Below are 144179 nucleotides of genomic sequence, written 5' to 3' on the forward strand. Positions count from 1 at the left end.
TTTTAGTTTATACTGCTTTTGTACTAATACTAGCTATTTTTCATAGCAAATATGTTTTAACCAATTTCTAATATTTTTGCTGCGTTATGACAGCAAAAGCAATCACATGTTGTTGTGTTTTTTTTTCTTTTTAAATCCATTTAATTAGTTGTCTCAAGCCCTTGTCAATTGTTTTTTGGTTTTGTATAAGACGCCCTAAAAGGTTTTAAACAATACGCCATAAAATTCAAATAAAATGAAACGTCATGTTGTCATCAACCAAATGCGACAATGAAATGTATGAGCAAAGTGGAAAATGGTTTTACGGGACTGCTTTGTCTTGCGTCTTAAGGGGGATTATTGGTTTAATAAACAATAATGATGTGCAAATGGATTCAGCGACTAAGGCGCTCTAATAAAACTTGTACCAGCTTCGTAAATCGAGTTTCCGATTGCATCTTTCGAGGCTAAAACACCGTCTGTTTTAGGATCGAGCTTTCTTTTTTGGAGGATTCAAGCTCAAGTGTACTTTCAGTACAGGTTTTCTTGAGAGAAAGCAAATAACATGTAGGCTTCTTTAATTTCATTTGACACTGTATATAATACATCCAAGTAACCATAGATGATTTACAGCAAAAAACTGTAATTTGTTTTAAGCCTCGAGTTTTAACTTTATGAGTACAGTAGTATAGTTAAAGGGCTTACAACACATAAAAGAAACAGTCATCTAATTGAATCAAATTGAGTAGTCCTTTAAAACTTGAAAGCAGCCACACAGTTTAATTTCCGCACGGGCACGTTTAATGACATAAAATAGTACACCAATAGTGATAAATAGGCATGGATCCTCCGTTGGATATCACCCTGCATTCCCCTGATGCTGCTTACTAATCGTAACGCGCATATATTCCGTATACACTGACTTGCATGCAATAGGTTTGAAATCACAAGCCACAAAATAAGAAAGTTAATGAGACAGGCAGATGGCATAAGCCAGCAGCTTTTCCTTTTATAATAAAAATGTCATTTATGCAATGTGCAACAAAGACGAGAATCATTATTTTAATTCAAATATGCATAAGGTAAGTTTATATATGACACATCGAATATGATCAAATTTGAGGAATTATAAGTTTAAACAGAAACTACGATTTAATATTTGAACTCTCTTCACGAATATATGGTTCTTAGAAAACAAAAAGTATTCGAATAACTTGATCTTTGGCTGAAAATTGACTAAGTAATATTACATATATATTTTATTGTATGTGAAGGCATGGGCATAGTGATTTCTGTTTTCAATATAAACTCTTAGTTTTACGAAGCAAATTTATAAGTCAAGCTCTCATAAATACGTTCGCATTTGCACGACAACGTTTCCATTTCTGTATAGCAAACATTATTTCCCTACATCGGAGCTTGGCATGTGAAGATAACGCTTTTACAGCTTCAACAATGTAGTAGAGACACGAATGGCAATAACAAATATATTCAACCGTTAAGAAAATGAACAAACAATGCTTTTTTGCGGAGATTTAATGCGATTCCTGATGAAAACCAATTCTCATAGGGCAATTATTTAGGACATAATGACAATATTGTGACACTAACAATTTTCTAGATAATAACAGATCATATCCAGAAACCATTTCCTGGTTAATAAATGTGTCTGCTGTTTCTAAGACCTATTTTATGCATGCTATGGAATAATAGCCTTCGAACAGTTGTTGTAATATTTACCATTTTTTCAGATATGTTTTCAGTATGTATGAACAACGTGTTAATAGAAATGGCAACAATGCTGTAAAATCACGACTCCCTCAAGCACATACTTGTTTAGCATACCACTTGAAAGGAAAATGCCTTATCAAACTACCTATCCAAAATACACATATTTTGACAAGTACACAAGAAGTTTAGAGGCAACATTGCATTTCACCATTGCTGGTGATGCCTTTTCTTGCTTACGTCGATATAAAGGCCGTTCGAACACAAAACACGGCCAAAATGCCTATCTAAAACGAATAGACATTTAACGCAATTATGTTTACACGATTCCTTAACAAAAAGGGAAACGTTATCTAGATTGTGAGCTTGCCCTGTCCGGTGAGCTGGTCAAATTAGACGAAATAGGCTTCAACAATTTCATGTATGACTAACTTACAGATAATAGGTATACGAGAAGTCCACAAACAGAAAGCAATTATCGTACTTAAGACTTTTGTTAGCCGTCGACCAACTCATCAATCCTTATCTTATATAATGTAATACATATTGTTTGAACAAAAACAAACAAAACAAGCGAGTGGATATATCAACACTGATAAAGAAAAAGTAATTAGCAACTTGAGTGCATATGTTCGCTGACTGGTTAACGCACTAGTTTTTGTCAAAGGCGACCTGAGTGTTTGGTTGTTAGTCTCCAAGCCGAACAAGTGGACTTCCTCCGAGTTTTCCGGTTTTCCGACACCATTCTCTTGTGCAAAATCGTGCAAAAAGGGGATTAGAAGTAGTCAATATAACAGTTTTTGCAATAAAGTGTAAAATGAACAAAGTTCGTCTCTGTTGTTAGCCTTATTATGGCTGTGTTTGTCATTTTCAATGTTTCGTGATCATATCGTTTATGTCTTATCTATAGGCAAGCGATGGTCAAATTTTATCTCTTGTCAAATCATGTTATAGCATGGTCTTTAAATAAACCAAACTTTTGGAAACATTTCATACCTTTAATACGCAAATGACGAGTATTTATTTAATTTGCTTCCTATTTTAGATAAAATCATATATCATTTAAAGGTAAAGCATTTTGCAAACGTTATCCAAAGCCATCGAATAATAGAATTGTACAATTAAAAGATGAAAAACTGAAATATTCAGCAACAGTTTTCCAACTATAATAAATTGGGGATTTTGCAAAGTTGATTATGTCTTGGATGTTAAGACATAACTTTGTATATTTGTTACAAGCAAGAAAATTGGACTCATTATTTCGCATGAGATGTTTTCTACGGTCTGTAGCAAGTTTGTTTAACGAAAAGTCTCGCACATGTAGCACAAATAAAATTAAATTGTCGAATGGGTTTTGTGTTTGGTTTTCAACAGATTTACCACTATTACAAAGAAAACTACAAGAAACTCAGTCGTCGAACATTAAGATATCAACTCAACCTGGCAAAGGTCAAAACGACCATGACATTATAGACACAAGCGTATAAACCATATACTTACTACTGAAGGCAAGAAGATAAATGTTTTATGCATTTATTATATCCACTTTCTTGCCAACACTTGAACAGTGGAATACTCTTTATATTTGTTAACAGAAACCCCCAAAAAGTTCATTATGGGCCGATTGTTCAGAACTTTGTTAAAGTAAACAACGTCGTTAACGTACTCATTGTTAACTTTTAATCCTTAATTGCTCTGAAAATTTCAAGAGTACACTTACGACCTGCTGTTACGATATGAGACAAATGCTTTAAATATCCTTTAATAATGTAAACATGGGAGAATATCATAAAACAGTTCACCTTTAACAGTTAACAACGATGGCGTTAATCACGTTGTTTACGCTTACAACGATCTGAACAAGTTGTAACGACTTTCAATTATATTGTACTATATACGTATAATGCAAAAATGTTTGACTTTGTATAGTGATTATTATATGATAGTCTGTTATAACAATTTCTATGCCATGATGTTTTTTATCATAAGAATACAGCTATTCGAGTTAATGTACTGTTGTCATGTTAGTATTCGGATTTTCCGGAGCTTTTAGGCAGGTTCTTTTCGCTTTGAGACGAAAGCAAGTCAAACAGTATGAACAGTTAAATGTAATGTCGTTATGAAAAAGCACCCGTTAAATAAATATATAGTCGTAAAACAGACGATAACATTCAAATATAAGCAAATGTATTACGTGGATTGACAGTCTCAAAAAAATTGTGTAAAAGTGATCATGAAATCTACGAAAAGATATTTTAAAGTAAATAAACTGGAAGACAGATCAATGACATGGTCTAATAATATGCCATTTCCTATTTGTAAAAAAGGGTTGTTAAGGTAATTGATAATTTCGTTAAAAAGGATCATTTTACACTAACACCGGACACGACAAGTTTGCAATTTTGTTGACGCAGTTATCGTGATTTTTGTTTACTTCATTAGTTTGAATGTTATTTTTTTTTATTTCTCTATTCTAGCAAATGTTTTATATTTGTAAATATTAAAACATGTTTGGACAAGTGTAAGGTTATGGCCCTACACACTAGTTTAAGCCCGATGTAGATTCGCGCTTCAGTGAACTCGTGAACACTGTATTTGATTAAAGTTAGAACAAATTCTAAATCTGTACTTGTGATATCTCAAATCCGGTGTGGAAAGTTCGGGGCATAATTAAGTGAAACTTCGCCACATTGATTGGTGCCGGAACCCGGGACTTAAAAAAAATACCTTTTTATATGCGAGCTATTCTACAAATTGAACACTGAAATAACATATGTTTAAAAAGTACAAGCACAGCGTTTTTCTATACGTGCATAGTAAAGGGTGCAATGCAGGCTAAAGGGTTCATGGATTTACATCACACTGTTAGTACCGTTCGTGTATGTTTTGTGCGCAACAAATAAAAAGACGAAACGGTGAGTGTGTGATTTAAACGGAGCTTTATTAATTTACTTTAAACAACAAAAACAAACATGGAGAAATTATATAGTTTAAAAGCAGTGCGCACAGGGTATCGTAATACCATTGATGTTAAAATAAAAAAGTGCTTTAGAATTATTAAAAGATGATTTACAAGAATAAAGTGTTTATGAAAGTGTTGCAAGTGTTGCAAAAGTGTACAAATGTTTTGAATCATTGAAACTCTACATCGAAAAGGTAGAAAATCATAGAGAAAAAATGTGTGCGCATATCGGTGACAGTGACTTTGAATATTGTGAACAAATTGTTGATGAGGATTTTGCTTTAATTTGTGAAACAAATATTCATAGATAAATTAGAAAAATGTTAAGCAACATATATTAAGTGTCACTGTAAGAAGACTTCAAAGTCTTGCTTTGTTTTTTAAATACTTTATTGATCTCAGTCAATGACAAATACAGTTGAAATGTACCTTATTTCTATGACATACACAACTAATAATGTAAAATTGTTTAAAGTATGCATGGTTATTTATCATTGAAATATGTGCGATCAATTTTTTTGTATTACTTAAGCTGTTAAAAGTGATTGTGCATGACAAAAACTGTGTCTCAATTACACTTTTAAGGAATCCTAAAATGTTTAACTAACGCAGGTATATAACGATGAACTGCATGCTTAATAAAGGTCGAATTACGGCTGGCCCCCTAAAGGATAGAAATAATGCGTCCTTTCACAGGCTATAATTTCGCACCAATTCAATTCTGTTGAAACAAATTGGAATCCCTCACATATATAACTGGCGTTATGAGTTCATGGTTAATTAACCACAACTCTACGCCGGAATAAGAAATAGTGTGCTGTCATTGCCATATAAGATGACGATTAGGGAATATTAGGAAACTTTACGAAACGTGCCGACGCCTTTGGGAGATGTAATTGGCGTCGCATTCCAGGCTTCGTCAGTGCTTATATGCTGTTAAATAACACATGGTTTGTGTTAAGTAATGAATATGCACGAGGTATTATAATTCTGCAGTGTTATGTTATGTTTTGATTTTTGCACCAATTTCTAGGGATATGTATCAATTTTAGAGAGTCATATTTATTATAATATGGAAATCTATGATTTATTGACAAATTCATTTGATTGTGCATTTATTCAAATTTCAAAACAAATTCTATGAACATGTTTACTTTCCTTACTTTGTTGAATAGTGTTTTATTTTAATATTGCTCCTCGCCACGAAATGAAAACAAAATTGACAGATAAAACCGTCCTTGACCGTCGTAAATGCAAAGTTAAGAACACAAAACAGCCGGTAAATAGAGGCTATTATAAACGTCCTGATATACACATGTATCCGTCTCGACGTCTGCGCGGTATTATAAATACATATGTACATCAACCTAATTTGACGTGGTCTATAATATTATTTTTTATAAACATAATCTATGATTATTTCCATAATTTAATGTTACTTAAAATGCAATTCGTATCGTTCTCCAAGGAAACTGCACTTTATTGATTCTCCCGTACATTTCGCAAATACTTGTATAAACTGCAGACTTAAGACTTTAAACAATAAGTTTTATTCACATTTCGCAACATGTTCTTTTTGTGATAATGATAAAATATAATAAGGTTAAAATTGTCGCGAATTTTAGCTCTAGTTAGTATTTATGTTTTTTATCTTCTGGTTTTGGACTTTATATTCAGCACATTTCAAACTGACTTGTTAAATAAAAGGTGAAGGATTTTTTCTCGGATATAAAACCCTCTTATACTCATGGAAAGACATATAAGTGAATGAAGAAAAGCGAATGACGATATCATAAAACATGAACCTGAAGAAAAGCGAGGAAACAATCACAGGCAGAACTTACAACAATAATGCCCATAATACGGCGCTCTGAAACATCGAATGGATAAAGCATTGACTTTTGAAACGTCAGATCTGGAGACTTGTGATTTTTGACCGTTACGTTAAAATAATATGGTGTAGCTGTCTTCACAATCCATGACAAAGTAAACATCTAAACTAACTTTAAACAGATAAACTTTAACCATTCACTCAAATGTCTGCAAAAAAAGCTTGCCTTGCATTTTAGATAAACCAGCAATTCGACTGAACTCAAGTTTTCAATGCAAATCTCTGCTACAAACGAACAGCAAAATCATTATTCGTTGCTATCAATGAGTCTAAAATTATTTCGGGAAAGCGCGGAGAAAGCCTGTGATTATTTCTTATTATTCTAACGAAAGCTGACATTTTCGCTTGTTACGAATGATTCAAGCTTATTATCCTTCTTGCCACGAACATTGAAATTTCAGATCACGTCGTTAGTAAACATCGAAATGCGAAGAAACGACTTATTTATTCAATCTGTAAAAAGCAGAAACATTCTTTGTATTCGATCTTTAGAAGGACAACGTATAAACGAAAATTCAAATGAAGAAAATGTAAGAAAGAAACCATAACATACTTTAAATGTATAGTTTGTCTTGTGATTGACTGTTCAATGGTTTTATTAAGTGTAGTAAAATAAATGTTAACCGTCTTGCAACGTCATTACACATCTTGATGGTTGAATGGCGTCATTATATTATATACTGGTTTCATTGAGGAATGCGTTTTATGAAATACTTCGGTGATGTATATATTATACTTCTGCTTTGATTACAGGTTGTGTGGGAAATACAGTTTGACTGTCTTAACATGTAAACAAAAACACATGTTATCGTCTCGATCAGTTTTGTGTCACAACTAATCATTATTCACATATTGGAAATGATCGCACTAGTCATGTTTGCTGGAATGTTTGGAAACAAACAGTAAATAGAAAAGACAATGAAGATACACGAAACATGACGATGTCCTTCTCTTTGTTGCGGACTGAAATTGAAGACGTAAAAAGGGAACGTGTCAGAAAAAATATGTTACGTTTTGGTACGATATGTTTCATTTAAATGTAAAGTGAATTTGTGATGATGTGATGTAGGTAAACTTACTTCCCTACATAAATAATATTAAGAAGATAAGCCGGATTAAGTATAACTATATTCTCCATACTACTAAAAGATAATGTGCGGTCTATCCAACAGACAATATATCAATTCAAAATGGCCGAAATTACGAAACTTACGTTAACTTACAAATTGCATGCCGACCTCAATATGGCAAGGACATTGGCACCTCAGCGTGAGTACCGAACATTCCCAATGGATTCCTTCAAATAACGGAAGAATTTACTTAAGAAGAAAGAAAGATAGGACGCGGACTCTTTTCATCTTCTAAACCTCTTAAATTGCGTTCATTTACGCAGCAAAATATTAAATCGGAAGATTTCACGACTCTACCCTTGATTTATTTCCATGTTTCAGTGTATATATTGTTTCTGGTAAGCTATTCTCCAACAAAATAGGTATCAACCAATATCTTATGATTTTGTTGCGAAATGACATCAAACCAATCACATGTTGTTTTTTTATATCCATTGAATTTATTGTTACTCGGTTTTGTATAAGACGCCCTAAAAGGTTTTGTACAAAATGCCCTAAAATTCCAATAAAACGAAAAGTCCTGTAGTCATCAGCCTAATTCGACAATAAAATGTATGAGCAAAGTGGAAAATGGAATATGGGACTACTTTGTATTGTGTCTTAAGGAGGATTATTGGGGGCCCTTTGATAAGTAAATGGACTTTAATGATTTGCAAATGGATTCTCTAATGAAAGTTGTACCAGCTTTGTAAGTAGAATTTTTCGATTGCTTCTTTCTTTACTAAAATAATATTAGATGTTTAAATGGAAAATGCAATACATTTGCCTGATTTGAAAGACATTTGATAAAAATGAAATGCGGACATTTTACCCTAAAATATAACAATGGTCACTATGCAGACAAGCAAAATGGTTTAATATGTACCTAAGATCATATGCTTTTAAAAGCCAAACAAACACTTTAGGAGGGACACAACTTAAGACAATAACTACATTACACAAATATCTACACATCGTTTTAAGTAAATGTTGTGGTAACCATAACAATGATGCGTCCCAGCCTTCCCATGTGTGATTTTGTGACATTTCTATTATGTTAACATCGGTTGTGATGTTTTGTACACTTGGACATTCCGGTATTTATTTAATCGTTCCATTAAATGGGTATGCTTAAACTCTTTGAAGAAGCATATCAGTTGTCAGTTTACCTTAGCTCATAATGTTCAGTCATACTCTATCCAATAATTATTGATTTTGTCAGATGATCACCACTTCTTTAATATCTTGACTAACATCTATTTTCAATGACAGTACATTTAATTGTTTTTATACTAGTTAACCATTTGGTTAAATTCTAATTGTTAACATTCACAAGAGCCACCGTATTGGTCTTCTTAGAACGTTCATTTGGGTCGACCGAGATGACATATTTCTAAGATCATTCGACCAGAAATATTTGTCGACATTTGACAGATCGAACTTGTTGAGGTCGAGTTTATTGTCTGTTTAAAATTCGAACTTTATTCTTAGTCGATTCAACCCAAGTGTTCTAACAGTACAGGTTTTCCTGAGAGAGAGAGAGAGAGAGAGAGAGAGAGAGAGAGAGAAGGAGAGAGAGAGAGAGGCTTCTTGGACTAGATTTGACATTGATGTTATATAACACAATTAAGTAACAATATATTTGCACTAATAAATTGTATTCTGCTTTTATCCTCGAGTTTAAATTTCATGAATACAGTGATATAGTTTAAGAGCATATAACAAAAAAATGAAACAGTCATTCAACATAATAAAGTTGGGTGATCCTTTAAAACATGACATCAGCCACCAAGTTCAATTGCCGCAAGGGCACGCAATAATATAAGATAATAATGTGATACTAATAGTATATTGTGTGTTTAATGATATAAAAAAAGTACAAAAATAGTGATAAATAGGCATGGATCCTCCGTTTGAAATCCCATACATTCCCCGATGCTGCTCACTAATGGAAACGCGCAAATATACCGTACACAAGGACTTGAATGCAATAGGTTTGAAATCATATGCCACCAAATATGAGATTAAATGAGACAGGCAGATGGCATAAGTCAGCATCTATTCGTTATACAGTGAAAACTGCCCTTATATGCAACGTACCATAAAGATGATTATCATTTTCTTCGTGAATGCAAACTATATACTGATGTTAATTCAAATATACATAAGGTGAGTTTAATTATGTCACATCGGATATGATCAAATTTGTGGAATTATTAGTTGAAACATAAACCACGAGTTAACATTTGAACTGTCTTCACAAATCTATGATTGTTAAAAAAGAAAATAAATTTGTATAACTTGATCTTTGACTGACAATTTACTATGTTATAACACGTCTATGTTTTATTGTATGTGCAGACATGGACATATTGTTGTCTGTATTAAACATTTACATTATGAGTCAAACTCTTTGAAATACGTTCGCATTTGCACAACATCTTTTCCGTTTATTTTTAGCAATCATTATTTACCCTACATCGGAGCTTAGCATGCGAAGGTAAAGGCATAGCTTCAACAATGTAGAATAGACACGAATGGCAATAACAAATGTATTTCACCGTTACGAAAAAGTAAAAACTGCCTTTTTCGCAGAGATGCAATTTTTTCCGTGATGAAAACCAATTCTCACAGGGCAATTGTTTAGGACATAATGACAATATTGTGACACTTGCAATTTTCTAGATAATAACAGATCATATCCAGAACCCATCTCCTGGTTAATAAATGTGTCTAAAGTCTCTAAGACCTATCTTATGCAGATTGTGGCATAAAAGCCTGTGAACAGTTGTTGTAATATTTACGTCTTTGTCAGATATGTCTTAAATATGTACGAGGAGCGTGTAATTAGAAGTGGCAACATAGCTGTAAAATCACGGTTTCCTCGTGCACATTCATATTAAGCATACAACTTGAAAGGGTAATGTTTCTAAAAGCATATCCAAATAGCACATTTTTTCAATGAGCACATGTAGTTAAAAAGTCAACATGATATTTCATACTTGCTGAATTTCACGGCTCATAAAGTTGGCGGATGTCAAGATGGAAATTTTTAAGGGCCAAAGATATGCATTCCTGACAATTCACAAGCTTGAATGGTAACGCGCCTAAATTGTCGAATAGGTTTTTGATTGGTTTTGCAACAGATTTACCAATATTACAAAGAAAACTACTGAAAACTCAGAAGTAGAACATAAAATTATCAGCTCTGTTTAAGAGACACTAAGCAAATGTCAAAACGGTAATGACATAAAGACACAAACGTATCGACCACATACGCAATACTTAAGGAGAGTAATTGATCTCGCCAACATTTGTACAGTGAAAATCTCTTAATCTGCATATTAAAATCCCAAAAAGCTTATTATTGGGCTGATTTAAAGTTAACAACGTTATTTACGTCCGCATTGTTCAATTTTAATTCAGGATTGCTCTGAAAGTTTCAAGGGTACACTTATGACCTACAGTATACTTAACAAGATTTGAGATAACTGTTTTAGATATACTATAATCATTTAGACATAAGACAATATCATAAAACAGTTAATCTTTAACAGTTAGCCACGATGCCGTTTATCACGTTGTTTACGTAAACGCAATTCTGAACACGTTTTACCGACTTAAATTTATTGATATTGTCCTTTATAAACAAGTACGTATCATGCAAAATGTTTGAATTTGTGTAATGTTAAAATAAAAGTATCGATTAATATCACATCAAATTTATGTTATTGTAATTCATATGCCATGATGTTGTTTTTAAAAATAAGCATACAGCTATTAGAGTTAATGTACTGTTGCCATGTTAGAATTCGGAGTTCCCTGTGGCTTTTCAGAAGTTTTTATTTCGCTTTGAGCCGTACTTAAGCAACGGTATGACCAGTTTATATAATGTCATTATAAATTAGCACCCGTATACTAATTAAAGGTACGGTCAACATCCATTAACAGTCACATATTAACAAATGTACGTTAAATGCCATGTTCACAAAGAATTGTATAAAAGTGTTAACAAAATATACGAAAATGTGCTTTAAAGAAAATAAACCGGTAGACAGATCAATGACATGGTCTAATAATATGCTATTTCCTATTTATATACAAAAGGGTTGTTAAGTCAATTGATTATTTCGTTAAAAATATATCATTTTACACTAACAGTGTAAACACTAACACTTACACGGCACGATCGCGATCGTGTTGAAGCAGATTTCGTGATTTCTGTTTACTTTATTGTTTAAATATTTTTTTTTAATTCTTCATTGTTTATGCTGGCTACGACCAGGCCTGTATTTTATATTTTGTAAATATACTTCAACAAGTGTGAGGTTTTGGCCAGACACACTAGTTGAATCCCCAAGAAGACTGGTGTTCCATTGAACTCCTGTTTCACTGACCATTACACGATTTGCTATGTTGATGAAAATGTGGTCTGTTAGTGAAGTTTGTATTTGGATAAGCGGTGTCTTTACGTTTATGTCTGTTATGCCTGCCGTTTGAACTTTTGTCTTGTACGTTGTGTTGTATTTTACTGGGCTTGTTTCTGAAGTTTTCACTGTATTATTCACATGTTTATTGACGCTGTGTCTCACGTTGTTTACGTTTACAAAGTTCTGAACAAACTTTGACGACTTCTTTTATTAATGTTATACCATATATAAAAGTATAATGCAAAATGTTTGATTTTGTGAAGTCTTAAATTATAAGCTAGTCTCAATTAAGATGACATCACTTTTCTGTTATTATAACTTTATATGCCATGATTTGATTTTATAATGAGCATACGGCTGTACGTGTTAGTGGACTCTTGCCATGTTAGAATTTTGGATTTGGAGTGCGCTGTGGCTTTTCAGCAGTTTAGTTTTGCTTTGAGACGTACTAAAGCATTTCAAACGGTACACACATGTTATACGATTCCAATTTGATTTCCAATTTTATATAAAATGTGTTAATATTATGTCGTATGTGATGTCATTGTGAAAAAGCACCCGTAAACTAATTATATGATCGTTAAACAGACAATAACAGTCACATATTATCAAATGTACAAACACTGGCACCGTCACAAATAATTAAGCTTGTGCCTTAACAGGGTCTTCGTTATTCCATTGACTACTGGATTTATCTATGTAGTGGTTCAGTATTGTAAACCAATTATGGTAATGTCCCCATACGCATGATGAGTTATCAAAACGATGTTTCATTGAACATGTTCCTTGGATTTACCATTTTGTCATCTCTAATCCTAAAAGGAAAACACTCTCTTTTCGACAGAAAATATTATGCTAGCCACAAAAGACTGCTACGAAACTGAAATTGCGATTGGTACAAAACGTGCACATGTCGTTCGAATAACAGAGCAAATACATTATGCAATCAATTGCTACAGCAATAATCGATCAATTATATAAAATATGTCTACGCTGTCTTGTCAGTCATAAAGTGATTTGAAACATTAGGCTGATAAGCATCACGCACTTTCATAGAAATAGTCATATCTGCAAGCGGATAGCCGATTATCTACTAGTTACTAAACTCCGAGTAGAAATTATAAATAGTATGCTTATTGTTTATCAAGGATTGTTTAAACCAGTTTGTGTGCACAACCTCACTCTTATCACAACAATTTCGAATGAAGTAAAAACATAAATGGTAATTAATATGAAAGTATGCTAGTTCAGGAAATTTAATAATTAACAACTAAACAAATTATTAGGTGAACCCTAAGTACTTCTATGATTAGGGATCCCCACTTTATCTGCAGACGAAGGGATACAATTTAGTGTACAATGCAAACACTTTTTAAAGATACGATGCAGTTATTGTCTGAAACTATATACATCATGACGGTATTTTATGACTCCTTGATATTGATATTAATGATTTTGTGCAATTCTTTGAAGCATAAATAAGGAATGTCTTGTAAGTCGGTTGATCTGTGGAGTGTATCAATTCGAATTGTTTGAGTAAAACCCATATTGCGCGAGACCGACGGAGGCAACGAAAAGTGATACACTACCAGCAGAATAGGTGGAATATCCTTTTTAGTTTCGCTTAGTATGCGGAAGTAGATTTGCTCATAGGCATTAGGCTATTCTGGAATACGGAATATGGCAAAAAACAAGTTCCATGAATTTCTTCAGACTTGAAAGACAAACTGCACATTTGATATAATATTTAATTTGACAAATCTCCGCAATTAGAGCAGATTTTTAATAAAGAAACTCAGTGTGTAATGCGGATATCATGCAATATCTTAGTCAGATGTTTGATATAAACCTATTTAGTCCACAATGACCAAGTTCCATAAGCATCCCCAGACTTTGAAGACAATTTTCACATTAATATTTAGTTTGATAAATGCTCACATTTCTAGCTTCCTTTTAATAAACCGACGTCACATAATCTGCTTGTGTTTGTAAAGCTAGTATATCACTAAAGAATTTAGTTTGCATTAATTTCGTTGGGAACAGCTAAACAAATTATATTAAATACAAGTGTTCGTCTTTCAGGTACATACTCAACCATTGTAGTAGGCTCCATTGTTATATAATAGGGAAATACGTCTTTATATCATTGTTTTAGATTAGTAAACCATACTACAATTGACTTTCAAATCATTCTAATGCAATGCATTTTCTATTTGAAAGTTTTCACATCATTCTTGTTAAGAAAGAAGCAATCGGAATTTTGACTTACAAAGCCGGTACAAGTTTTATTAGAGCTGAAACCATTTGCTCATCATTAAAGTCCATTAACTTATCAGAGTGCTCCCAATAATCCCCCTTAAGACGCAAGACAAAGTAGTCCTGTAAAATCATTGTCCACTTTGCTTATACATTTCATTGTCGAATTAGGCTGATGACTACAGTACTTTTCGTTTTATTGGAATTTTAGGGCGTGTTGTACAAAAGCTTTTAAGACGTCTTATACAAAACCGAGAAAGAATTGACAAGCACACGAGACAATAAATTTAATATATTTAAAAACATCAACATGTGATTGCTTTTGTTGTCATTCCGCAACAAAATCATAAGATATTGGTTGATACCTACTTTCTATAATAATAGTTGACCGGGGGCAAAAACAGAATATATATACTAAAACATGGAAATAAATCGCGGGTAAAGCCGTGAAATCTTCCTTTTTAATATTTTGCTGCGTAAATGAACGCAATTTAAGAGTTTCAGAAGATGAAAATAGTCCGCGCCTTACCTTTCTTAAGTAACGTCTTCTTTTATTTGAAGGAATCCAATGGGAATGTATAATTATAATACTTATTTTAACTTTAAGTTACTTTTATAAGTTAACGTAAGTTTCATAATTTCGGCCACATTAAATTTATATATTGTCTGTCGGATTGACCGCACATATTTTTTTGAGAAAATGCTAAAAAATACCTTGTTATATTTCCAAGATAAAGGCAGTCAAACTGTATTGCTCAAAAAACCAGTAATCAAGCAGAAGTATTACAGATACATTAACGAAGCTTAACTATTTCATATACCAAGAATAATATATAATGACGTCACTCAACCATTCACTTGTGTAATGCCGTTGCATATTATTTTTAAGACAATTAAACATTTATTTTTACTACACTTCTCTAGAGAATAATGAAAACCTGAGTTGTTTAAGTAGAAATGGTTTAGGCATTTTGCTTAACCAATGAACAGTCAACGTATACATTGAAAGTATGTTATGCTTTCTTTTTTATTTTATTCTTTTGAATTTTTTGTTCATACGTTCGCCTTTATAGGATTGAATACAAAAAATGATTCTGCCTTTTACAGATTGAATACATAATTCGTTTCTTCGCTTTTCCATGTTTACTAACGACTTTATCTGAAATTTCAATTTTCGTGGCAAGAAGGATAAAAAGCTTGAAACATTCGTAACAAGCAAACATGTCAGCTTGCGTTAGAGTAATGAGAAATAATCACAGGCTTTCTCCGTGCCTTCTCGAAAGAATAATAGACTCATTGATAGCACCGAATGATACTGATGCTTTTCGTTTGTAACAGAGATTTGCTGATATTTAGAAGGCAGAGCAAGCTTTTATTTGAAAACATTCGATTGAAAAGTGAAAGTTAATCTCTCTCTCTATATATATATATATTGTATGTATGCACTGTGCTGTTTGTGGATTTTTATGTTGTTCTTCCATGTTTCTTGTTTGTGATTTTTTGTTTTTGAGTCCTTTGTCTTTGGCGTTTACCCAGTGCCATTAAACCCTGTTTATGTTTGAACTTTTTGCTACTTAGCTTGTTTCTGTAGTTTTTTTACATAAGTATTTATTTAGTCCTCGATTGTGACAGCTACACTATATTCTTTTTATATCCCGGCCACAAATTACAATTAGACTTTGTTAACCATGTAGTTTATTGTAATACATCTGCGTATTTTTTATCTATTTTATATTTCAAGATTTCGTAAAGGAAGGATTGAGTTCTTGTCATGTACTAATACTACTTTCAGTAAAAATCATATTGGACAGACCGCTAAGAAACTACGACAAACGGTTTTTGAATTGCACATTATTAAAAACTGTATCTTACTGTAAGTACAGGTATTTATTACTTACTTATCAATTATTTTGGAGTTTAGCACATGATATATTAACTGCTCAAGCACAAATGCATTTGTTTCGATATGTATCTATACGAAAAAATTAAGCTTTCCCAACAAAATAACTATTATTACTTTTTGATAGCCAATTTTGTGTTATGGTTCGCAGATTTGGGGTCGTAAATATATCGATACCATAGAGACAGTTTAAACCATTTTTTGAAAGAGACGTTTGTATGTTGAAACAACTACGCATTTATGACTATTTTGTATAACTCTGGGCGAATGCGGACGCCTTCCTCTTTGTGTTTCGTACTTTGTTAATTGCATTAAATAAGTGTGTTAGCAATTAACTACGTGTTATCATATATACCCTAATCCCTGCTACAAAGTGTCAAATCACTTGATGACGTCGGACAAAACTTGTTTTAGATTTAAATATACTTTGACAGAACGAGTAATTGATTGTTTCGTTCGAATCTGGCATAGCGATGTTGGTAAATCTTCAATGTGTCACAATTATAAACATTACAAACAATTATTAAATACAAAAGTAGTTACATCTGGAAATCCCATTAAAATATTCGATTGATTTTGCAAAATTTCGTTGTTCAAACTTTTAACTTATCATACAACTTATATGTCGTACACATAAGATAAAAGACTTTGTATAACTTGTCTGAATCTGAATTTGACCGTTATTGACTGTAAATAATATGCATATTTTCAATGTCCTATATTCGATTTTATTTGTCGACAATATATGTTAAATGGTATTCATCTAGTAAGTATTTAAATGATTTCTACTCTTTAATTTTACCAAAAATAATTGCACAATATTTATGTTAACAATATATGTATGTTCTCTGTTAAACATGATTAATATGTTAATCTTATAATGCAACTACAATTCTATGTTATTAAATAACTATTGATTTACAACATGTGAGTCAAGGGATATCACTGCGTAGAAGCTTGAATCCATGGAAACAATTATGCGGGTCGCCGAGACTCAGTATCTTAATTACTGAGTTCGTACCCTTGTCGCCATGTCTTACTTTGATGATAAGCAATTATCAATTTATTTTTGTTAGGCGATTGTCGGTTTTTCTCAAACAGAAACGCACTTTGATTTTTTTCATTTCAGACAATAAGGTTTATTTTTTTTCATATGAAGCTATTCAAAATTGTTTTGTGCAAAGTATTTGCCCTTTCATAACAGACAAATGTACCATCACTTGTCAGTTCTACACTTGAGATGTTGTAAATACATTTGAGAGAGCGAACATTTGAATAAATATTCAAAGTGACCCAACATTTGTATTTCTGTACGGGTGGTATTCAATATGTAACTTAAGTCAATCTTATGGTCATACATGATTGACTTCATTCACTCTATTGGTCAGTTATAAATAACAAGCAATCTGATTAGCTACATCGTTCTTAGATCCAGTTAAGACCAGTATAGAATACCATCCCTGACGATATTAGATAAATTAGGCTATTTATATACGCCTTCACCATTAACGTTACGCAGATACGAACTCAGAACTTGAACTTGGCGAGTCATATACACATACAACTGCAATAGCGAAAGACAATGCTTTCCAGGGAAAAAGACAGATAGATATCGGCATATTGTTTTGATCAGAGACTTTATGTTTATGGTGACACATAAAAGATTCCAGCTTGTTTTCTATCGTTGTGTTTAAAGTGAAAGTAAAAAGCAAAACGATATCGTTTAATGCCATACCGTTGCATGTATGTGAATGCCTTTCTGTAAAGGCTTCTTCTACTTGTCGTTTTCGTTTATAAATTGGAAAAATCATTTAAACATTTGAACAAAAGAAGCAATGTATTGAATTAAAATACATTTACCAGCTTCTTGCTATAAAGTCAAAAAGTGTCAATAACATGAATAAAGTTTATCAATTTAAGTGATGATATTTTAATATCTAAACTAAAAGAAAGGCAATTTAACACTCTATCAAGGAGTTTCTATTATTTTCAACTTTGCGAGATCGAATATTTAATGTCTTTTTTTTTCCTGGCGCCGCCAGAGTTGATATCGGTTAGGGTGATAAAATATATTGTACGACAAGTCCCGTGGGTCCATCATATTGATGAACGTTCTCATTCAATTAACACACAAAGATTCATTTGCAAGCCTCCTGTCAATATAACCCGCCAAAAAGTGACAGAAAATTCCCTGAGTTTAGAAAATAAATTACACCCAAAAGAGCTCTGAGATGTATCATGGCAGTTAGGGTTGTCAGCTTGTTGCTTTCTTTTTTTTTCAACCGTAACTGTAGCAGACCTTGTTCAAATCTCCTTGACTTGGCACTCAATAATCCCTTCACATTTATGTTTGGGCAGAAGGGCCTTTCGGCATATTTTGGACTGTTACTAGTTTTAGTTACTGAAACTAGTTTTAGTTACAAATTCATGATTCCATATTAGGTAGTGTTAAAAAGTTTTATTCAGGCTTTGCAAAGAATCATCTGTTGAAATTTTGGAAACACGGTTCATGTTCTGCCAAAAATATGTTTTTGATAAACGAATGGCAATCCATGAGCTTTTTTTTTCAAAACAATTACAGAGCTAAACATCGTTTCAGAGTATATTACAATGCGAAGTACATGCGTTGCGTTTGTAAAGTTTATCAGAATCCATGTCCGGATAATGAACGGTAAAAGAGATGTCTTTAAATGCACAGTTTTAGTATTGTTTAATTATTACCGAGGCCATTTTTAGAAAACACAGAAGGACCCCTGATGGGAAGTCATAATCTTAGAATGACATTTAAGAGGCCGCAGTTGAGAAAGTCGAGTTGAATGATCTATTCCACTTAGCCATAGTTTCATACTAGATATTTTGATTAATGAAACGAGATGCTATATATTTAAGATTAAAAGTATAATAATTTTTGTTTACTGTGTTTCTATTCCATTATTGATGCAGCACATTCATCAATTTAATACATTCAAAACATACATCTCAAAGAATTAATTTATACATCTGCTTCTACTGTTCAATCTATAGTATACAAATGCATTCCAGGAAAAATACAATTTAAATCAGTCCTCTAATTTCTAGTTTTGAATGCGTTAATATTAAATTCCTTACAACGACCGGAAATAATAAACGCATTGGCATACAATTGAACGGAATTGGTTCTAAAAAGTTATTCATACTAAATAATAGAAAGTCTTTTATGTTGAGTATAATACTATGAATGCACCTGAACACTGCTAAATACCCGCGTGTGATGCATTCTACACTCCATTCAGCATTCATTGATAAGAGGTATCGGAATAAAGGCTGTGGATTACCGGCGATGGATAGGTCGTGTTAAAACCTTAATTAATTACCCATTTTTTAAAATATGCACAGGTTTTTGCGCATAGCTTACAGTCATTTTTTGTTTTACGCAGATGCGCGATCTCCAGATCAACAATGTTTTGTTCAAATTGTACATTAATTGTTATCAGATATGATATGCTACCAGTATTTATAACTATTAACGAGTATGGTTTAAAATCAACAGTTTTGTCAAGGGTCAATAACTTAAATAGTCTAAATCGAGGGCAAAAGACCAGTGGTATACCTGAAGCTTCTTATGTGTAAAAGTAGTTACTTCCACAGGCCATATAATAAAGGCCAGTGTATTTACCGGTGACATATTTTAATCCGTTTGCAAGACAGTAAGACAGTTACCAAGACAGTTTGTCATCAAACCAGGTTCCAAGACAATGTTTGGCCATTGTATTTATAAAAAATGATTGAGGTACAAGCTAAGTATCGAATCTGTTAGACATGCAGTTAAAATATGTTCTGTATAACAAAACCACCAAGCATAACTCGTATATTCTGCTTGGTATTATGCTGATAATGTCCAAAACATGATACAAACAACGAACTAGATAACCTAAACTTGTCTATCATTTTGACATGCAAGACAATAATATTCAGATATTCAGCTCCAGCGGCGAAGGCATACTTCCTGACAAACCGATTTCACATTCAGTAAGGTCTATGAATTGATTGGAAAAGCTTGTTACATTTCTGACATTATGGACAGACAAATGAGATGAACAATTTTAAGATACAATCTTATTCCGAATTAAAAAATACAACAAATACATTCCAACAACAGAATTGTATTAAACATGTTTATCCAAGTATGTAATGTTATGTACACGACCCAGTATTGTATAGTGATTAAATAATTACTCAAAATACAACGCAGTCATTTCAAAACATTGTTCTGCTGTGAACAACTGGCTGTTTATTAATTACAATCGTTATCATTATAAAAATCCTCGTACATAATTTTAACCTTTTCTTACTGGCCGTAATACATGTAAATTTAAATACTACATATTTCGTGCAGAACGACTTCTATTTTATAAGCCAATTTTGATTGTGTTAATATCAAACACATACTAAATAAATATTAAACGTAGTTCCGAATCAAAGTATAGCCACGATTTCTCACAATATACATAAATGAAACAGTTTACATGTACATGTACTCGTACACAAACTGATTTAATCCAACCTTCAATATAGGTAAGCGGTTCAATTTAATGCTATATATATCAGTTTGAAAGATTGTACAATGCTATGAAACACTATTACATGATTAATAAGATTGTTTTTAAAATAAAATATCGTTTTGTACAGATAATACATTTATCGAATGAAGAGGGTTTGATGATATAACCACGAACATTGTTGTTTTTCAGTAAGGGGAAGATTTTGTACTGAGATCTGAAGTCAATGCCCTTCAGAAATTGAGTTGGTTGAGTCAGCAGCCGTGATTTATATAATTGCTTAAGTTATGATCAGTGGTACACGTAGTCAAATCCAGCGCCGAAGATATATTTCACAAGTTTAACCGTTAAATCTTGTATCTGGTTGTTGCAAGCTGGCATGCCATCCATGTGATCATTCTATGTATACGTTTACCTTTCATTACAAATACCTTTATTACTATTCTCAACACAACTCTTCATTTTGTAAATGATACAATTTATTTATCAGAAGTGTTGATAGATATCAGCAATCGAAACATCTCAACCATAGCCCTCATATCTCTATCGAACATATTTGACCTCGGAAATAATAAGAGTTTATAAAAAAGTATATCATGGCGACAACCGTATTAAAAAGGTGTTTTCAACCATCAAGGGACATATTAAATGTTTAAAGAAGGAGATATCTCAACCTGTGTTTCTTTTTGTTTGAATCAAAATAATTCATTTCAGTACATTGTAAACGTTATTGAACGTGTCTACTTAGCGTCATAATTATTATGTTCATCGCCGGCGGCCTCATCACTCGTTCGTATATCTTGAAGCCACTTTACAAGGTCTATCCCGAGGCTCGTCGGAAATTGCCGAGTTGTTACTATTGTAAGTACATATCAAAGGTCATTGGTATAATCTCTTCTAGTATATCAAAACACGCATGCCTATCTATCAGGTAGTTATTCAAGGAATTAATTTTGTGATTGATGTAATTATCGGGGTATACTTCTACTTGTATTTTAACCAGGCCAACTGCGTTATATCTCCATAATGACATCAATCACGCAATACATTACTAACATTCAAGCCATTTTTTTATTATCGCTTTCCATATTTTGTTAAAAAAATATTCAGTTGATAGAAAGACACGACCGCAACCGGACAAAGTTGATTATATTACGTCATAATAACGCGGGGAAAATACTCACCTCGTAGTTGACCAGTTCAATGACCTTTGAATGTAAAATCGAAACGCTAATGCTTACATTCCATTTAAAAACTAATAAATTTACAGTTTTAAAATTATCAATAAAAGATTTTCGTGGTTTGCTGACATAATGTCACCAATAACAAGCAAGATAAACACTTTTGCATTTATTCCAAGGTGCAATTATTTGAGATCCAAACTTATGCAAAGATGTTGCGTTCATCGGAATATATTCGCAATTGCCGAAAGGCCGTTGAGGAAGTTAAGATGTAAATATCTGCGTGTTATATTCTTGGATAGTCACATCGCAACTAGGTTCATTTCTTTCGTTATATCTAAGGTTGAATCATTATGATCGTACTTTCAACGTATTGTCCAGACTGCATTGATTGTCGCAAACGCCACTTACATGTCGTTACTTCATTTAAACGAGGGGGCGGGGATAGTAGTGGATATTTGATTACTACTGGGTATATCTATGGTCTGGTTTGCTGGATGTTTTTAAGCAAAAAATATTTACTTGATAGGACTAAGAACCAACTTGTATTGAAGGCGAAAGTAGTCATGCCCATAAGAATAACTTGTCGTGTTGCATAACGGACAAATAGGGATAATTATTTCAAACAAATATATTTTACAACGATTGTGAAATGAGTTATTACAACATTATACCAATCACCCTTGTCACACGATGTTACGCGAGAGTCTATTGTTGTATTGTGGGGAATACCGTAGTGCCCAGAGGAATCTCCACTTGTCCGGGGTTTATGTTTCAACTTTTGTCTACTGAGCTTGTTTCTGTAGTTGTTCATATAAATATTGCTTACCACAAACCAAACTCACATCTAACCCGGGTCGCATAGGTGAGAACCGGGTGTGCCAACAACTGCAAATAACCGGACAGTGTTGTCAGGCGGAATCGTCTGCTTAAACCTGAGGTTAATTGTCCCTTGAAAATCATAAATTTCAACCAATCACTCATAATCTGCAAATTGTAATAATATAACATACAATATATAGTATAACAGAGGAAATAGAGGTAACGTTCACGTGTATGCGACAAACCGACCAAAGGGTACGTGAGGAAGGCGGTAACTTGCACCAGAATACAATTAATGATTTTCTCGTTTTAACTAAAGCTTTTTGTTTCAGTGCAATATGACGTTGTAAATACTGTTTTGTACATTCTATAAAAGAACGCATGCGTTGTTGTTTAATGACGTAAAAGTAATTCCAACCGTCATTAGACGTCAAGGTCAAGTAGATTTACAGTATCGTCGACATTTTAAAACATTTTTAACCGTGCCTTTTTAACTCTGCTTTTTAATACATTTGTATTTTCTGGAATAGCCCGTTGTTGCACATCTATCGTCTTACCACGAGTTTGGAGGACATATATTCCTAGTCCCAGTAAAATCGCGGATACGCATGTCTATTGTGCAAGAATAATGATTTCTTGAATATAGTATAGTTGTATTCCATGCCTGCGATCTACCAGTGTCTTTTATACGTGTTCTGCACTACATAAAAGGAAATTTAATTGGAAAAGAATATAATTTGCAAGTGGATGGAGGTGATTTATTGAAGATATGTGTGATATTTATCTTTGGTTTTGTCGGCATGTTGGCATGTGCTCAGTCAGGCTTGCCAATGTCTGCTTTTTGCGCCCAGTGCCATTTTCTACCACTAAATCATTTTTGAATATATATCAAGCATCTGAGAAAGTTTCATTTAATATTATCGAAAAAGTAACATAAATAGCTAATACCTTTTAAGAGGCGTGTAAATGAAATAAATCAACAATATGTCTAATACATATACATGTATTTTTGAGGTCAATGTTGCACACTATTGATATACTATCAATTCATATATTTAAGATATTTAAGACTTTGTGAAAGCAAGGAAGATCAAATACTTTAATCATATTGACTTTTTAATGTTGTTACTTTACCGTTGCTAATACATGTATTGGGACGGTGTGTAAATGGCCCAGAAGCTCAGGCGGTAGGGCAATCACCCTGTTTTCAAGAGGTCTTCGGTTGGAGCCCCTGTCTGTCTGCACATTTTTCTTACCCTGTAACATTCTAAGGCACCAAAGGACGGTGGGCTGCGTATAACATATTTGCTCAAATCCCAGGGGTCGATGTCATTCTTGGAAGTTATTTTTGTTGTTTTTGCCCAATATTGATAAACAAATGCACGCCACTGTAGAGTATTGACACATTCAATTCATGCTCACACACATTGAAGTCAATGTAACTAATTTAGGAATTCATAGCTATATGTCATGTTTCCGTAACTGACGTAAATTGATTATTGTATAACACGTACTTGAATTTCAATTGTTTTTTCAGGTCAAAGGTCGAAGTCATCTTTAGACATCAATGAAGACCAAGATGATGCATATGAGTTCTCTATTGAACTATCCATGTGATTTCAATTGATATTTATGCAAAAAGCTACAGAAACAAGCTCAGTAGCAAACAGTTTAAACATAAACCCGGTTTAATGGCACTGGGTAAACGCCAAAGACATAGAACATAAAATCACAAACAAGAAACAGGGAAGAACAGCACAAAACTCCACAAGCAGCACAGTGCATGCATACTATATATAAAAAACTGGGTATGTTTATCAAGGATTGTTAGGTTCCGCCTTGAAACAGTCAGTAAAATGTAAGCCTTACTTACTTGTACCATGCTACAGTATGTAACACATCTAGTTTGTTATATAGTTTATATGTACTGTGTTGTTTGTGGTGTTATGTGCCGTTGTTCCATGTTTCTGGTTTGTGACTGTTTGTTTCAGAGTTTTATGTCTTTGGCGTTTACCCTGTGTCATTAAGCGGGGTTTATGTTTAAACTTTCGGCTACTCAGCTTGTTTCTGTAGTTTTTCTTATGAATTTTATTGCAAAGGAAGTTATATAATTTTATTAGAATTGTACCGGTGAGACGGATATTTTCCAAAATGGTAAAAAAACCCAGACAAATTAAGTTTATCAAAAAACAAAGTCGTGAACGTCAGTCAAAGTTAGTTTTCATTGTTTTATGAAAAATATAACTACTTTGAGAACTATATTTAGTTTGGCGGATGCAGTAAATATGAAAGCTAAAAATAAGATGCATCATTTTATGAGTGAACCATTTTTAAATATTTACGGTATATGATTAGAACAGCAAATACAAAATGGCTTTTTAAGACACACACAATATCCATGACAATGTTTAAAGAAGGAAAGAAAAAAGAAAAGTCTCAAGAAACTGTTTCGCAAACAATATGATCAAACATGTAGGATCGTAAAGTATACTGCTTATTTTGAATGGCTTAAATATTAAACTTTTAATTCAGGTCATTACCGGTCTATCTATTAAGTATCGTTAGACATTATATGGTTGATGTTTTAAATGCTGTAGAAATCTTAGTGTCAATTACAGTTATTCACTTATTAGGTATTTTGTGAACTTTTTTTTGGAGTAGGGCACGTATCGTGTTTTAGCTGACCGTACCACACCGCTGTTATATGTAGCATTTTCTAGTGTATTGTTCGTCAATTACTCAAGAAGCGCTCGTTAAATACGTGAATATTACCAAGTTCCATCGCGATTCTAAGATGTGTGAAAGATCGTTAGTTACCGATAACAGCTTGTAAGGTTACCTTTGCACGTCATTCGGTCTTTAACCTCGCTCCAAAAGATATCTTTCATCTTAAACCAAATAGTGGTGTTCGACCCGAAACTCCTATTGTACTATCAACTGTATGTGTCTTATGAATAATGAATTCACTTTACCGGGAATAATACAACCATATTGATTGACCATTTGTTGTAATGCAAACTATACTGAGGACATTGTACGAACCACAAACTTCTTTGTATTTACCTGATAGGAAGACTATTTGACTCCTATAAAGGGCAGGGCGAGGACCAAACCGTTGTATAAAACAATAAGCTAAAACAACAAGGTATGGACTCTGTAAACGTATTAAAGACTTTAGTTTGTATAGGATTCATGATAATTGGTGATCTCATACCTGGCTTATAATTGACAAATGAACTGGATTAAGGATGCAAGGTAATTTGATAGTGGCAATGACATATATTATTATGAAAGTTTTGGTCCAATAGTCTATTTTTACATTTATTCTATCTTGACCGACATTTTTGACAAAATATACGTCTCCGTAGTTCATTCTTAGAGAAACTCTTTTGTTGGTTGACATTTAGGTAATGCAAATGACATTTGTTCTGAAATTCAAGTTTTTGCCATAACATGTTGTATATATTAGGGTATTGATGTCTCACGATATCTATGAATACGGAATCTTGTTTGGGGTTTGGTTGTAAATATTGCGTTAGCATAATCATAGTCTGACACGGCTCATATCCACTAATATATTGAGTGTAAGTTCAACAATCACGGTTGACAAGTAAAACTCTTATTGTATGTACAAACACTTCTTCAGTACCATTTTTGGTATAATTTACTATTTATGTGGCAAATAACAGTTTAGATAATTCTTTTCTCATCTCAAGTCGGACTCTCAAAATCACTCTCAAAACGTTATTGCACTGTAATGAGTACAGGTTTATTTTTATTTATCCGAATTCACATGGAAAGAAAACGCATTTTTGGTCTGACTTATTTAAAAAAAAATCCAGAGATACTTTCTCTACAGAATCGTTTATTTAAGTAAACATGACAGACACTTATAATACTGAAACAACAATGTGTTCAATGTCTGTTTAATGTATATTGAACATTGAAATAGATTATTGTAATTTCTGAAACCATTCATGGATTTTGACGAAAACATTGCACTGAAATAGCTCTTTCACTTTAACAGAGAGAAGAAAATAGCAATACGTTGAAAGTCGTATCATCTCTACGCTGATAAATAAGAAAATTTAATAAAAGCATTACCAATAAACAAACGCCATCTGGAAACTCTAAACCAAGCTGGTAAATATTGTCAACTAGATCTCATGCCATATGGACTTGTAATATACGGTAAATGCGTGTTGCTCTTTATTTTAGTGTAGAAAATAAAAGTTTAGTTATATATAGGCAAACGCATATGGCTTCTGTGGTGGTACATGCAGCTTTCATTATTATTTTTTGTATTACACTCGGGTTAAGTATCATCGCTCAATTTCTGTTTCAAAACTATATCCAATTAGCATGGTTCACTGGTAATATATACACTTCTTTGTCGATGTAATTAATGATAAGGTTCTATTGGATCAAATGAGTTAAAATTCTATCGAGGACGACTTTATAACTCTTCATGATGTTCATTCAGCATCTAGTTTGGTATATAACATCATCGAAACAATGATAGGACGCTTAATATAAAAGCACATTTTAAAAAATTGTGTTAAAGTGGTTTTGTTATGATTCATACTAGGTTTTGTTTCAAGCATGACTATTTGATTATCAAAGGGAAATTGAATATCGGATATAGAAATTCTTTATAAGTCTTCCAGGTACTACATTTTTGTAGAAAACGTTATTTCCGTGAGGTGTCCTGTTCGGGCGTGAGGTAGAAGAATTATCGTTATTTTGGACCGGAAACACTACACAAACCTACACTCGTCATATTAATATCATTTAAATGAAGATTGTATTTAATGCTCTCATAAAGCACCTCAATCATGCATAAGCATAGATATTTTCTGAAAACGAGAATTCAAAATGTGCATTAACGTTAACTCATGACAGACCCTATGTATAAATCATAGGCCCGATCGATGTATTACCAGTTTTAATGCTAAGACACAAATAGCGTTTTAAGTTGTCAACGGCCAACTAATACATTTATAATGAGGTTTACCAACGCGTCGACAAATATCCGCGTAATGCGTGCAATGTATTGTAACAAACACTCCTTTATCAAACCACTAATTTCTCTGGCGGCTCTTATATCCGATTGCTTGAAGAACAACCTTGTAAGAACAAAAACAATGATATATGAGGAGAGAATCATAGTTTAATGGCATATCGATATTATATGTTTTAATGTTCGATATCATCCGTTCGGAAGCGCTCGGCAAATTGTTGAAAACAAGCATCGAACATTACGGAATGTAAGATGTAATCGTTTTAGAATAAGGCCTAAAAAAATACATTTGGTTCGGGTTACCCGACCCTACCTACGGAATAGGCGCCAACCCCACCGTTTTTATTGTCGGTTTGAAAAAAAAAATGAAAAACTAAAAAAACAAAATATATATTTTTTTTTCATTTTTTTTAAATTGCTTTTCAATATTTAGTTTAAAACTTTAAATGCTTATACAGAAGATAACTTTAACACCATTCTCCAATGATGAAAATAGCATTCTTATATAAAGCCTAATAAAAAAATAAAATTAATAGAAATAAAAAGCCTACCTACCCTACCTATTTTTGAAAAGGATGTAACCCTAACCAAACAATTTTTTTAGGCCTAAGCAAAGCATAGACATATTTTTTTAAAACAAAATCGCTTCAAATGGCAATTAAAATGTTTGTGTGAATAGTCAAAGCAATACAGCCCGATTGTTTGAAAAAAAAGCGTGCTTAAGCCTTGGAAGGGGAATGCATCGATTCATGATTTAAACTGTAATGTAATCGTAGTTGCAAAGAGAAAAAACATAGCTAGATTATTAGCACCAAGTTATTTTCATTTACAAGGATTTCAGATAAATATCTGAATATTATCAACAGCAGGGGTGTATGCATGATCCAAATCTGCAATGGTTTAAATGAGGACTTGAGGAATCTGAGCTGCAGGATGGCGGCGAAACGTAAATTATTTATTTTCCTGTCGCTGTTGTGTACCCCCCTGCACTAGGCCCAATATATACCCATTGACTATCCAACTGCACTTTTAATGGCAAAATGGTAGAAGTAAACAAGCATTAAACACAAAATATGTTTTTTACTATAAAATAACCAATCTATTGTAGGAGCTAAAATAACGTATTTACGTTACGTCTTTTTGCAGTTCCGGGTGCAGAATGTCATGGAAACGGCACATCGTACGTTTCATTATTAATTCGGTTCGATATAGCTACCAAATTCCGCATGATTGGTAAACATCATTATATTTGTGTTATTTCATTTTTGTCACCTTCAGGGACCAATTTCTCTACAGCCTAATAAGATTAAGTGTTTTATTTAAGGAAGCCAAATTTCTAAATTAATCATGATTTTGCTTTATAAAAATTAGTTTATCCTCATTATCATAACAGTAATTTCCTTTTAAAGTCGAACGCTCTTAAAAATGTACATATTACACAAATACCCAAACACAAATTCGAGCATTCCTGTGATAAGGGATTGAATATGTTCCGTGAAATTGCCTTGACACTCACATTTTTATCATTTGTAGTTTAAAACTTGGGTCAATCCCGATCGTTATGTAAACCACGTTTTATTCAATTAATTAACTACCGAAATACATTTTTGCACATTAAATTTATGACACCGAGGTTCATGTAAAAAAGCCTTGCCATTAGTTTTGCAAAACATCCGTTAAATGATGTATTTACGTGCAGATTATTTGAAAAGAAGCCCATAAAGGGCGCATTTGTGGAATTAAATATTTATGTGCAGATTGTCTGAAAAGAGAAATAAATGAATCTGAACCTATTCATCAAACTGGTTTGTTTTGGAACTGCGTGAATGAAATGCATTTATTCCCTGAACAATTGCACGTAATCATTAGCAAAGTCATTAATAGCATTTTAATGTACGCACTTATATTGTGGTTTCCACTGATTTGTTCAAATACATTTGAAAACAGGGTGAAATACGATGCCATTAATAAGTTTTAGTTATTCATTTCATCAAAGCCACTTCAAGCTTGAAGTAGAAATGAAACAAATAACTTTGACAAAGAAATTCATTCCATGCTTGTCACGAACAATATGTGAATAGTCCTATAACCTAGAAAATTTCAGGTAAAGTGAATAAAAATATATACGAAAATATTGCAAGGCACCAAAATAAAAAATAAAAAATAAACAAATCAGTATCACTCAGCAGTATCAACCTACAAGTATCAACCAAACAGTTATGATCTTACTGAACTGTTGTTTGCAACAATTTGGTTTTATGTAAACGCGTTGTCGGCAAATGATTCATCTCAGTGGTTTACCATTTGTACGGTGCTTTTGCAGATGGCATTTTTATTCTCTCATCAAACCTTTCCCCACACAAAGCGCGCTATATTGGATCCTATCACGTTCTGTTTAAGTTGTTAATGTCGATGTATATCATGTCTTCGCTAATATTGTCACGCATATTCTCTTAAGGTTAATCATAACTTGAAGTGTTGATGTACAGTGAGGTGGATTGAGTTTTTTGTCGTTTATGCTGTATGAACGCAGTAAGACAAGCGAACAACTTAGCGCGCTTCGTGGAATTTGGTTGTGTGACCTACTGCGTTCATACAGCATTCACGCGAGGAAAAAAGTGATCAATATTTAAAAAAAGAATTTCCACGTTAGTTGTTTGTCTGTGGAAATGTATGCTTTCTCGATGCTTGCGAAAATGCGAAAAAGATACATGTACCTGACTTTCGGTCTCGTGCGATATGAACTTAACGCAAGCTACAACCCAAGATATCAACCGACTAACATAAAATTCCCTATTTATTCCTCAAGCAAGTCTAGGCAGCCAATGATATCAATATCAAGAACTTATTTCCATAACATATAATAACCATTGCTCAAGACGTACTTTAACATAATTTATTGGAATGGTACAGGAAAGGCGAAACACTGATGATCGTTTTCGCCTCATTAACCCTCTTTTATTTCTCTCAGTGTTTGTATACATAACATGATTTAATGAAGTAAATCAAATTCACTACCATGTAGTGTCAAGAATGAAGGTCCAAATGACTCCAAAGTTATGGAGTCATTTGGACCTTCATTCTTGACGTGAAATAGAGTTTCTATTGCACTTTTAAGATCATCAGTATTTGCAGGGGTTGGGTTTTACACCCTATCTTTCAACTAACCCTACAAGAAAAAGCCTAAAGGATTCAAATCAGGCGAGTGTAGTGGCCATTCATGGCAGACTGGAATGAAATAAAATCGTCCAAATGTGTTGATAGCCAATCAATTACTGCACCTGCTGTGTGTGGATTCGCCCCATTTTGCTGAAATCATGTATCGTCTATGTTAATGCTGGAATGAATTTCGTTTCCAGAACATTCAGAGACCTTATTTATAGTCTCAGCATTACTCCCATCACCTTCGAAAAACAAGGGCCGACAATACCGTCTTTACTTAAGGCGGCCCAAGCGGTAACCTTTTCCGCATGCAATGGTTTCTCAATGTAAAAGTCAGGTTTCTCAGTACTCCAATTTCTACAATTCATTGTTTTGACCTGGGCATTTAGATAGAAATGTGTTTCATCGGAAAACCACAGTTTATCAACGATATCACAACGAGAATTCATCCATCTAGCAAATGACAGCCGACTTGCGATATCAATTGGTTTCAAATGCTGCATTATGGAAATCTTATAAGGCAAAAGTTTCAAATCGTATTTCAACATTCTGAAGACACCTGTAGCACTAGTAGAGTTAGAAATATATCCATATATGCCTCGTACTGATCTATGTGGTGTTTCACGTTTAGCAGTTTTCACGTGTTTAATATTTTCTTCATTCCTCGCTGATCGCGGGCGTCCAGGATTTGCATGTCGCAAATCTTCTTCTGATCCGGATTCTTCAAATCGCTTTACAATTATCTCTATCTGTTTAGTATTTAACTGTCCGAGGTCGGAATGGTTTTTTTATCGTATTCACAACAGTTTTAAGTGATCTTCTTTCGTAGTATAGTTTTACAACTTCACAACACTGATCTTTGGTCGGTGCCATTATGCTAATAAGGAAATGACGTCATTGATGACGTCATGGCGTTGCCATTTTCCCGTATTGTTACATTGATGAAAAATATCACTATCATTTTAATTGCTTTAATATGATGCTTATATAGTTTGATTATCATATAAATTGGCAATACTATAACAATTTCTGATAAAGACAGATATTATGAAACACCCTGTATATCTCGATGTATTCAGGTTTTTATTTGCGCTACAAGGCAATGAACAAACAAACTAAATAAATTCTATTGGTTTCAAAATTGTGCAAAACTATGGTAACCTAAACATTTTATACATATCAACATTTGCATAGAAATGTTAAAAAGCCCAGACAACTTTTCAAAGCAATTAAGATTATCAAAGCACAATTCATGAAAGTAAGTTAAAGTCACTTTCCTATATTTTACGAAAATGATTGTTACCTTGGGAGTAATTTTAAGTTGGATATTTTCAATAATGGAGAATGCATTTCATATAAAATACTAAAAACCAAAAAAAGCTTGGAATGGTCGAATGCTTTTGAATAATTTAGGGTACTAAAGAGAGTGTGAATTAAAAATTGCTTCCCAAATTATATGAGTTACAAAGGTGAAGTATTAAGCATAGTTTGAATGGCTTTCTTTGTGTATTATATCAATTGCATTACCGGCCTTTATGCTTAGAATTGTTTTGCATAATATTGCAAATACTTTGTGATAAACTTAATGTCAACCACATTTCAACACATAACGCCATTTTACATTTTTTAAAGGCCAATATCATTTTCTAAACTCACAATACAACAGCATTTATTTAATAATCCATAAGTTGTGAATTGTCCGTCATTTGCTTTAGTACTGCTTTTTTCTCACGTAAATTTTAATAACCTTCACAAGTGATGTTCCATTGTAGTTGTATTTGATATTCTAAAACAGGTTGTGTAAACGATCTTTACGTCAGTTTTGCATGTCATTCGGTCATTAACTTCGCTACAAATGTATAACTTCATCTTTGATCTAATACCAAAAAGAAATATTAAACCTGAGACACTGATTGTACTAACAATTGTCTGTTTCGTATAAATAATGAATAATGAACTGACATTTTCGGGAATAAAACCACAATAAATGTGTAATTGTATAAATGCGCACATTAGGGCATAGTACGATCCAAGAATGGCTGGTTTTTACCTCATAGGAATGTAATGTAATTGAACTCTTATAAAGGTCGTTGAGTGGGGCAGAACCAAACCATTGTATAAAGAATAAGTTTAAACAATAAGATATCGTATTTGTTGATGTCAAAAAGACTATGTGTGTGAGTCATGGCCATTAGTAGCTTTATACCCGGGTTTTGACAAATAGTTGACATGCAGAAGAAATTTAGCGAAGTTGTTACAGACAAACAACGTGTCCTATGATCGGATATCATCTGTGCACAACCATAGATATATATTAGAGACGAAATTCTGCTCAATTGGGCAAACGGTTTATGCATTTAAATAACTTAACAAATACAGCGTTAAATTATCATAGAATTGAGGATTCAGACTGGGGACATTTGATGTCAATATGGTAGGGAAAACATGCATACATAACATCAGAATGATTGACCCATTTTATACTTAAATTAGCCAAAATGCTCCCAGATACCAACATTCCGAAAATATATTTCGGCTCTTGTGCGATGGGAATCGCGTCCCAAGTAACACATCCTCTAACGTAAACGAATCATTAATTACGACCCCATTACGGAAAAATACCATGATCCGCCACAGACATGTAACAAGGTATGAAAGTTGAAATTGAGAAACTTTATTGAACTGAACAATAATTCTACTTTACCAAGTTCTGTGATATTTGCTACAAATGTGAAAAACAACAGGTTTTATAATTATGTACACATCTTTTCCAAAACAAATTGTTCATTTTTAAACATTTAGATTTAAGAACATTTATGAGTCTGGGTTTCAAAATTAGTCTGCTGATGCCATGTAATTAATACAAGGCTGTTTTTATTTATTACTTATTCACATGTGTATAGAACGAATAAACTTTGATCTCGTGAATAAGTAATGTTTTCCTGAAGCTGTATATTCCTGAAAAAATACTTTGACATCACTGTTTATTTTTACGAAGAAAAGCATTGTCCTGTAAAAAAAAACAAATGTCATTTGGAAAACTTAAACAAAGAAAGTGTAAAACAAAAACTGAACACCTTGCCATATTTGTTTGCTATGTACGGCTTCCTAGCAATTGAAGAGATATGGCGTTCTTAAAGAAGCATTATAAAAAGTTAATTATCAATTCATTAATATCCACAGGGACGTATTATTGTATAAAACAAACAATAATCAATGAGTTTAAAGACAAACTTGAACACATATTCATTACTATGGTAAGCCAATATATATATAATATATTAGGTAACACTATTACTGTCTGTTAGAAGTTTCGAGGTTTGGACTTCGTTTTGAATACGGCATTTGTCAAACATAAATTGTAAATGGTTAATAAATTTAATTTATGTAATGTTGTAATGATCTTTATTTCCTTACTTGTATTTGATTTTGCATACATGACTTAATTATAATTGAAATGTGTTCTGTTAACTCGTTTTTCTGGAGAAAGAAAAGCAAATCGAAAATTACTATCACAAGATATAATATCGTGCTTCAAATTTTCAACATTGATTGTCGAACGTTGTTTTCCTATGCTTCATCCTGTTTTTGGTTCAAATCATCAGCGATGAATCTGACCAATTCCAAGCGGTAGCCCATACATCTGCTTTAAATATATATTTTGATGCAAATGTAGTATGTCTGCTCAGGTGTATGCCTGTGTAATTTTGTACGTTCTCTGTCTTGTATTTGGTGACTGTTGAGACATGATATTTTGCAGTTTAACAGGGTCATCGTCCGAAGTCTTACCTTATGTATTTAAACACGATAAATAGTTTTTAAGTTAGGAAGTATCTTGAGCGAAGGGGTATAAATATTGTTTCCTATTAACATTGGCACACTTCCCATGCAGTGTTGAAATGTCCAAAACAATAGTTCTCAAAAAATTTCAAATTTATTCAATACGTTAACAGTCAAAGTAAGAGTGCGTTGAAACTACATTGTTGCACTTCACAGGTTATTCATTATTCAACTTCAAGATCACGAGTGTGTTTATAAACATATGTTCAAAGGAATTAATTTATGTTAATATTAAAGAGTAAAGTGTTGGATGTTCAGAACTGCACCGGCTTTCTTTTGTCAGTGAGATGTTGTCATTCACTACAGAAATGGAAACGAACTGTCGTTGAAAACTGCACAGTATCCAGTATTTGTGGCTAGGGTAAGTGAACACGTATATGTTCTGGCCTTTTTTCTTTGCCAGTGTCATTATCATGAAGAGTGGCGAAAGTTTCTGGGCAGTCATTGTTGAGGTCAGTTAAGGTCAGTTAATGGCGGACTTTTGGAAAGATTTTGCACCACTGTTTGTGCTTTTCTTCTGACATCTGAGAAAAGTGGTTTATAATTCTTCCAAATACTTGAATTCTTTAATGTGTTAAGCGGATAATGTTATTCCCTTGTTGTATTTTGCTACTCCGCATTGAGGTTGACGGTTTTCAGTTATATTTTGACCAGAAAACAAAACAGTATTCTAAACTCATCAGAGAATAACTATTATAAAAATTTTGTTTAATACTTCCCGGAAATATATTAATTATAAATAAGCTAAGATACTTCCATATCACAATAATTTAAAATGGGTATTTTTGTTGACTCATGATATATCCTATGTATAAATCATAGGCCCAATCGATGTTTAACAATATTGAAAGCTTAGACATCAAGAGCGTTTCAAATTGTCAATGGCCTGCTAATACATTTATAATGAGGTTTACCAACGCGTCGACAAATAGCTGAGAAATACGTGCACTATATTGTAAAACACTCCTTAATCAAACCAACCAATATCTCTGGCGCCTCTAACATATAGCTGATTGTTTTCAGAACAATTTGTAGCAACAAAAAAGCAATGATATATCAGGCGAGAATCATAGTACAATAGCATATCGGTATTATATGACAAAATGTTCGATATTTTCCGTTCGGAAGCGTTTAACAAACTGTCGAAACACTCTTAAACTTACTGGTCAAGATGGTAATTAATATGCACCTTAGGTTAATCTAACGGTCATACATCATTGACTGCATTCACTCCATTGTTCATTTATTAATAACAAGTAATCCGATTAGCTACATCGTTCTTAGACCCAATTAAGACCAATATTGAAAAACAGCCCTAGTACCATATTTTGTCAAATGAGAAGGCAGTATTTCCAATACATCCATTTCAAACACAAATCAGCCGTTTCATATTTAAATCAAGTGAAGACGTTTTCTTTTTCATTTTATTATGCCGAGCATTAAATATTTATTTACTTACCCTTAAGTTAAATAAACAATGGAACACAGTGTAGTTGTGCCTATAAGCTGTTTTATTATATTTTACATGGGGGTCGAAATCCTTGCTGTCTATTCATTCCATTGACCATGTAACTGTACATGTAAAATTTATGTAACCGTATCGAATATAAACACACTACCATATTTTACTTGATAAATTTCGATAATAAATACATTTAATCATTACGTGATGTAAGCTGCAATCGTGTTTGAAGAAACAAAATATAGGCACGATTTGAAAAAAAAAAAATGTAATAGGCAGCAATATTACGTCAAACGGTAATTAAAATGCTTAGCACAAAATAAACTCGTGATATATATTCACACTCATGCCATATCGTTGAGGCATGCTTAAGCCTTAATGTGACACTCGTTTTCAAAATGAATACATTCACATGTATAACAAACATAAATATTAAGTGATAAACCTTCGACCATTTACTGAATAATGCATTTATGGAAAATATTAATTACTGATAACAATTGTATAACCATGTATTTAATAGTTAAAAAGGCAAAGATTTATTGCGATCTACTATCTTCTCATAAGGTAGCAATACCGTGTTTTCTGCGCATTCCCTTCAAATTAAATTCGGTATCCTCCATAGGCACCATTGTTTTCGACGTTTGCGTATCCTTTTTGGTATGTTAAAACAATTGTATTAAATGTGTTAAATCTTATATGGGAATAATAGTGCATCTTAAACAAGGTGAGGCAGTCATACATCTCTTGAAATCTAATAAAGTCGTAAGAACCAAATTGGAATAATTTAAATTCCTATTGGGATGCATAACTGCCGCTCTTCAATGGCGGATCCAAGTCTCAACTCGCTCAATAAAAATGTCCAAATGCATTTAAAATGGCAATATTGGAGAAAATAAAACAAGCATATAACACAAACTAATGCAAGTTTAAGATTCAGTTTAGCCATGATTTCAGGAGCTTCAATACTACATGTTTCATAACATCTTGTTTCTGTTCCAGTTGCAGAAAGTCAAATCATGGGTACATACATCTTATATTTCTGCGAATGGTATTATTCCGATAGATCTTACGATCACAGAGTTGTTTTTTCACTTTCAAGGGAATGGTAACGGGCCCTTTTAATTGTAGGGGAAAATAGCGTTGTTTTGGCAAAATGAAGAAAATACTTACATGGTTCATATAATGCTCAACTTGTATTTCAAACTTTTATTAAACTATCGACAAAAAGGCGTAAAAACTTACATGATTCATATAATGCTCAACTTGTATTTAAACATTTTATTAAACTATCGACAAAAAGGGGAAAAACTTACATGATTCATATAATAACAGTGAATTATTTGAATCTAGAAAAAAATATTAAATCTAGAATGCTTAGACCAAGTTGAGATTGATATCTTATATCAACACAGTGCATAGACTCTATACACTATATGGAGTTGCACGATACACCGTGACAGTACATACACTGGTGTTATATTCTATACCAGTATATACTGTGCACGGTATATATTCTATTCATTCTCAGAGGTGTTGAAGCAGTGCTTCAACACCCCTGTTCTCTATGCAATGTATACAGCCAGAGATTTTGAAGATTTACTTCAACTCCTCTGTTATAGTCTATATACATTGTGGAAGCGTGCACCATATTCATTGTCAAGAGGTGTTGAAGCAGTGCTTCAACACCCCTATTCTCTATACAATGTATACAGCCAGAGATTTTGAAGATTTACTTCAACTCCTCTGTTATAGTCTATATACATTGTGGAAGCGTGCACTATACTCTATCCATTCTCAGAGGTGTTGAAGCAGTGCTTCAACACCCCTGTTCTCTATGCAATGTATACAGCCAGAGATTTTGAAGATTTACTTCAACTCCTCTGTTATAGTCTATATACATTGTGGAAGCGTGCACTATACTCTATTCATTTTCAAAGGTGTTGAAGCAGTGCTCTATGCAATGTATACAGCCAGAGATTTTGAAGATTTACTTCAACTTCTCTGTTATAGTCTATATACATTGTGGTAGCGTGCGCTATACTCTATTCATTTTCAGAGGTGTTGAAGCAGTGCTTCAACACCCCTGTTCTCTATGCAATGTATCAACCAGAGATTTTGAAACTTTACATCAATTCCTCTGTTATAATCTATATACATTGTGGTGGCGTGCACTATTCTCTATCTGTAAATTTGAACCTCTGTTATAGTCTATATACATTGTGGTAGCGTGCACTATACTATACTCATTCTCAGAGGTGTTGAAGCACACCTCTGTTCTCTATTCAATGTATACAAACGGAGATTTTTGAACAAAAAATGGAGAAAACTGCACAAAAATAATTTTTATGAATTTATGTCATATCAGGCAACATATTTAATATACTTAAATCATAAAACAATTACATGGCGGAAAAAATGATTTTGGGGGTAAAATATTGGAAAAAAAATAAAATGAAAATGACAATTTATGAATTTTGCCAATAACTCTGCCTTATTTTGCAATAAAAACACCAGAACTACTGCAGCTAATATATATCATTTAACATTATTATATATAAAAAATATAGAAACACAGTTTTTTTAAAATATGATTTTCGGGGTAAAATGTATGAAAAATTAAATGGAAATGAGAATTTCTGGAATTTGCCAATAACTTTTTCAAATATTGCAATAGAATGACCAGAATCACTGTATTTCATAAATATTACAGTTTAATATATCAAAAGTAAAGAAACTCTGTAATTTTGTGAAATGTGAATTTTGGGGAAAATGTTTGAAAAATTAAATAAAAATGAGAATTTCTGAAATTGCAAATAATTAGCACATGTATTGTGTGAAGTGTGATTTGGGGGGTAAAATGAAATTAAATAAAAATCGACACACAGCAGTTATCAAACAACACAAATAAACAAAAATCATTTATGTGCATTTTTCTGAAATTGTCTCCTTAATTTTTGAAGCTATGCATCAATCCTCTGTCAAATCAATTAACCTTGTTCTCTGTATTCATTTATGATGATCACCTTTTAGTTAATCAATCTTTTGAAATCATTGAAAATTGACCTTTTTCTCTGTCACCTGTATGTCGATGAATTTTATAATGCAGATATTTGCCAGACTGCAAAATTCATAACAAACCAAAAGCCCAAGGCACTTTTTCAACAATATAATGCGACAGTCACTTGGGTGTGGAGCCTTGCCCAGCAACGTCTACATTTTTAAATTGTCATAGCCTAAAATTGTCATTTCCCGACATGCCAACATTTAGACATATCCAACATGATAACCCAAACTAAGGTCTCCCAAGGCTAAATACTTTTCCAGTTAGACATTAGAATTGGACCTACAATATTGAAGATGTCCATAAAACCCAATTCACATAACAGGACAGGAGACCAGGACAACCAAAAGACATGGTTGTCTATGTTATAAACAAACAAGACTATGCATTTACCATAACTGTATCTATTTTGAACATGAACAGAACATTAGTAAATTTAATCCTAAGAATCTGATGTCAATAATCCCGTACATGTATGTATGTATATCTATGTCCATCAATATGATAAGAAATGGAAGTTTCTTCTAAAACATACACAGAAACAGCTATTGTTCATATAAACCATAACATAAGGTGTCTTATAATTATGTCAACAAGAGCTGTCTTTGGACAGCACGCTCAATTAAATGAGGCTTTGTCTTAAAAATGAATACAATAATGATGTTAGATGTGCCTGTCGAAAGCAATAAAAAGAGTCAAATTAAAAAGTTAACTAGAAATGCTGCAATAAAACAAGAACTTCAGCCTTTATTGTGAGATTCAGTTTTAAATGTAAACTGAAGTTATTCAGTACTAAGCATTTTTCTATTTTTAGTTACAGTGACCATGACCCTAGGGGCCCAAATCAAATATAACTAGAACTCCGCGAGTCGGATGTGTCGCCTGATGAATTATTTACTGTCAACATTATAGCTGTTAGATTGGCATTTTATTCATTTATAGACAATGATGTTGCCATTTAACTTTCAAATGTAGGTGGCATTTGAACCCTCAATCAGATATACCTACGGAATAAGTTTCAGGTTGAAACCTCCTATAGTTTATGAGATATGCCACGGACAAAACCTAAGCAAGAAAATTAACAAAGGGCAATAACTCTAAAAATATGGCAGCAAGAGTAACGGTTCTTGTGCACTGCACTTGCCCTCAATGAGTTCTATCTAGCTATGAAGTTTCAAGTTGATACCTCTTAAATTCTTCAAGATATGCCCCGGACAAAACTTTAAGCATGAAAATTAACAAAGGCCAATAACTTTAAAACTAAGAAAGCAAGAGTTACTGTTATTGTGCACTGCACTTGCCCTCCATGAGATCTATCTACATATGAAGTTTCAAGTTGATAACTCTTATATTCTACAAGATATGCCCGTACAAAACTTTAAGCATGAAAAATAACGAAGGGCAATAATTTTAAAACTAAGAAAGCAAGAGTTACTGTTATTGTGCACTGCACTTGCCCTCCATGAGATCTATCTACATATGAAGTTTCAAGTTGATAACTCTTATATTCTACAAGATATGCCCCGGACAAAACTTTAAGCATGAAAAATAACAAAGGGCAATAACTCTAAAAATATGGAAGCAAGAGTAACAGTTCTTATGCACTGCACTTGCCCTCAATTAGATCTATCTACATATGAAGTTTCAAGTTCATACCACTAATAGTTTAGGAGTTATACCCCGGACAAGCGAAAATGGGACGCGGACGCCGCCGCCGCCGACAAAAGTAACCCCTATATGTCGTCTTTTCAGGCGACACAAAAATGAATGGAAATTTTGCCTTTAGACAGTTACTAAATGGTAAATAATATTTGACAGTTATCTATGTACATCTACATTTTAACTTTAAAAAGGTTTCCTTGACATTAAACAATCATTTGTTTTTATAAACAATAATTTAACAAAACAATGTGGTGAACAGATCAAGAATCTAGGTTTAAGAAGTGACATTTCTAGAGGCTTACCATGTGCTCCAATATGTATGGAACTTAATGACCATGGTTTTATTTAATTTATACTGTCATATAGGGTAATGTGCAATATAGTTAACCGAACACTTAAAAGTACAATGAAACATTTAGGTTAGAAGTCAAAATATAATTAGACAAAGTAGCCATAATTGACCAAGTCAGTATGGAAATTAACAACAGAACAAGGTAACTAAAAAAAAATATAGATTAAAAATAATAATATATGATTTGCATTCATTTCATTCAAGTTTAAAACAAACTTTTAATAATGAGCTAGCTCCATTGTTACTAAGCAATGTGCTTTATTGCTCACCTCAGAACCAGACACATTACTTGTTTCAATAATATGTTCACAAGATTTTATTCACTAAAATATGTGCCTATAATTATTAACTTTTTACATGTTATGACTTATTTGTTGAAAAGTCTTGCTGGCTAAGTTGTGATTTATGATGAGGAAACGATACCTCTATGAATAGCAATTTTTAAGGTTTTTAATACTTGACTTAGTGACTCCTGTTTCATATTACCTACATTCTTTCTTTAAGGAAAGCTTGGGAAACTAGAACATAGTTTTTTTCTAAAACTTGACCAAATTTCATTCATATAGTAGAACTTGAGGCCACTCTAATCAACCACATTTTGACCAATAAACAAGTTTCACCTAATATTATTTAAATGTTGACGAGAATAAATACTGACAAATATCATAAAATTATATATATAGTTTCTGAAGCATTTACAGTTTATATTATTAGAACAAACAACCTACATGCTTTTTGTCCAACCTGAACAGTTATCAATCTCTACTAAGATTTTTTTGGTAAACATATTCTGGCCAGTATGAATAAAGACCAAAGAGACAAGAGCTGTCACAGACACAGCGCTCTCGACTATTCCGCTGCTTTTCAGTGTAAGGATTGAAAAGTTTTGGCGAAACATGCATGGATCACTGTTAGATTAGATTTCAATGCAATACATGATGTGCAGAGATATTAACATAAATGTGGTTACATGCAAAATTTTAACCAGAATTTTTATCTAACTTGATTATTCAATTAAGTTGGGTGGTTGTATAAAGTCTCAATGCAATTCATCCAGTAGTTGCTGAGATATTAACCTATGTGTGCTTACATGCAAAACCTTAACCAGAATTTCTGAGTGAAATAATAAAGGCAAGTATTTGCATTAAATGCAAACTATAGTTATATAACTTGGAAAATTAAGTAGGTTGGATGGTTGAGTACCATTGTATCAAGTCTCAATGCAATACCTCAAGCAGTTGCTGAGATATTAACCTATGTGTGCTTGCATGCAAAACCTTAACCAGAATTTCTAAGTCAAATAATAAAGGCCTATTATTTGCATTAAATGCAAACTAGAGTTATCTTACTTGTTTAAATAAGTAGGTTGGATGGTTGAGTACCATTGTATCAAGTCTCAATGCAATACCTCAAGTAGTTGCTGAGATATTAACCTATGTGTGCTTGCATGCAAAACCTTAACCAGAATTTCTAAGTCAAATATTAAAGGCCTATTATTGGCATTAAATGCAAAGTAGAGTTATCAAACTTGGTTAATTAAGTAGGTTGGATGGTTGAGTACCATTGTATAAAGTTTCAATGCAATACCTCAAGTAGTTGCTGAGATATTAACCTAAGTATAGCTCTCCATATTCTTTGAATAGTCGAGCTAAAAATGAGTCCCCATACTAAAGTGTTAACGCTGTATGAAACTGTTAATAAAAATGAAGGACAGACTATGATCAATCACAATAGTTCAACATGAGCACTTTGTACTGTGTTGAGGTAAATGTTGATCATCCAACTTATTTAAGGGTAATCTTTTTTCAAATCTATAATGTATTTGGCTGTTAAAAGTTAAAATTGGTATATCATTCCATTTTTTGTGAATCTTTATGTGACGGATGTCTTGTCCATTAAGTTGCCTTCAATGAAGATTTTGAAGTCAGACTGTCTCTTGTTGGATGTGGGGAGTTTTCTGAAAGAAAAAAGAACATTAAGCAATACATAAACACAGTTCCATTGTTGGCTTCAAATATTGAACTATTAAGGAGCTTTTCATTCATTTGTGCCATTGGCTTCAATGTTAAAATTTGATAGTTACCCCATATAATATAAGTATCATTTGAAAGGGCTTTGCGTACTGATTACTTATATGTAAAATCAATGACAAGAACATATTTTCACCTTGAAAAGTTATTGCTGGCATCCCAAAATCACATTATTGTTCATCAGATACATTAAGTTATTATCTATCTTGCAAAAGCTCTATGGTTGATTTTGAAATATGATAATTCTTATACATATTATATCTTAATATTAAAAATTAGCCACACTTTTTGTGATATAGATTTTATATATATGCACATAAAAATTTGTAACAAAAAATAAACAAATAAATAAGAAATGATAAAAACACACAAATCTTAGTTTATTTTACATTGATTGATAGTTCATATAAACTTTGCTAAACACAGAAAGAAAATAATTGTTTCTATTACAGGATTTGAACCTGGACAATTACTTTTAATGTGAATGAGCATACTTGAGCATGATCACAACTGTGCATTACAACAAAGGATAACATTGAAAACTAACAAAGGGCAACTACTACAAGTAAATCTTGAGTTATGGTTTCTGTGCACTGCACTTCTGCTAAATGAGATCTGTCTGTACATATTTGAAGTTTGAAATCAACACCTCAAAGACTTTTCAAGTTCTGCTGCAGACAAAAACTCAGTATGAAATATAACAAAGGGTTATTACAAAAAGAACTGTAAACAGAGTTATGGTCCCTTAACACTGCACTTCTTCTCAATAGGGATCTATCTGTATATGAAGTTTGAAGTTAATACCTGGGGGATTTATGCTCAAGATTACATTCCGTGCACACGCACACACACGTGCACAATTACACAATTACTGTATCCACTTTGCCTTTTGGCAAGGGATAATCAATAGATTAGTCCTCATCATCACGGTCTTAAACAAACATGATGAACATAATCATAGCATGCATAAAACACTTTACAGTTGTATCAAATCTGGAATAAAAACTGTACCTAGATGAATTTGTAACAGGTGGCGATCAGTCATCACTTTCCTGTTTCCTGTTTCTCATTGTGTCATTCCTGTATCTCATTGTGTCTTAGTTGGTTTAGTACAACTCTGGCCTGGTCCACAATTGCAACAACTGAAAAACAACTGAACAATTAGCAAAAGAGAACTTATACCTTAAATGTACATAATATACTGCTACTAAAAAATGACTCATACTGTCAAACACTTGTTTCCATGAAAAACTACAGCTATCACCTATTGTAATAAGAGGTTTCACTGAGAGTGATGTTTGCTTTTAAGCATACAGTAACCAATTAGGCAATAATTTTAAAACTGCCAAGCACAAAATAAACATAAGAAAATAATCCTTAATATACCAAAAACAGAATAGTGATTTGTTAAATTAAAGTAAAAAATGAAAAAAAGTTATGAAGAGAAGAAAAAAATAAAACAAATATAAAGATTATAATCAAAGGTTTACAATTCTTTGACTACCATACACAATTTAATGATTCATATGCACAGCTATTTTTCTTATCACGTCCAATATGTGCATGAAGTTTGAAGTTAATACCTCAAAAACATAGAAAAGTGAAAGAAAAATAATCAAAGACCAATAACTCTAAAATACCACAAACAAAAATGTTTTTTGCACAGCACTTCTCCTCAACATATTTAATATGTGTTAGAAATCTCAGAAGCATTTGGAATTATGGATAAAAGAAGACTTGTCCAAATGAACCCTAACCATCAAGTGGTAGGAGTATAATAGCAGAGACAAATCATATGTCTTTATATTTAATATGTCAATGTATGTTTGAACAGAATAATTATGTTAATTCTCATTTCTTGACTTACCTCATATTTATATTGTTATACATAGAATTAATCCAAAGAGAACTTACCATTCACTGACAAGATTTCCTCATTATACACAGGAGTATCTTCATACTATTAGAGTCTCTCCATTTTTCTTCTCCATGGGAACTGCAATGCATAACACATAAGAAAGGAAGTCAAACAATTGCATTTTTCAAAACAATTTGTAGAGAAAAATAAAACATGACTTCAGACACATGCAGAATTATTTGCATTTATTTTAAGCAAGTTACAAGAGTAACTGTACCCTATGCCATCTGAGTAAAATCTGCATGCAACAAACATGTGCATGCAAAATTGCACGGACTTTCATTTATTTGCTTAACAGTTTCAATTAAACTTAACAACCTGACCAAATACTTGAAATATCTTATACTTGAATACATTATGTTATACTAGTAAATGACATTGAGTACATGTAAATATGTGTTAAAAATCTACCTTTCAAATCCAATGCTTTCTTTGCATCAAAACGTTTGTCTGTTTGCCCTTAAATTGGTCCCTCAAGAGTATCTGGTCTGAAATAAATATAAAATTCACCTACTTTTATGCTAAAATTAGCTATAATACTAACTTAATTGACAGTTTACGAGTATATTTTATTGATATAACGAAGTACTCCTTAAAGCTGCACTCTCACATTACATGTATTTTGACAGCTTTGTTATTTTTTATTTTTGTCTTGGAGTTTGAATGAGCCAGTTTCTGTGTAAATATATGCAAATAAGTGATATAAGCCTGCTGACAAAAGATCAGATCGCAGATTTACATATTCCGTAAAAAAATTGTTTTATGGCTAAAAGTGCTACTAACAATTGGAAGAAAAATGCATAAAACATCATTTTCTTAAAGCTGCATTCTCACAGATTGAACATTTTGGCAACCTTTTTTATGATTTGTCTTGGAATGTACTAATTTTGGCGAAAATCCATGGAAACCAGTTATATAAGACTGCTGACAAATATAGATCGCAGATTTTTATATATACAAGACAGTTCAAATATTGATGTTTTGTTCATTTTTCTATAACGTTTATTAACGGTTTTAGCCATAAAACATTAATTTTCAAACGGAAATATGAAAATCTATGATCTGAGTTTTTGTAAGCAATCCTTTATCATTGGTTTGCAGATATTTATATAAAAATTGGCTCTTTCCAAGACAAAAATAAAAAAGTTGTAAAAATGGTATATCTCTGAGAGTGAAGCTTTAACTTAAATATATCGTCCTAGTCCCTAAAATCGCGACCAACCTTGATTCGCGGCCATCTTTGTTTTTACCTGGTTATCACGTGAAATGCACGTATCTGCAAAGCTATGACGTCATTTTTACTACAAACTATTTACAAGAGTAGATGCTTTCAAACTCGCGAAAAAATGTCTTTAAAACATATTAATTCACTTAAAACAATGGTTAACACTGTAAACAACGTAGTTTTACTAATCCCAAATTAATTGCCATAGAAACCAACCATATTTGCCACATAACATCCATAAAAATTTGCTGGTTATTTCGTCTGCTTTGTATACTTTTTATCAATGACGGTCACGTGACCTAAATTATTGTAGGAAGGCAAAACAAAATTATATTTTGTGTTTTCATGACCCATAGGCTTAGTGTCAAAATAAAGAAATTAGTGAGTGTTAATTTCTGTCTGATATATGCAATCCGATGTTTTTTTAAGCAGTCTTGTGTCACTGTTTTTCTTGCACTTATGCATTTATTGGCTTGTATAAAGACAAAAAATAAAACAGTTGTCAAAACATTAAATCTGTTAAAGTGCAATGTTTATTTAAATATACTTGATGCTTGCCTCAATCATTGCCGCTGACAGATCATCAGATGACAGCACCAACATCCAACATTATGCAGCGATATTTTTAAAGTCTCTTTCACATCATTCTGTATCCTAATATTTTAATTTATTTAAGATAGTTGCTTATCAAGATGTTGAATGCATATTTTACAGCCTTTTAGGCTTTAGAGTGTATTCAATGTCATTTTCAGACAGAAGCTAGGAACAAGCTCACAACTGGCATTAGTGAGTCATGCCTGTCAAAACTAATTTTGGGGTACATGCATGTGTCTTAGTAGAACAGTAGACATCAACTTTACAATGTACATGAATACATTGCATTCATACTTAAGTTATTTATGTATTCATGTACATTGTAAAGTTATTGTAGATGTAGATCGTGTCGATGAGAACCAGCCGTTCAGTTAGCTCAGTTGGTTACAGCGCCATGATAGTGTTCCAGCAGTGATTGTTGGTTCAAGCTCCACACTGGGGCACTTCTCCTCCCAGGTTTACTTAAATGGTGGCAGCGGTACATGGCAGGAGTGCCTCCGTCAGCTTTAAACTACAGTCGAAACTCAATGGCTCGATATTCTAGGGACCAGCCAAAATACTTCGAGCCTCGAGAATATAGAGCCAAGCGGGATTGCTTACAGAATGTTATTTTTTTATTATTCGTTACAAAAAGTCTTGTTTACCTCGTTTGTTATTGGCTATGCTATCTCCGCAAGAGAAGAGTATTAATTGGACGTAGTTACACGTCGTAATGTTCGTAACATCACTTATTCGATACTTAGAAAATATTATTTGATTGTTTTTATTAATTATAAAAATTATGCGAAAACAACAAACAAGTAATTTTAAACAGTGGGTAACACAAACATAGCTTATTAGTTATATCAGGATGCATTGAAATTTATACATATATAACAATTAGAGAAAGAACTTAGATAAAGTGATGGCATGTTTATTCAAACTGTTAAGTCATTCAAATTTGATAATAATTATAATAAATTCAAGTAATTTTTATCGAGTAGCGCCGTGTGCTAAATGAAGCCAACAAAACAAATCAAGGTGTGAGGTTCTTACCTGAACCCGCGAAAATGACATCAACCCAAGCAAACAAAATTGTGAAATTCTTACTTGGAACCGCGAAAATGACTTCGAGCGTGGAGAAATATCGACCCTCAAGATATCGAGCCATCCGATCAAATTTTATATGAACAAAGAGTTAAACAAAATCGGTTCTTTTAATCTGGTTCAAGCCAACGAGGATATCCAGCCATGAGATATCGAGCCAACGAGTTGCGACTGTAATATATATATAAAGGGTTAATGGAGAGGAGTGGAGTGTATTGTGTGTCACTGTCAGTGTGTAAGAACCAGCCGCTCGGTTACAGTCACTCTGATCATCAAGTTAATGGTTATTGAGATTGTGGAAATACCTGTACCATAAGTCATGGTTTTTAAGTTTATTGTTTAAAGTTCCATTTTCTAGTTGTTTTGACCTTAAAGGTGCACTCTCACAGATTGAACGTTTTGACAATTTTTTTGTCTTGGAATGAGGCAATTTTTGCGAAAATCCATGGAAACCAGTTATTTAAGACAGCTGACAAAAAAAAGCAGATTTTTATATTTAAGTTTAAAAAGTAATGTTTTATACATTTTTCTTAAACCATTAGTAACGGTTGAAGCCATAAAACATTAATTTTCGAACGGAAATATGGAAATCTACGATCTGATTTTTTGGCAGCAATCATATATCATTGGTTTGCAGATATTTATGCAAAAATTTGCTCTTTCCAAGACAAAAAATAAAAAAAGTTGTAAAAATATTATATCTGTGAGAGTGCAGCTTTAAATTTTATGATTTAATGACAACTGCCTTGAAATAGATACCTGATTTAAGCATAATGCCAATGTTTATAAATTTCTTTTATATTTTACTGTGAAATAATGTAAATATATACATATAATTGTTTGTGTTAGTTTAAATTTGCTTGATTTATCATTAACCTAATTATATATTATTTCATTTTTTTTGTATTAACCCAATATTATATCATATAATATATCTATGAGTATATAATACCAAGGTAAACACATGTACACAAATCACTTATTATTATGTATAGATAGTTTTTATTTCCATGTAACTCATTTGCCTACATACATTTTGGAAAATGTGGTCCATTACAGATGAAACCCAGATGTATACATGGCCTGGATTTCCATATTATGCTGCCCAGAATAAAAGACGATGCAGTCAAGATAAAAGCATTGTATGGCTCAATAATCTTTACCAAACTTGGTAAAAAATACTTTGTCATATTATGAGAAATCCCTGTTTTTTTTTTTGTTAATTATGTTCATTCACAGTATATGCAGTTCACCAAGCAACACAAGACTTAATGTCCACTTGACACATTTCTAGTATATTTGGCTTGTACATAAACATCACTTTTTCATAAGAGAATAAATCTCATGTAGGACATTTAGATTGCTCTAGAAATAATTGCCAAGATTTTTTGCATTTGAATCATGTTTAAAGCATACCCAACATTATTTGCATTTATTGTGTTCATGATTGTGTTGTATTCTTCCTTTTTAAGATGCATCAGATGAAGTCTTTGACTATCTAGAAAGGGATTTTGTAAGCTAGTACTGGACATGAAGATAGTCACTTGGAAATGATGATTGTGCAACAGCGGTTAAACATATGCAATACATCATATGGTAATTTCTTTTCACCTCAATGAATATTTAAGTGACCTACCCACAAATAAAGTGATTCTCTAATAGTTCCAATTTCCACTTTGATTTTGTAGTCTGGTATTCTTCATTACTACTACCCGTAACTGGTATCTAAAAATAATATTATAATATTCATCAATAATATCATAAGGCCATGTGAATATTCAGTAATTTATATATGTAATCAATTTGTTTTTGTGTATGTGGTGTTTATATGTTGGAGTTTGTAGTTCATTGTCAGTGATTTTTTTATTGTGAAAAACTCCATTTTCCCCAAAATTAAAAAAAAAACAACACACATTACATTCCGGATTAAAATAGCAATGAATTTCTTGAAATATAAACAAAATCTTGACAAGTCTTACTCTTTCACAGCATAAGGTATGCATAAAAAAGTTAAAAAATGTATATTTGCCATTATATAAGCTATTTTGGCCTGATTTTGTATTTTTCCCAAAGTTGACTTTTTACCGAATTTGCAAGGTACATTGTACAGGCAGTAAAAAGAATTCATAAAAAAATCACTGATTGTTGTTAAGTGTTTTTTTATGAATGTTGTTCAAGTTTCGTCCTTGGGGTCAAAGTTGTCCCAACCAGAGTTTCCCTGTTACTTCTTGAACAAAAATTGATACACATTCAAATCAGGCAATGACTTCTGCAGTAATGTATGAATTCCTTAGAAACTGATGTCTAAACTAAAAGGTATTTAGTTTCAAAGATTATGAAACAAGTTGTTACAACAATATAATAATCACCTTTTGGCACGATGTTAAGCAAGGTTTTGCCTTGTTGAGGAAATCGTAGACCTCGTAGTACCCTTAAGGAACCCACTTGTCTGACTTAGTGACTACAATCCAAACTCACAATGTCTTCCTTAACAACCACTTTATAAGCAACCAAGGACATCCTTATCAAATACTTTATTTACAGCAGCCAATGACTTCCATAAAAAATGATGACTTCCTAAACAATCCTTGGCTTCTTTATCAACCAATGATTGCCTTAGCAACTACCTTCATCCATAGCAACACATGAATTCCCATTCAACCAATGACTTTCTTAGCATCCAATTCCTTCCAATGCATCCATTAACTACCTTTATAGGCACCAATGCCTTATTTAGCAACCACTTTTTTTCCTGAGCAACAGCCAACATCCATAGCAACCAATTACTTCCTTAGTAATCATTGACTTCCATAGCAACATTCAGGTTCATTGCGATAACATCCATTGACCATGGGAACAACCAGCTTACCATACTTCTCATTTCTGTTAACAAAGAGCAGCCTTCTTTGAGGAGTCCTTATCAACCATCAAATAACACAGCAACCACTAACCTGCTAAGCAAATAGCAACACCTTTCATAACCAGTTGTTACCTGACTGACTTGTTCATGGTCATTTTAATCATGTGATCAATTAAGGGCCATGCTGGCCCTTTTGTTTTGAATGTACATTTCCTTAGCTTATTCATTTAATTCAGCAAATGTATAAACATAGTGTATAATTCTGGATACTTTCAAGTTTTGTCAATATTATATATTATCAATGTTTTAATTTTCAAACAGGTGACCAGACAGGGAGGAAACTAGGGAAATGGTTATCCACCAACAGCCCAAGTGCTTGGTTGATAAGAGGAGCCACATCATTAAACATTCCTGCCCAAAGTGGTGTGCTTTGCTAACACTTATGATTGTGATTTGATAAAAAAGCAATGAATGAACGCTCATTATTCATAACTATAACTAAAACATTGATGTCAAAAGTTGTCAATTTTCAAAATATATAGTATTTGAGATCCTGATCTATAGTTGTGTGCAATGGATTATCAAAGAAAAACAAAAGAGTGGGCAACAAAATGAATTGCATAATGTACCAGTCAATTGTAACCACACCCCGCCCCCAGGTCCGGGGACTTTTGACTTTCGGTCCAGCCTACCCCAGGTTAAATTCCCTGAACTGATGGTAAAATCCCTGCCAAATTCCCCTGCATCCAACATACCATAGGTAAGACAAAACCACTGCATTCACACCCAGTATACCCCCGGACGGGGGTGGTGGTGGTTACAATTGACATGTGCATTACCCACTACCCATTTACACCAGTAATTCATAATTATATTTGATAGATATGCCTCTTGTCAAAGGTTTTGAAGGGTATGAACGTCGGAACTAGCTGCCTATGGCCTTTCAAGATTATATAACATTGTTAAACTAAAGAAATTATTATTAAGTTTATACTAGATCTTTGTTAAGAGTGACCCCTTTGATAATTCTGGAGAAAAACTATTAGGATAAGGTTCTGTATTTGTCCATAATTTGTCATATGACATGTAAGCAGGAGTTCATTCCTTCAAAGAATTGTGAATCTTATATAATTATGTATTTGACATCTTATCAATTTTATCACACTTTAACCTAGAGGCAGTTCAAATAAATACTGCTATGATTGAACCAATACCGAATAAGGGCAAGACTTCCAAACAAGACAGTATACATCTAGTATCATGTTTGTCTGATAGTTTTGAAATCATAGTGATTAAATCTTAAAGGATGTTAAAGCTGCACTGTCACTGATTAAGAGTTTTCGCATTTGCTTTGAAAAAAATTAATTAAAATAATTAATAATTAATTTTGTTTTATAAGAGACATTGGCAAAAACTGTTCATAGATTGTGTTTTAAGGTGTATGTTTTATAGACAGTTCTCCAATTCTCTTTAATATATAATATGTTTGTTTCATTTAAGGCTTTTGTGTGTTTTAGGGCTGTTTCAGACCATTCCTGATATCGTATTTTTATATAAACCCGGCAATCATAATTGCATACCTCTTTGCAAAAGAATAATAAACATTCACAGAAATTTAACAATAACGGAATTTTTCGAATTTTTACTCAACAATAGAAGAGACTTTTGTATTTTGGCCCAGCAAATGTTATTATATTGTTGACTAACATAAGCTTACAAGCAAATTAACAGGCAGAATAGATAAAGAAAAGATGAGCATGTAGTCTTGTTTTGCATACAGAAGTAAGGAGCTAGCCCTTTATATGTGGATTCATAATTGCTAGGTGGGTCTCGGGGCATGCCCCCTCAGAATATTTTGAAAAACATGGTGCATTCTGGGCGTTCTGAGGTGCTTTATTTTGTACTGGAAAATAAAAATGACATTTAAAGGATCATGTAGTCAAGTATGCATACTGCAACTTTGGCTGATTTTTTTTATGTTTTTATCAGAATCATGTGGATTCATCCGCGTACTAGTGTTATATGCAGCTTCACGCCTGGTATCTCAGACAGACATTTTTAGGCTTATGTAGACGTTTGCAAGGCAAGGCTTGGCAAACCAAAGTGCCTGTCTCATTATATTGGTTACAAAGTGCTTTTGCATGTTGTTTGCAATTGTGCATTTTGCTCGACTGGTAAATATCTGCAATATAAAAACTTAAAATTCATTGACACCTAGGTGACCAAATTTCAAAAAAATTCATTTCATTTGTCAAACATTGTGCCCCAAAAGCACATTTCACATAAGTATGTAGTTTCTTTACTTAAGGTCTATTATACTGTAATATAAAATATATTTAAAAACAGTAATTCTGGTAATTTTATTGCGAAATTTGACAAAGTAATTGGCAAAATGCAGAAATATTCATTTTTTTTCTAACAAATTTACCTAAAAATTATATTTTACAAAACACATAGTTTGTATATTTCAAGTATCTTATAATGTTATATAATATCTGTTTTAAAAAGTTATTTTGGTAATTTTATTGCAAAATTTGGCAGAGTTGATGCTAAGTCCAGAAATTCTCATTTTCATTTAACTTTTAAAACATTTTGCACAAAAATTATATTTTGTACAATGTGATTGTATTATACTTATAGTATATTAAATGTGGTGTCTGATATAACACAAAACCAACAAAAAAATCAAAGCATTTTTCTCCCATTTTTCATTTTCACTGGACAAAGAATAAATAGAGGTGATGAGGTGTTGAAACTCTGCTTAAACACCTCTCTATTCAAATAGAGAATAGTGCACGTCACCACCATGTGTATAGACTATAACAGGGGTTCAAATCTACATATAGAGAATAGTCCACGCTACCACAATGTATATAGACTATAACAGAGGAGTTGAAGTAAAGTTTCAAAATCTACATTGCATAGAGAACAGAGGTGTTGAAGCACTGCTTATATAGACTATAACAGAGGAATTGGTGTAAAGTTTCAAAATCTCTGGTTGATACATTGCTTAGAGAACAGAATGAATAGAGTATAGTGCACGCTTCCACAATGTATATAGACTATAACAGAGGAGTTGAAGTAAATCTTCAAAATCTCTGGCTGTATACATTGCATAGAGAACAGGGGTGTTGAAGCACTGCTTCAACACCTCTGAGAATGGATAGAGTATAGTGCATGCTTCCACAATGTATATAGACTATAACAGAGGAGTTGAAGTAAATCTTCAAAATCTCTGGCTGTATACATTGCATAGAGAACAGGGGTGTTGAAGCACTGCTTCAACACCTCTGAGAATGGATAGAGTATAGTGCACGCTTCCACAATGTATATAGACTATAACAGAGGAGTTGAAGTAAATCTTCAAAATCTCTGGCTGTATACATTGTATAGAGAATAGGGGTGTTGAAGCACTGCTTCAACACCTCTTGACAATGAATATGGTGCACGCTTCCACAATGTATATAGACTATAACAGAGGAGTTGAAGTAAATCTTCAAAATCTCTGGCTGTATACATTGTATAGAGAACAGGGGTGAGTATGAATAGAATATATACCGTGCACAGTATATACTGGTATAGAATATAACACCAGTGTATGTACTGTCACGGTGTATCGTGCATATCCATATAGTGTATAGAGTCTATGCACTGTGTTGATATAAGATATCAATCTCAACTTGGTCTAAGCATTCTAGATTTAATATTTTTTTTCTAGATTCAAATAATTCACTGTTTAATGCTCAACTTGTAATTTAACCTTTTATTAAACTATCGACAAAAAGGGGAAAATACATTTTATTCAACGCTCTTATTCAAATATAGACATTGTTATGCATGGCGCTTTATTGATACACTTGACAACTGTTTTGAGCTCAATGCTCCTCAAAAAAAGTAATCCTTTTTAAAAGTGGATTTTTGGGGGGAAGGGGGAGGGGGAATATATGTTGTTTGTTTTATCAGTAGGCGAATTGAGCCGAATTTCGGCACCAAAATGGGCCGAAAACACTGGATGACCACTAGATTGAGTGAACGTCATTGTCACTTTGTTCCTTCTCTGTTAATCAAATTTTGGCCCCATAACAATCGGTTTGCATTTAGCCGAAATTCTAATTTAACTTGATTTTACTAAAGAATAGTTCATCTTGTTTACGTTAATATAATTATTTTTATTTTCAAGTCAAAACTTATGTAAAAACTACAGAAACAAGCTCAGTAGCAAAATGTCTAAACATAAACCTGATTTAATTGCACTGGGTAAACGCCAAAGACAAAGAACACAAAAACAAAGAATCACAACAAAGAAACATGGAAGAACAGCACAAAACTCCACAAACAGCACAGTGCATACATGCTATATATAAAGAGACAACGTATGTTTATCAAGGATTGTTCAGTAAAATGTAAATTTACTGGGGGTTTAAACCAGTTTATGTGCACAAACCTCAAAAACTTCTTACGAATGTAAATATTACACAAAATATACCAAAATGAGAACAATGAACTAAGCAAAATTATGTTATAAGGGACTCATGACTTTTCATAAAATCAGAGAACTTACCTATTTTCTCTGGCTTAAATAAAGATTAATCTAAATATATGTTGTCATTCATTTAAGAGACAGCTACACTATAATTGTGTTCAGGCTTCCACATTTATTATTCGAAACGATGAACATATTGTTCTTGAGTACGCCTAGGACGTCGAATATTTAAAAATAAACGGAAAGTTTTGTAGCTCTAAGCTCAGTTCGACAATGATAGACAATGAAATCTATTTTGCCGTATTTTTTGTTTCTCGTTTTAAGACATTTTTACATATCTAGCAAAACATATTAAAGCAACATTTTTTTTATTCAAACCTGTCCTGAAGTTCACTTAGAACTTAAGTAAATGTCAATGTTTTTCCATGTTTCATTTAATTTATGCAATCAGAGTGAGTACAGCCACATATCTCTATACATTGAATCTATGTCACTGGAACTCAAAAATGGCTTGCCATTAGTTTTTTGCAAAACATCCGTTGAACGACGAATATATTTACGCGAGGATTATTTGCCGTCGTTAATTAAAAAGAAGCCCATAAAAGGGCTCATTTGTCAAGTGAAATATTTATGTGCAGATTGTGATCTTCAAAGAGCAAAGAACGGAGCTGAACACATTCATCAAACTGGATTACTTGGAAATGCATGATGTAAATGTATTTATTCTCGAACGATTGCACAAAAACAATAGTACAATTTAGCAAGAAGTCATTACTATCCCGACAACATGCGCTCTGATTTCGTTATTTCTCACTATTTTTTTATTATATATGTAAAAAAAGAGTAATGTTAGCATATCACAATTATGAAAGCCATTAAAACTTAAAGCTGAAATCAAACAAAAAACTTCGTACATTCGATGCGCATCAAAGAATAACAACAAGTAAATAAAAATGTATGAAAAATTGACATGTTAAAAGGTACAGAATAAAATCCATGTTGTATGTCTGTCTTCCTGGCATATTGTCTTTCAACCATTTGGTTTAATGTAAAACTGTTTTGGGCAGATAATGCATCTCAGTCCAGGTTTACCATATATACGGCGCGTTTTCCGATGCCATTGAGGAAATGTGAAAATCATTCGCTCTCTAGACCTTTCCCCAATGTAAAGCGCGCGATATTGGATCTTACCATGTCCTGTTTCGCTTCTTAATGTCACTGTATATCATGCCTCCACATGTGTTGTCTCGCATAATTTCTTATGGTCAATAATTACTTCTTATAAGAAATTGATTTTACTTGTCCATACATGTTTCGTAAGTAAGAGATTTATGAAGCGCAGTGTGTTCCTTACTAGATACGATTAACGATCATGAGTATTTTTTTAATATAATAAGGTTATTTGTACTGCGTTTTGACCCAGGAAGTTATATTCGACACGAGTGCATCTTTTTAGATTCGGATTTTACGAGGTGCAAGCCGCTACTCGACAGCGCCACCACTAGGGCAACAGCGCCACCACTTTTATAAATATGTGCATTTTTCCTTTTTAAGAAGTGCTTATTAGTTTTGTTGTGTTCCGGCTTAGGTACAATACATAACAGTTATGTTTGCATGCGTGAGAATGTTCTTACGGGGTGTGTAAGCACCGAAATATACTTACTATGCAATCATATCTCAATACGAACTACCGTTTTTTTTGCGAAATGTATTTCGTTTGGATTTATGATGGGCATATAATAAATAAAACAGTGTAACTTGAATAGCTTTTCAATATACATGTAGCTTATTGTTCTTAGTTGACTTTAGAGACGCTAGACTAATTATTGGCAACACGCATTCCATATTAGGTAACGCATGTTGTATCCGTTAAGTTGCTGGTTGAAATTATTCGAAGATGGAAATTTTCAGCATTAAAAGTAATATTTTTTTAAACTTGCACGTAAACTTTGTATACGACTTGACACCAAATGCTTTCGGTGACAATTCTCAATACTCTTATTAGCCGTTTTGGCTATAAAGCATGCCTTGTCCCTAAAAAGGTACAGCTGAGATGGGATTATTATAAACTTAAGTACTGTGACAAGAATAGACGAAAAGACATAATTAGATAGCAAGCCTCCTAAAGAGAATCATTAAGCTCCAAGAAGCGGCTAAACGGAGGAAGCAAGGACAAGATGCTTGATCCACTCATCCGATTTTTCGTTAAATATTTCGGTCTGAAAGATAAACCGCTAATGACTCGATGCGTTAACGGTCCCGCCTTTTTAACAGCTTTCCTTCGGACTCCACACACTTTGACCAGCCCATCTGCGTTCATACCCCGATAGTGAAATCAATCCCGCAATGTATTCCTTAAATAATTCCAGTTTCTGTGAAGAATGTTATTCTGTTTTCGCCAGTTGCAGACCACAACCGTGTTGCGTCTGTTGCGATAATTGTTTGGAACGATTAACAAATGCTTCTCGGATCCGCCAGACACCAGAAAAATTGTCTTTTGAAATTCCAATAAAGAAGAACGTCTTATATAGCTCTCGGCCAAATTCGGCAATGATAGGGCATACATTCATTGGAGAAAGATCGTTGACGTATATGGTATCACGCCTTAAGAAGGATTATTGGAAACACTTTCATTAGTGAATGGACTTTACTGATGTGTAAATGGATTCAGCGATTTCCGGATATAGACAAATACAAGATTTGAAAAGACTTATTCTGAGATTGATCCGGGCCGTACTGGAAAAAATCTCAGAAAACTTAAAGTTTAACTTGGTAAACCTATCTCACATGAACATAATGGTATATGTAGTTACCGCTAAAATATGCAATGGATATGCATGGAAATAAGAAAATTGTAAATTGGAAAACAGTTAGGAATTGTCGAAAATGAAAGGCTAACCTTTAAAAAGCTAATGTGTAATGACATTTGTTGAAATTTACAGAAAGTAAATAGTTGTCATTTACGAAATAAAAATATCTAAATTTCCATTTTAATAAAATGAACAATTTGTGCTTATTGTTTATAAAAAGGAATACACGAAGCCAACATTATATATGGAACTGTATTGCTGGGAATAAAATGTTATCACATTTTTAAATGAATCAGATTCCATTAAATTAATGGTGCACTATAATTCGAATAAACAATTCAGTCTATCCAGCTCTTGTTCCCTGACTTCTAGAATTTCATATTGATTAGATTTGTTGTATTTGCGTATAAAAGAACGCGAACATGTAATATTGCAGAACACAACTTAAGTAAGTTTAATGTGCTGGAAATTACAAAGGACTTACACCAGAAAGGAAACAACTTATCCCGACGTAGTTACGTAGCTGTTAATTACCATAAATCAAAAACATATACAAAATTATTAATGACTTGGAAATATGAATTTACATTAAATCTCTCGATATATATGGTTGAGTTGCGAACGAACGTTTCAAAGTTGAGCGAACAACAAATACCTATTACGGTACAACATTGGTAAAGGTAAGCCATTTAACATTTACCGTATTTAAATTATCCATAAGCATGTCATTGTCATAGCTATTGTCTTATTAAATACTTTTTGAGAAATATTAGGAATTTTAAACACCACTTAGTGAAATATGACAAGTTCACTGCCATTACCCTATTTGCATATGTGTTTACAGACAAATTTATAACGGACTCATAGAGAAGTATACTATATAAAAATATCATATTATCAAATTCTTAACATAAATAGGTTTTCGATCGTAACAAATATATGAACATGTCAGACGGAAAATATGTACATTGCTTGAAACTTAATTCGGTCAGGTTTCCGGATATAATTTTGGAAGGCCAATCAAAAAACGATGTGCTGCCAGACAAATGTAAAACCTTTTTGAACATAATTTGTACCTTCATGGCTTTTTATCGCAACTATATGGCTTTACAAAAACATAAAATAATTGGTTTTACCATTTTTTGGTCAAAATGCATGTTTTTAAAGATGTTAAGAATGTTGCCCCGTTTGATACGGTTTTTTTTTCATTTATCATAATGTGGTTAACAAAACGGGACGAAATAGTAGTATTTATTAGTCGATAAATTAGAAAAAAATCCGTCCATGAAATTACTCCTGACTTAATATTGTTTTGTATTGCATGAGCTGTAACAAGTGTTTTCTATCATTGTAGTTATTTATTGTGCGTATTGATATTGTGGTGTGATCAAAGAAGCCAGATATGTATGTCCAAAGCAGCATTTTTTTACGATATTGATGAGTATTTTTTACTATATTTTTGTCCAAATTTTCTGCGCTAAAACGTTGATTTCTCAGCTGTGTGTCAAAATTTTATAAAGATACCCCCATCTCCCATCAACTTTTGTTTACATGTTTTTTCTCAGTTTGTATATGTCTGTCAGCGGCTTTCCTGATTTTATCATTGATAACCACACATGATTTTCTACTATCATAATTGCGATCAATTAACGCATTGTTACACTTTTTTAATATACGAAAGAAATCTTTAGCGGGGATCAAATTCTGTCACTGAAGGCCGCCCGGATTTAATCTCTTTTGCAAAAATAAAGGTTTGCAGAACCACCATGTTTTACCCGAAATAAGACTAAGATTGATAAGGTTAGTTATGCCACTTATTACCTATTTTCTGTTTGTTTGTTTTTTGTTTTGTTTTTTCATTTGTTTTTATTTTATTCTGAATAACATTCAAATTGTACCGGGCATGTTCTTTTAATGGAATTTAGCTATTGTTTTCGGAATATCGTGTAAAAATTGCCGAAGTCGTTCGAAATTCGCTAAATAATCGCATTTTATTGATGGATGGCTTTATAATGATGGATGATGGATCAGACAGTGAAATAAACTTTTTAATAAAGTTAAGAAATTACAAAATAAAAGTTTAAAAATACACTTCACTTTCATCTGTTTTCAGGACCAAAGAAAGATACGAAAATACGTGTTAATCGCGGAGTTGCCACAACAGAGTTTAACCAATGAAGAGAAAACGAACGTCAGTGAAGAAATTGTTCCACAAATTCTTTGATCAAAGATACAGAAAAGGTAGGTAAAGTATAAGGGTTTAGCTAATTTTTGTCAAGTTCTAGTCTGTAATAATAATACGGTTTTGTTCTTATCATTCAACATAGAACAATTTAAAAAATATATATTTTTTAAGAAGTATCACTTTCAGCCAGATCTTTGGCTTATTTTGCACATAAAATCATTTTCTTATCAACCAAAAGTAATATCAGTGGCTAATTGTATAAAACTGGATAACTTATACGCAGTTATTCTTTTGGTCAGTTTGCTCAGGCATGTATTTCAATTTGGATCAAGTCAGTATTGAATAAACATGGACCATTACACATTTTAAGTAACCTTACCCAAACCAAAGAATTTACCAGGTTTATACATTTTCCGGCAGATAGATAGTGACCAAAAAATAAGTATGATGCCCAACTTTTACCAAACTAAAAACTTATAGAGTGTCTGTTTTAGTTAATTGAAATAGAAATGTTGCGATTTTATTTTTTCTTGGACCGACACATTTGTCGAAATTTGTGCCAATACGGACAGCGCGTACTGTTAATAAGTTCCAAGAACATATACACAACAACGTCATTCAGCGTCGGCAAATTACAAAGTATGCGTGCCAGTACATACTAAACAATCCTTTCCGAAATCAGTAATTTCTCTAGCGACTCTTAGGTACACCATAAATGTTTCGAGCCGTCTTGTATAAAAAAGGAAACACATAAAAAGCGGATGTTCTAAGCACGCGCGCGATTCCTGATTTCGTTGGAAACTTCAAGTTAAAAGCATCTGTCCGTGTCTTCGTTAAGCAACTGTTTGACAACATATATCTGAAACAAATAATGTGTTCTTGCAGGGGAATAGTTATTATTTAGATTTTCTTATCGATCGATAATTCAACGTTAGATAAACGATTTCCAATTAGACTTCACAACACTGTCCATAACGTCACAACAACACTGATCTTAATGTAACAACAATTCAACAACACTGTCTTTTACTTAACAACAACATTCTTCTTAATGTAATAACAACACTGCTTTAGATGTTATAACAACACTTTCTTATATACGTCATAAATCGTTAGGACTAAATGATATGATATTTCGAAGTTGGTTTAAAAAGCACTATACATAGGAGACATGTTTAATTTGAATTAAGCCATGTTTCTATTCATGAATATTACCCATAATTCCGTAAGTGCAACAATAAGAATAAGAGTTAAATATTGACTAAAATTTCAATGCTGGTAAAGCTAGTTATTCAAGATATTGTTGTTGCATTTCACGACAATTTGATATGCCTTTTTTGTTGACCATTTTATGGGTTTGGTCTTCTCTTGCCATTGCATAATACTATCTTCTCTACATGATCGCAAATCAGTTTAGCTAGTGGTCAGCAAGCCGGACAAGTGGGATTTCTCATAGTTCTCCGATTTCCTCCACACCCATATTCTCATGTAAAATCGTACCAACGGAAGTGATTAAACATAAGTTAAAATAGCTTTCTTCACGATCGTTGTAAAATTAATGAAGTAAAACCTAATACCAGCGCTATCGTGTATGCGGTGGATAAAACGTGCAGTCATTCCACTGAAGCAATATAACTAGGCGCGTTGTTCAAATATATTTAATAAATAAAATATCATGCACTTTGATCCCAAAATATTCCAGAAGAGGACGGAATGCACGCGTTACTTAAATTGAATCATGTTAATCGTTCGCATTTATATTACATAGATGTGAGATTACATCGACGTGTTTTTCAAGTGTAGTATGTCGAGGTGGCAAACGAAAAGGCACTATGGGATTAAAACAGACTGATAATAAAATAAATAAATAATAATATTGGTTATGAGTTTGAACGTACTGAATGCTAGTTTTAGATCAGTGACTTCAGTTATATGTGTTTATTCTTTAAGTAAAGCAGTTGTGTTCCTCAACTGGTAACTTTAGATTGAATCATTGGGAATATATGAATCATTTTAACGCAATTGAAAATAATAGTTCGCTACCACAAACAATTTGGAAAGCTGTTCAAAAACATAAATATATAACAATAAATAACACTGTTGAAGAAATGTTAAGAAATGTTATATCATTTTGTATAGCAACAGCAATTTAATTAATTTTGGGATATGCGAGATGGTTTCGTAAAATCGGATGCAAGTTGACTGTATTTTGTGAAGAAAAAACAACATGAAAATTAGGTCTATATAATTCATGTTTATATATATCTAACTAGCTCCGTGTTGAATAGCAAGACATTATTCATAAATAGTATTTAAAGTTACTTCACTGCACAAAACATTTACTTGATAAGCGCCGGTGTATGGTGATAATGGGCCAGAGTACTTGAAACATGCCCTTTTCCATGAGCCCACGAAGATAGTTTCAAATGTGCCACAGAGAGCTTCTGACGTTCAAGGTTCTCCCCCGAGACAAAGTCTTTGAACATGTAATCATATTGACGATTTATGTGTTAATACAAATCATTTAACTACGCCATTTGTGTCTGCTAGTTCTCATGGAAGCAGAATCCAGTTTGTACTAACGTAGGATTTCGGCGTACCTAGCCGCGCCATTCGTAATTGCCCATTCCTAATAGATATTCTTATCATAAACATACAAAAACACAACAATACAACATAACATGGTCATAGTAGATTCTTTAGATTAATTATATCTTGCAATTATTGTAGAGTTGATGATGTTTTCCCTCATTGTTATAAATTATTTATAATTATTATTAACCAAGACATTCGCAATAATGATAACACGAAGTACTGTAAGAATTCACCTAAGGGCCGTCGAACCTCCAGATAACAAATGTATGTCATCCAGGAAAGTCATCTTTTGATCAGACAAAATATATCTAATTTGTTCAGCGCTTGTTACAGAGAACAGTGAACTCATTTTGTTTCCTTCTCTAAACACTTGATATGTTGGACGCACTTCTATCTAAAAAAAATACGATTATTGGAAATATCCTCATTTCAAACATTGAGTGCACCGTAATCACAGCCAATGGAGTAGGAAAATGATTGTTATGAATACAATGCAATGCTCTGAGTATTCTAAATAATGTATGATAATGTGTTTTTTAAGTTGACATTTTTGTAAGAAGAATGAAATGAAAATATAGTATATTTGATCAGTCAGAACTTTTGGAAATTATTTCTTTCAAAAGAAACACAATTTGAGTATTTGTAGCCACGTGTTGGAAAGATCTATTTAATTTTGCTGATATGTCAAATGAAGTATTTACGTGCCGTTTATCTACGAAATCAAAGGGTCTTGGTGAAAACTATATATATTTAAGCATGGACTCAAACTGCATAATATCAAATTATTAAATAAATAAGATCTCATTTGGCATGATTTTGTTCAAGATTAATTATATATGTCATGTTTTCCCGTTCCGGACAGAACTATCCGACCCGAGGGCACCTGCGTTGCCAGTTAACGAGGCTTGCCGAGTTACCGACTAAGCAGCGTGCCCGAGGTTCGGATTTATCTGTCCGGAAGGGTCACACATGATAAATATTTTTTCTAGCATACCTTAATTTACATTTTGTGTAAAGAAAATTCATAAAAAGCGCATGTTTGTACATTTCAACAAAAAACGCGTGCGATTATGTTTACTGACGTCATGACGCCCAGTTATTTGTATTCATTGCATACGTCAATTAGTTTCTTCGATATCACGTCTTTTAAGGATTATTTTGTTTTGTTTTGAAGGTATATGTTTATAAAGTTAATGTTAATGGAACTCATCTATGAAAATCTCATAATTATGGTTAAATAAAGTGTAATATAAAAGAAATAGAAAGTATTACATCTCAGCGCGCGACCCAACTGGCATGGAGGTGTGCCAGATGGAGTGTTCCAGTATGGCTGAATTCACCAGAAATGCCGATCCGGTGCGCTAGAGAATTGATTTCCAAAACATCGAAAACAACAAATCTGTGTCTGTTAGTCCGGGTACTTTTTAACAAGCACATACTTGCTTATCCGTTGCTGTAGCTTTTATACATTAAACACATCGACAGGTCAGTATCTTTGCCCTGTTACTAATAAAGAAATCAATATACTCTAGATGATATTTGTATACCTAAAACGTTATATATAACGAGGATTTTGCACAGAACTGAAAGAATTCTATACGCTTGAATTTATAAAAGACGAATATGATTTCCGTTACCTTGGAAATGTGAACTAATAAAGAGATCAGTATTCCCCTTTATGTTTTCTTGCACTGTTTTTTTTTGTTCAAACAGGTTATTTGATATGTCTATTTAATTTATTATTTTGCAGATGCCTTTTATCTGATCACATGTAATAATGCAAACATCCTTTGTCACACCCTTTGATAAAATACATTTCTAGGAATTTAGTTTCCTTGACATTAATGCTGGCGACATCATGTCCATCTTGTGAATAAATTGTTCGTAGCAGAGATAAATAAACAATTATGTACTAATTATCATGTAACATGTACTACTATTAGTAACTTCTTCAAGTTTTCATTTTCATAATGTAGAATCATGTGACACTCTTATCCAAAATCAATACATACACATGTATAACAAACATCAACTTCGAATGATAAACCTTAAAAACTACTTACTAAATAATGCATTTATGGAAAATATTTAATACTGATAACAAGATTGTAACTGTGAATTTAATAGCAGAAAGCGCAAAATATTAAATGATTGGTGAATGCTAAAATGTCTATAATCTCATGAAGTAGAAATACCGTGTTTTTGCTCATTCCTTTCAAATTAAATTCGGTATCCTTCATAAGAACCACTGTTTTCGACATTTATTTATCCTTTTTGGAATATCTAAACAATATAATTTACTGTGGTAAATCTTATTTGGGAGTAAGAGTGCATCTTTAAAATATGAAGCAGCTTTAAAAATACATTGACGCCACAAAAAGTCTCTCATTAATTTTCCATTATTTTGACAATCATCGCAAAAAGGAAACTATTTCTGTTGACGGGAAGCATATAAATCAAAGTTTTAAACATGTAAAGAAAGTTCTTGGTATTAAAATCATCTGGATTTTTACACACGCTCAGAGTGTTTTGATTTTATTGGACATGCAGTAAAGAGAGGTCAAAGGATACTTGATCCATTACATAGTATGGCTCTATTATTTTTCAATTAAGCAATATATACATACATATATATATATATATATATATATATATATATATATATATATATATATATATATATATATATATATATATATATATATATATATATATATATATATTACATAGATTAACAGCAATGTGACGAAAGTATTATAAAGCAATATCGAAAATAAAATATAGGTAATCATCAGTTTATTTTTCTGTAAGTATGGTTCCGTAAGAATATACGAATATATATGAAGATGATAATGTAGAATACACTTAATTACATACCATTTCGCAGAAAGTCCTACTCCATTGTCAATAAAAACAAACTCGTCCCTCGTAAAACCAATTCGAACATGCACACAAACTTTAAATAAAACTATCCGTCATTAAATTAAATTCAAGAAATAAGGTAAAACGTTTCGAACAGGTAATGCTTTTTTAATTAACGTAATTCCTTTTTCGAAGCAAGACGATCTAAAAGCGTGTGCAAGAGAAGGTGGTTATTTAAAGTGCAATTAACACTTGTTTGCCTAATCAGTAATGAATATCTATGGCGAATTTACGTACGAATGCCGCATTTTATAAAATCAAGTTAGTTATGTATATGTAAACTAGTGTTACATATTGACGATCAACAGAAAATGGAACTAGCAAGGCGAGGCAGCCATATGACGAACTTGTGCAAATAAGAAATACAAACATTAAAACTGCATGCACAATACAATGTTATTCAGCGTTGGTGAATTACTAGGTTTTGTATGTAAATGCAATTATTAGTGAATTTTTTCGGAGAGAGCACTTGACTAAATGCATGTTGTCAATACGTAAGTCAACCAATATATGTGTTAACCGTGCATAGACCACGAAAAAAGAAAAGCCTTAATTGTTTTCCAAATGCACTTGAGAAGTTTCTTCTTCAATGCATACTAATAAGGGTTCCAATATTAATATGTTGGTAGAGTTTAGCATATCTCAGATATTGCCAGCAGAACGTACCGAGATCGATACCCGGACAAGCTGCATACTTTTATTTCTTAGTCTGTGACAATAGTTCGTAAGGAATTACTAACACATTAGTGCATACTCAATTAAATTTAATTGAACGTCTTAGACAAACAACTTTAGACCAACAACTAGACGTGGTTAGATTATTTGGCGAATTGTCGATCATGTTTAAATAAATATGAAAGAACAAATTGGCAGCCTTATTCTGTTATAGATTTCAACCATTGGAACATCCAAAACGTATTTGCAAACAAATCGGATCGTGATCCGGAATATCGTGGTTCAGATCTAAGTATGCCGTGAAACCATAAAACAAAGTTCTATTAAAAAAACGTAATAATAAAGAGCATGATTATATTCATTACTTCCGCGAAAGCAATATTCACTGGCGCGTTGGGTAAATATATCGATATAACAAAATATCACGGAATATCTTTCCTGAAAAACTCTGACAGAAGGGTTCTTTCAAATAAAATAAGACATGTGTGTGTTTCTGTATTTGTTCTTCAGATATATCTTTCACTCGTTTTTTTCTGATAAAACCGAAGAGTTGTCTCTTCTAAAACAAGCATTCAAATCAGACTGATATCAAATGTTGATACTGTTGATTTAGCAATTCAGACTCATGCTTAAAGACGATACACTGTTGAACATGTGGATAAAGTCTTGAATGTGTAATCAAGGGTTGTTCTTCTTATCATGTGCATATGTAGTGGTTGCTTATATGAAATTAATCCATTCGAGTATAATTTCAAAGAAATTGATAAGCTTTACAATACGTTATTTAAACCGGCAATAAGCTTATTAATTATGTTCGTCGTAATAATATTTTTCAACAAAAACAAATACAATTCAAATCCAAACAGTGCTAATTCTCACATACCATTATGTATGGCAAATGAGCTATATTCACTATACATATATGTCATGGCGGCAGATACATGATTAAATTTAGAATGTGATATCAAACATGGGAGTCGCAGAGTCATGAATTGAACTTGAAATCTAACTAACTACCACATATATAAAAATGGAGAATTAAACAAACACCACCTATAAGAACAACATAGTTTTTTTCTAAGTCATTCTTTATACGGCTATATTTTTTATTTGGTATTAATCCTTATTTTCAAAATGTATTTAGTCTACATATAATTATACAATAAGTAGTAAACATTTACAAAATCAGCTTTAGGTTTATCATAGCTTTAAATGTTATTATATAATTGCATTCTGATATGACTATGTCACCAGTAGCTTTGGCGAGACATGCAATAAGTTTTCTTTCTCTAAGAAGAGCATTGTTATTAATGTGTGTAAATCGTTAACTAAGTAAAAAATTACAAACGCGAAAGTAAACCTAATTCTTTGACGGCATATCCAAAAAAAACAATAGGGAGTCTTAACTGGGTTTTAAGTTATGTTGATTGAAAAACTAAGTGGTTCTTACTTGAAATATAAATGGCATCTTGTTTAATTTAGTGAATACATTACTAAAAATAAAAATGATATAATTGGCCACTATTTCCAGTCAAGAGCCAAGTTTACTATTTGTATAACTATGTGTTAAAAAGTAATGAAGTATTTTATTTTGTTGAATATATGTTAATTACATTTAGAACAAAATAGCGACTTTTGAAATTGTTTACTACATAAATACATCATAAAAAAGCATTCATTTGTATATATCACATATCCTCATGTACATATATTCGTGTATGTCTTTGAGTAAAAAGGAATACAAAAAGCCATAATTCGGGTGTCTGCCATGTTCTACATTATAAGTATATACAGAATAGTACAAAGAAACAATTTGTCTGTGTTTTAAATATCAGTTTGGCAACAACCGAGTCAAGAATTTACAACCATCTAACTACCTAATCTTTGAGAAAATAGTTGTTATAAAACTATACAATTCGCCTGCGTTTGCTTGTTGATTGATTTCTTTAATTGTTCTACAAAATGATTTATGACAACGTTAAAGCGTCGGTAAATGGTAATTGAAGCTTGGCAAAACCTAATAAACAATCGTTTGCCAAATCAGTTATAGCATTTTTTGGAAAGAACGGAATGCTTTTAGGACAGCCGGGTAATAAAAACAATGTATGAGGTTGCATAAACCGTTCCATTTACGGATACGTATTTAAATAATATATGTACATATATATTTATACGACTATACCCCCAGCAGAGCTATTGAAAAAGAGTCTTCTTACGGTTGTAAACGGACCGTGCAAGAGAAATTCGAGTAATCCCACTAGCCGATACATTGTATTTAGAAAGGCCATGATAATAATATAATGTTTATCTTTCGGAAAAATATTTCGATTTATCTATTTATAAATCTGTATTTATTTATCTATTTATTAATGCATTTCATTGCTCACTAATATATTCAATACACATATCGTTGTATAAGTCGGATACAGTTACTCGTGTTTTCTTTAAAAGAGTCCTCTTAAAGACGTAAGAAACCGTTTTGCTAGGACGAACACTAATTTTATCCTTGGCTTCGCATCTGACAAAAATTGTGTTCGTCCTAGCGAAACGGCTTTTTACGTCTGTGAGAGGACACTTTTGAAGAAAACCTCGTAATGTATCTATAACGAAAATGAAATACTTCAAACAGCATAAACTGAAAAGTACAACTAAAATAATTTATCTAGTCTTTTTAAGATCATCTGGTGATAGATATTTCATTGGGAAACGTTAATAACATGTGCAAGTGTCGTTGGTGCATGTATTTGGTGTAGGTGCTTTTAACAATCACATATTTTCAGTATTGACTACTGGACCTCATTGCATTTTTATATATTATATGAATCTGAAAAGCATGCAGTATTTCCGTATTTATAATGCAGAAACAAGTTTACTCTAGCTGCTAAATATTACGGATACATGCCAAACGCGTTTGAAATTTCATGGATAGCAACCTTCTCCTTTGGCGAATATAGTAATGTAGTAATGAAGTATGTATAGACACGGTTATACTGATAAAATATGTTCACCATCTTAATAGATGTGCTGTTAAAACCATTTAAAAAATGCAAATATTCATATAAATTATGCAATGTTCCGATGCAAATACAATATGCAAAAGTTATACGAATTATATGTTAATCATTTAAATTGAGACCCAACGTGATGTTTGTTTGCTAATGTAATTATGAATTATCAAATAATAAATCAAATCATTTCGACAATGATGTTCAGAATTGTAAGCATGTCGTCGATTTGCGCTTCTTGAACTTATTTAATAAGAATACCGAAATTATATAATTAAAAGATAACGTTATTAATCTTTTTTTTTTTTTTTAAATTGCCTTACATACGTTTCACTTCAAATATTCCACAATATACTCTCTCAGAATGCCAGGGTTAATAGTTGTTGTTTTTTTTGCTCACTAGAAGTCGTATAAAATGGTTCAAACCATATTCAAATAAAATAAATATTCGTGATATCAAGGTATTTTTCTTTAACGGAAGGTTTCTTTGATTAAGCACATACCATTCGATGCGATAACAGGTTTGAGTTTTTTAATGTACTTATCATAATAAAAAGCAACATTGGTTTATCTTTATAGGATATTGCCAATAAAGAGAAAACAACGTGGTTCTTAAAGACAGAAAGGTCTGTCTGCTTCTTGGTCTGATAATGATATCTTCAATTCGCAATAACTCGCTGTTTGTTTGTGTTTTCCTTGTGCAGTGTTATTTGTTGAAACGTGTTTGTTTTTCCTAGACCCTTGCCTTCAAAGAATTAAGTTTCATTTTACAGATGCTGTCTGTCTGATCCCATCAGGTTATTTGCAGACAAACAGTTTGACATCATGACTGTTGTACTTACTAAAGCGTTATAAACAGTGTTAAATAAGATATGTCTAACGTTCATACATTTAATGTCAGAATGTAAAATAATAAAAAGTGTCTCGAAATTACTTTTAAAAAGAGAGCATAGTTTGCCTTAGAACTATGGTGGTAGCTCATTGATGTGTTTCTACGTAAAGAAATACGCCAAGAGTTGATACACTGAAGTAGCATTGACAAATACATTGGTCGAATATGGTAGTATTGATATAGTACCTGAAAATGTTTTAATTATTGAGATATATATATATAAAAAAAACTTGTCATAGAAACAATGATGGCCACACCTAGATGTGTCTATTCAAAAGGAAAAGGAAATATATTGCTAATGTCAAAATACCTAGACGCTACAAATTTGGACTATCCGTAAGGGGAAAAGTTTTCTGTTGACGGGAAGATTAGTTATCATAATATCTGAAGATGCAAAAAAGTTTCTTGGTGTAACAGTCATCTAGGTTTGAGTCTGGATCAGTAAGAAGACCTACAGAAGAGTAAAGTCAATGAATACTTACTCTGTTGTACAGTTTGTCATAGTTCTTATTCGAATGAGCCATGTATAGAATATCGTTAAGGATTAACGTGATGAAGTATTGCATAAGGGCGATAGGAAATGGTAGGCAATTAAAAGTATTCTCTGTATGAATGCTTCCGTTAAAACACGAGAATCGTTACATGCCGTTTCTCAAAGAATCCTACTCCATTGTCAATAACAACAGATGGGTATTCCCTCTTAAACAAATTCGAACAAGACGCAAACAAAGATTAGGTGTGTTTCTAATTAACTTAATGCTTTATTCAATAAACAAGTATTTACGATTTCAAAGGGTTTGCAAGATATCGTGGCTGATGAGAAGTTATAGAAAACACTCGTTTGCCAAATCAGTCATGGATATCTATAACGATTTTTTACGTACAGCGGTTGCTTTGTACAAAAGCAAGGCAGCGATTCATCGCAGTTTTATTTACTGTTGGTTGTATCTACATTAGCATAGTTGTATATATGTATGTGTTTAATTTTGAATTCTACAGAAAATGGGGCAAGCGAAACGGGGCCGCAGAATGACAAGCTAGTAGGTCCATGATCTAAATGTTTTGGCATGCGGATAAGAATTCCATACTACATGTTCAATACAACGTTATTCAGCGTTGTTGAATGACGGGGTATGCGTATCAATGCATAATAAATAATGCTGCATATATGCTATTCCTCGGGTGACTCTGACATTCAGAAGAGCTGTTCCAGGACAGTCTTATAAAAAGAGTAAGCAGTTGATAAATGGACTGTTTGCGGATGTTCGAGAGAATACCCATTGTACCAGAGTTTTAATTTGTTATTTTCCCCTCTACCATCCATGTCATACCACAACTATCGTGGTCATACACATGCGTTTCCGAGTTTATTTGTTTAAGATATTATCTGTTTCAAGATTTCATCAAACGCAATTCAAATTTAATGTGGAAATGTTTTTTATTGTTTAAATGACGAAGAATAAAAATAGCAAATATTGTACCACAGTAAAAGTACAGCTATAAAACATGGATGAGTAATATAAAATCGAATGTAAAACAAACACAAAATATAACAAACCATTGTACAAAAGACAATTGAACCTTGTATGGATAGAAAACACAAAGTAATGCGTAATAGACACGGGTGATGGCATGATGGTGTGCGGCCGTTCTATTTTGCACACTTTGTTTTGCAAATGGCGCATGACCTCAAATTCCACAGCATGTGCTGACCTCAGGGGTAGTTACAAAATAGCATTTGGAGATACCAAATTCAGGGGGCGACTCAAATATATTTATTTTCAATAAATTGTATTTGATTCTTTCATTCCAGCATCATTGTCTTACCCCAGATATGATGATGATGCATTACACTTTAACAAATAAAGAATTGTTTGTATCCAACAAATTAACCTAACATGAACTTAATAACGAAATATTATGTTGTTTTATGCGGCTAATCCTTCGGCAGTTTGGCGCTACAAAATGAACTATAGAATGCCCTCTAAATCCCGTAATACATTAGATACCATTTATTTTCGATTTTAGATGTATAACACGACGGACAAACGTTTACAAATGGACAAAATAGAACGCTTAACAACACAGTTCGACGTTATAAGTTTTTGGAAAAGCTCCATATAATATTACTTACATGTAAATGGAAATGTTAGTGGCATACTTTAGAGAGAGAATTTTAGATACAAAAGTCAACCAGTTCATTCATAAAGACTAAATTAGAAACGTAAGAAGGGAGATTCTGTCATGGGTTTGTACTTTCGTATTCCATTTCAATGAAAAATGGCTTTGTTGTTGAACCCTTAAACAAGGACGACTTTGTTTCAATGCGCAAGGAAACGTGAACATAGAAATAACCGATGTCATTTCTGGCAATTATTTCTTTTGCTGCACAGCATTTTGTCGGTAAGCATCCTTGAAAAGTCTTTATCCTGACAAATTGCATTATGCTTTAGGACTAGGAGAGGGAAAATAAAAACATGTCTTTAATTCCTTAACAAATGTGCTAGTTTTCATGGAGTAAAGCATCTGCCTTTGTAGCGGGAGTTGTTTGGTTCGATCCCCGGACTAGCCGCATACTTTTCTGAGCCTTTGCCAAAAGTTTGAAAGTAAATAAAAGCACCAAGTCGCATAATCAACCATATTCAACAGGAGTTCTCAGACAAACATATTAAGACCAAAACAAAGGCGTGTTTACAGATTATTCTGCAAATAGCCAATCATGATTAAACAGGTATGTAAGAATGATTTGGCTTCAAAATTCTATATTTTTGGCTATTTGAATATCATGGTCCAGACCTATCATTGTCGTAAAACCACAAAACACTGTTTTGTTAAAAGGCGTATTGATAAAGAAACATGATAATATTCACAGCCGCGTCGGGTAAATATATAAAGTAAACAAAATGTAACGCAATTTATTTCCTGATTTACACTTTCAGAAGAATGAAGTTACTCTTCCAATGAATTAAGAGATTGGTTTCTTCTGTATTTGATCTAAGGATACATTTTTCACACAAAATATCTTTTTGGGAGAAACAAAGTGATGTGATGGAATGACAGACTGATAACTTAAGTGCTGATAACAGGGAAGGATCCAAGAACAGATGTAAGAGAGGGTGATACTAAGGTTTGGAACCTCTTAACATTCGCTCCTCCCTCAGGACTGATATTTAAATAGTTTAAAGAGTTTGGCAGTGGGGTTTGGTTGTATTTCCTCTGAGAAAGGTTTAACAATTTCAATTCCAAAATGGTTCATTTTGAGCTTATTTCATTACCCTTTTCTCCGATATTGATATAAAAAGTAAGCTTGGACGACTTGCAACCCCGCCCTTAAAACTGCCAATAGATAGTGTAGCCTATAAAAGTTTAACTCCTATAACAGTAGGATAAACTCGGTCTTTTTAACGCTATGATAAAGTCTATAAATAATAAAGTCTATAAATAATAATTTATATTTTACCTCACATCAATGTGTCCCTTTTTCGTATCTATAAACTCGATGGGTCCGTTTATCACTGTATTTTGATAAAAATCCAGTTTTATGACGTCAGCGGTCCATTTCATATTTCTGGCCGGTCTGGACCTCGCCAAAAATGTTATATGGACCGCTGACGTCATACAACTGGTAAGTGCGACTTGCTATTTTCATAACGGCGAAAATATGTCGCGAGTAAACATTATTAGCTTTGTTAAATAAAACACATCTAAATCGCTTTAAAAATATTGAATGGTATTTTAAAATGTTCGGTATATAAGAATGATTTGGCTTTAAAATAACGTACCACTTCGGGGCATATGGCATTAAAAAGGACCGGCCAGTCAGCCCCCTAAGGTGAATAGACCTCGGCGCTGACTGGCCAGTCCTTGGCTGATATTCAATATAGTTCTTAATTGGATCTAAGAACGATATAGCTAATCGGATAACTTGTTATTAATAACTGACCAATAGAATAAATGAAAAAAGATGTATAACCACTAGATTGACTTTAGTTGAATATTGAATACACCTCCTTACAATGCCATATAACCCTCAGTGGTGTTTAATATTTCTTAAAGAGTAGTTATCACCCTTGTGTGTTTAAGAAGTGCAGATAAATCTGTTTAAGTATGAACTAACATCAAATGACTAGCTTAACAATGACCTATTTAGGACTGAGAATAAGGTCATCTATTATATTCGTCGTGAACGGATTTCTCAGCAACATGATTAACGACAATATCAAAGCGTCGGTTGAACGGTAATTGTTGCGTGACAATGCGTAATGAACAATCATTTGCCAAATTTGTTATCACAAAGGAACAAAACAGTTTTGGGACCGCTGAGCTGTAGAAATCGTGTATGACATTGAATAATACGTTCCATTTACGGAGAAGGGTTGGAAAATCGTTTCGAATATATATATGAAAATGACGTTGTAATAGCGGTGTATAATCCCTTCATTATCTACACAAAAAAATTGTATTTATTTTAAATAAAATAATTGCAATTTCTTGATGTATTTTTTTGTAAGTAGAACATTATATTAAATATATTAAAACTATTATTTTTATTATTATTATTATCATTACCCTCTACCCCGCCTCCCCCTCTCTACCCCTCCCCCCCCCCCCCTCACTCACTCACTCTCTCTCTCTCTTTCTCTCTATCTCTCTCTCTCCTTGTCATAATGATAGATGTATCATGTGAAAGACATGATACCGTAATATATGTTTTTGGCATGTGCCGTTGTGTGTCTATTTTAGCAACGTACGTCTTTGAATCGGGTACTTTTTAACAGCCACATAGTTACAGGTTTGACTACTTGGCTCCATTTTGTTATTATATATTTAACAAATATGGAAGGAATGCAGTAGTTTCATTTTTAATAATGCAGAAAAGAGTTTACTTTAGTCGCAATGATGGCTGAAATTTACGAATTTATAACTTTGCACTGAAATGAATAATATTTATTCTTTGGTATTTATCAAAGCACAGATTCGTGCAAAACGAATTACGTTTCTTTGGAAATGTGAACTTATGTTGAGAGCAACATTCCTTTACATGCAAGCACAGTTACAACATGCACAGATATGACATATTTGCCGAAAAAAATACGAAAAACTGTTGATAAAATCAACACGTTTATTTGTAAACATTGCCTCCTAAGCCACAATCTGTTCAATAACTTTTTTATCTTTAAAGTTATGATACCAAAATAAGTTGTTCGATCGAAGAATATGTTTTTGCCACATACTGGACGCATACATTTTCAAAATTTAAAGAAAAAGTCCACTTACCAAGCAAAAGTTGGTACCTGAATCGGTGTACTTTTCGTTCTAAATCCGCCATTTTGTTTGCCATGAAACGTTTTTTCTCACTTAATGATTGCATGAAACGAAATTACGCCCCCCCCCCCCTTGAATTTAAAGCATACCGTCGATATATCCTTCGCTTCTTAAATCAACTTAAAAAGAAGTCCGATTATTTTTTTAATTTTTAATATGAAACTGTTCCTTTTTATTTCTAGTTTGCTTTATTAAACTTAAATATTACTTTTTTAAGACCAGATCATGCTCTTTTATAATGCTAGGGTTAAAAGTTGTATTTCTTTGCTCACTAGATGTTGCGAAAATGGTGTAAACTCAATGACAATTTAACATCATGAAATCAGGCTATAAATAGTTAACAGTAATATTGTTATAATAAAAACACAATCTCAAACTTGCATAAGCTTCGATGCAATAAAAAGGTTTGTGTTTCTCAATACATTGAGCCTAATGAAAAGGACTGTTTATCATAATATATATCCTACGTTGTTCTTGAAACTATTTAATCGGATATACTTGAAATGTATGTAGCTAGATTTGTATTTAAGGTGTGTGGAGTCCGAAGGACTCCACGCTTACTTTGACCAAGCCCCGGGGTTCATATCCCCGATAATGACATCAACCCCGCAATTCATTACTTATATCTACACCAAATAGTTCATTATTTCATTCAATAATATTTAAAAAATGCTTCATTTCATTTAAGAAACCCTTTCAGTAATCCTTTCTTACCCATTCTGTAAATAGAACGACCCGACTGTAACCGGAAACATTTTTTTCAAATGACATCACAATAACGCGGGAAAAGATCAACCACTTGAAATCACTTTAAACGTCAAATTGAAACTTTTATGGCAACAATACATTTACAGTTTAATCAATTTACACTTTTTAAAATGTTGATTTAAATTTTACGGGACCTGCTGACACAAAACAAACAATAATAATATCAATAGTTTTAATGTATGTTGTTATGCGATGAATTGCGATCCGAACATATCCGAAGATGTTGCGTCCATCGATTGATAAACGCAATTGCCAAAAGACAGTTCATTTAAGGAATGGAAGTTATAGTCATAAAAATCGTATTGACATAATGTTTTGTCTGGTTCTTGGTCTAATAAATGCTTTAACTCAAAATAACTCACTGTCTGTTTGCGTTGTTTTTGTTCAGTGTTATTTGTTGAAATTGATGTTTGTTCTAGAGAGCCTTGCTTCCAAACAGTTTCGTTTCTCAGTTTACAGAAGCCTCCCATCTGGTCCAATCAAGCTATTTGCAAAATCCGTATGCCGTTCAGTCAAATATTTTGGCATATATTATCTATAAAAATTGAATTCCCTTCAAAATCCTGTTCTGCTTACTAAACGTAGATCTTAAGAGCAATAAATAGATATGTGTAATGTTTCAGTACTTGATATGAACTAAGGCGCTGCCTCTACGGGCTTGAAGTGTTATTGCCGGACTCTAAGTTTACCTAATAACTAAGTGAAACATACTAGGAGTAAAAGGGAAACGTTTTTTTTTTGTATATGTTAATAAAACTTTTTAAATAACAAGCAGTTCTGTTGCTGTTAGCAATTTATTTAGTGTATACGCAACAATCTTCAATAATAGTGTATACATTATATATAATGCATTACTTTATATTTTATATGAAGTTTAGAGTTATTCTTCTAAATTAACTTAAATAAAGCTATTATGCATTTGAGATCAAGTACACAAACGCATTTGAGGAATATGTTACAAACAGAAAATAAATAAAAAAAAAACAAGAGCTGTCACAGAGACAGCGCGCTCGACTATTCCACCGCTTTTCGGTGTATGGACTGAAAAGTTTTGGAGAAACATGCATTGATCACTGTTATATTAGATTTCAATGCAATACATGATGTGCTGAGATATTTACATTAATTGAATTGGAAAATATTGGGTGGTACGCAAACTTTAACATAAATTGTAGTTGAAAAAGGGGCATAATTTTGTCAAAATGCTTGATGGAGTTACCTTCTCCTGTGTATAGGTTGGGGTCATGATGGTGAACAAGCGTGCAAAGTTTCAAAGCCAGATGTCAATGAACTTTGAAAATATTTGAGGTGGTTCGCAAACTTATACGTAAATTCTAAGTAAATAAAGAGGCATAATTCTGTCAAAATGCTCGATACAGTGACCTCCTCCTGCGTACAGATTGGGAGCATGATGGTTAACAAGCGTGCGAAGTTTCAAAACAGTATGTCAATAGACTTTGAAAATAATTGAGGTGGTACGCAAACTTTAACATAAGTGGTTATGCTGATGCTGACACACGGGTGACTAGGATAGCTCTCCTTATTCATCGAATAGTCAAGCTAAAAATGATCATATATCAATAATGTTGCACTGAAGTATATTACAAACAGGGGTAATTATAATTTTAACTATAATTGAATGGGCAAAAATATATTTAAATATGATGGTAAAACATGGCAAAACATTTAATCAATTACTAATAATTACGATTGTATAAGAACAATATGTAGCCAAGCAACTCTGGAAAATTGTCTGCAAAATATCTCAGTGAGAATACAGAATATATTCTTATTTGTTTGTTACAAAAACATTCACCACACCCCCGCTAAAAAAAGTTGCAAAATGTTAATTATGAACAAATGTGTTGTTTAGATTTTAAGGGCAAATACAATTCTTCTTTAATTACAGAATTATCTTAACGATGCTTTAAAGGTGTAATTACAAACAAATGACTTCTAACCCTCACATAATGTTTAACCCACAGGGTGATCTAAAAAGAAATGATAAATTGCAATTACAATCAACATTCAACAGAGCTGAAAATATATTCTAAATTAGCACATATATAGAATATACAATAAAAGTAATCAAGTCAGTGATATTGTTGGAACACACCCAAATAAGAACCCAGTGAAAACCTGTCAGCTGAGCTCACTAAGCACTATTTCATATATTTTCTATATTTGTTGAGTGTACAAGCCAATAGAGGAAGACCAAATTTCAGTACCAAAACCATTTATATATGAAAACAATTGAAACAATTAAAATGATTATATTATATAAATTATACAGAATGACATCATGAGGCTATTCAACTATTCACATATGTTAATATGCACGAAATAAGGCTACAGTTATCTACTTTTAATTTATATAGATTTGAAAAAAACGCTTGCAATATGTACAGTGTCAAATTATGTTGATAAAATTCAGTATTCTCAAAAGCACAATCAATGTTTTCTGTACTGACAGCTGGATCTTCAATGTTTAACATATATTATCATTTCAACAACATACAGTGATCTTGGATTCATTGACAGTTAAAACACCATAACTACTATACATCGAACTGGTGTCTTCTTGAAAAAATCATGAATAAAAGAAACCGAACAAACCAGCAAAAACTGAAAGTATCTGGTTTTAAATGCTAAATATGGCACAAAATTAACAGAACAGAGTTTTGCAATTGTCTATACGTTGCTCAATTATTACATATTTGCTGTAAATGTCACATTTTGTTTTATTCACACAAACAAGTTTGACAAGGGTGACTAACATCTGCATTCTCTTAAAATATGGGATTCTGTGCTGCATCCAGTTTCAAATTGTTTGACCACTTCAGGCTGCTGGCACATCAGAATCTGCAAATAACATAAATGCAATGTTTTTAACAGAATAAAAGTACTAACTACTACTGTGAAGGTATACCAGTTAACAATCATTTGAAGCATACACACTTCTTTATGTAGTCATAAATTTGATATAGTCACATATGGTGATAATTAAAGAAGTCCAACTTCAACACAAATTATTTATTTATGAAACAACGTTTCGGCCATTCGGCCTTCATCAGGTTGTATGTATATAATGAACAGGAAATGACATCAACATCAAATGGCGTCAATGTTGATAACGTTGATATAGTCACAAAATGATAGTCATAGTGTAATTTGACGGATTCAAAGATCAAGACAAAATAGATGAAATATATTATGTTTGAATATTTTGCAATGATTAATAAACAACGCCAAGGTAATTGACTACAAAGAAGCATTTTGGAGGAGTCAGAAATGCACTTACTTAAAATCTCTTCTTACTTGAAGACATTTTCCATTCTCTGGAGGTGGTATGGAATTCCAGACAGAACTATCTTGAACAGGATTTTTTGTCCATAAAGGTCCTCTCGAGCTTCAGCAACCAGGTGGCTATAAAAAAAGAACCAATACATTTGTGCTTTTACAGAATGTTGAAATGTATTAAGAAGTATTGAGGGATAAGTCAAAAACCTGAAATTTATAAAAAGCAAACAAAATAGTTCATTAGAAAAGGATATAATCTCATGGCCGTGACCGGAAATAATTTACAACCAGCATGAAACAATGTTATTTAGGAATGAAACAAACAGAAAAGATAAACTTAAAAGATTCAAACCCGCTACTGTTTGGATACATTTTCATAAAGTGATTGTGAAATACTAATAATTTACCGCATGATGTCTAATCCAATTTGAGTTCGGCTGGCTGGTCTGTCATCATCCCCATCTCCAACTTGTTGCAAACAATAACAAATTAATATTACCCAGTAAGTTATTAAGGAATTTAAAAAATGTCCACTATACCTGGTAGATGTAATTACTAAAAATCTTATTTTCATAAGGACATTCACTAAAGGCTTTGAGTTGGGTTGGTGAAGCTGGCATTTATGCACCAGTCAATTGTAACCATCCCCCCAGGTCCGGGAAATAGCAGGGACTTTGACTTCTGGTCAAGCCAACCCCGGCTAAATCTCCGCCCTGTGGGGACGAACAAATGGTAAAATCCCTGCCAAATACCCCCGCACCCCAGGGACTCTTGGTAGGCCCATTCCCCGCTATATTTTGCACAAAGACAAAACCAACGCATTCATCCGGCACTGCGGGGCCACCTGAAAGGTAACTAGAGCTATCACTGAAGGTCATTAATATCCCCAAACGCCGCCCTGATATGAAATTGCAGTCAACTATTTGGAAAGCCAACCTATATATGACAACTTTATTTTATGAACAATTGTCATTGTAATTTGCTAAAATAGTGTAATGATTCATGTACACTAAACTCCTTCTCATTGTGCTGTACCATTGTATAAAGTTTTATTACATTTCATCCTGTAGATTTCAAGTTATGCTCCGGACAAGAAAAAAGTAACAAAGGGCAATAACTCTGTAATTGGCTCAAATAGAATTGCGGTTCCTATACACTGCACTTCCTCTCATAATGATCTATCACTGTATGAAGTTTTATAAAATTCCATTCAATAGTTTTCAAGTAATGCTCCGGACAAGAAAAAATAACAAAGGGCAGTAACTCTGTAATTAGCTGAAATAGAATTGAGGTTCCTATACACTACACTTCCTCTTGTCATGATCTATCATTGTATGAAGCTTTATTAAATTCCATCCAATACTTTTCAAGTTATGCTAGGGACAAGAAAAAAGTATTAAAGGCCATAACTCTGTAATTAGCCAAAATAGAGTTATGGTTCTTGGGCACTGCACTTCCTCTCATTGTGCTTTACCATTGTATGAAGTTTCAATAAATTCCATGTAGTAGTTTGCAAGTTAATGTCTGGAGAAAAAAATTGACAGCAAAAAAACAAATAAAGGGCAATAACTCAGTAATTAGCCAAGATAGAGTTATGGTTCTTGAACACTGCACTTCCCCTCATTGTGCTTTACCATTGTATGAAGTTCCAATGAATTCCATCCAGTACTTTTCAAGTTATACTCCAGACCAAAAAAGTAACAAAGGGCAATAACTCAGTATTAAGCAATAATAGAGTTATGGTTATTGTACACGGCACTTCCTCTCATTATGCTCTACCATTATATGAAGTTTAATCCAATTCCATCCAGTAGTTTTTAGGTTTTGCTCCGGACAAAGTTGCAACGGACCGACCAACAAACCGACCGACCACAGGGAATAAATATTATTAAAAGTTAGAAAAACAACAACATCATGATAGTATTTAACAGTTTTTTCCATTGATTTTTTAATTGAATTGTCCCTGACATGAGGAAATAGTAACTAGAATATTTTTACTTCTTATAATTGATACTTATTGTTCTGGGTGGTGAAAGTTATATTAACAGATTTCCTAAACAAAGATGAAGTTTACAGATGCAACCTCACATTTGACAGTTAAGACATTATTTAGTTTTTGTATTAGATGAAAGAATCAGCTTATTTTTGTATCATTACAAAGACAGATCTCAAGTGTATGAAAATGTCCATTGAATTACATTTTTCCTAAAATATTATTAAGTAACAGGGCTTTTTCTGCCCAATTTGGGAAAAAGACCCTAGACATTTGGATAATTTTGCGTCGTGAAAATGCTGAAATTGGGAAAATTAACTGTTAAAAAAAAGCTGTCTAGTCTCCTGGGAATTAGGAAATGATTTTATATTAGTTTAAATCCCTTAAATAGAACCAAAATGGCTGAAATATCAATCCTTGGGTGTAAATATCTATTGCAATTAATCAGGACAGATAATATTTCATACAGATATATCTGAATGTGATGAAAATCAATGATTTCCGAGTACAATTATCAAAAAAACTTTACATCACAAAATTTATTAGGATATTGAAAATGAACCAGTACATTTTAAAAGACTTTCTAAAAAAAAATTCTGAAGATTTGGAAAAACATTTTATATTTTGCTTTGGGGATGGGTCAGAAAGTCGAACCCGTGGGTACTATAGAAAAAGCCCTGAGTCAGTACTACGCTTTTAGCCATGAAATATATTTTTTTATACTAAATAAATTCCAATGAAACTGTCCAATATGTATCTAAAACTCACATTCGGCAGCTAGATGGTTTATGAAAGGGCGTGGTTACAATTGACTGGTGCATAATTTAAAGGAAATATAAAAATCTGCAATCAGATCTTTTATCAGCAATCTTTTATCATTGGTTTGCAGATATCTACGCAAAAATTTGCTCTTTCCAAGGCAAAATAATAAAATAAAATGTAAAAACGGTAAATCTGTGAGAGTGCAGCTTTAAATTCAATCACTGAGAAATGAAAATACATGACATGAATAGGATCATAGCTCCACCTACTAAATTGTCATTATTTATTGTCAGAATTTGAATTTATCCATTGAAGTACAATTGGGACAGAAAAATGTATGACAATTGCAGGGCTGGAACCCGGGACCCCTTTGCTAACAGGAGTTCTTCACCAACTGAGCTACTGAGATGCATTCACATTTTCTGACAATCTAAATAAAGAGGATGGTACCATGCCATAACCTATGTGCGATAACTTAAAAAAAGAATTAATAGTGAATTTGTTTGGCCTAGTGTAAAATCCTGATGTACATGAATTCCACTGAGTGAGAATCAAAAGCTATATTTTAAGAGTAACGAACTGAAATATATTGCGATCTATCACAAACATAACAATTTAATTTTAGACCCTAAAAGAGTATAAAATGGCATTCAATTATAATTATTGAAGTAGGGCAACAAATTATAATTTGTATACAAAGGTTACATTATTTTGGTAATGAAGTTGTTCAAATTGTTTCCCAGCCCTCTTAGCACTGGCATTCAATATTTATTTGAGAGCTGGCTGAAATTTCAAACAGTAAAAAAATATCAATATGTTTGAAACAGTGAAAGATTGTTTTTCTATTGTTTATAAATGTCTATAAATCACCACAAAGCATATTTAATAAAAACGTTTTGAATTTTGCTATGCCTATGCTTTACTATATTAGAGCTGGCATTGTAAATGTCTTGTTAATTTTACATGAACAAGATCGCTTTTTAAGTAATTCATATAGATTGTGTTTGAAGAAAAAATTGGGAAGAAAATATTTCTCGACCATATTCTATCTAAAGCCGAAACAGCAGTTAGGAAGAGTAAATTGCACACTGCACGAAGAAAAATCACTAATCTACAAGCATGTTAAAAACTTCTGAAAAATATTGCGAAAACCGCCGCTGTTTTTGTGCTGAACTGATGACCCGCATTTTCTAATTATATGCAGAAGAAAAAAGGTATTATAAACATTGCTTGTCGTGAGGGGAAACTCCTCCCGAACCCACCCCATTTAAATAATTAATTACTTAAATGTCATTTTTTACTTTGCAGGAAAGAGTTTGTCTAAAACTGTCTTGCATGCTTATACATGCCATCAGCTGAATAGTTTTAAAATAGGTTAACTTAAAGAAATTCTGTGCGGAAATATGTGCCAGTTTAAGCGAGACATGTCAATACATTTACATCTCGCCTAAAGGTATCCTTCTGAAAACCTTGGTAAAAAATCACCAGTAAGACGCTGTAGCTATAGTGTTATCATGTAATTCTGCCAAAAAGAAACGCTGCCTTTTATGCTGAAATCTCCCCCCGGTTCATAATCTATAATACTCACATTATTAAGCTTGTTGAAACCAGGTCAAACATGCCAAATTTGATGGTTGTCGGGAGGGGATACCCCTCCCGAACCCTCCCCTGAAAAACAAATTATGAATTACTAAACATTTGATTTCATTATTTGTGCTGAAGTGGTTTTCTGTAATTTCATTCATACATCTTTATCGCTTAAAGTATTTGCGAGTCATCTGCCCCACTCTGCCATGACAAAAATATTAATTTTTATTTTATCATCTGTGAGACAGCCCCTTTAATGGGCGACCGAGTCTAGCCTGTGTGACCAGCTGCCCGTTTAACTCAGTTGGCAAGAGCGCCGTGCTAGTGTTCCTGCGGCCGTGAGTCTAAGCCCCACACCAGGCACACTTTTCTTCTCAGGTTTACCATAATCATGCACAACGATTTTCTATTCAAAAAGCATAAATTTACGCTTTCCCGGAAATGTCGTAAAGCAAAAATAATATGTTTGAGAGTCAAATTTATCGGGACTTCCCAATCAGCAATGTCTTGTGGATTTGTGATTGCAGCTATTTTTAAAAAGATTTATGCATTTTTGTAACCCGGAAATGAATTTCAACCGCGAAAATTCATTATTTTTCAGAATAACATTCTTATTTGACAAAATATTATCAGGATCTCTCAAGACATTGTTGGATAAGTATTCTGTGGCATTTTGACATAATGACGAAGTACTTGTCTTATGTCGACAGACTTTTTCGTAATAATGTGAATGCTTTTTGATCCATAATCTGTTAAAATCTTTTTTTGTAAAATTTGTCCAACTCCTAAATAACCCCAAACATGTCGCCAAGAATAAATGTTTCAACCCCAAAAAAGATCGTTTCCCAAATCTAAATAAAACAAGCATTTTCAACGTTTTAGTTTTTGACCTTCCCCACCCACTTTGGAATTGATGTGGATACCGTTTGCATCACTTTAGCTTGTTCATTACGTAAAAACCAACGTTATGTCATTATGGTGTCCAAACAGCAACGTATGAACGATTGAATTTACAATAACACGTATAACTCTTAGTTCAACTCACCGTGAAAACAACGTTAAATCCGTGTTATTGCATCATGATATTGATATATGCAAATCATTGTTTACATCAACTGTCGTGAAATGCGCATAAATACATTTATCTTAATTATTTAGATATCCGGTTTAGACGGTATTTTTTAAGATGTGGGGTAAAAAACAATTGTTATGACAATCCCTGTTCGTTTTGTATTATTATTGCAAAGTTATGAAATATTATTTCCGGTCAAAAGAAGTACTCTTTAGACGTGCATCCATTATATGTGTTCTCCACTCCTTTTATGGAAGTGCCGAAGGTGGATTGTACATGTACCTCGGGTATTTCCGTATTGATTTTAATTGGTTAACGGAGGTCAAACCCCGCCCTAAACATGTACAATTTGCTTGCCGGCATGCACGCGCTTTATATGAACAATGTATGACGAGCTTTTCTGGTTCTCATTTTCACGGTTCAGTGGTGCCCAAATTTTTTAATGCCTATCACTCCAGCAAAAAAGAAGTAGTCCCTTGCATACACTTACAAACCGTAAGAGGGCTTGTACAGACAAACGCATCGCGTTTGTTTTCAAGCATGTAATATATTGCGTAACCGATACAAAAGCATCTGCATGTATAAAAAAGTGTCTGAAAATTGTTAAACTAATATGATATTTAAAAAATCATAGCTTTAGCATTGTTTGCCTAAATCTATGCTACAATGCCTTCCATTTATGTGTCTATACGGAACACACTGATAAATGCATTAATATAACCGAAATATCTAAACGCTACATTTTTACGACCATTTCCTTATACAAGTTTGCAAGAGAAAACAATTTATATTAACGGGAGAATTTATTCGTCTGGGTTTGACACCGGCCCAGCATGTGTTCTATCGGACGTATAGAAGAAACAATATTCAGGGTCATAGAATTTATATGGCCTATGTTCTCACAGGATATTCTGTATTGCTATTCGAATGTGTGATATCTAGCATATTGTGTAGGAAAACTGTGATGGAAGTATTACACAAGCGTGATCCGAAAATAAAAGGTAATTATAATTTTTATGTTCAGTAGGTATGCTTCTGTAAATACAGAAGGGTAGGACTTCGTGATTTACTAAGGCAGCCAATATTGACATCGATTTTAACTGCATTTCATTGAATTTGAAATCACGGAAGGAAGTTATCCAAATTATGGATAAACGTATGCGTATCTTAAACAGAATTCTAAGCAAAAGGCGCCATCGATTTACGATCTCACATGTTTGCTAGAGATTGTGGCGCATGAAATGGCAAAATAAACAATCGTTTGCCAATTCAGATATGAATATCTATAGCGACGTGTATGTACATCATTGTATAAAGTCTATGCAAAGCTCATTCCTAGACACTGTAACACATACAGCTTAAGATAACCTATATGCGGGAATATGTCACGTGAACATGATTTATATGTTTTATATGTCCTGTTCAATTTGGTTATAGCTTGGAGTAATGCGTCCAATGCCTTTTAGCACAATACATTTTAACTGTTCATAGAGGGAGGTTGATTATAATAAGTATCTTCCATGGCCGTTCGTGTAAGATAGGTTCACCTCAACCTGAGCGTAGAGTGTTTTGCGGAAACGAGGTTTACCGAATCATCATCAAAACATCATTATCATCATCATTATCGTCGTTTTAGCAGAAGCACTCATTCAATACTGTTCAAAATTCAACAGTCAGTAAGTACTAACTAAAACACTTTATTTCAAGGGAGACAAATAGGGAACAGTGTGTCAAAATGTTTTCAAACCGTGCAAGAGTCAAACATGCAATATTTTGTATTGCCCTAAAAAAACATCGTTTTCTAATCAAGGAAAACATTTGGTAAAAGTAATGGTTCTTTAACCAAAGTAATACAGCTGAACTCGGATATATAACGCGCTCAACATTTAAACATGCAATAGCGGTACGAGCATGTCTTCTGTTCGCATATATTTCACCGTGTCACGAGGAGTATACGATACGCATGTCACGCATTAAGCGCACACGTCCTACTAGTATATTATTATAACAGCTTAACGAAGGTCAAGTTTAAGGACGCCAGTACATCAAGGTCAAAAATACATTTTAAACTTACACGACAATGACTAACCTATTATTGGTCCAATACTGAACATGGCAAGGCGGTTTTTCTCAACATGTATTGATTCATGTGTGGTATGCCTGTGTTGTTTGTATATCGTGTGTATCTTGTTTAGTGTATATTACGAGACTTTAAACAAAGATAACTATTTCCTCACCATTTTAAATGAAACATAGCGCAGTCTACGCCGCTTACGGAGCCCTGCCTTCGGTCTTTTACCAGCGTTTGATTGAGAGTTTAGTTCCTTAAACACTTCGACAAACCTTTTCACAAAACGGCCTTCTGACGGAGCATTGTCAAAATATCATTTTGGACACTGATTTGTCGAAGTGTTTGATCACCTTATCAAACTCCGGAAATAAAACGAAGACGGGGCTCCTAGAGCAGCATAGACTGCCCTTCGTTTATTTTTGAATGGGGTAGTAAACGAAAAGTTATCTTTGTTGTTAGTCTTCATTTCAAGCAAATTATTGCCTTCCGACGTAGCACATATGACGTAATTTATCACGTGGTATACACATACTGTATATAATGCTGTAGCCTTTTACCATTTAAACAATGTCCGTGTTTGGCAATTTGCTCGTGTTGTTTCCATTGAACTATAAATCGATGTCAAACATCAAATGTGTATAATAAAAAAAAGCTTGAATAAGAAACATATATGGACAAGCTAATATTTTCATGATCTCAAAAAGTTCTGCCAATAGTATTAAGTAACAATGCGTGCCGATAGGACCTTACCACATCAGGTCTACAACAAGGTATTCAATGTTGGCAAATAACGGGGTATCTTTGCCAATAGAAATTCACATTAAATACGATTTACATGTGAATTGCAAATACTTGTAAATATGTAGACAGAAACATGTTAAAATACATATACAGCCGTTGCATTTGTAACAACAATTCTCGTACATCATTTCTATAGAGGGATTTTGCCTAGATATTGCTCTTTCGCATTGCATGCCAATGACAAACGACTCTGTTGTTGAACCTCGAGACAACGGACGCTTTGTATCAATTTCTCAAGGAAGCATATTCATAGAATCTGCCGGTGCATTCCAAATGAATTGTTCATTTGCTGCACAGCATTTTGTCGGTAAAAACCTCTGCAATGTCTTTATCATGACAAATCGCTTTTTTGCTATAAGACAGAGAAGATAGAGAGAGATAACGATAGACCAGCATGGCGCTTAGCTGCTTCTTCAACATATTTTGTATGATGAATGTAGTTAAATCAATTATGATTGCATACCTTTATAACCATAAAACATTTACTAGTATTTTTAAGGAAATGCCGTGCCGATAGTTACGAAAACAGTTAAATAGTTCCAGGTCAAAACTGAAAACTACTGTAGTAATTAGTTTATGACTTGTTTAACTCATTTACTATTTAATAGACCAGCATAGTACGCAATCATTTACGTTTCAACTCTGTTGGAATCAAATTTTCTTATGAACATAACTGTTAAGTCAATAATTAACTGAACATTGTTTCTTATCTGAGATACTACTGTAAAATTGTATTGAACTGGGTTTGCAAAATTAAATATCTTATTCACTCTGGTCAAACTCATTTCGATGAAAAATACCACGAATTACAAAAACAAATAATCAAAATATAAGATATGAATAATTTCCTTTCCCTTTTAATGAAATACAATATTTAAATAGTGTACTCAGATTAGTTGGTAGTTAAGAGTGTAAAAGAAACCAAGATCAGATCTATGTATTTAGCAAATTAAAACGATTACTCTCACGGTACTAACGCGCACATTTCGTGGAAAACTTTGGGAATTATCCAGGCCACGTAACAGTTTATAAATCACGTGACTGTATGCTTGGGTTCCAAAGCTTAATCCCTGGACTTGACGCATGCGTTGTCCAGCCTGTGACAATTGTCCGCTAACATGGGGCAATGGCTAGTGTCCAGTGTATGAGTAGGACTACGAGTTGTGGTGAATCCAGAGACCCAAAATAGTGATATATGGTCCGGTCTGGAAGTTCGAGATTAATTCCCAATCCAGAATCGTTCATGGCACGGTCCTGTCTCGCATAGGTCAAAACGTATGTAAGTTATCAGGGCCGGACTCAGTTGGCATAGTACTGACTTGTTATCGAGGAGCCGCATACTTTCCCTCCGTCCGGCTAGCGCTGTGTTGAACGCACTTGCTCCTCACCTAGGCGATCCGGGTTCGATTCCAGGCATAGGCGCATGTGAGTTTGGTATGTGGTCACCAAGTCGGACTAGTGAGTTTCCTCCGAGTTCTCCAGTTTCCCCCACAACACAAGACTAAACTATTACCGACGAGATTGATTAATACAATGTTGTTATAACTTTTTTCTTAATCATTGTCGACTTAACTTTTCCTTCTGAGCCTGTGATAAACGTCTATAAATAAATAATAGCATAAGGTTGCATTATCCAATGTTATCAATTGAAGGCCTTGGACAATCAAAATTTTACAAACACAAAGCAGTGGCTTCAGAGCAGTTTAAAATCGGTAAATCGTTCTGAAATCTATATAATGAGAGATTTGTTTCCATATCCTAGTTTTATTTTTATCAATATTTGGCACATCCAAATGGTATGGCCTAAACAAAAAAAGGTTACCCGACCGACTCAATTTATTTGCCACCGACCCAAAAAAATTATTGCAAAAAATCACTTGACAAAAAAATCCGGTATCCGAAAAAAATTGTCCGAAATTTATGCCATTTGCTAAATTTCACAACTAGATATTTTTTCAGCACCGACCGGTGCATTAGTTCTTTTTTCCTGACAACAAAATGCCCCTTGAGTAGACCGGAATGGCTACGAAATTTACATGCCTGATTGCAGTAAATGTATACCCTTGCACTCATTGTGCATTGGGATTCAAACAAATAAAGTGTGTATAACAAGCACAACCTATAAAATACCTTTTCGATGAGTGACATGGCGGAAAAGAAGATGTTGAAGTTGCAGCCAAGGTGTCAATGAAAAAAAAAAAAAAAAAAAAAAAAAACCTTTCCTACCGACCCAATATTTTTTGAGCATGTAACCAGAAACAAACCTTTTTTTAGGCCTATCTGTAAACAAGCACAAAATTTATCAGAAAAATCATGATCCAGGTCTACGGTTTATGTGAAGTCGCAACAAAACTGTTCCATTGAAATACGTAATGATGAAGTAACTTGATTTTAATCATTCCTTCTGCAAAAGCAATATTCACAGGCGCGTTGGGTAAATATATCGAGTAAACAAAAAATCAAGCAATTCATTTCCTGAAGACGCTTGCAGACAAATAAAATCAGAAATTGGTTTCTTCTTTATAATGTACCTTTCACAACGAAATGATTCATACCATACACAATTCAAACACATACTTATTACCATGGCAAACGAGGTCAAGTGTATCTTTTACATACATTTCTAAGGTGAGGATAAGCCCTCGATTGAAATCACAATTTAGTTATGGTAAACTGATTTTAACATGGGAATACATTTTGGATTTGCTAATTGAGAATATTTCTCACCATTCAATGTGTAAGTTTTTTTCCGTGTAAGAAACACAATCGTTCAAGTATAAACTAAACAAAAATGAATAGCTTGAAATAAAGTGACAGTTATAACACGTTTTCAACACCATGGTTTACGAAAATGTCCAAGCATCGGTTTACGGTAATTGGTGCATGACAATTCGCAATAAACAATCGTTTGTCAAAATCAGTAATTCCTATTGTGACTCTTAGGAACACCAGCACACTTCTAGGACCGCTGTACAATAAACATCAGCATGTATGAGATTGAATCGCTTGACAAATAAGAAACCGATAAGGTTTCGAAAATAAAGATTATGTTGTCATTGCGATTCATAGGCTCTGAATCATATACACATAAACTAATATGATTGGAGGTACTTTAGATTGTATTGTAAGTCGTACCACATACTACGGAAACAATTGCTTAATCATATATTTAAGAAATGTTTCTCAATTAAGCATTTGACACAAAAAACATGGATATGTTTCTTTTATTTTCCACTGTTTTATCACATAAACAGTAATGCATTTTTCAACTTCAGTGAGTAATTCTATGTTAAAGAATTACAGTTTCTGTGTGGTATTGAGATGCATTGTAATAAAGATAACTTGCTCAGTGCGTTATTGTACCCGCATGCTGACATATGCTAATTACGGGCATTGTAACTACGTTATCTTACCCGCATGCTGACACATGCTAATTACGGGCATTGTAACTAGGTTTACCTTCCCTAATGCTGACATATGCTAATTACGGACATTGTTACTACGTTTACTTACCATCATGCTGACATATGCTAATTACGGGCATTGTAACTACGTTATCTAACCCGAATGCTGACACATGCTAATTACGGGCATTGTAACTAGGTTAACTTTCCCTCATGCTGACATATGCTAATTACGGGCATTGTTACTACGTTTACTTACCATCATGCTGACATATGCTAATTACGGGCATTGTAACTACGTTATCTAACCCGAATGCTGACACATGCTAATTACGGGCATTGTTACTAGGTTAACTTTCCCTAATGCTGACAAATGTTAATTACGGGCATTGTTACTACGTTTACTTACCATCATGCTGACATATGCTAATTACGGGCATTGTAACTACGTTATCTAACCCGAATGCTGACACATGCTAATTACGGGCATTGTAACTAGGTTAACTTTCCCTCATGCTGACATATGCTAATTACGGGCTTTGTAACTACGTTATCTTACCCGCATGCTGACACATGCTAATTACGGGCATTGTAACTAGGTTAACCTTCCCTTATGCTGACATATGCTAATAACGGGCCTTGTTACTACGTTTACTAACCATCATGCTGACATATGCTAATTACGGGGATTGTAACTACGTTATCTGACCCGAATGCTGACACATGCTAATAACGGGCATTGTAACTAGGTTAACATTCCCTCATGCTGACATATGCTAATTACGGGCATTGTAACTAGGTTATCTTACCCGCATGCTGACACATGCTAATTACGTGCATTGTAACTACGTTATCTTACCCTTATGCTAACACATGATATTAACGGGAATGGTAACTACATAAACCTTCCCTCATGCTGACACATGCTAAATACGGGCATTGTAACTACGTTAACTTTTCTCATGCTGACACATGCTTATTACGGGCATTGCAACTACGTTAACCTTTCCCCACGCTGACATATGCTAATTAAGGGCATTGTTACTAAGTTTACTTACCCGCATGCTGACATATGCTCATTACGGGCTTTGTAACTAGGTTATCTTACCCGCATGCTGACATATTCTAATTACGGGCATTGTAACTAGGTTATTTTACCCGCATGCTGACATATGCTTATTACGGGCATTGTTACTAGGTTATCTTACCCGCATGCTGACATATGCTTATTACGGGCATTGTAACTACGTTATCTTACCCGCATGCTGACATATGCTTATTACGGGCATTGTAACTATGTTTAATTTCCCACGTACTGATACATTTTTGCGATAAATCAATAGAGCATGAAGTATGGCTTCTGTGTTTGTATTGAATTGCACAAATCATATCTCTGTCAATGTTTATAAACTCAATATTGAACGAAAAGTAAATTGTGAGTTTAACTTACTATATCTGAAACTTGTCGAATGGTAAGAAACAACACGTTTGTTACTGCGAATCGAAAACAAGTCCACCCCTTCTCAAATCATGTCCTCTGTTATATATGGAAACATGAGAAAGCAAGTTACAACTCTTTTTTGTATTTGATGACTTCCATTTGTAAAAGAGTTTCTATGAAAAACATGTATTAGAAAAAAATATTTTTAATTTACAGACAAGCATTCAATTCATCCGGACATTTATCTCAGTCACGGGAATTAAAATGGCTTTTTTAATTTCTAGTAATTAATGTTCGCTGGGGAAGAGCTTTGTTCCGGTTTAATTATTTACAGCCTTATCCACTAAAACCGCCATTGCACTCAAAATGGAAAATAGTTAAATTTGTTCTTCACATTTATCTCCGTCCGCTTAATCCAAACCAAAGCTTATCGGTGGTCTTTATTTCCTCTTGGTGATTAAGCTGCCAGAATTGACAATTACTTTTATCAAATATCCTAGAGAAAATCTCCGTTTGCAAGATTAAATGTAGAAATGGGATTTTCATAGATAATATCCATCATTGGATTAATTCATCATGGCACAGTCGGGATTCAATCTTGACATACGAACTACAGCCAAATACACGTAGAAGGTTGAACGCATATCCGTTGTGTTCAACTAATGTCTTTTAAATGGGAAAAAAACGTTATTACAATAAGCAGATTGTATTTGAACTTAATCGATTAATGATCAAACCCCTTGGCATCGCCGATCCTAGGGCATACAGTTAAATGTTAATCCCAGCACTGGGGCCTCTTTTCGACGAATGAAAAGCAATCGTAAAGAGGTTTCCGACGTCGCTACAGGGTTGCAGAGCGGTGGCAATGTTCAATTGGTCCCAACTATTATTATGTCTGGCTGTGGCTGCATTGGTCGCTCTGAGGTTTTATAATTGTTCTGCTACAGGCCTCCAGGCGGTAGTGTCGGTTTATAGCAGGATGTTTTCCAATGTGCAGGGATAAGTTTCGTCTAGTAAATAGCGTTAACTCTTTTACAACCCTGTAGTGACCTGTATGCGATTGATCAGCGATGAGACGGTGACCGATCGGCACTTCATCGGCGACTGTTTGACAAGCGGTTGCAAGAATTTCCCAAGCGTGGGCCGATCGTTTACCGTTGAGATTACAGTATTCCATGTTTATAACAAAGACCTGTCTGCTCGTTACATTATCATTTTATCGCAAATACTTTCCGAGTTCACATCAACGAGTTTGTATAATATCAATGTTTACCACACATCAGTATGTAGCGTTATGCCCCAGTCAATTGTAACCACGCCCCCCCCCCCCAGGTCCGGGGAATAGCGGGGACTTTCACTTTCGGTCCAGCCAAGCCCGTGTAAAATCCCCGACGAAATAATGGTAAAATCCCTGCCAAATGCCAGCCCTCCACCCCAGGGACCCTATGTAAGGCCCATTCCCCGCTATTTTTTCCGCATAGACAAAACCAACGCATTCACCCGGCACTGTGGGGCCACCTTGAAGGTAAAAACACGGTCCATTTCCCCGGCTATCCCCGGTATACCCTCGGACCTTGGGGTTGGTGGTTACAATTGACTTGTGCATTAAGACCAGAGAACCAAGCACAAAGTATTTTTGCACCATCTTGGTAGCAACTGCAACATTTGCATTTAGGCATTGCATAATTTCAAAATGCAACTGTTCTGCTGTTGATAACTCTCTGAAAGTTATTGGATAAAATACATTATTTGATTCTGAACAGCATCTTTTTAAATGAATTGTTTTCTGTTTTGATCGATCTTCGATATAAATAGTAACGGACCAGACCCCGTTCAAGCAGCTTGTTTCAAGCGGTATCAACTAGTTTCAAGCCTAGCGTCAAACAGCATCCGCGGAGAACAGTTGTCGATCAAGCACTGACAAATTGCAAAATATACCGCTGAATATTTTTTTTATCTCATCCTAATTCCATTTATGTGCAGAAGTGATTGCACCAGTCTCAACAATTGCCAGTCTATCGCAAATGAAATCAGTTGCAAGGGGCTGCAAGTTTGGTATAATCGGGGTTTAACTGCATCATTTGAATGCAAGTATCGTTTCATCATATTGTTTTAGGGATCCGTATCTATAGTCAATCTTTTGAATAATACAATCTTGAACCAAATGTGCAATATTAATCTCAAGTTTTCTTTTAACTCCATTTAACTAATATAAATTCAAATTGATATTTCAACGTCATCTGATAACATATAAAATCACAAAAACTATCCTTGTTATAAAGACCTTCTTGATTCAATAACCGATAAAACAGCATTAGGTTAATTCATTTTTGAAAGACGTAAATATCTACGATAACATATCTGGTACAAGAAGAGTCTGTGATAAAACTATACCACGTGACAAAATCACGTGGTCTTCTAATAACATGAGGAAGTGAATTCCTGGAATATCAAAACAATGGTACCAATGTGTTTCGTAGTTTTGTCTGGATGCAAATCGCAATATTATAACTCGCTGTAGGTTTATGATATTTCTGTAACCATGTGCAGTAAATAAAGCCTTGGATTATATTAGGGTCTATCAACGTGACTTCTATTCTTGAAGGAATATTGAGTATCGGATGTAAGTTTTTTAGGCTGTTTTATGAATGGAAGATTTCTGTGCGATTTTAGTGGATGAATTAAGGTAGCCGATATAAAAATAAGATTTGCTTTGTATCTTGGCTTCAGCTGTGATGCAAAATTGTTATGCCTTGTAAACCCATTTAATTTGGAAATCTCGTTAATGAATATTGCTTGCTGATAACGGATATATAAAATACATGACTGAAAATGCATTAGGGAAAAAGATTTTAAAGCTGATGTTTTTTGTGTTGTTTATTTTAACTCAGATCGGGCGTGGCCTTGTATCTACTCGTTCAAGGACATTACATCATGTTTGTTTTTTTCTGTATAATTTACTTATATTATTTCTCTACACAAATAAACTTTCTAGTGATTTCAAATTAATATGAGGTCAAGTAAACTGAGGTGACCAGGCTTCCAAAATTCACGTATTTTCATCCTAAATTTATTTCAACTTCATATACATTTAAAGATATAATAAAAAAAATAATAATCAATAATATCATATTTATTTTTTGTAATATAGTTCGTTTCGCTTACAATAGCAAACTTATGAACTTCAAAATTATAAATATATGAATGCTTTACTCCATTTATTGGCAGAGGATTTGCTCCCAGATGTTTGAATCTTCTCCGGCAGCGGGTAATTAATTAGTGAAGTTCACGTGCAGTTTTACCCGTCCAGTTAACATAATGAGACCATCGTTACAGTTGTAAAATACACGTGCAATTTTACCCGCCCAGCGAACATAATAAGAACATCGTTACAGTTGTGAAGTGCACGTGTAATTTTACCCGTCCAGCGAACATAATGAGTACATCGTTACAGTTGTGAACTTCACGTGCAATTTAACCCGACCAGTTAACATAATGAGTACATCTTAATGACTACAAGCAACTTAAAACCAACGGAACCCAAAACACATGTATACTTGAGGAAAGATAACGCATAGACGTACTACCTAGCATCGAGTTCAGTGCTGGGAGGTTTTAATGAGTTTAACAGCGAGTTCCTGATAGTCTGCGATAGCGTGGTTAGCGGCGCATCTGGCTAGCAGCCATCTTACCTGTGGGGTGGCGTATGTTTAGTTAACGCCTTAATCTGGTCCCCGGCTTATGATATCTTCATTATAACCTCTAAGTTCGTCTGAAGTTATTTTGGTTTAAATTGTTTAGGACTTGATATTATTTTTTGTTTAAAGAGAGTTGATATATACATATAGTTAAGCGTGTTTTACATGAAACGTGTTCACTGTTACATGAATTGCATAATTAACTGCTGAACATTTAACTGTTAAATAAGTAAAAATGTAAAAGTTATCCTTCTTGAAGAGTTCTTAAACGTTTTACTTGTTGCCTCATATAACTTTTGTAAGAAAAAATATAAGAACATTTTGGTGAAATAAGGATTGTTTACTACATTTTTTCTCATTTTTCTTACTTAAATCATATACTTCAGGTTCGTGATTAAGGTCCAATGCTAATAACTTATGATCACATTGCAATGCTTATGATTTTACTTGCTATATTATTCTGCAAAATTATATTGATATGCTTTCCAACTCCATGCGTGTTCAAGTATCTTAAATTATTTTGTTTGGTGGGATCCAGACTATACAAATCTGTACAAGTCCATTAGACGTACATCATGTAATGTTTTATGATATTTTTGACGCTCCTTCTCGCTTGCTTCAGTGAAAATTTCGAACAGATTCCATTTACTACTGCTCCTTGCATAAACGCTGATTGGAAATCCTGTTTGGAATGTGAAATATTGATCTATAGTGTGATACGTTATGTATCTGTCGTCGGTTCCAATACCTGGAAATACCCTGGTGCACAGTTGTGCTCGGATAACAGATTTGTGCTGGTTAGTTTACGTGTGAAAGTTGCACTAAAATAATTGTTGAAGGGTTTGCTTAAAGCCGTGAGTAATGGAGGATTTGTTATTATATTGTCCACACAGGATCTAATATGTTGTAAATGCGGATATAGTTTTATGATAATACATTAACGCAGGAGTGATAAACGCTTCTTCGATCAAATAGTTTCTTAAAAGCCTCGGGCAAAATCTGTGTTTCTTGGAATAATTCTGATAAATGATTGTGTGCTATCAGGGTTTTGTAGCTTTCTTGAAGAACGAAGCAATAGTCGCGTGGAGAAAATTAAAAAATAAAAACGGAGGCTTTGAAAATGCTCACGATAAATCTGTTAGTTGCAAAAATTGGTTCTGTAGTCTTAGAAACAATATTTTAATTTCCTGGTTTGTTTTTATTTATACAATTAGTGTATCAAAAAACAGAGACATTCAAGGTTTTCGCACTAACTCTGCCAGCATAATTATTTTCTAGAACGTATTTTATTTTTTGGCGATTATTATATCCTTAGAGTGACCCTCTTATTCAAAATCAGTACATACACATGTATACATGTATTACAAACATCATTTTTTTAACCGTGTATTTAATAGCTGAAAACGCAAAAATACTAAATGATTGGTGAATGCTAAAAGATTTACTGTAATCTACTATAGTGTTACAAGGTAGAAATATTGTATTTTATGCTCATTTCTTTCAAATTAAACTCGGTATCCTTCATAAGAACCATTGTTTTTGACATTTATTCATCATTTTTGGAATATTAAAACAATATATTAATTGTGGTAAATCTTATCGGGGAGTAAGAGTGCATCTTTAAAGATATATTATAGCATCATTTCATTGGTGTTTATCCAAGACGTATTGTGGTCTATAATATTACGTGTACACGTGCCACAAGTTGCACTATCCTCAACAAATCACGCTAAAGTGACCATGGTTTCATTACTTTTGCATATTAATATATGTATATTCGAAGTATGCTTGACTTGTTAAAACAAAATCCTGTCCCTCTTCCAAAGTCATCCATACAATAGTATCGATTTCCAGTTGCATTGTGGAAAGTAATAAATGATCGCAGTATGAATGAACGGTTTCAAGTACGTGGTGTCTCATTCAAGTAATGATTACTGGTGCTATTCAAATTATGACATGAAATATATTATTATGCTTTAATAATTAAAGGCAGCTACAGTGAGCGTTATTCACAAACCTGTAATACAAAGGAACGGTGTAATTCAAATACGCGTAGTAATGTTAATGACAGTTAATTTCAGTCATCATCATCATCATCAGCAGCAGCAGCGTCGTCGTCGTTGCCATCATCATCATCAACATCATCATCATCATCATCATCATCATCATCATCATCATCATCATCATCATCATCATCAGCATCATCATCATCATCATCATCTTCATATCATCATCATCATCATCATCATCATCATCATCATCATCATCATCATCATCATCACCATCATCATCATCATCATCATCTTCATATCATCATCATCATCATCATCATCATCATCATCATCATCATCATCATCATCATCATCATCACCACCATCATCATCATCATCATCATCGTCATCGTCATCGTCATCATCATCATCATCATCATCATCATCATCATCATCATCATCATCATCATCATCATCATCATCATCATCATCACCACCACCACCACCACCACCATCATCATCATCATCATCATCATCATCATCATCATCGTCATCGTCATCGTCATCGTCGTCGTGATCGTAGTCGTCGTCGTCACCATAATCGTATTTCTCTTCTAGTTGATAGCGTATCTTTACAATATTTAGTATTTCATTCAGTAGCTACAACAGAATAATTATCATAACCATTTCAATAAATCCGAAGTTTGATTGCAGAATGTGGCGGGATGCCGTCGAAGAAAGAGTATGACCTGGTCTCTGACGACGGGTATGACAGCCGAATACCGCTACATAACGAGGACGCCTTCCAACATGGCATCAGCTTCCAGGCAAAGGTAAGGTATTAGTATATTCAATGGTGATAATGCATATGTTATATTGGTTTCCACTTATTCTTCTAGGTGGTAAGTTCAACCGTATTGGAGCGTACATCCTTTTTACCTATACTACTTTTGTCGTCAAAGTTGAGTTTAAAAATTAAATCGATTGTCTTTGTTTAAGGAACATCTGATCTTGGCAAAATAATTAAACGAGGCAAATTTCAAAGTCGTCGGTTGTTCCCTGTTTTTCTTACAGTCAATAACAGTATTGGGAGTATTTCTGCTGTTCGTAAAATCATGATTACCTATAAATGGTAAACAGTAAACACATTCTGACAACTTTAAATAACTGGTTAAAACAGTTTAACGGGTATGTCAATTCAATCTGGATGACTAGTCATTCAATCAAATTTCACTAAACTAAACAATTACTATGCTGTCATTTCAAATTATAAACATATCGGTATATATTCTCGTTTCGGAAATTAATATTAAGTTAACCACTTACATTCAAGGATGAAGGTAAATACCGTCAATACAAAATTGAACATTGCGTTTTTAGTCAGAGACACTTGAACTCTAGCTACAACAAATCTAATAAATGATATCTACAAGTGGGGGGGGGGGGGGGGGTAGTTCAAACTTTAACTAGTTTACCACCTCTACCCCTGCCCTAATTAACTCGTGCTCCAGTAAACTCGTGTTTCACTGACATTTTCAAAGCGGCATTCTCATCATTTATTGGTACAACCATTCTGATGGACTTTTTATAATGTTTGAACATGCTGTGTCTGCTGGGCCTGGACTTTCTTAACCGGGTCAACAGTTAACTGTTTGACCATTGGGCTTGTCTCCGTAGTTTCACCATACGCCGTTTAACTCACCCCAACCCCTACAACACAGCTAGTGAACCCTTGTTAAACTAACTATTCCAAGGCGGTTTCCCCGACATTTATTGATATAACGATGCATGTATGGTCTGTGGTGGCGGAACCGTGGTCTCAACCCAGGGGTGCTTAGATGCTAGTATGGTCTGTCTGTGGTGTTTAAACTCTGTGTGCCTCTCGCTCATTGTATGTTAAGACTTAGTATTGTGCCTCGAAACAGGACCTATGTTCAATGTTTTCACTACTGAACATGCCCTAGTAAGTTACACTGTATAATAGAAATAGAAAACGTCAATAACATTACATTCTTTCTGGGTATCTGTACTTGAAAATATACTTGAATTCAGTTGAGTTTTAGATCTAAGTGAGGTTGCCATCTATAAAGCATTCGTTCAGCCATGTAATCCATAGACCTGAATACAGCTGAAAAGGGATAGTGAATGCTTTTACAAAAACCTAGTCAGCTAGAGCTTGAAATCAATAATTAAAAATAATTAAAAATAAATAAAACTGGACTGCCATTAAATTGATACTTGTTCCTTTAAAACAAATCTATCTGTTCCTACAAAAGCTTCTGAATATTTTGGTCAAACTACGGGCTGCTTATTACCTTTTTCTAATTTATACGAGTATATCTGAGTCTTTAAACTGTCTGAAGCGCGTTTGTAAATGTTGTTGATATTGTTCTTTAACGATACTTACAAATACAAGCAGTAGCCAACCGGCCTGAGAGCATGCTCTTATAAGGAGTTTTTAAGATATAGATAAAAACGAAATGTAAATACCAGACCATCTTGTAAAGGCGATTGTAGACATTCCCAGACAGGCAGTTAATGGAAAACAATCTATTACTCTCTTCCATTTGTAAATTTATATATTTACAAATCAATGTCCCTTTTATGTAATGCAGAACACATTTGATAGACAATGGAAAAACGCAGACATCAGATATAGCAATAAATTATTATCCAGAAATCATTATTTCCCAATAGCACTTAGTGCGATACAACAGGATTCAAGATTCAACTTATTTATTAAGTAACTTGAACACAAAGTGCTCCTCATTACATGATACTAGTAGATATAATACATTCAATTAAAGGCCCGGTCACACCGCCCGGACTTTGTTGGAGCGTTCCTTGAACGGTAGGGAGAGGGGACCGAATTTCGACAACGCTCGTCACCGCGCACAAAATGGGAAAAAAATCAAAAACAAGGGCGTTGCCTTAGCGGTGCACCGCTGAAGCCGGCTTTGCTATAGCGTTGGCTTAACGGTAGCGAGCGGTAGCGAGCGTTGGTTTATTCTGGTCCCGCTCCGACACCTCCATACCAACGCCAAACCAAAGTTCATCACCGCAATGGATCGCTGCTTCAACGCCCGACACCGTTCCAGCAATCCCGTTTCCGCTCGTAAAACGCTTACAACCGCTCCAACAAAGTTTGTGCAACGTTTAATCACCGCCCGGGCAAAGCTGGCGAAGCAGCGGTGGTCCAGCGTTCAAGATTTCTGCGTTGGCCTAGCGGAACCAAGCGTCCACGAACTTGCGTCTAGCGGTGCCAAACTTTGACTGGGCGTTGTTGGAGCGGTGGTGAACTTTGCCGGAGCGGAAAATTGCCCGCTCCTCACCGCTCGCAATATTTTGTGCAGCTTAAAACTTTCGGAGCGGTAGGAAGGACCATAAGCGGTGGCCGAGCGTATACGGCTTTGCCTTAACGGGGGCCAACTTCTGGTGAACGGTAACGAGCGGTGATGATTTTTTTTCACCGCTCCAGGAACGCTCCAGCAAAGTTCTTGCGGTGTGGCCGGGCCTTAAACATATATACAACGATAACATGATAGGTTGTAGATTATTTCAGAGGGTTTAAAATCCAAAATTTCCAATGACTGTTTAACATATTGTTTAAGAAGGTAAGAGTCAATACTTAAGCAAACAGTGTAATTATGTGATCGTATATTTGATATAAAGATATTCGGGCATCTTTCTCTCTCATTTTGGTAATATTTACAGCTTTGTTTACATCAAACAGAACTGTATTGAAAATTTGTATCCTAAGCATGTTTTTCTAACGAAAACACACTTATTACAAGAATTATTTAGCTTTGGCAACAATCTGAGTTGTCTTTCTAATGTCTATAAATATCCACCATATTTACATATAAATTGCTATTTAAGAAGGCATGCTTATCATGGCAATTCCACTGTTTTACAAAATTCCATTTTTAGTCATCCCTGAGTTCAGATAAAGGTATCACTCGCCTAAAAAGAAAACTAGTGTGTTTTGTATCCATATTACATCGCAGATTAAATTTATACTATAAGCAGGGAACCAAATGCAAACGCCTTTTCTGAACGCACGGTGACAGGTTTACATCAGGAACTGTGTAGAGCCGGTGTAACGACCAGATGTTACTGTTTCTATGAATAGACATATAACCTTAGCTACACTTTTGAACATAAAATCAAAATGACTCTTCAGGAAAAGGCCCGATGACAGACCAAAATATACCCAGGACTAATTTAAGGTGTCTTCCTCTAAGTGGGTATCATTAATTCTAAGTAACTAGACAAAACATTAAAAGAACTTTTGTTTAAGGATTATGATATTACTAATTAAGCGCGACATTTCTATGCACGAAGTTCCCACAATCACCTTGTAACGATGTGATTATGCACGGGATAACGTGCGAACAATAAGTACCTGTCAGACTGATGCACGTGATTTGACTTGATGAGTTATGCTAATGGCTTCTTCGATTCGCCTTTCATCTGCACTCCATTAGTTTTATTTGTTGAGAAACAAAATATTATTAAGTTATTAATAATGTTAAAAAAGTAAAGTTTTGACTAGTTAGAGAGAAATGTTAGATGAAAGAAAACCATCTCCGCATACTTAATCAAGAAGTAATATGCCAATTATGCAAGTTTTGCTTACTTCAAACACTTCTAAACACACGAGTTGTTGAACGACATAAGCCATTAATTTCTTCTTAATTATCTCCGCGATAAAAACATAACTCACCACTTCTATTTCAACCGCATAAACCGCATTTATAAGCGCTTCTGTCTCTGCTATTTATTTATCTGCTCATCCACATATCCACTTAATAAACTCTTAAGTTTGCCAGCACCATTCCCACATTGCTGACAAACAACAAATTTCATCAACATACCACTCACAGCCTCTCCGTTCGTTAATTGTATTACGATATAACTTTCTTACAGCAAGGACGCTTGCTTCTACTGTTACAATCTTACACGCCAATAATAAATAATAGAATCATGGCGCCTTTCAGAAATAAAAAAGAAATGTCTCCGTACTACCAGTTGTTTTGCCAATGTAGAATTCGGTTAGGCAAACGAAACATTGGTGAATAAACTTCAAGGTCTGTTGAAATATGCAGGACACATTGTAATGCACATACACTCGCTTATGGCACAATGTGTAGGACACATTGTACTGCACATACACTCGCTTATGGCACAATGTGTAGGACACATTGTACTGCACATACACTCGCTTATGGCACAATGTGTAGGACACATTGTACTGCACATACACTCGCTTATGGCACAATATGTAGGACACATTGTACTGCACATACACTCGCTTATGGCACAATGTGTAGGACACATTGTACTGCACATACACTCGCTTATGGCACAATGTTAATAAAACAATAATTGGAGATTACTTATTTCTTCAGGGCCTTGAAAGAGACTGGCTCATGTTTTGGCACCAAAAATAATTTTCCCGCTAATGCATCTGATTACAATTATTTTGTAATTATTTTACTCTTTGATACCGAAATTGCAGAATAAAATACAATTAAAGTTTTATAATAACCCTGATTGTAGTGGGGAGCGAACCCAACCCGGTAAAGCCAAAAACAAATTAGGAAAAAAATGAAATCTTATTCACTCTCACGCAAGGACTCCTATACTCATCACGTGCTAATGTCAATCAACCAATAACGCTACAGTGCTTTGCTGCATTACGTTTATAACGTTTTTCAAAATCATGGACTTGAAAGAAATGGTTGAAGGGTTTCAGCCGTAAGTTTCTGAGTTTAAAAACTCCTAATGATTTGCGACACTTTATTTCGTATTAAAATATGTAAATAGTGCATTTTTTAAACAGTATGTCTCTGTAAATGTTTTTTGTAATGTCGATTTACTACACTGCATGTTCTAACAAACATATTGCACAAGTGACAAACATATGGATACACTTATACTCACAAAATTAAAACTTTCCTAGAACTAATTATGATACTGTTTCGCTCATATTTCTTTTAAGTTCTCCTTTGAATTACTCAATTCGGCGTTTGCCCTAGTCTGCAATGTCTCGCTTACATATATACACAACAAGTCTGTGCCTCCTCCAATCCATTACTGAAAGTAACATCGGGTCATCCTATCGATGTTATAATTGTTCGGTAATTCGTCTTGTCTTGTACTATATGGCGTCTCTAATGTCAAACTATTGGACAAGTCTACTGTTGTTTTATCTTGGTTCAATATTTGTGCCATATTTGGGACAAATTGATCAGAACTTTGCTCTGTAAACTTTCGGTAGACTTTTCATCTGTGTCAGTTTTTGGTCTGGAGAAAAATGTAAATATATACGCTCCTGACATAAAATGAACTGAAAAGAATCCAGATAAAGCGTACAACTATGCTGATACACATCTTGCATTCAATTCAGGAAGGTGGTCAATATACCAATAAGCTGGTTACGACTGTCAGATACAATATCAGTTTTAATAGTTCATTGTGAATTTTTGCTTTCCAGTACATCGGCACCCTTGATGTTCCAAGACCGAACAGTCGAGTGGAAATTGTTGCCGCCATGCGAAGGATAAGGGTATGTATCTAAATGACACTGAAGTATGCGTCTCCGAACTTAAAAGTTAAGCCTTCTAATACATGAGAGGTTGCAAAACGCTGTTGGACGTGAACGTGTGATATACGGTGTTGGTGTGACGTCATCTAGATGTGTGTAGAAGTTGCAAGTGTCGTCCCGTCCACATAAAATTTAAAGGTCATCTTTAAATTCATCGTGTGCGGGTAGATACAGGCAAAAACACAGTTACAAGAAGTGTTTTGCAACCTCTCCAATTTAAATATTTTGTCAAAGGTAGTCAAAAAGCATCGTATGAAACCTTGTCCTAATTATTCCATGTACAGTTAGGTCCAGGACTTTTTTTTAAATTAAGCAAAGCCGAAGTGAAGTGAATACACTAGAGCTAGCCCGAGTCACTCACATTTGAATGAATTAAAGAGACGCCTGATATAACAAGTATGTTTTGGTATAAAAAAAAATCCAATATGCCCTATTTACATGTGTATAAATTTGCTGCCATTTTTGTTTTTGCCACAATGCAGAAATGGGTTTTTATGGACAAAAAGAAAAATAGCCAAAACTGTTTCATTTGTTGACCTCACCTCCAACCTTCTATTAATAAAAACCCTTTAAAAACTTGTTTAAGGAATGTTTGTATGGATACAATAATAACCGATAATTGCAGTATGAATTCAAGGCGAAGGCAATCAAAAAACGAAAAGTGGACCTGACCATTTCTGTAGAGGGTGTCCGAGTGGCGATCTGCAAGAAAAAGAAGGTAATGTACTTATAGATATAACGGGTTACCATCAAATGGTCGGAATTTGACTATATATTTCTTTATATGAGAATCATGTTTGATGGACATGTCCTTGTGCAGTAGATCTGAGTTTAAGTTTATTTTTATTTTGAGAAATAGTTTAGATCCATTTTTCATTAATTAGTTACATTCTATTGCACTAGAGATACATCTGGTTAAGTATATCTTCTGATTGAACGCGTTACTTTTTGTATGTTTATTCTGATTGAATGTGTTTCTTTTTATGGAACACGGGGTCTAAACAAATACACTTTCAATTAATTAATTTAGATGAATCAATTCTTGGAAGCGGGTACAGGCAATCACTCGCCCGCACTTCGTGAATTACTTCGTGTCGTACGGTTGTTTTAAAATGCAGTGGGAACGTCAAGGACAATAACAGCAATGTAACTAATCTAACAGTGATCTTATGTAATGGTACAAAAATAAAATCCCTTGACATTGGGCGTATGATTCAGAACTTCGCTACAATCCTTGACATTGGGCGTATGATTCAGAACTTCGCTACAATCCTTGACATTGGGCGTATGATTCAGAACTTCGCTACAATCTTTGACATTGGGCGTATGATTCAGAACTTCGCTACAATCCTTGACATTGGGCGTATGATTCAGAACTTCGCTACAATCCTTGACATTGGGCGTATGATTCAGAACTTCGCTACAATCCTTGACATTGGGCGTATGATTCAGAACTTCGCTACAATCCTTGACATTGGGCGTATGATTCAGAACTTCGCTACAATCTTTGACATTGGGCGTATGATTCAGAACTTCGCTACAATCCTTGACATTGGGCGTATGATTCAGAACTTCGTTACAATCCCTGACATTGGGCGCATGATTCAGAACTTCGTTACAATCCCTGACATTGGGCGCATGATTCAGAACTTCGTTACAATCCCTGACATTGGGCGCATGATTCAGAACTTCGTTACAATCCTTGACATTGGGCGTATGATTCAGAATATCGTTACAATCCCTGACATTGGGCGTATGATTCAGAATATCGTTACAATCCTTGACATTGGGCGTATGATTCAGAACATCGCTACAATCCTTGACATTTGGCGTATGATTCAGAACTTCTTTACAATCCTTGGCATTGGGCGTATGATTCAGAATATCGTTACAATCCTTGACATTGGGCGTATGATTCAGAACATCGTTACAATCCCTGTCATTGGGCGTATGATTCAGAACTTCGCTACAATCCTTGTCATTGGGCGTTTGGTTTAGAACATCGCTACAATCCTTGTCATTGGGCGTATGGTTCAGAACATCGCTACAATCCTTGACATTGGGCGTATGGTTCAGAACATCGCTACAATCCTTGTCATTGGGCGTATGGTTCAGAACATCGCTACAATCCTTGACATTGGGCGTATGGTTCAGAACATCGCTACAATCCTTGTCATTGGGCGTATGATTCAGAACATCGTTACAATCCTTGACATTGGGCGTATGATTCAGTACATCGCTACAATCCTTGACATTGGGCGTATGATTCAGAACTTCGCTACAATCCTTGACATTGGGCGCATGATTCAGAACATCGCTACAATCCTTGACATTGGGCGTATGATTCAGAACATCGCTACAATCCTTGACATCGGGCGTATGATTCAGAACATCGCTACAATCAACAACGTGGTTGACGACATCATTGTTTACTTCAATAGGGTGAAATAGTTTAAGACATGCTCATATGTTTAAATAGAGCATGTACAGCTGAGACAGTTGTCGCGAACCTTGTTAGAAATATTGCTTGGGTCGTATTCATAAAGCACCTTAAGTCATTTCCTAACTTATGTCGACCTCTTTTAAGTTTAATTGTCAAACCAAAATATATGTATGATGGTGTTAACATTAAAGTATTTGTTTTAATAAGGTCAATGAAAATAATGTATTTTGGGAAATCTTTATTTTTTTTTATTTCGCACGACTAAAGATATACTAAAAGTGACTAAAGTGACTTAACTTAGGAAGGGAAGTGACTTAAGAAGTTGTATGGATATCGACCCAGATCTAAGGTGTGTCCATGAAAGTTGCCGAGCAATACAGAATTCAAATTCAACATCGATGTCCTTATGTGAACAAGGTTATTAACTTAAAGACAGTTCTGAACAATCGGCCCAGTAAAGTAAAATTATCCTATAAAGCGTATATTAAAAAAATCAAACTTCGATATAATTGATAACATCAGAGCATGAGTTTTTAATTTAAACAATCTTGAAATGCACTTTATTCCTGCATTTCAAATATAATGGTATACTTGAGATGTGAAGAAGCAAACATCTGGCGCTAATATCACAAAAATACTCGAGACAAATCTCAAACTCAATCTCAACCCAATTTATCACATAAAACATAGAATGTTTCAAATTCTTGTATGTTTTTTATACTTTTTGAAAACATAATTTATGTTTTCCTAGAATGTGTTGATAAAAAATATTTTGTGAATATTTCAAAGAAAACTAATTCTGTAGCAAAATCTATACTTGAGTAATTGTTGAAAAACAAGGAATTGCTCTCAAGTACATTTTTGGCTGTTAAAACGTTCTCTCGGAATCTTGACAAAAGGCCTTAATCAACATATTCTATGATAAAATGCACTTTAAAATGGCTTTATTAGTTTTGTGATATTGGGGCCAGAACTACAGACGAAACCCGTTGGCTCGATATCGCTTGGTTCGATATCCTCGTTGGCTCGAACTGGATGTAAAGGACCGATTTTGTTGCACTTTGACTAAGCATTCCTGCTTGGCTCGATATTCGCGAGGCTCGAAGCACAGTCGCCGGTCCTTTGGATATCGAGCCAACGGATTTCGATTGTAGTTCATAGAGATGTGTTCGTGACCTTGAGGTAGTCGCTGGATTGATGTAATTATAGAAGCCAAGCGAATAATTTACGATAAGCAAGAGTCAACGCAGGCAGAGATGCTAAATTACATGCACTTCATACACATTGAATTAGATATAATTAGGTTTTTGGGTCATCAAAACGTGATAAGTCTAATGATTCAATGATAATGTTTTTGATGTTCACTGAAAGATAAATGTAGTAAAATTAAGTGATATGATTTATCCTTGTAAAAAAACAACATGGATCAGCTCTCCGTAAGACATGATCTTGGCAGATTTCGCAAACAAAGAAGCTATGTAATAACAAACAAATGAATCACCGTTGCTAGGCTGTCGATTCTGCAAGATAAAGCATATCTTTATGTAATCAAAATGTCTAGAAGAAAATGTTTCAAGTGAAGCAGATGTTTCAACTTGAATTTCTCACCCGCTGCTGCACAAATCTTGCAATTTATAAAATTACTAGCCATGGACGGCTTTTCCTCTGTTTTTCAACAAATGTCTTTGGTAGATGTTTTAGACAAAATCACGGCTGTTAAGAGATATTCATAAGAAAGAACGGCATATCCCCCGTTTGAACATATGTGATTACAAATATTGTCATATTTAACAATTCACAATTTATTTTACCCGGCTAATAAAACAAATATTTCGTATTCAGATACAGTCGAAACCCTTTAGCTCGAACTCGCAGGGACCGGCGAAATCGCATCGAGCGTAAGGAAAATTAGAGCCAAGCGAAGAGGCTTACCGTCTGTTTAAAGACATCGGTCCTTTACATTCAGTTCGAGCCAACGAGGAATTCGAGACAAGCGAGTTCGAGCCAACGGGGTTCAACTGTACATATTGATTTAATCTTTAAAACAAAACACTCAAACCAGCGATATAAAGTGCTTTAAAGTGTTTGCCACCTAAAGTTAGAAAACAAAGAATTGTTCGTAGAGTCAAGTATTATATAAAATCTGCTAATGTTAAGAAGAAAAAAAAGCAACAAGCGTAAAACTCTCACTGATACATCTCGGATCCCCTTTGGGTCCAATCTATTTTCCAAAGTCAGGGAATTTTCTGTCACTTTTTGTCGGGACTGTATTGACAAGAGGCTTGTAAATGAATATTTGCGTGTTAATTGAATAAGAACGTTGATCAATATGGCGGTCCCACGTGACTTGTCGTACAAGATATCTTAATCTCCTTAACCGATAGCCATAATGTCGGCGCCAAGGAATAGCGAATAGACGCTTTATGGCTGATCTGCTTGTATTGAACTGACGTTATCACTTCGTTTCCTGTTGTTTTGAACGTCACATTTTTATCACGCAAATTATTTTATAGATTGTATGATTTCCGTCTTGGAAATGTATTTAACTTTTATTGACTCAGGCTCCAATTTTTAGAAACTTCTTAAGCTTAACAGGCATAAGTAGCTTATTTCAATTAGCCAAAATACATACTTAAATTGGATTTTGATTAATAAAAATGGTTTACTGTAATTATCATAAAGATAATTCCGTCTAAAGTGTAAAAAGTCTTAAAAAAGTAAACATTACGCAAATTTTGATATACAAAAAAAGTGAGCTTAGCTTAATACTTTTATAAGGGACTTAATATTTTTGGAAAAAATGGGCCCCGTAGTCTTACTGATTTTGAAATTTTAAATACAAATACTTTTTCTTACTTCGACTTTTTACTAACAACGACTTTAAAGCTGCACTCTCACGAATTGAACGTTTTGACAACATTTTTTTTTTTAATTTTTGTCTTGGAAATAACCAATTTATGCGAAAATGCATGGAAATAAGTGACATAATACTGCTAACAAAAATCAGATCGCAGATTTTCATATTTAAGTTGAAAATTGATGTTTTATGCATTTTTCTTAAACCGTTAGTAACGCTGTTAGCCATAAAACATTAATTTTCAAACGGAGATATGAAAATCTTCGATCTGATCTTTTGTCAGCAGTCTAATATCACCGGTTAGCAGATATTTACGCAAACTTTGCCTCATTCCAAGATAAAAAAAATGATGAAGTTGTCAAAACGGTAAATCTGTAAGAGTGCAGCTTTTAGAGAGATAAATGCAATTATTATCCCAGAGAAACAACGATAGCATAGTGTGTGCACAGTGAATTCAAGCATATTAAAACATACTCGACGGTTATTTTTTTTACTTTTTTTGTTTTATGAATAACAACTTAAAGAACGTTTGTATTCTTCATTTGAAAGCATACTTCAGAATACCCCCACAATTCACAAGAAGAAATAAAATCCTCCGCAGTCCACCGTTCCAATCCTACGCTAATGTTTTTATATGTATATGGAACGCGTTAAGTGTCCAAATAACGACTGATTTTATAGACTCGCAGCGTTGATAGTAACGCCGCATACAAATAGCCTCATTTGCCTAATATCATCAAAAGATGAAATAAAAATACTGGGGAACTCTGAATGTTTATTCCAACTTTCTCTCCTTCAATTGAGTTTACGACATATCTAGTGCTAACGGCCATACGAAAAGCTTACCCTTATTTCTGAAATGACAAATACGAAGATGTGCGCTCTTTATTTCATCAAAATGCGAAGTTAAAGATGTACAGTCAAATGTCGCTATATCGAAGTCGTTAGGATCTCGGGGAATACTACCGAGATAACGAACATTCGATATAACCGAAAGAAACGTTTAACTAAACCCAATACATTCGTAAAAAGTTCGACATAACCAGACCATTGAGTAAAGAGAGTTCGACATAGCAAGTTTTTACTATAATTTCATCAGATTCCAGTTGGAAGTAGGATGCTAGTGGAACAAAGTCCTTTAAGATAGTTTTGTATATTTCTGTTTGTTATGTTGCAGAAAATTCCACAATGGTATGATGAAAGTAAACTTGTCATTGTCCATCACCCGATATATAGGTAAGCTTCGAAGGGATTGCTTATTCAATTCGTTGGCTTGTGTGTCTTTTTTTGGCAAGCGGGAACATTTTGATTTTATTTCGTAGTACAATTAAAAACTACGGGGACAAAATACATCAAATATAAATTAAGCTCAAAGGCACAAGGCAATGGTCCCAGCGACCTTGAACAAGAGATACTGACGTTCAAAGACCACATTTGTATGTACAAACAACAAAAACATACCAAACTCGCATCAAAATAGCTTTACCGATAAATGATCGAATTATCGCCTTTGAACAGTTTGCTCTACCACGAGTCTACTGGGGACTTAAACTAATTATATAGCCATAACCTCACACTTGGTATTCCATATCCATCTGAATTTAACCTTCAACATCATTGACTTCATTCACGGTATATGCCAATTACTAATAACATTTTATCCGATTATCTACATCGCTCTTAGATTCAATTAAACACAAATATGAATTCGAGCCCAGTACGCAAATACTATTGTTTGGTTTTAGAATTTTCTACGTATCCCACGACTCTCAAGACTTGAAGATCTGGAGCTATATCGCTAGAGATGGGCCTACCAATGTCTTCAAATGTAATGTGTTCAAGTCATATAAGAAGGTATGACATATATCAGCGATCATTTAAATGGTTTCCACGTCGGATGTTATTTAATTGTGTTCAGATAAGACTCAATTCAATAAGACATTTCTAACTGAAGTTAATCTCAAAATGCAGAAGTGCAAATAACAGCATTTTTCAGGTCGCTGAATAATACGTTTTTTTCGTTTTTTAACTAATGTGAAAATATTTAAAGTCATGTCAATATAATAAAAAGTTTACTGCATTTCGAAATAGAGGCTTATTCTTGTTCATTATGTTTAGCTGTATAATTTACTCAGCCGTTCTTTTAGGAGCAAGCCATGCGGATTGTTCGAACTATTGGACAAGCGTTCGAGGTGTGTCACAAACTGAGCATGACACAGTCTGTAACCAGTCCAGAAGAACAACTGCCCACTGAGAGCATCAATAGCCAACCAAGTGAGCCAGATAAACAAAGCCAGAAAAGTAAGAAAAAATAGTTTTATTATTTTAGTTTTCTTTAAATTGATTTAAAAGACGGGGTCATCTAAACCCAATCTTGAGACACATTTTTATTATTATTTTTTTTATTATTATTATTATTATTATTATTATTATTATTATTATTATTGTTAGTATCATTATTATTATTATTATTATTATTATTATTATTTTTATTATTATTATTATTATTATTATTATTGTTATAATAATTATTGTGATTTTTATTATTATTCTTATTCTGTTTGTTTTTTTGGGTTTTTTTGTTGTTGTTGTGGCATGAAATTTTCATCAATGTAACTGACGATTCCCAAATATGGTATGCAGCGTATTGAATAGTGCCAATTGCAATTGTATGATTAACTATTTTTGGGTAGAATTTTAAGGATGACGTGCATGCTTCACGAAAGATCGAATTAGTTCTCCTACGCAGAAAGCTTTGAAAATATGTGTCCTTCCTCAGGATTCAATTTCGCGGCAATTCATTTGAGATGAAACACCGTGATATCTCGCACATATATCACTCCAGTAATGAGTTCATGGTTAATTAACCGAAACTCTTTGCCAATTGACAGTAGCCCAAAATTAGCCGTAAGACGCTGTCATTGCCGTATAGGATTGGCCATGTTTGGATATTAGGGAATTTCTGGAAAAGTTCAGACGCCTTTGGGAATTTTATTTATTTCTTGGCCTCGCTTTCTGGTGTGTTTAATATCGATAACGTAATGTTTATTGCAAGTTTAATCACATATTTATTGTATCATGTATTCCATAGTCAGCACACGGTGTGGTTATTCGTGCGTTAATAATGCCATTCTTTGTCCTTTCTTTTTCACATATCAAGAAGAAACACATACATAAAAAGATGTTTTCTACTCTTTTTCAGCGTAATATTCTTTGTCCTTTCTTTTTCACATATCAATAAGAAACACATACATAAAAAGATGTTTTCTACTCTTTTTCAGCGTAATATCGTAGTAACATATTTTCGGCTTTTTTTATCCCCATCAAGTACACCCGTATACTAGAGCGTTCATTTGATATAGATTGATATATAAATATATAATATATTACTTTGTTTTAGAATAAGTGCTTTATTAACTTAGTAGAAGATTATCTAAAAAATGTAACTTTGCCAAACAGTGTAACTTTATATGCTAGAAAAACGCATGTTTCCATCATAAATAGGAAACGCAGGGGATATAAAATGGATATTCGTACAGAGTGATGTTTTTATATCGGGACGAAGACAAATGAGATATATCAGATGGTATGGTTTAGTAAGTTTGGAAAGGGGTTATCTATTTGGCAGGTCATCAAGCCTTCCTGAGTTGTCTCTAGTTCCGTGAAAAGCAATGTGTTCATTTATGATATTTTTCTCGTTTTCCCTGCGGTCGATCTTGCTTTAACTTAATCCATAACGTATTTCCAAGGTCAGCATTTTTATTATAGGTCGAGACATAGAAGACAAAGCGCCTTTGAGCTCCACACAGAATCTGCGGGATTCCAACTCGTCCCTCGTCAAGGAGAAGGCCACGCCCCCTAACGACCTTGCCATCCGTCAGGCACAGAATATCATATACCAGATGGCTAGAACATCACCGGTATTTGATTTTAAGAAATAATATGTTTCTTGTTTCAACATGCTGCAATAATTATGTAAAATTCATGTTTATGTTCCAAATACCAGCTATATTAAGTTTATATGTAATTATTATCAACAAAATAAAGAAAAAATCAGCTTACTCGAAGCAATCCAGTCTAAGGAGGCAGAAGGAGGCACATGCTGGTCTATATTCGGACAGAGTGTTGCCTCTAACAGACAGGGCTCAGCAGCCTCCTATAACTCAACAGCTTAGACCAAACAATCTATAACGGGTTATGTTGGCCAGATTAAATAATATGTAAACCATATTTCTTTCTTAAAATAAATTGTTTAGTCTTATACAAAACCAGACACTGTATCATTTCTGACCACCTAGTTCTTTAAATTTAGTATTATTCTTGTCCGTAATCATTCCTATCTTAAGTCTTAAATATATCTGTGAACGACTTCTGAATGTAGATACCATACACAATTTATATGTTTTGGATTTTACGGGTCGACCTGAAGTTTCTTTTCTTTCTTAACACATTAGCTTTCTCAGATCGGTATTGAGTCCTATTACAACATTGAACCATCTATGTAAACGTAAATATCTCTTTCTTCCTTAATGATTAACATTGTCACACAATTAGAACCACGTACACTTAAACCACTGCACTTAAACGTTAAAAACGGTTCTTAAAGGAAACACTCTTTGAAGTTTGTTTCCAAGCCAATTAGCAAATCCCTCACCAATGGATTTCATTGCCTGGCTTAATTGGGCGGTATCTTCATTATTTTGATATCCAACTAATAAAGTTTTGTTCAAAGAATTGACTGAGATCTCAACGCAAAATCTATACACTTTCTTTAATACTTAATCTTTCGACAACAGCAAGTGTATACTAGTAAGCCTTAAACAATATTTTACAGCAAGTCGGTGGCACAACAATTACTTCCCCTATCAACTCTCCGGCCTTGATAGACGATGACGTCATGGATCCGGATCATCCAATCACGTCCCGCCATCAAACGCAGTTGCTCAGACAGCAGGTGGAACATCATCAGCAGCAGACGCAGGTGGCTGTGGCGCAGGTGCAGTTGTTGAAAGAACAGCTGGCGGCGGAAACTGCAGCTAGAATAGAATCACAGGTAAATATCCACACAAAAATGCAACACAAAACACAAATGTTAATGAATTTATTAATCTTAGAACCTCGCAAAATTCTGTGGTAATTTAGAAATTTGGATGTGATGCCGGATGTAATTGACCATGTGTGTTGTTGATGCAATGTCTGGTGAGTGTTTATATAAATGGGTTACCAAGTATAGAATGTTGGATATAAATCTACTCCCATTAAATTCGATTATAAATAAACTTTCAGCTAGTTAAATTCATACTCAAATTATCGATGTATGTATTACGTTTAATTAGAATGTAATGGTTTCCCATTTCGAAGGCGAGGACCCACCAGCTGCTTCTACAGAACCGAGACTTATTGCACCACATGAACCAGATTCTCGGTCGTTTGCAGGAAGTAGAATTCAAGGCAACACACTCGAGTCCGAAACGGATGCAGCCAATCTCGGCTGGGGTACGGAGTTTTTAATGGTCTTGGACAATTGCGTACTATAAAGAAATAAAATGAAACATTTATCGCCCCTTTTGGTCAAATAAACAATGCTATGCTGCTATGCTATTACATTAGTGCATTTTCCACATGCTTTCCGGCATAAAACGCTTTTCTTCTTTATACAGATGTATGAAGTTATGATGTTTTAATTTAGTGGTATATTTTAAAGGGAAACATATGATTTGTTACAAAGTAGTATATACCTCCGGTTTCCCAGTTAAAAGACTGAAGTGAGTCAGAGATATGAATAAGAAGGAATTTGTAAATCTTTTCAATTGCCTTCTGATCTATTTAAGAACATGAGATAACAGTTCTGTAAAATTGTAAAGCTGATGTACTATTTTCCCAGGAAAGTTGTATGCCGGACGCAACAACTCCTCAATGCGGGCCAGTGTATCTTCCCCGTGGCGTCGCATTCGACCCAGAAGGCATTGCAAGCCCTGACTACTCTCTCACAGAGCACGATAAACTCATGTTCGATACAGACTCACCAGATAGTGGTCACCGAGAGATGTCTAATGAATCGCTAGGAGCATCTTTCTCTCCTCCTGACTTCCCATTTTGGGCAATGACTGCGGACGAAAGAATGAAGTATAGTTTTGGTTATGGTACTCCCGTGAAGTTCCAGCAAACGAGTTTTGAAATGACTGCGATTGTGAATAGCAATCCTTTTACTGAGAGCAAGGAGGATATTTGTGATCAGGATATTGTTGAGCCAGTTGTTTTTGATGCAAATGGCAAAGGAGGTAAAGGAAAAGTGGACAAAGTTCCAAAACTAAGACCTCCCCCCGAGTTTCGTAATTATGGGGCCTACAGGAATTCTCAAATATCGGAAGATTCGAGCAATTCATCAAACTCCGATACCGATTCAGTAAAAGATGGAATTGTTAACTTCACAGATAGCGATTATTTTTCGCACACCGGAAGCAGCTCACACACAAACACATTTAACTCAAACGCTCTTAACAACAACACACGTATGAACAGCCACACATTGGATGATGCGGACAATAACACGATTCAATCTCTTGTGCCATATGATGACCACAGGAACATTGTCCCGTATACAGACAATAGAGAAATAAGACAGACTGGTACAGTCTTTAAACCAAAACTAGAATACCACTTCAATAATCTAGCGGCAGATCGTGTTCTGATGCAAAAGTACTTGGACCAGTCCAAACGACAAAGAGGCGGTAGCTTTTCAGACGAGGACAATACTGAGAGTTACGATGAGGGGTTAACACAGCCTCCCTCGCCACCACCGCCGCCCAGTCGTCTGGAGGATGTCGATTTCGATGATTGAATTAGCCCATATGTTATATGCAGCTGATGAAAGTTTGGCTGTATTCAGAACGGTGTATTTTGAGTGTGAAAGGAACTTTAAATGAAGCGCACAATAGTTTCGTGAAATGAACTATAAATGAAGCGTTCACTAATTTTGTAGAGTGAAAATATTATGTACTTGATAAATTGACTTGTAAAAATAACTTTAAAATTCAAGGGGAACAAGGCGTCGTTACGTTTGTCATACTGCTTCTTGTAAAAGTGCTTATTTGTCGCATAATCATTCGCACATTAGAATTTGCCGTTGAATCAGCAAATTTGGAATGTAAATATGATATATGATTGTGTTCATTTTTTCAAATAATCATTTTTTCTCATGTTTAAGATATAGCTTAAATTCCAAAAAAAATAAACGGCCTAATACTTTAGATAGTGATGGGATTTCTTTTCGAAGATTGCGCTTTGATGCTGTAGCTGACCGAAAATGTGCTGAACAGAAGAGTTTATATAAGAACGAGAAGTTAACTATTGTTAGAGCTAAAGTCGAACCCCGTTGGCTCGAATTTCCAGGGTGCGGCGAAAATACCTTGAACTTCGAAAATTTCAAGCCAAGCGGAAATGCTTACCTTCAGTATAAAGAAATCGGTCCTTTACATCCAGCTCGAGCCAAGCAATTTCGAGCCAAGCAATTTCGAGCCAACGGGGTTCGAATGTATATTTTAATTCCTATTGCGAGTTAGCTGTTTGATTTGCATAGACAATTATTCATTTCCTTTCTGTATATAATGAGAAAAGGTGTAAATATTTTAAAAATATTATATATATTTTCACCCACTAGACAAAATAAAGGTTGAGGTAAACACACACTATAGAAGATGTGCCAAAATTGTACATAATTGTGCAGAAATATTATATAAGACTAATAAAACAAACAAATCGGTTAGTGTTTCTATTGAAATGCATCCTTTATATGTAATTATTTGCTGAATAGTAGTCAGTATGCGTATAGAACATTCTAGCTGAAAACCAGAACAAAACAGCAAAAGTTAACGATTAAAAAGAATTAACGACTTGGTTTATTTTAAAACCTTTTATTTTTATTTCATCCATGAAATATATAAAAAAAATCAGACGCGAGTATCTCAATTTTAATGAGTATCATTTCAATTCAATTGAGAATCTAGACACGAAATCGAATTTTCTAGAAACTACAATGTGAGAATAACTTAGTATCAGCTATATCGTGTATATAGTTTTAAAAATAAATCATGCTTAAGTTATTAACTTCTATAAGGGTTAACCACTATTAAGAATCTAACAAAAATAAACAAGAAATTATAGATACTTCAAAGTGAACACAAAACAATGTTTTAACAATAACTAAATACTCCCTTAGTGCATAGTACTCATTGTTAATATAGGTATATGCTAATAATATAAGCAAGACATAGTTCAAGCAAACACTACGTGATTTTCTGTTGATCTATGTACGAGTATATCGTCGAATGCAGTTTAAAACATTGCGTAATAGTTACGCTTAAAATACATTCAGTGTATTCCGCAAGCCTCTGTTTTGTTAGTAAACACAACAAAATTCGCTGCCTGTATTTTTAAGACAGTAACACAGGTTGTGTAGTGTAATATTGTCACATATGAAAGCACATTTACAATGTCTTTGAATATTAAGTTTCTTGACGTTCCTGTCGCATGATATTATTCAGCCTGTATTGTATTAGCCATACGTGGCTTATCACGCATCAGCCACAACTTGGACAGAGTGTCCACACCAAGTACCTACAAGAGATGTGACTTGGATACGTGTAATACGGTCCCATTCTTCACGTTAAAATACATGTCGTTTCAGTATTGCTTTTCATACATATTTGGAAAGACACAACCCATTTAAAAATCGGTATTTAGTACGTATTTGAGTAATAATTGTATTCATACTTCTAAAGAAGTCAGAAGACATCTGAAATAAATCCCATATCTTAATTATATCAAAATTAAAAAAAACAACAACATATTGCTAGTCACTGATGTAACACTTGTTTTGCAAGGTATTTTCAGAAAATGTACACATTTGTCCAAGAAATTGTTTATCTTTTGGTCAATTATTGTCTCAATACACATCATACCAATAGAGGCAAGAGCAAAGTCAGTACACGTGTGTTTTGACAACTTTTGTATAAACTTAACATAAAACATGTGTACACTTTCAAAATTAGACTATCTCTTTTGATTAGTGTTATCCATAATTCACAACTAAAGAGTCCTTTAGGTAGAATGATATAATAATATATAGTTTGCAGTGTTATAGAGTTCAAAGACGAAGGATGTTTTCCACTATTACAAATCTATCAAAGTGTGCCTCGAAGAGTCGTGCATGCGTGTTCAAAACTGTCATTCACGGGGAAGAATGCATCTCATCTTATACCAATGTTTGTAAACTCATATGTTTAATTCTCAGAAAGAAATAGTATCATCAAGTTGGATTGTCATTATTTACCCTACGCTTTGAATACTAACACAATTTGCAGCATGGTATTAAGTCCGTTTGGTGAGAATGAAATCATATCATATCGTCCGCCATAGTTGGGTTTCCACCAATTATATTAAACATGCATATACTGTATCCACTGGACTGTAATTCCCAGAGTAATTGTTTATACAGAGGAGATACAGAACCGGTGACGTCTTCCGTCTTTGACGCGCTCCTTGTAAAACTTCGAACCATGTAGAACATTTACCGTAATATGTAGTTACACAACTTATCATGTTTGATTACATATCTTGATCAGCTAGCACTGATGTTAGTGTCAAATTGGCACTCAAATAGCAATTTATACAAGAGCCCATCTTGCCATATGACGTCAAACGCCTTTAGGTTATCAATATACTAGTAACTGACGTATAATTTCGAGCACAACTCCCGTTTGAAAAATATGCAATGAGGTCATACGGCATCCAAGACCCGTTTGAGAGCCACCTTGTTGGGAATTTATAGTTTGCATGATATTATGCTTTAATGATATAATGTGTTTATATAGTTAAGATATAGCTGATGAAAATGTTAATGCGTGATACCTATCGGGCTACACTTTCGTTTATTGCATCGCCTTAAACAGGGCAATTTCAACGCCCCTTTCTATCGCTTTTGGTATATATGAGCAACGCAGCATTCCACTATATAAATTGGCGAGAAAAGGCAATAATGCAATCTTGCAATAAATCAAATGTTTTTATGTCACCTCATCCAGTCCAGCGGCCTTCCCTTTAGGTAAAGCACTGGTTACGTTAAGAACCTCCTCCGGGAGCACTACAGCATTCTCGTCCGGTATACCAGGTTGTCAATGGTGATGTGAACTGTCGACGGAACCTGCTATTGCCAATTTTCGTCATTATCGGGATCCACAGGGGGTTGATACAAACGCCTTAAAAATTACACCATCCATGAGTGATTTCTCCATTACCACGTATCACAGTTCCAGTAAAATTAATACCAGACCCAATTGAATAACAGGATTTCCGTCTGTTATTTATCATTTTCCAAAACTGATACGAACAGACTTCAGCTGTTCTTTCAATACCAATACAAATCTTCTATACATACTAATCAAACACAAAGCATGATGGATTAGATTAGAATTCCTAGATTGCAGATAAAATGAAATACAGTTAAATTATTGGATGATTGCACAAATCGCCAAGAATCTCATCATCCAATGTTGCTAACACTTGAATACGCAAAGTCAACAATCAGGAAAATGACAGTTACGGTGATATTTATTTGAATAAGATGTTCAACCACAGGATTTGATACCAGGAATTTGTTGGAAAACGTCACAGAGAAATGATTTTTTTCTGAATATGATTGATTTATGTTGCATAAATTGACAATTCCTTTAATCAGAATTCGGGAGAGACCAATTCTCCACAGGAAAAATGGAAATTGGATCAAATATGTTTTTCATTGCAATCGATACATTTCGCAAACATTTTTCAGTCCAAATTTTTTTCTCTTACGTTAATACGTTTCCCGACAGAGAATCTCCACTCAAGAATTTTCAGTTCCTCATTTGTTTATAAGATTTAAGCGTCGTACTATTTGCAGTGTTCAATTCGCAAACTAATTTGAAGTCGCTTAACTTATTAACTTGTAAAATCCGTTCCAGGCAACAGTTTCTATAAAGGATTTTAGTCGTAACGTAATTATTTTAAGTCTGTTTAAAGGACACACATGGTAATTTATCGATTGTTTTCTTCAACTTCAGTTTAAATGCTGGATAAAATTCAGTTCACAGGAATCTAATTTATGCATCTTACGTTTTTTCTCAGTTTAAGTAATTCTCCTTACTTATGTATCGCTGGTACCATATGATTTAATATCTTAATAATATCTGAAATACTACAATAGTTTTCAATGATTTTATCAAAAAATAAATACTTATATATTAAAAACACTTATACTTTTTTTTACTTTTTTACACCCCGATTACATTTATAATCTAGAAAGTTTCGATTTAAATCTAGATGCTATACTGATGATGACAATTTTACAAATATCAACATTGTGAAAATCAAGTCTATCATTATCGTGTTCAACATAATGTTAACGTGTTTTAAACGTTGATTCGGTTGCATCAGCAACCAGTGACAATACACCGTACAACCCATTACAATAGCTTAAATGAATTGGTTAAATAATAACAATTCCATATGTGTATCTTTATTAAACTGTAATACAAATGTTGTAATTACCTACACTTTCCTGCAATTTCATCCTTAAACTATACGTTAATCACCCCAAATCATGTATATTGTAATTGTATGATTTATCATTTGTCCGAAATGCATGTCCGAAATTGCGTAACTTGTAAATCAATATACCTGTATAAAGTAAATCGTTTTAGTTTCCACTGCTGCATCACGTTGTTGTAATCCTTACTAATTGTATGAAATGTCTAACAAATGTTTATTCTATAACTCTACATGATTAACTACCATATTAACTCGTAGTTTTGAGTGCTATCACTGAGTTGAACACTGTTTACTTGTCAAATTTGTCCGCCATTTGCAATTTGTAGGCGTAGTAAATTATGCATAAAAGTGAATCTGGTCCTTTCTAACATTTAAATGGGATGTTATATTGTATTTATGTATATTTTATTGTATTGTGTTAAATTAATATGTATATGTCGTTTGTAATTTAAAGTTGTCACCGAAGATCTCCAATGCTGGGTAGCACTATTTTACTTTTGTTCTTGCGGAATGTTAGTGTATTGCTGGGTTCACTTATGTTATAAGCATCACTGTTTTACTTCAAAGAAGTTAATGTTGCATTGTATTGTTAAGAATATATGTTCATATCTCTAATTCAAGACTTTATATTCACTGTTTAAGTGAATATTGTATTGGTTATGTTTCATACAAAATATGAGTCCTATTACTCAGCCAGCGTTGCGGGTGAAAATACCTAATTTTGATTGATTGCCAGCAACGCCAGAACCAGCAACCACTAAATAAGGCGATGTATTTTGCAATGCAGTCAGTCGCCTGTAGTCAGTTTTCAGAGTAACGTCCTCTCATACTAAACCAGCCATGAAAAAGAGCTATTCTGGTAATTTCTACATTATATAACATTCTTACTACATTTAATACCTTAATTAACTGCATGTATACCTACAAAATTACGACTAGCATATATAAATAACTATCATAAACTACAGAAATAAGTAGTTCATATATCCGGGATACATAAGTCGACTACTGATTCCATTGCTGACCCATGTAATGAGTTATCCATGGCCTGCAAAATTGAATAAATGAATAGAATCCTGACAAATCTCGAGTTTCAATCCGAAACAATTAGAAAATTGAACCGCCCGGATTACATTATATTTCAACTTATCCGGAATAATATATTACTTATAATATCACACAAGATACTGTTGGGAAATCTTGCCCTTTGTATTATATAACATAAACATATATTTTATTTGGTGTCGGGCGTTTTTAAGCGTAAATTAAGTGTTCTGCGTTACATAAAAGGACATTAAATGTCTTACAAACAGCAGTAAATAGTCTTTCTGGAATCTCTAATTGACTTCTATTTGTAAAAGTATGTATGTGACATTTATCTTTGTTCCTATTACGATTTCCCTCGAGGGTCATGTCTAAGTCAAATTGGTCACTATCGGCGTTTTGTATTATAATTTGTTTCAACAGACGTCTGACAAATGGTCGGAATCATGCGGTCCAAAGCGAGCGATCTGATAACCTTTGTTATCTGCGCAGTGACGTTACCATAATTGGATAAACAAAATTGCTGAACGTATAAGGTAAACCTTTAGATATGTTTTGTATTGTGTGGCGTACTTCCTTTTATATTGAGTACCTCCTTCTGTGAGTTTTATTTATCTGTGAGGTGTTCCTACTTCTGTGAGGTGTTCCTACTTCTGTGAGGTGTTCCTACTTCTGTGAGGTGTTCCTACGTCTGTGAGGTGTGCCTCCCTCTGTCAACTGCACTGTTAGGTGAACCTCATTCTGCTGAATGTATTGTATGGTGCACTTCCTTCTTTAGATTGAATTATGGGGTGCACATCCTTCAGCTGATTCATGTTATATGTACTTTATTTTGTCGATTTCGCTGTTAATTGTACCTCCTTCAGTTTATTAAACTGTGAGGTGTACCCTATTTTGTCGATTGTACTGCGAGGTGTACCTCCTTCTGTAATGTAAGGTTTACCTCATTATCTCGATTGTACTGTAAAGTGTACCTCCTGATGTTGATTGTTCTGTGAGCCACAGTAAGGTGTACCTCCTTCTGCCGCATGCTCTGTAAGGTGTAAATCCTTATGTTGATCGTAATGTTTCTGTCGATTGTACTGTGAGGTGAATCTCCTTCTGTCTAATGTAATGTGAGGTCTACCTCATTCGGTCGATTATAATATGAGATGAACCACCTCTTGTCGATTGTATTGTGAAGTGAACTCCTTCTGTTGAATGTACTGTGAGCTGTACATCCTTCTGTTGAATGTACTGTGAGCTGTACATCCTTCTGTCGATTGTACTGTGAGCTGTACATCCTTCTTTCGATTGTACTGTGAGCTGTACATCCTTCTGTCGATTGTACTGTGAGGTGTACATCCTTCTGTCGATTGTACTGTGAGCTGTACATCCTTCTGTCGATTGTACTGTGAGCTGTTCATCCTTCTGTCGATTGTACTGTGAGGTGTACCTCCTTATGTAAATTGTACTGTGAGGTGTACCTCCTTATGTTAATTATACTGTGAGGTGAACCTGCTTCTTTCGATTGTTCTCTGAGATGCACCTCACTCATGCTGTCGATTGTACTGTGTTTTAAACCTTCTTTTGAAGATCGTTTGTGGGAAATACCTCCTTCAGTTAAATCAATTGTAAAGTGTATCTGCTTCTGTTGCTTGAGCTGTGAGGTGTACCCTATTTTGTCGAAAGTAATGTGAGGTTTACCTCCTTCTGTCGAATGTACTGTGAGGTAACCATCATTCTAATGAACAGTTGATTGTAATGTAAGATTAACTCCTTCTGTCAAACGTACTGTGATGTGTACTTTGTTCTGTCGATATGTTTCTCCTTCTTTCGATTATACAGTGAGGTGTTCCTCCTTCTCGAATTGTCGATTGAAATGTACCTCCTGTGATAAATACTTCGTTTTGTCGTTTGTTCTGTGATTCGTACCTCCTTCTTTCGATTATATTGTGAGGTGTTCCTCCTTCTCGATTTGTCGATTGAAATGAACCTCCTGTGATGGATACTTCGTCTTGTCGTTTGTTCTGTGATTCGTACCTCCTTCTGTCTAATGTACTGTGAGGTGAACTTCTGTCGAATCTGTGTCTAATGAAACACACGGATTACAATGATTCAAATAAATGAGGTTAAATAGTACACACACTGTCAAACTGCTTATACGCCATAAAATAGTTTTTGCCAACTTTGAGCGCATTTTAAAATCAGACAATGGATGTTTTAGAAGAACGGTTATAACCTTGAAAATTGTAAGTGTCACATTGATTTCAAATTTTATGCGAAATAAGTGTCCCGTGAGAATATGCTTGGAGCAAGGATCTCATTACATTTCCGCTAAAGAAAGAGAAAGTTAATATTTTTCCTAGACGTTTGTACATTTTCTGTAATTGCCTATCAAGTATGTGATACTTCTTAAATTAAAGCTGCTAAATGATCGATGTTCAAGTCCTCAGCAGTGTAGGGAAACCTAAGCTTGATGGAAAGGCAAAGAGAATGCTGTAAAGAAAATAAAACCGCCAGCATTCGACAACAACCAAATGCAAGAATTTATTTAACACATTCATGTCTCATTTGATAACAGACACAGTGTGAAATTTGTATTGTGTCAATAAGAAATACATTACATAAATAATTTCAAAGTTGTGTAAGAGGTCCACGTAATTTTTCCTCCTCGGATGTCTTTCAGGAAGAAGTCCATTGCTTTTCTTTTAATGAATTTTATCCACAGGTATTATACATCTTTAAAGACGAAACCAACCGTTTCTATAAAGCAAATCTAAAACAAGATGTTTATAGTGTATATGCACGATTTGTAGGGCGAAAACTATTTGCACCCACAACCTTGGGGACGTTTCAAAAACACAGCAGTCAATTGTAACCATGCCACCCCCCACCCCCAAGGGTCCGGGGAAATAGGGGGGACTTTGTCTTGAGGTCCAGGCAATCCCAGGTAAAATTCCCCGTTATGAGGGGAAGAACTGCTGGTAAAATCCCCGCCAAATGCCCCCGCACCCCATGGACATTTTAGATAAGGCCAATTCCCCGCTTTTTTCGGTACGATCACAAAAATACCTTATTCACTCGGCACTGCGGGGCCACCTGAAAGGTAAAAACACGGATCATTTCAGGGGCCTTGGTGTCTGTGATTACAATTGACTGTACGATTTGTTATGAATTCCGCCCCAGGTTTGTAATTTTACTGAATATATTAATATTGAATCTAAGCATATCAGTTGTGAGCAGCATATTACAAAACACTGTATTTGATTTTGGTTGACAACATAATGGTCTTATCTGTGGTTATACATTAGCACTAACACAAAGCTACATTTTGTTTATTTTATTAATTTTAAAATACTTGGGATCGGATCCAGTTGGAAAAGTAACTGAATGTCTATCTTTTATGCAAAATTATTAGAACATACCACATTTAAAGTTGTCACTCTCATTTCAAGGTAGTTTGTGAACAATTATATATAAGATTGCATTGAAAACCATGAATAGTAGACAAAATGGTCAAAAACGGTATTAATTCTAATTTGGTTTTAATAATCAAATCTGTGTATTTGTGTGCAAGAAATAACCGCAATCATCGTGTTATAATGTATATACGCACGATGTATCGTGCGAGCAAAATGTACCTGCCAGAAAAATAAACGTGCTTTAATTATTCGAGGAGAGACATTGCTAATGGCCCATTTCCATAACTCCATTAGTCCTTTTTATACATAAACAAAGTATGGGTTGTTAATTAGCATGAATTATTTTTTGAAAAGGTATGTGACAAGAAGTAAGCAATTTCATTTAATTTGTGTATCATTGGGAAAATGCCATTATTTGCAATTGGTGCTTCACGCATTTCACATCAACGAGCAATTTTATTATGCGTATTACTTCCACATCAGTCGAATTGATAATCATTATACTGTTATATACTGAAGAAATTATCCACTAAATAAACCCTTGAAATTGACAATACTCTCTTTATACAACTGATTTACAACAAGTGTTCGGGTTAATACCACACAAAGAAATTGATCCAATTATATTAAATGTTTTGATCCTCTTAAAACAATCTTTCACATTAAGTGCCAATATACATAACAGAATCATGACGCCTTCCATACATATAAAAAACGTACCAAATTGAGTGCAATTTACTTTTATTTTCTGTCAAAAAGAACGTATTTTATTACACTACAAGATTTTATACGTACACTTTCCACCTCCCTTTAATTTCGATTCATACATAACTGTTGAGTCGCATAGTGTTCCGCTGCACATAAGAATGCTTTGAATTGCATTACAGGATAAATGTCTTATTTAGACAGTTTGTAAATGTTCACTTGTTGACCCAATATGCCAGGTTTCTTTCTATTCGGTGTTTGAATGCGTTGTCTGACTACTCAACTAGCGTGCATCCTGCCGGATACCACAGGAGTATTTCTTCAGGCAGGGCATTGGACGAGTGCCTGCCGAATACCAGCCGATAAACGGGTCGCAAATTCGACCCATTCTACACACGCAGAGCGCTTCCAAATCGCGACACCTGCTGTAATTGTAACTACATATTTATACACAGGAATTGTGTGAATACATCAATGAAACTAACAGAACAATTCACTCGTAGCTTTGTTTCAGAATGTAATGAAACTAAAGGAACAAGTATCAGCCGCGAACTTTTGTTTAATTGCCTGTTGCAAGTGATATTTCTTTAACAAAATATATTTCTCAGCCATCCATCGTATCGATGTCAGGCAATTCGTCTTTTACGGCCTGTAGGCGGTCATCCTCGGGTACTTATATAATAATTTAAGTAGTAAATTATACTTGATGAATTCCTTACCAAGCGCTTCGTCCGAAAAAAAAACGTATTTATAAAAGACAAGCTTGCGTATTCTTCCTCTCGCAAGCAATGGAGCAATATATTTCAGTAACATAGATCCTTCTTCTAAATTTAGATGAGACAATAGTTATAACAATGTATCCAATTGTTTATTGTTCAAATGTTCCCTTTTAACTGAACTATTGTTACAACTATCTTACAATATTCCCAAAGCATCTGAAGGGGCCCATTTCCAAAACGATCTTATAAATGACATAAGCTTAGTGTTATAGTTTATTTTATCTTGCTATAAATCTGTGTGAGTGAAACTTTAGCAAGTATTCCACATGGACACTTGATGGCTGAGGGCTATATTTTGTAAAAAAAATATCACTTACAACAGGCAATTAAACAAAAGTTAAAGAAATAGATATACCTATGTGACAAATACAGAAACAACCACAGTAGCAAACAGTTTAAACATGAACCCGGTTTAATGACACTTGGTAAACGCCGACGCCAAAGGTAAATTTTATCAAAGTATGCATTAACTTGAGGAAACTTTATAATAAAACAAATAACAATAAACTTATAGGTACACCCCAAGTACTTCAATGATTAGAGATCCCAACTCTATCTACAGACGGTGGAATACAATTCAGAGCAACTAATGCAAAAACTTGTCAAAAATACGATGCAGTCATTGTTTCAGTCTACTTTTTCATGAGTGTCAATGAAAAGGTAAAGTTAAATTTACTCGGGAAGTTACAGATTTCTATGACCAATAGTAAAATTAATTACGATCTTATGATCGTTTATTTTTGAGTTGTATTGTCATTTTAAATTATTTTTTCAAAATATCCCCTTTTTGGAAAGAGTGTTTTCAATACCGTTACCCGTGGGACGTTCTTGAAGCAACGCTGTCAATTTTATTTCGGCCCGTGGAGAAATCGTTCTCAAACATTTGTTATAGTTTATTATTTACTCGTGTTTTAGTGCAAACATTTTATAAACATTTATTAATGAACTTTTATTAACATCTATATTCAAAATAGCATCAGTTAATGTATGAACGCCTTTTTATACTGAACAGGGTATGAATACAATACCAGAATAACACTGGTTGTCATTAACTGAATTAAAACGTCTAAATAAAACAAATGTGAATAAACAATGAATTTAAGTGCTAGAACAGAAAACAAACACACAATCACAAACCACAAACATGGAATAACAGAGCAAAGCTTCATAAACAACACACTACATATATAATATGTACACACTCTGAATATTTATCAAGGATTGTTAGGTACCGCCTTGAAACGGTCAGTAAAATGTAAAAAGAACAGAACAGGACAGAAAAGAACGGAAAATCATGTACAATAATCAATTAAACACATTTAAATTTAGAGCAATACCGTATGCAATTGGAGTATAGCTGTACAATCCTATTTTAACATAATTCAAATTCCGTTGCTTAGTGAAACAAATCTTTTAATCAATCCTTTATATAGAAATGTAGATTCACTATTTAAAAATTGATGTTGGGTTGGGTAACACAGTTCAAAAATGGCCAAGGGGGAGGGGGGTGACGACAATATAGCCAATAGGAAACATGTTGATGCATCCATAACATAGAACGTAAGATCACACCCCAAGCTGTACGAACTAATTTAGAAAAAAAGGCATAATAAGTTATAAACTTCACTTGAAATACGTTTTAATATACTTTGAACATCGGCAGAGGATATTTCTCTAGACATGTTGCCCGAATTTCTTAAGCATAATTAGTTTTAAGTCCCTTGTTTCAACTAGAATACTAAAATGCTAATATTTTCATTAACATAACAAAAAGTAGTGTCCATGGCTATCTTGACAATTAAATCCTGTGATATTATAAAACCCTTTAAAAACTTTAAAAAAAATGATATAATTAAAAAATATACCAAAGCAAACATCAACTCAGTTAATGGGGAAATTGGGGCTTAAACATTTTTAACGATGACCCCTTTATTCAGATATCTTTTAGAGTTTTATAATTATAAGGAGAAAACACCATAAAAGCCCGCCAAACATACTGTACAAGGTAAGAAAAGTATTCTTTCTTATTGTTACAAAGAAATAGTATCATTCTAAATACTACAATTTTTTGGGCCATAGCTTTATACTGAATTAATGCAAACCTGCATTTGTCCATTATTTTATACTAATACTGTTATGACCATAAACAGGAAAATATTATTATTCGCTGGACCACAGGAGTTGAAAAAAAACCTATGTTTCTATTACGTCTAAGACAGAACAACCTGACAACTCACACTGCCATTATACATCTTGAACCTCCCTTGGGTCTTATATTCTGTCCACTTTTTGGCGGGGCTGTATTGACAGGATGCTTGCAATCGAGTAATTGTGGGTTGATCAAATAAGAACGTTGCTCAATTAAGCGGTCCCTTGTGACTTGTCTTACAAGTTATCTTAATCACCTTAACCGATAGCCATTATGTTGGCGCCAAGGAAGAGCGAACAGACGCTTTATGATCGATCTGGATCTGTTTAAATGACGTTATCACCATGCGTTATCTCATTTTTTGAAGCTACATATTCACTGAAATCAATAGTATTTGCATATTTTTTCCTGCTTTAACTGAATGGATTTGTCGCCAGAGAATGATTATCTTTTACTCAGAACAGAATAATCGGTTTAAGGACACTCAATATTAAGTTTACATAAGTTGACGCAAAATGAAATGTTATCATTGGGGAAAAGTAAATATCTTCCTGAATATGCAAAAATAATATCTATACAATTTGTTTTGATTTCAAGCACAAGGGAAGTCTTTTTGATGGGAATAGAAAATAGAGAAAGTCAGACTCAAGCAGGACAAAAATGGCTATGTGTGGTTAGTTGACACTCCATCGCTGTAATCCCCTATTAATGTATAGACATGTTTATAGAAAAACTAAAAACAGCCCTCTGAGTTAATATGTTCGAAGCGTTAATGGTGAAGTCGCCTGATTTGCCTTATATAATCAGGAAAAGAAATAAAAAAGTATTGGTCTGAACGCTTATTCCAATTTTCTTTCCCCCAATTGCATTTACGACACCCTTAATGTGAAAGCTGACACTTGTTGAAACATTTGCCTGAATGACACATGCTTAGTCGTGGGATTGATAGAGATCAAACAGTTTTAGACATGAATTCGACATCTAGAATTCACAGAATTTCTCTTTGAGTAGGATCGACTGGGCAGAAATTGCAGTTTGCTCTTATCTGAAAAGGAAATTTCGACAATACCTACTGTTCCAGAAAGCAGAATTATCTTCTTTCAAGCAATATAAAGGTGAACTTTAATCTTATTCATTATTTTTGTTGTTTGTATGCGTTTACGACATCGCACATATAAACACATTTCTAGTTTCATAAGATATGCTGTAATATTACGTTTATGAAAAAAGAACTCAATTTTGAGAAAAGTAAATAAAATTGTAATGTAATACTATAATTATCTTTTACTTCATGTATGACACATATAACATAGGAATACTGGGTGTTCATGCAGCTTCTGTTTTGACATATTTGGCTTGCGTTATCATACAATGTACAAAATAAACTCAATACACATGGCATATAAACGCAGCATGACCATTCCTTATTTCTACCATATAACTGTAGTTGTTTTTTACGTGTCCCACAATTCGTAAGATGCTGATATTGCGATATACAGCAGAAGGGATGGTATTTCAATGTTTTGAAATGTTATGTGCTCAAGTCATGCAAGAAGGTATGGTAAATTCAACAAGATTTTAAGCCCTGTGTCTATTACTATTATGAAGTTAACAGTAAGTATTCAATTGTGAAACAGATATACATGAAACCTGTATTTTTTAGGTTTTATCATACATGCATTCCTATTGTAAAGTTATCATTTACCTTATATTATTGCCGTGTAATGAGCACATATTTCGCAGACATTTAAGGAAACGTTTTTCTTAAAAATAAATTATTATTGTGTATTTAGGAGCTAAGTATGCAAATCTTTCGAACTATTTGTCAAGCGTTTGAGGTGTGTCACAAAATGAGTAATACACAGTCTGTAACGCCAAGTCTAGATCAACAAGTATTATTGTGTATTTAGGAGCTAAGTATGCAACTTGTTCGAACTATTCGTCAAGCGTTTGAAGTGTGTCACAAGTGGAGTAATACACAGTCTGTAACGCCCGGTCCAGATCAACAAGTGACTACAGAGAGCAACAGTTACCAGTCTAATATGGAGACTTAGCAATGCGAGAAAAGTACGTTTGACGCCTTTTCAATCACAAATGCTTCAAACTTTTCAAGAGGACATGGTGTCACATGGTAACTTTGTATGACTAGATATGCCTGAAGATGAAATCCCGCTTCGGATGTTTATGCCGTGATATAGTTTATGTTTAATGATTGACCTTACCGGTTCATTTCGTATTTCGAATATATTAATTGCGCTTTTTAATAATAGCAATTACATAGTCTACTATGTGTACTACCTGTTTCAGAATTCCTACGTACTTAAATGACTATTCCTGACTACTATTATTATACTATATGTGTTTCTTTACATCAAAGACTTAAGCTTTCTCTGAATACCATTCTATATGTAACCTTCTGTAGAAAACAACAAAATCAATACTTTTGAATGGTAATATTTTGGAAGTCTTCGTGAAGCACTTCGGAAACCGATTAACACATACAGCATGAACTAGCAACATGAGCATGTTATGTCTTGGTAACAACATGCCTGACCAAAATGGAGCTTATAGACGTGGTCGACTGGCCGAGGAAAAACTGAGATAAAACCCTCCTTCTGGGGAAAACTCAGAAACCTCTGCCCATTTGTCATCCAGATTTACAGGATTTGTCTCGTACCACTAGATGTCGGGCCTCATCACCCATAACAAAGATGTATAGAAAATATATCAATTTATGATTCATGAATACGTACTTTATCAAGTTATACAGATGTATATTACATTGTTATGTTCTTTGAAGAAAAGTGAAAACAAATTGATCATTCACATGATGAGATTGCATATTAACAAAAAAACTTTCACAATAAACATTTTCTTGTAAAATATAACAATCATTAAATCGAGCCCCCGTTACGCATTTTCGGAAAGGTACTAATCAACTGAGGCCATGGTTTAACCAGTATTTATTGGAGAATAAATTGAACAAAGTAAATAAGAATTTGAGCTACAGAAATGCATAGCATACAATACAAAATAAGGAGAGGTGAAATGCATAAACAGAGAGTAAATCAACGAATTGAGAATTAACCATAATAGTTTTACTAAGTCTCTCCTCTGTTTTCATTGTAAGAGATATGGTGCGTACAAATAATGGAAAAATATATTTCAGAAATTGTTTGATACACTGCTGGTACGAAGTGATAGAAATAAACAAAACAAACTGATCAATATAAGTATTACGCCATTTTATGGTGGGGTGCTATAATTAAAGAAATTTAATTTCTTACAAAAGTGGATTTAGAATTACACGGTGGTTGGGGGAACAGATAATAATGACAGGAAAGACGAAAGGAGGGGTAAGGAAGAGGGATTTAGTCACTAACTGAGCCACTGGCGTTGCTATACGCGCTGTAATTACTTTCCTTGGTACTGGAGCTCGGTTTTGCCTTATGAAATGGGTGTAAAGCGAGAGCTAGTCAATTGATATTTCTTCTTCGGGAAAAGCGAAATTCAGTAACAAACATGGGTTGACATGGGAGTTCGTCCCCCAAGAAGGGTTCATCAATATCAAGTAACTAGAATTGTGTCTATTGGACAAGAATGACCCCATAGCCTCACGTCAGTTCTAATTTATTTCCATCCAAAATGAAAGTCCATATTTCCAAACACAACGTAAATAATTGGATAACCTGATTTTTTTTTTTTTGTACTCATCATATCTTTAACAATGAAAACAGAAGAGAAACTTGAAAAAAACTATTATGGTTAATTCTCAAACACGAAAAGAGGGGGTGGAGGAAGGTGGGTGTAGTCACTCTCTGAGCCCGTGGCGTTGCTATACGCGCTGTAATTACTCCCTTGATACTGGCGCTCGGTTTTGCCTTATGAAATGGGTGTAAAGCGAGAGCTATTCAATTGATATTTCAGCTTCGGCAATAGCGAAATTCAGTAAGAAACATGGGTTTTCATGGGAGTTCGTCCCCCCAGAAGGGTTAATCATCAAAATATCAAGTAACTAGAATTATGTCCATTGGACAAGAATGCCCCCACTTGCCTCACGTCAGCTCTAATTTATTTCCAACCAAAATGAAAATCTTCCCATATAATTTGATTCGGTCACTCATATTTCCAAATAAAACATTAATGATTGTATAACCTAAATTATTTTCTTACTTACTGACATGTTAACAGAACTGTCACTACAATGAAATTGAAGGACCGTAATTCAAAACGCAAATTTTCGCTAAATGAACAATGACAAGGGCAAATCTATATTCTCCCTATAAGAAGGGGCACCAAAAAAGGATTCGATTAGATACAAGTAAATGTGAAGTGAAATAAAAATGATTCATCATGTTCAACCACGAACAACTAAAAGATTGGAAACGACATAGACAAATTACTATATATAGGAGGAGCTGCGTTCTTTACAAAAGATATTTTGTGCGCCGTTAAACTCCTTTCGAATGCTCTGATTCGTATCAATTAAATCCGGAAAAAGTAACAGAGTGAAATGTCACACCTTTCTCTGTCGCGATGAGTTTACAGTTAATTAAACAATGTCTATCCTAATTAACACTAGCCTAAATTTAGTTAAAATGTTTTTGTCAGCGCCACGAAGAATTGACTTCGAAAGAATTTTGTGAAACGTTTTGAAAGGTATAGGCATAAATAGATACTTTTATTCCTTAATGATAATGAAATGCACAGCTATAATAAATGTCATATTTGTACATGTTTTTGTATTGTTGTTGCTGTTGTTATTATGAAAATACAAAATCAAGTTGTGTTTGGCCGGTGGTATCATCTTAAGGAAGTGGAGTTTAAATATTTTAGTAATTTTTAGTAATTATTGGTAAATTTTCAAACATATTTATTCCTATGGTGGTTATTTTTTCCAAATAGAATAATGACCCTCGAGTCAACATTCCAGCAGGGATCAATACGTATGTATGTTTTCTGTGTGTGTTTTTTGTTTTATTCTATACTGGTGCGGGCGTCATTATTATACATTGAAAGTAATCCTCAGTCATTGCTTCGTGGTGGTCATATTTCCTCAAATTTCAGATTCATTTATTGTTTGATTGTAATATGAGTAAAACAACTCCATTCTTTAGTGACCTAATTGCTGAAATAGACAACCATACCGTTTGAAAAATGAATTATAAAGATAAATCAAGGTGAATGATATATACCTGTACCGATCGATTGCTTTAATGTATTCCGCGATCGGTAAGTGAGCTGATCGGATATTAGGTGTATTCGGCAAGTCGATCTGTCATAGCCAACTGCTTCTAGTTCCGAGTTAAACATTATCTTCCTGAAATTTAATTATTTTCATACTAAAAAATCTTGTTCCCACGAAATCTCCAAACTATAGCAATAAATAGCGTGCAGCTGCGTCAAACGACCAGCATGCTTAACAAGAGCAGCAATAGTGAAGCCGCCTTTGTCGCCGAGGGTTCTTATATCTTAGCGCAAGCGCCAATACGTACTGTCTCTGAGTTTGAGCCCGAGTCATTTGACTGTTAATAGATAATAAGTGTCTTCCGTGACGCTCGTGTAAAATAAGAGCATCGCAACCCATGAGAATTGTGTTTTTCAGAAACAAGGTTTTCGCAGAACTCAATGTACAAGGGTTGGGATGAACCTACTCATGCAGGAATGCTGTGAAATAACTTTTTCCTCAGAAACCTTTTGGCAAATGCATGCACCTAAAAAAAATTAACGATCAGCCGTTGCAAGTCATGTTTAAATCATTGCGCTTTCTTCTTCTAACGATTATATACACGTATGATAATTAAAATGAAACTGTAAATGGTTTTGTCAAATAAATAATAATAAATATGATTTTTGCATGGTATGATTTATTTACGCTGTATAAAATGACAATCTTTAAATATAACCCCCGGATACATAATTCTCTATACATTAGCTCCTCAAAAAGGGAATAAGACTAAAAGTTTAAAAGGTTAATAAATTCAATCGATACATTTTGGCAACGGTGTTGTTATTCGAAAACATTCGCTTTTAAGTATATGTTTCCTGGATTAAAACAAATTGATTAAAATATAAATGCTATTATCAGGAGTGATCAGCATATACATGTATAAAAGGTGTATTATAGATATAAAATATATATAGTATATAAGGGTTTATTTGAACAGATGCTATATTGCTCTTGAAGTAAAGAACATTGTATGTATACATGTATATCTTATCCGACCAAAATGTATGTATCCAAAATCCATTACGAACTGAATTACATGTTTATAGCTATACGTAAATACCATTTTTTATTTAACAGCGAGCTTTACTTTTTTAATCGTGAAATATTCGTTAACTTGTTTACATATTTTCCCAAACATAAATTCGTTTCCCTTTTCTGTACAGTATGTTTTCGGTCTTACCTACATCGCAGTTTCACAGTTCAACGTTAGTCATTTACAATAAGTATACACATGTCTTAAAGTGTCAGAAGTGTCCTTCTTCTGCGAGGATGGAATAAGATGTAATACGATACCTGCTCTGACCATATTCTCATAGGACACTTGTTTAGGACATAACGACAATATTGTGACACTTACAAATGCCTAGAAAATAGCTGGTATACTCCAAACCCTTTTTTTTAAATTACAAATATTCCTTAATTCGGAAAAGAAGCATTTTACAGCGTAATTACCTTTTTTTGTAGAAGTATACTTTACATCACGTGCCGCTCACATGTAAATATTTTAAATGTAAAAACGTAGAGGCTATCAGTATCAACCCTCAATAATACAATATGAGTTGTTTTAGATATTGGCTGCGTAAACTTTTGCCGCAAAGATTCCTACACGCGTCTTCAACACTGTTCTTTACGGATAAGAATGCATCACATTTATACCAAGGTGTGTATATGTTTAATTCTCATGAATAATATCATCATTCCAAAAGTAATATGCTTATATAGAGGGTATACAGAACGAGTGAAGTCTTCCTCCTTGGTGTGTTCCTCGTAAAACTTAGAACCATAATGAATATTTACTGTGAACTGTTACACAACTTGTCATGTTCGTAAACATCTTTATCAGCTAGTACTATTGTAGTGTCAAATTGTCACTCAAATAATAATCTAAACAAGAACCCATCCTGCCAAACGAAGTCAAACGCCTTTCGGGTATCCTAACAACTAGCGTTCAGTTTGGAGCCCAACGACCTTGCAACATATACGATTCCTCTTTAGGTAAATGAGGTCATTAAGAATCCAAGAGCCAATGGAAAGCCACCTTGTTGGGAGATCTATACATTTTATGATAACGTGCTTTAATCGTTGTAATATAATGTTTGCAAATAGTTTTTGTAGAACTGATGACAATTTTATCGAGGTTTCATATGCGTTTGTTAATTCTCTTACACAATGTAATAATAAATCCCCTTTTCATCGCTTTTGGTATATATGCACAACGCAGCATTTCAAATAGGCAATCATGCAATCTTGCCATAAATCAAATGTTGTTATGCCGTCTCATCCAGTCCAGCGGCCTTCTCTTTAGGTAAAGCATTGTTTGCGGCAGTGTCATTCTCTGTGATTACTACAGCCTTATGTTCCGAAACGAGGTTGTCCATGGCGTTGTAATTGTCGACGGAACCTGATATTGCCAGTTTTTATTATAACCGGGATTCACAGAGGGTTGATACAAACGCCTTAAATATTAACGCCACCCATGAGTAATTTCCCCATGGCAACGTACCACAGTCCCGGTAAAATGAATACCAGACCCAATTGAATAACAGGATTTCCGTCTGTTATTTATCATTTTCCAAAACTGATATGAATATACTTCAGCTGATCTTTTCATATCATAATACAACCCTTCCGTATATCATATTCAAACATCACGCATGGTGAATTAGGATTCTTAGATTGGAAAGTTATAACAAAAATAGTGAAAAAAATTAGTTGCTTCATTTCGGTATAAAATGAAATATAGTTAAATTATTGGATGATTTGCATAAATTGCCAAGATTCTCATCATCCAATGTTGCTAACACTTGATACGCAAAGTCAACAATCAGGAAAGTGACAGTTACGGTGATATTTATTTGAATAAAACGTTCAATCACAGGCTTTGATATCAGAAATTTGTTGGAAAACGTCACAGCGAAATGATATTTTGCTGAATATGATTGATTTATGTTGCATAAATTGACAATTCCTTTAATCAGAATTCGGGAAAAACCAATTCTCACCAGAAAAAAAGGAAATTTGATCAAAAATGTTTTTTTATGTCAATCGATACATTTTGCAAACATTTTTAAATCTGAAAGTTATTCGCTTACGTCAATACGTTTCCGGCTGAGAATCTCCATTTGTTTTAATAGTTGAACCTTGTACTATTTGCAGTTTTCATGTTAACTTATTTTAAGTCTCTAAATTTATTAAAGGGACTGTACACCAAAAAAGGTTTTTTCTGTAACGAATCTCAGGACAATTATTTAATAGAATATTTTACTCTTTGATATCATAATTGTAAATTGAATACCAAAATGAAAATGAAAATCGAGTCGGAGACCGGGTTCGAAACGGGGTCGCCAAAATTGCAGTCCAGTGTTGTAGCCACCATGTTACGAAGGCTTACTTTTTACAGTGGGAATATTTCAGCAATATACCCAGCTTGGTAATATCACGTGATAACATCGACTAACCAATCACGCATAAACAATGATCTACTAGGTAGACATACCTAGTAATCTTTTTTAATGGAAAAATACCAAAAAACTGCGCAAAATAAATTAATTGTAAAATATGTGGTACCTCAGTTAGTAAGTTTCAATGCATTGTACACATCGATAATAAGTTTATGTCAGTTTTCGACAATTTTCTCTTTTTTTCGCTATTTCATCATACAGAGTACAGCCCCTTTAACTTGTTAAATAATTTCCAGCGGACCGTTCAGAAAAGGATTGTAGTCATAACGTATTTATCTTAAATCTGTTAAAACGTCACAAATGGCGATACATCGATTTTTTTCTTGAACTTCATTTTAAATGCTAGCTAAAGTGTAATTCACAGGAATATGTAGCAATATGATTAAACTATGACACTAATCTTACTTCAATGTACGCCTGAAATCGAGATCTTTACAGAAACGGCTCCCAGGTTTGGGTGTAAATTGTTTTCGCCCGATTGTTTCAGTTGTTTATATTTTCTTAAAAGACACGGTTGTTTTCGTCTTTAAAGATATATAATACCTGTGTGTAATGTTCATTTAAAAACGCCATGGACTACGTTACATAAGAGGATGGATAAAAATACGTGGACCTCCTTTACAACTTTACTTAGGTAATGATTTTATTACTGGCTCATAACAAATTAACCTGTAAGAGTCTGTTATCAAATGAGACTTGAATGTGCTAAAATATTTTTTCTTGCATTTTTTATTCGGATGTCGGTTTTATTTTCTTCCCAGGATTTTCTTTGCCTTTCCATCAAGCTTAGGTTTCCCTACATTGCTGCTGAGCACTTGAACATCGATCATTTAGCAGCTTTAATTTATCACAGTATCACAGACATGATAGGCAATTACAGAAAATGTACAAACGTCTAGAAAAAAAACTTACATTCTCTTTCTTTTGCGGAAATGTAATGAGATTTCTGCCCCAAGCATATTCTCATGGGACATTTATTTCGTATACGATTTCAAATCAATGTGACATTTACAATTTTCAAGGTTATAGCCGTTCTCATAAAACATCCATTGTCTGATTTTAAAATGCGCTCAAAGTTGGCAAAAAATATTTTATGGCGCATAAGCATTTTGACAGTGGGTTAAATATTTAACCTCATATAGTCTAATAACTTTAATATGTGTGTTTTCTTCGACAAAGATTCGACAGAAGTACACCGCGCAGTAAAATCGACAGAAACACACACTTAAATCAAAAGAAAGGGGTAAACCTAACAGTACAATCAACAGAACAAAGTACACCTCACAGTACAATCAACAGAACGAAGTACACATCACAGTACAATCAACAAAACGAAGTACAAATCACAGTACAATCGACAAAACGAAGTACACATCACAGAACAATCGACAGAACGAAGTACACATTACAGTACAATCAACAGAACGAAGTACACATCACAGTACAATCGACAGAACGAAGTACACCTCACAGTACAATCAACAGAACGAAGTACACATCACAGTACAATCGACAAAACGAGGTACACATCGCAGTGCAATCAACAGAACGAAGTACACATCACAGAACAGTCGACAAAACGAAGTACACATCCCAGTACAATAAACAAAACGAAGTATACCCCACAGTACAATCAACAGAACGAGTAAACATCACAGTACAGTCGACAAAACGAAGTACATATCACAGTACAATCAACAGAACGAAGTACACATCACAGAACAATCAACAGAACGAAGTACACATCGCAGTACAATCAACAGAACGAAGTACACATCACAGAACAGTCGACAAAACGAAGTACACATCACAGTACAATCAACAGAACGAAGTACACCTTACAGTACAATCGATAGAACGAAGTACAAATCACAGTACAATAAAAAGAACGAAGAACACCTCAGAGTACAATCAACAGAACGAAGTACACATCACAGTACAGTCAACAAAACGAAGTACACATTACAGTACAATCAACAGAACGAAGTACACATCACAGTACAATCGACAGAACGAAGTACACCTCACAGTACAATCAACAGAACGAAGTACACATCCCAGTACAATCGATAGAACGAAGTACACATCACATTACAATCGACAGAACGAAGTACACATCACAGTTCAATCAACAGAACGAAGTACACCTCACAGTACAATCAACAGAACGAAGTACACCTCACAGTACAATCAACAGAACGAAGTACACCTCACAGTACAATCGACAGAACGAAGTACACATCACAGTACAATCAACAGAACGAAGTACACCTCACAGTACAATCAACAGAACGAAGTACACATCGCAGTACAATCAACAGAACGAAGTACACATCACAGTACAGTCAACAGAACGAAGTACACCTCACAGTACAATCAACAGAACGAAGTACACCTCACAGTACAATCGATAGAACGAAGTACACATCACAGTACAATAAAAAGAACGAAGTACACCTCACAGTACAATCAACAGAACGAAGTACACATCACAGTACAGTCGACAAAACGAAGTAAACATTACAGTACAATCAACAGAACGAAGTACACCTTACAGTACAATCGATAGAACGAAGTACACATCACAGTACAATAAAAAGAACGAAGTATACCTCACAGTACAATCAACAGAACGAAGTACACATCACAGTACAATCAACAGAACGAAGTACACATCACAGTACAATCAACAGAACGAAGTACACCTCACAGTACAATCAACAGAACGAAGAACACATCACAGTACAATCAACAGAACGAAGTACACATCGCAGTACAATCAACAGAACGAAGTACACATCACAGTACAATCAACAGAACGAAGTACACATCACAGTACAATCAACAGAACGAAGTACACATCACAGTACAATCAACAGAACGAAGTACACATCACAGTACAATCAACAGAATGAAGTACACATCACAATACAATCAACAGAACGAAGTACACCTCACATTGCAATCAACAAAACGAAGTACACCCCACATCACATCAACAGAACAAAGTACACATCACAGTACAATCAACAGAGGGAGGTTCACATCACAGTACAATTGACAGAAGGAGGTACACCTCACATTACAATCAACAGAACGAAGAACACATCACAGTAAAATCAACAGAAGGAGGTACACCGCACATTACAATCAACAGAACGAAGAACACATTACAGTACAATCAACAGAACGAAGAACACATCACATTACAATCGACAGAACGAAGTACACATCACATTACAATCGACAGAACGAAGTACACATCACAGTACAATCGACAAAACGAAGTACACATCACAGTACAATCGACAGAACGAAGTACACATTACAGTACAATCAACAGAACGAAGAACACATCACATTACAATCGACAGAACGAAGTACACATCACATTAAAATCAACAGAACGAAGTACACATCACAGTTCAATCGACAAAACGAAGTACACATCACAGTACAATCGACAGAACGAAGTACACATCACATTACAATCGACAGAACGAAGTACACATCACATTACAATCGACAGAACGAAGTACACATCACAGTACAATCAACAGAACGAAGTACACATCACAGTACAATCGACAAAAAGAAGTACACATTACAGTACAATCAACAGAACGAAGTACACCTTACAGTACAATCGATAGAACGAAGTACACATCACAGTACAATCAACAGAACGAAGTACACCTTACAGTACAATCGATAGAACGAAGTACACATCACAGTACAATAAACAGAACAAAGTACACATCACAGTACAATCAACAGAACGAAGTACACATCACAGTACAATCAACAGAACGAAGTACACATCACAGAACAATCAACAGAACGAAGTACACCCCACATTACAATCAACAAAACGAAGTACACCCCACATTGCAATCGACAGAACGAAGTACACATCACAGTACAATCAACAGAACGAAGTACACCTTACAGTACAATCGATAGAACGAAGTACACATCACAGTACAATAAACATAACAAAGTACACATCACAGTACAATCAACAGAACGAAGTACACATCACAGTACAATCAACAGAACGAAGTACACATCACAGTACAATCAACAGAACGAAGTACACCCCACATTACAATCAACAAAACGAAGTACACCCCACATTGCAATCGACAGAACGAAGTACACATCACAGTACAATCAACAGAGGGAGGTACACATCACAGTACAATCGACAGAAGGAGGTACACCTCACATTACAATCGACAGAGCGAAGAACACATCACAGTACAATCAACAGAACGAGGTACACCTCACAGTACAATCAACAGAACGAAGTACACCTCACATTTCAATCTATAGAACGAAGTACACCTCACAGTGCAATCAACAGAACGAAGTACACCTCACATTACAATCGACAGAACGAAGTACACATCACAGTACAATCGACAGAAGGAGGTACAACTCACAGTACAATCAATAGAAGGAGGAACACCTACCAGTACAATCATTAGGAGGAGGGGCACATCAGAGTACGTTTGACAGAAGAAGGTACACATCATAGTACGTTCGACAGAACGAGGAGCACTTTACAGTTAAATCAACAGAAGGAGAAGCACATCACAGTACAGTCGACAGAAGGGATACATCCTACAGTACAATCAGTATAAGGAGGAACATCATACAGTACAATCAGCAGAAGGAGGACCATCTTACAGGACAATCAGCAGAAGGAGGATCATCTTACAGTAAAATCAGAAGAAGGAGGAACATCTTACAGCACAATCAGCAGAATGAGGAACATCTTTCAGTAAAATCAGCAGAAGGAAGAACATCTTACAGCACAATCAGCATAAGGATGAACATCTAACAGTACAATCACCAGAAGGGGGATCATCTAACAGTACAATCAGCAGAAGGAGGAACATCTTACAGTACAATCAGCAGAAGGAGGAACATCTTACAGTATAATCAGCAGAAGGAGGAACATCTTACAGTACAATTAGCAGAAGGAGGAACATATTACAGCACAATCAGCAGAAGGAGGAACATCTTTCAGTAAAATCAGCAGAAGGGGGAACATTTTA

General features: G+C 34.0%; 1 protein-coding gene and 2 long non-coding RNA genes across 6 annotated transcripts; 1 reads left to right on the plus strand and 2 right to left on the minus strand.

Moving 5' to 3' along the window:
• Positions 1 to 43222: 43222 nt before the first annotated feature.
• Positions 43223 to 45347, minus strand: LOC128223138 (uncharacterized). The gene is made up of 3 exons (XR_008259304.1): positions 45303 to 45347; positions 44400 to 44530; positions 43223 to 43315 (listed from the first exon to the last, which is right to left on the minus strand). It is a non-coding gene; the product is annotated as an uncharacterized LOC128223138 (long non-coding RNA).
• Positions 45348 to 60491: 15144 nt separating this feature from the next.
• On the plus strand, positions 60492 to 118523 carry LOC128222733 (carboxyl-terminal PDZ ligand of neuronal nitric oxide synthase protein-like). 4 transcript variants are annotated; one of them, XM_052931833.1, is made up of 11 exons: positions 60492 to 60605; positions 99566 to 99684; positions 105351 to 105422; positions 106087 to 106179; positions 111939 to 111997; positions 112507 to 112615; positions 112909 to 113062; positions 114530 to 114681; positions 115596 to 115814; positions 116123 to 116257; positions 116646 to 118523. In XM_052931833.1, exons 1-11 carry the CDS (start codon positions 60539 to 60541, stop codon positions 117600 to 117602), a joined length of 2136 nt encoding a protein of 711 aa, XP_052787793.1. In that variant the 5' UTR covers positions 60492 to 60538; the 3' UTR covers positions 117603 to 118523. The 4 variants fall into 4 exon arrangements, with proteins under 4 accessions (XP_052787793.1, XP_052787794.1, XP_052787795.1 ...); XM_052931834.1 differs by lacking the exon at positions 60492 to 60605 and adding an exon at positions 95608 to 95785; XM_052931835.1 differs by lacking the exon at positions 60492 to 60605 and adding an exon at positions 97459 to 97657.
• Positions 79495 to 80500, minus strand: LOC128222734 (uncharacterized). The gene is made up of 3 exons (XR_008259211.1): positions 80439 to 80500; positions 80033 to 80157; positions 79495 to 79593 (listed from the first exon to the last, which is right to left on the minus strand). It is a non-coding gene; the product is annotated as an uncharacterized LOC128222734 (long non-coding RNA).
• Positions 118524 to 144179: the final 25656 nt, after the last annotated feature.

This window comes from Mya arenaria, chromosome 17 (assembly GCF_026914265.1).
Source record: "Mya arenaria isolate MELC-2E11 chromosome 17, ASM2691426v1".
NCBI lineage: Eukaryota > Metazoa > Mollusca > Bivalvia > Myida > Myidae > Mya > Mya arenaria.

What these genes read in the sequence shown, in the direction of transcription:
- LOC128222733 (XM_052931833.1), top strand. Translation starts at nt 60,539, where the DNA reads ATGAAGAGAAAACGAACGTCAGTGAAGAAATTGTTCCACAAATTCTTT. An exon ending in TGTTCAAGTCATATAAGAAG is followed by an intron (nt 112,616 to 112,908) that starts GTATGACATATA and finishes CCGTTCTTTTAG; the next exon opens with GAGCAAGCCATGCGGATTGT. An exon ending in AGATGGCTAGAACATCACCG is followed by an intron (nt 114,682 to 115,595) that starts GTATTTGATTTT and finishes AATATTTTACAG; the next exon opens with CAAGTCGGTGGCACAACAAT.